Source organism: Elgaria multicarinata, chromosome 7, assembly GCF_023053635.1.
Source record: "Elgaria multicarinata webbii isolate HBS135686 ecotype San Diego chromosome 7, rElgMul1.1.pri, whole genome shotgun sequence".
Taxonomy (NCBI): Eukaryota; Metazoa; Chordata; class Lepidosauria; order Squamata; family Anguidae; genus Elgaria; species Elgaria multicarinata.
Genome location: NC_086177.1, coordinates 77,811,894 through 77,956,072, shown reverse-complemented (window position 1 = coordinate 77,956,072; position 144,179 = coordinate 77,811,894).

Here is a 144,179-nt window from a genome sequence, read left to right as displayed (position 1 = left end):
TGCGTGGCTTTTCCCAGCTACTTGTGTGTAAGCCGGGAAAAGCCACTGAACCAGCTAGACCTTCCGCAGCCCCAGGTCAAGTGGATCAAGCAGACAAGTGGATCCGGTTATCCCAGGTCAAGGGAGGGTTTAGCCCGGGCTGACCCCGGGATCCCCTGTGCATCATCTGCACGCACAGGGGTGAGCCCGGGCTAAACCCTTGTCTAGCAATGGCCTTTGTATCAGATTCACAAAAAGTGAATTCCTCAGGTATCCCTGCCTGGCCTCTGCTCCCCTTTGAGTGCCGAAAAGGTGTTGGCTCTTCTCTGCTGCAAGATTATTTGCTATCCTTTTTTGAGATTCTATTTGTGTTGTTGTTGTTGTTGTTTTAAAAGGGACTTCTATTCTTGCACATGGTTTGGTTGCTTTATATTCTGTTGTGTTTAAACTGCTTTTTGTAAGCCACTTTTTGTTTTGGAACAAAAATGTGGTAAATTGAGTGTGCTATCCTAAACACACTTACTAGAAAGTAAGCACCATTGAACACAGTGGGATTTATGTCCAAGTTAACATGCATAGGTTTGCACTGCTAAATAAATTATATGTAGTAGTAGCAACTTCAGTTGTCCAAATGCCACAATTTATGTAGCCAACACAGCAGCACCCACGAACAAGACAAAGGTATCAGCTTGTTCAAAGAAACACCAAGGTCCACAGAAGTACGAAACAACTTTAGTGGAGAATGAAGCCCAATTGGGATTGAGAATGCTTAGTGAGGACAGAAAGTTAACTGTCTGTAGGGAGGTAAACTAGGGAAACTGACGTGGAATGGAATGGCATATCCTGGGAGAAGGTATGGTTGTTTGACTGGAACAATGAACAGGAGCAGTTTGCACTGCAACATTTTGTTGCAGGTCCCAATTGTAATAGCTAATAATTGGCCAGAAGCAGAAACGCATAAATATCCTTAACTACTAGCATCATTGTCTCGACAAACTTGAGAAATTATGAGTGCCCTTCTTTGTAACAGTTATGTGTGGCCAATGCTTATTTGGCCACACATGTACACAGCAGTGGCTTCCGACAGCATATGGTCACACCCAAGAGGACAACTCACAGGTGAGGGTGTACGTATGGAGTACATACTATTTCTATTCAATATTATCTGAGTATGATTCTACAATTTTCAAGGCATCTCTGAACATCTTAGATAAAAAGGGATATATCTCTAGAAATAGATCCAATGGGAACTCTGGAGTATCTTTGCTAAACTGCATTAATTATTCTTATGGGGGAACACATGAAGTATATTCCTGCATTTAAAGGGCATGTTGCCATTATAGGTGTAATGCACACTCGCCTGAATAACTAAAGCCATTGTAGACTGGTGGCTCTGGTTCTAGTGGGGCTGTAAATCCATTCTGAGTTTTGGTCAGACCCAGCCAGAACTATAAAGGAGCTTTCCAAAATGCTGAACCCTATACTCAAAATATACTCAGGACCTTGGATAGCTCCTTTAGAGTTTTCCCTGATTCTGGCTGAAATCCAGAATGGATTCACAGCCCACTGAAATCTGAGCCACCGGCCTCCAATGGCTGAAATGGTTTTTTAAAATCATTCAAACAATTTTGGGACTCTCTCTCTCTCTCTTTCTCTCTCTCTCTCTCTCTCATACACATACACACACACGCACACACACACACACACACATGCTCACACACATGCATGCATACAGACACAAAGTGTGAAGCAGCTACCAAATCTTTCTAATGAAGATTTTGCCCTGCAACTGTGGTGTACTTGCTGATAGTTCTGGGTGGTTCTTGGAGCTATGTGCCCAGATACCCTAACTCCTGCATCTTACAGGGCCAGAGGGAAATTACATCTTCAATGGAAGCATAGTTGAGCAATGGAGTCCATGCATTCCACGGATTTGGTGATCCCAACCCAATTTGTTGCATTTCTGGTGAATGGAACACAGGCAACATGGTGGCAGAAGACCTCTGCCTGAGGTTGAGCTGCTGCCAACCATAGTCATCCATGTTGACCCAGATGAACTAGTGTTCTGAGTCTGTCGAAGGAAGCTTTGTAGATTGTTTGTATGTGTAGGAAGCAAAGCCACATATGAGGTTTGTGTTCACCTGGTATTTTATAAACACTGGAATAATTTATATAGGTTCCAGTGGCAGGTTTCCTGGGGCGGGGGGATGTAATGAAATAAAACATTCAGGTGTGTGTGTGTGTGTGTGTGTGTGAAATCTCTGAAATGTGATATTATCCTATACTTTATGGGGATGATAGGAGTTGTCTGAGTAAACCAAGCCTGTTGTACACCAGCAGTTCGGCAAGGAAAAAGAGATCAGGGAGTTAAATCCCTCAAGCAAAACTTTTAAATGTCTTTCTTTTTTACAGCCTATCATAGGGACTCAGGGAGGCAAGAGAAGCTAGAATTGCATAATGAAATGTTTACTTATAAAACATCAGAGGACAGACACAGAGAGAACTTTAATTACGGTAATTAAATATTGTGAATTATTTAACTTTTGTGAATCTCCCATTTAATTCATAAGTGTTAGAGGGTTTCTTTTTCTTTTTTTCCTTCATTTTTTGCCTGTTCTGAATTCATGCAACACTTAGGAGAAACTTTTTTTTTTATTGCTTACAAAGAGCCTTTCTCAAATTTTTACACCATCATCTGCATGAGCATGCATGGTGGGGATAGAGCGAAGGCCTTCCCCCTAGAGTACAGGATCACCTCATGAAGCTGAATGGTGAGAGATTCAAGACAGACAAAAAGAAGTATTTCTTCACACAGTGCGTAGTTCAACTAAGGGATTTGCTATCACATGGTGTGGCGATGGCTACCAATGTAGGCAACTTGAAAAGGAGATTGGACATATGCATGGAGGAAAAGGCTATCAATGGCTACTGTTTACTATGACTATATGCCGTCACTGGGAAACAACTGTGGGAGATGCCTCTGGCCCTCATGTACTGCTTTGGGGCTTCCCACAGGCATCCAGCTGGCCACTGTGCAAAACAAGCCGCTGGATGAGAGACACTTTTTGTCTGATCCAGCAGGGCTTTTCTAACATTCTTATAGAGGAAAAATAACTATCTATAACAAAACAAATGGTCTGCAGAGGGTTTCTGCTAAAACTAACCCAAATCCGCCTTGCTGCAGTGTCTTGCAGTTGAGCAAATCAGGTGATTTCATCCCATTTTACAAATTCATCCAACCGCCCCTGAAAATCTCAGGAAGTGCCCTTCCTTTCATGGAAGACAAATATCCCCATGAAAGTGTGTGTAGGTAGGTAGGGGAGGGCATTCATTCCAACTTTAATTTGTTATACTTCTGCAATACTTAGGATTCACCTGTAAATATTGGGATATGCAGCTACACCTCTCTCATTTCTTGGTGGGGAGAGGAGGTGTTCTAGCTACAAAGCTGTCAGCATGCTGGGACTGAGCTCAGCATTAATAGGAGAAAAGCTAAGCCTTGTTAGAAAAAAGATATATCATTCTATCCTTACTAATAGGGTTAGGCCTAAAAGAAGAGGTGAGTTTTTGTGAATATGTTTTATCAGCAATGAATCCCCCCCCTTAAGCAAATTTTCAAAGGCTTGAAAGTTTTCCCCTATTCAGGAAGCAGAGTCCCTAATAGGCTTCATTTACCTTCACCGATGCCATCACACTGACTATGTCATCCCTGATTGGCTGGGGTCACTCATGTGACTGATTCAGGAAGCATTGCCCTAACTCTAACTTCAGTGACATCACCATTTAGCCATGAATGGCTATGAAGCATTGAGATGTCCTATTTTTCCCTGAGGATGGAGATAGGGCAAACAATGCAGAGAACTATTTCCACAAAAATAAATACATCTGAAATCCAGTCCAACAACATCTGTAAGGTCACATAGTCCCCACTCCTGTGCTATAGGGTAAAGGTGTGTGTCTCCCCCACTTTTCTAAAGAGCACCAACCGTGTTGAAACTTCACGAATCACACGAGAAACACTACAGCAAGCACAGAAAGAGGTCCTGCCTCCTTATTTTAACTAACTGCTGGGAAACATGAATAGTTAGGAATACATTCTCTTCCCTTCTGTTGTAACTGGACATAAATAAACTGTGGGCTTTTTCTCCTTCATCACTTCTCTTGCTGTTTGCCTCCTTGAGTACGATCACTTGTAAAGGAGTTTCAGTTGCAGGGGCTTGAGCTCACGTTCGAATATGAATGCGGTGTTTGTTACCACTTTGGGAATGGGCTAGTGAACCAAAAGATGATTAACATTGGCTTTGATGACAACAAAGTCAGATAGCTCACATGTAGAAACAGGGAAGGGGGCTGGGGTGGGCTATTATCTGCAAGGGCTTAAGGAGCTTAAAGGATGAGCAATCCATCGGATTTGGTATTGTGATACCAGATTGGATTCTAACAGTGCAGTTGATATGGTAATATACTGTGGCCTTGATAATTAATAACCCCAGATATATATATATCCCACATTCAACTGTCAGGAGCTCCTGTGTTTGAACCAGAAACCTTGGACCAGTGGAGGCTGGTGGCTCCAATGTCAATGGGACTGTGAATCCACTCTGGGTTTCAGTCAGAACTCGTCAGAACTCTAAAGGAGCTATTCAGGGCCCACTCTAAAGGTAGCTCCTTTAGAGTTCTGACTGGTTCTGACTAAAACTCGAAGCAGATTCACCACCTGGCTGACATCAGAAACACCAGCCACCGCTGTCTTGGACTGAAACCCAGTTTGGGTAGGACATGGGACAGTGTGTACTCGGTGTGTACTGAGAACCTTCCTCAGGCAATTTGTGCCTTTTTCTCTGGTAGGCTACCAATTTCACCTCCTGAGGAGGGTGTCCTTACCAAAGATCATCAGGAATTGGCAGCAGACACACCAGGACATCTTCTAATTTAGCCTAGTGCAAGCACACAGCTGTTGAAGGGATAGCACCACCTGCCCTGGGTGTCCTTAGAGATGGGCCTGCTCTCTGAAACTGTTCTGGGATTGGCTCAGAAATTATCTGAATTTCCCATGGGAAAAAATGGGGGGAGGGACTCCAAAAAATTCCTGAGCTAATCTGAAGGATTGAAAAACTACATCTCCCATAGTGCCCCATGCCCCAGCATGCTGTGAGTGAAGGGGAGAGGAGCAAGAGTAGAAGGAGGGAAGGAAGAAGATGCTATAGCATAACATAGCTGACTTCCCTCTCAGACTAATGCTGGGGACTTTTCGTGAGGGGAGTGGAGGACAGGAATCAGCATTGCCTGTATTGCCTGTATTCTTACAAAAATAAATGATGTGAAGGAAAACATCGCTGTGCTCCCAAGCAAAGCCACTAGCTCCAAACCCTCTAAAAGAAAGATTTTTAGGGTTGAACTACATGTTACTTTAAAGGTGTAGCTAGCAGCTATGCCCCCCTGTTTTTAGCAATCCCATTTTTGCTAATTCCCCTAACCCTCCAAAGCTATGTCAAAGAGGAGATGGGGAAGTCCCACTTTGCAAGTATGGATCCAACCTATAGAATTTTTGAACATTTCATATAGTGCCTCGTATAAAATTGATATAAATTCTCCATTTAAGATACACAGAGAGCGTATTCACACAACCATCTGTTCATGACCAGGCCTTTTTTTCCATGCCCAAATTGTATTATGTTTGTAACTCATGCTAGTCAAATTAGCAGTAGTGCCATTACCCTCTGGTGGGGCACGAACGTGTCACTTTTTAAAAAAGGACAGTCTCTGTCATCTGCTGTTAAAAGTCTGAGGTAGCAATGCTGCAAATGACCTCTACTTTGTCTTTTCCACTTCTATTTAATATGCTTCCTTTAGCTTATTTAATATGTTCCCTTTAACACTTTGACATCATAAAGACTGAATCAAAAGAAGGGCAATCAAAGTTTGTTTTGATTTCAAGCAGTGTGTTTATGACAGATACTTCTTCATTTTTATATTTCGGGTGTTTATACAATATTATTACACCAAATTTCATTGCATGTGTTCACCTATGTTAACATTTTCATGCTCTTAGTTACTACATCTACTGATTCTTCAATAATCACTCTCCAGAAGAAAGTGAGGATGCTCTGTTTTGTGGTCTATGGAATAATTTGGGATTGGTAAGTGATAATGTTCATCTAAAGGAGAGTGTCTGTCCGTAACAATCAGAAATTGTATGTCTGCAGATCATTATAATTAAATAATCATTTGATTTTAGCACTATCGTTGAATTTTAAAATGGCCGCTTACCATCATACATGTAATATTAACCAACTATATGCACGAGTTCTTTTTAAATAATAAAATTACATGTCACCTTATAGCTGTGTCATGGAAGCCATTGTGGTGTGGCATAGCGATGCATGAATCAGCAAAACTTGAGCTTGTCAAAGTTTTCCAAATTCCACCCTGAAGCATATCCCAATTCATGTCTACATCAGATCATGAGCTTTGTTTGTGACTTTTTTGAATGAAAATCTATGAGTATTTTCATGCACATTTTTCTAAAAGTACACAATTGTTCACATTGTTGAAATGTATGCATTTTCCCATTGAATAAAGCATGTTTTTGCTTATTTATCAGAAGTGAGCATTTTTCAAACACATTCCTGGGAGGAGGGGTTCTGTGAACTGCATCACAAGATCAGAAGTGTACACACTTTGACTGCAGATTCTGTTCATGTCTGCATTCTGTTCTGGGTAGTGTGAACTAGGTAAATTCTGGTAAAAAAAAGATACTGAAAGCAATTTCTTATACATTGAGCAGCTCCTTCCCATCCTACTCGGGTAACACTAATACATGGAGCCATGTCAGAGGACAGCTACAGGGCAGTATACAATGGTGTCATTCTGAAAATTGAAATAACGCTAGTGGAGCTCAATCAAATCTTTCCATCATGCAAGCAGTTGTGCATTACACTTGCACAACCAGTTGTGCAAACGTAATGCACAAGTGGTTGATCAACAAGTTGTGCAAGTATAATGTGCAAGCAGTTACACAACTGGCTGTACAAGTGTGGTTGTGCCAGTGGTTGTGCAAGGGGACAGGAGCAGGTAGAGGAAACACAAGGGCCTTCATCAGTTCAACTCCCCTCCTTTAGGAGCAGGACAATCCTATCAGCCCTGTTGCCATCTACTTAATATTCTCTCTCCCTCTCCCTCTCTCTCTCCCTCTCCTTCTTTCCTCCCCAACTGCTTTTCCTTGTGTGCCATGTCTTTTTTGGATTGTAAGCCTGAAGGCAAGGACTGTCTTCTTTGCTAGCTGATTGTAAGCAGCTACGAGAACCTCATTTGGCTGAGGAGCAGGAAAAAAATGTGAGATAAATAAATAATAAATAACTTTCTTTAGATTCTCCTCTTGTGCACAGTTTGGAACGCTCGTGGAACGATGCAGTTGGATGCTGCCAGCTCCTTCCCGTATGGCCCAGCGCTTCTGACTTTATCTTTATCATGCATCAAGAAACCATGATGCCCTGATCCCTATGCCATGGAAGCCCCCCCCCCCAAATTGGGCCTCACAAAAGATCAAAACACCTTCTGTTTTGAAATTGCTTTTAGTTATTTATTCAATGTACATTTTCATTTTTAATTCTCAAAAGAAGATGGGGGTAAAGTCATAGAACAACGCAAATGGAAAATTCCCTGTGGGTTTGTTGCTGTTTCTGCCTTACAAGATGTGTGAGGCCCATTCGGGATAGGAGGGATATTTGATTTCTTCCTGGAGCTGCAGTCTTTACAAAGCTAGACTCAAGTTTATAAATCAGCCCATCTAGTCTGATTAAGTTCATCTAGCTGCTATCTTGTTATATTAATCCCTTGTGTTTTACCATCCAATCGCTACTCCAACTGGCACCATCTATACCACAGTAACTACATGGAAGCTTTTCATAATGTAGAGCTCTGGCATAGTAACCTATATTTAACATGTCAGGGCTTATTAGGTTGATGCTACAAATTCATTCCATAGTTGTTATATTATAGAACAGTTGATCTCTGGCTTTTTTTTAAAAAAAAATATGGACTTCTAACAAAATAAGATCAAGATGCAATACACGCAACAAAGTCATGAACAACATTCAGATTCACATTCAGTCTTTGGTTGTGGATTGCATTTGTGTATATGCAATATTTCATTACTTGACCCTTAAATCAGCAAAACTGGAACTACTTGGTTATAAACTATCTTGAGGCGATTCACACAACTATTTTGCCCACAATGTGTTAGGAAAGCATTGCAAGTTATATGTCTACACACCTATTGTCTAATGGGATTTACAGCTACAGTCTGAGCCCATGCTGGAAGCTTTACACAATCAACCCACTATGGACAACATACACACAAAACACAATACATCATTCAACAAGGTATTTCTCTCTCTCTCTCTCTCTCTCTCTCTCTCTCTGAGCAATAAACTCCACTACTTAAGATAAGGCATATCTACACCACACACCTTGAAGTAAGAGATGTATTTCAGGCCGTGTCCCTTGTCAAATGGTTGACTTCCTTCGTAGAATGCTCAGAGTTGCTTTCTATATGTGTAGTGTAGTGGTTAGAGTGTTGGACTAGGTTTTGGGAGATTTGGGTTCTAGTCCCCACTTGGCCATGAAGCACACTGTGTGCCTTTGGACTAGTCACTGAGTCTCATCCTAACCTACCTTATAGGATCATTGTGAGAGGAGGAGGAGGAGGAGGATTATGTAAGCCACCTTGGCCTCTGATGATCTGTATCAGGCACTAATCATGTCAATGACCTCTTGGCTCCTGCTATACAATCAGAGTGCTCCCAGAACATTCTTTACCAATCTCTCAGCTTGCAGTTCAGCCCTCATTTACCTCCCCTGCAAGCAAACAAGCAGAAGAAAACCTACCCAGATTGGATTGTTCATCAACATTTCACTTGAGTCACAAGCTGGCACAACATTGCATTTTATCCATGTACCAAAATCTGCATGGATCTGTCCAGCACACACTCTCAACACACCAATTTATCCACGTGAATTTGTTCTCAAGTCCCATTTTGGTGATAAGGGGCAATAATTGATAACCCAGGTATGTTTACAAGGGACTGGATCACCTGTTGTTGTTGTTTTTTAGCATGCCAGGAATCAATTGTTTAACTGCAAGCAATACTGGTTTGCCAATTCTGCATCCATGGGATCTGACAACCGACTTGAACCATGATAATAATGGCAACTATTTATTTATATAGAACCATCAGTGTGAATGGTGCCTTACAGAGTACACATACAGTGCCAGCTGTGTATACCCTCCCCTGCACATACATACATGCATTTCTTGTACATGCCACCAACACTTTAAAATTGGGCCGCAAACTTTAATTAAAATTTTCAACCACAAAACAAATTATTTTTCCTTTGGTAAATCTTGCTGCATTTTGCCTCTTTATTTTCCTACATGGCAAGGACAGGTCTTTGGAATTTATTGTACAGTAAGAAGTCCCAAATGTAATCCTCTACTTTACAAATCCCACTGAGCTCTGTTTTAATCAAACCAGAGCTTAGCTCACACACACACCCCCACCCCATTCTTTTAAAGTTGCAATTTTATATTCATTACACGAGACTGTGGAAATCAGAGCAAAACTTAATTAAAGTTGAATAGTACAGCATCTGGTCTACAGCTCCATGGACTGAGCAATGGACTGCATTCATACAGCTGCACATAAGGATCTCCAGAAGGTGGGCAGGTGGTATTTTACCCCATGTAGTACCTTTCTACATGGGTAGATCCGCTTAAGAGAGCCAATGTGGTGTAGTGGCAAGAGTATGGGACTGGGAGTCAGGAGATCTGAGTTCTAGTCCCCACTAGGCCATGGAAACCCACTGGGTGATTTTGGGCCAGTCACAGACTCTCAGCCCAACCTACCTACAGGGTTGTTGTGAGGATAAAATGGAGAGGAGGAGGATTATGTATGCTGCCTTGGGTACCTTGGAGGGGGGAAAATGCAATAATAAATAATAAGGCATAGCTTCAATCTGCTCGGTTGGTAAGTCTCCTGAACTAAGGAAGGTGAACTGATGAAGGCAGGAGTGGAAGAACCTGTGGCCTTCCAGCTGTTGTACTACAATTCCCATTATGGGAATACATTGAGCAGCTCCATTATGGGAATCAGCTGGGGCTGATGAGATTTGGAGTCCGTGAACAGCTAGAAGGCCTTTGGGTTCTTGGGTCAAGAGATTCACCAGATGAACTGACTAAAGCTACAACTCAACCCCTCCTGCCCTGTGCATGCTATAAGTGCACCTCAAGGCTACCTGCTAGGAACCCCCATTGAACTCATTGGAACTCACTTTTGAATAGACATGCATAGAGTTAGTTTGCTGACTATGTTGTGAAATGGCCACTGGAGAAATATTCTCTTTAAAAAAAAAGCTGGAAACTTACGGTCATTAAAAGAGGTGGAAAAATACAGGAGAGGGCTGTGGGGGAGAGATTTGGCTGCAATCCTAAACACAATTGGGCTGCTTAAAGAATCAATAGGATTTGAGCACCTTAACTGATCTGTAGCATTGCAGCCCTTCTGAATAAATACAGAAATGAAGAAAATTGTGCTATACTTTGAGGCACATTTAATATCTGATCTGTTACTTTCCTTTTTATTATTATTTTTAGGACTGTCTTATCAGAGAACTGTTTGGCAGCATAGAACTTGGTTTGATGCTATGTCATTCAAACCAATACCAAAAAAGAAAAAAAAATGAACTGAGGCTGTAAGTGATATGAAATCTCTCTTTTGAAATCTGTAGCCTGTATCGTTATATCAACTCTTCAGTTGTAGCACAACTTAAAGTAACTATAAACAGTAATGTTTTCAACTAATAATATCCTGAATAGGCTTTTTTATCTTGTAATAGGTACGCGCGGATCACCCCATAACCAGAGTGTAATGAAATTGTCAACATTCTCTTCATTTCTTCGTTTCCTGACAAATGGTGTGAACATATCACCTTTTTCTCCTAATGGAAAACCTAACTGGAATATATCAAAATGCTATTAGGTTTTTCATTTTCTACCACAATTTAATGCCGGGGAATGCATACAACCTTCATGCGTGCACTACTGTAAAATATTCCTTGTCCCTGATAAAATGACTGCAGAGGTGTGTGCGTGTGCGTGGGAGGGGGGAATCAAGCAGAATCGCGCACTTATTTTGTATTGCAGTTCCTTTGTTGCTTTTTTTAATTGTCTGAAAGGGGGTTTCCTTGGCTCTTCAATTGCATAGAGATTTTTGTTAACTGAAATGTGTTTAAAATGTCATTTAAGTTTGCTGCATAAAAAACAACAACATGTGTATGTCATTTATGTGTGTGTCTAATTAAAGAGTTTGTAGAGTCAGTGGAACTGGCAAAAAAGAAAAAAGAAAGAAAGAAGGAAAATGTAGTCTTTAAGTGTATGAGCCGTATTTTTAGCACATGGCATGAACTGAAAATGCAATTGCCATAAGTTACAGTAGCTTCTTATTGCAATATTATGTGGAAATAGAGGGATCAAATCCCTGTATTCTCAAGAGAAATCTATGTATCCTATTCACTCTTTAATTCATTCTGTCTTGATTCGAACCAATAATGGGATATACAATAAATCCACACTTGCATGCATAACATGTACATATCAATGTAGGGACTGAAGAAGAAATTCCTTTGGCAATAAACCCCTTCCCCCCCCTTCTCTCTGATATGATTGCACAGTGTGACATATGCATAACTTGAGCTGTGCTGTTATTTGGGTATGGAAGAAGCACACGGCGAAGGGTTGTGGGTCGTTGGGTAGCATATGGGCTGGAGAGGAGGTTTATCATTATTGGAATTTGTGAGCTTCCTTTCTGTGCTGAATATTTTGGCGAAGCACTTGATATAGTAGAATGCGTTGTTCAAAACAAGAACATCAAATAAAACGTGAATAGAAAAGATTTCCTCAGTAAGCGTGTTCTTATCATCGGCTAAAGAAACGATGCTACTGGTTGTAGTGACACAGGATTTGGCCCATGAATCAAGTCTGTGAGATGAAAAAGAAGACAGCTGTCAGACAAGACATGTCTGCTGAGATGACACATTATCCAGGATAGATAATCCGGACGCATAGTGGCCAACATTCCAAATGCCCTTAGAACCCTGCAGATATTTAATTTAGTTGCATAGTAGTTTGAACTCTGTTTTATTAGCCAAAGCAAACTAGTGGGGGTCCACAAACTGTGGTTGGTTTTGATAGTTATCCATTCTGGTCCCCATTGATCTTCTCTTCCCCCAAATCCTATGCTAGATGCCAAGGATTTAAAGAAGCCATTGGTTTGATTTCATACCAGGCTTTGATGATATTCTATAGACAGATTCTTGTTGTTTGTGTACCCAGGTAAAGAGAGACTAACATCTAACAGTGAACGAGTGGAATCTGCCTCTCCTCCCTGGCATAAATTGAGAGACCTCTGCCTCATTAAGGGTCACACTAAGTACATATAACATTAAATAGAATGGAACTTCCCCTGTACTGTTCTTTACTGATCTGGATCTAGAGCACCATACATGGGGAGAGGATTCCCCCCCCCTTTTTCTCAACTCAAATCCCCTTAAAAGTTGGAAGAGGATCAGGAGGGTTGAAGAAATTTCAAGACTGAAGCAGCTGCTGAGGGTAGGAATGTTTTCTTGTATTTGTTTATTCACTTATAAATCGGCCTTCATCAAATGATATAAGGGTGGTGAACAATGAATATAATATATATATATATATATATATATATATATATATATATATATATATAAAACAATGAACGATACTTTTTTAAAAAACACCATAAATTAGACTGGCCAGCTTAAAATGCACGTGAAAACAACCACAAACAAACTAAAAAAAGTTTTCTAGGTTTGCGCGAACAAGTGATGTTTGAGATAACTAGGATTCTCCAAACATCATCTTGGCACTTGTCTCATGCCTGTTTCCCATTCGCATTTGTGAACATTGCTTGCTTTACAGGAATCAGAAACTTGCACAAATTGAGCAGCTATCAAACAGGAGATTTGCATGAATCTCCCCAAATTTTCACAAATCTCCTCCGCCAACTAAACTGCAGCTGATTCAGTCTACTGAGGAAATTTGTGCAATCGAGAACAAGATAAACATGAGCATGGGTTTGACAATTTGTGGATGTTTTCGGCAGACATGCACTCATGCTCACATTCAGAGCATCGAACTGGGCACACTCGCATATTTTGCGGGTAAAACACCCGAGTTCTCATACATTCCTAGTTTTGACCTGATACTGAAATGATAGCAAAGTTTGCACCACACACACTTCCATAGGGAATGTATGTCACAAATGGGACATCCATAAAGAGACGGCTCTTTCCCTAAATTGTCAAGAAGTGAGTAAAAGGCAACTTGAGAATAGCTTGCTTTGCAGAACTCAGTACATGGGCAGGAAGAGGAATTTCTTCAGTTATTTGGGTCCCAAGCCATTTAGGTTTTATACGCAAGTGCAAATGCCTTGAATGGGGCCTGGAAGCAAATGGGCAATCACTGCAGCTCCCTGGAGTTTGGTATAACATTATCTAATCTGGTCAAACCTGTTAACATTTTAGTAGCTGCATTTCACAGAAGTTCGAGCTTTTGGGTTATCTTCGGCAGCCCCATGTACAATGCATTACAGTAGTCTAATCAGTAAGTTACCACAGAATGGAAAGTAGCCAGATTATCCCTACCCAGCAAGAGTTACTGCTGGTGAACCACCCAAAGCTGGTAAAAGGCCACCTGGGCCACCCATGACAAAGTGGTATTCAGTAGGGCTCTGCATGGACCCCCCCCAATCTGCTTCGTGGCCTGATCCAGAAAATCCAGATCGGGCCCAATCCTCTTCACGCCGCTCTGCCCGTCTCCTGCTCCGTGGAGCGAGATCCGGCTTCGCCGCTGTCACCACATGGACGGCGGCAGCAGCGCAACATAAGCCATCCCTCCACCCCCTTACCTGTGTCTGTCGTCTTCGGCTTCAATTGAGGCTTCGGCTTGAAGCCGGAAGAGGCCTCGGCCTTCACTTCCGGCTTCAACCAGGGCCTCAATTGAAGCCTGTGACGGACGCAGGTAAGCGTCCCTCCTCCCTGCTCCCTTATCTGGCACCGCTGCCACCATATGGATGGTGGTGCCGGTGGCACCAGGTAGGCCAGCCCCCTGCCCCCTTACCTGCATCCATCACGGGCTTCAATTGAGGCCCCGGTTGAAGCCAGAAGAGGCCTCGGCCTTCACTTCCACCTTCAACCAGGGCCTCAATTGAAGCCCGCGACGGACGCAGGTAAGCATCCCTCCTCCCTGCTCCCTTACCTGGCACCGGCGCTGTATGGATGGTGGCGCCGGCGGCACCAGATGAGTCCCCCTCCCCCCCACTTACTTGCAGGCGGAGCTCCAGATTGAGGCAATCCTCTTTGCCTCCATCTGCAGCCCCCCCAACTCTCTTCGCCTCCGCCTTTTCTAGAGGCAAATCAGGCCGCCTCACTCCTGCTTCTCTGAACCGAAGAGAAGCGAAGCATGGCCCTAGTATTCAGGACTACCCCCAGGAGTACACACCTGCATTTTCAAGAGGAGTGCAACTCTATCGAGATCAGACTGCACTCCCAATTTCCCATGTTTGGAGCCTAAGACCAGTGTTAGGTGCCACTGTGCCATTTATGTCTGTAATGTTGCATAAATGGCCCCTTTGCAGCTGCCATTTACGCAACATTACATTCCGGGGAAACCCCAAGCCACATTCTTATGCAAAATGGCATCTTGCTAAAGGGACGGGTGGCCACCTGGTGCTCGCAGACTGCAGAGCACAGGGTGAATGGGGTCCAGAAGCCTGTGTGGGTGGGGGTCTGTTGCACCCCATCCCCCTTAGTGGATTTTCACGACATCCCTCTCAACAACCACATGCTACTCTGCCCCTCCCAAGTTTACCAGGCCTTTGGCTTTTAAACGTTTAGTGGACAAACTGAACAGCCAAGTGTCTGCCATTGCTCCAGCCACACATGCCATATTCATTTATGCATTGCCTCTGCACCCCACATGAGCCCGGGGCCATGAAGATGGCAGGCACAGCTGGAGCCTTGGCAATAGGCATTTCACTGTGCAGCTTGCTCACCCAACGAAATGTTAAAAGAAGAGAAAGAAGAAAGAGCAGCCTGTTGGAGTATCAGCATCATCCTCTGTATGGAGCTGCCCATGCACATGTTTCCCATAGTGCCACCCTCATTATGTGCTCCCAGTTCTGGTGGTTGTTTGGTGGGCCTCCAAGCTGTGGTGCTTGGGCCCCAGAGCATGTCCACTGGAAGCAAGTCCTTTGACATTCCTTTTAATGCTCAAAAACTTGTTTATAGGTGTTAGAATGGAACATCTGAAGGACCTCATTCATCTTTGGGATGAGCACAAGCCTGCTGCTCACCAACCTCTGCACAGTGATGAATGCAGATGTGTGTTTTGACATGCTGTCTATTCTCATAGTAAAAAAAAGTGGCTTCAGTGTGTTAATTTATCTGGGAAGCCCTTGCTCAAAAACAATTGTTATATAGAGGTTTGAAATTGGGGATTTGAGATGCAGCAGTCAACTCAGTGCTGTTGTTTTTAAAGGAAAGTAATAGTACTTTGCCTGCACCAGCTGATTCTCGTGGGGAGAATCTTCAGTCTGCAGCTCACCACAGCACCGTCCTGATTTGTGGTGCAGACTTCCAGGTGTTGTTTTGGAGGATTCAGTACCTCATTAAAAAGATACTAACTTTCCCAGAGTATCGCTTCAGTGTCTCAACAGATATTGTGAATGTGAAGAACATTGTCCCCTTCGAGCTTGAGTTGTCAAGCTAGAGTGCTTACCTACAATTACATCTACTTCCTAGAAAGTGCAGGAGCTTTTTATTGTGAGCCGCAAGTTGTAGCGCCTATCCATGACGAGTGAATTTCATGTTGCAAAGGCAAGCCAGATTAGGGGTTCAAATTACAGTCTGCTCCCACTTCAACTGCTACTAACCAATTTATGAATAGGTGTGCCAGCTTGCTACATGAAACAGCAAGCTAATGAACTTACCTGTAAGTAAATTGCTTTTGATTTGTGCCTTGGACTTCCTATTGTCATCCATTGCCCTTGTGCTGCTCGTTGCTTTTTTGTAGTGCAGATGTACTGGATGGGTGACATCCAATGTTGTGTGAGCATTTTCTGCCTTTCCTCTCTCCTGTTACCCCCCCCCCCCATACACACACATCTGCCAAGTTTGTTCTGGAGGGTCTCCCAACTGGCCAGAGCATATTTGGAAGGTGTGGGAGGCTGGAGGAGAGAGAGAATCTCCTTGCTCCCATTTCTGCTGATAGAAGCCTTCCTAGCAGCAGGAAGACTTAATTGGATACCACCCTTTGTACTAAAATAAATAAAAATTTAAAAAGGGAAATGAATATCCTTAGCAGCAGGAGCTATTCGTGAGTTTTATGACACCAGGGAAGCTCAGCCATCCAGGGACGCAGGCAAACACGGAGTTAAACAAGAGACTCTGACAGTCAAGCTCCAAACTGACTTAAAGGTGAGAGGAATGGAAAGAGAAATTGTAAGCAATTATCTAATTATAGAAGACAACAGAAATGTTTTTTTTATACCAGACTCTAATAATGTATTGCCTTAATTATATTTATAATATGGATAATGCTTTTCGTTGTTGTTGTTGTTGTTGAAGATACAGATTACAATTGAACCCCCATGAGTATTTGAGGATTAGTGGTGGAAGAATTTCCTCCATTTTGATTCCTAATTGGCTGAGTCTTTCAGAGTATTCCTGGAAAATCCTCAGAGGAACCTCTGGGGCTGGTCGTTCTGACAGGTCTGCTAAGCTCTGAGACAACTGTGAACATTGAGGGCTGGTCCTATGGTCCCATGGTTATTACATACTATGAAGTATTCTAAATATTCTCTGAGCTAATGACAATCCATCATTCAGTGGTAGATTACATGCTCTTCATGCAATAAAACAATCCTTGGCATTCCCAGGTAGAGCTGGGATGACTCTTATCTGAAACCCTTGAGTGCTGTTGCCAATCAGTGCAAACAATACTGAGCGATACGGACCAATAGCATATGGCAGATTCCCATGTTCCAGTGCTCTGGGAACTTTAGGGTCTGGAGTTATTCATTCCTACTGGACCCAGACTATACCATTTCAAACTGCTAGTGAGGGATATGATTTCCTTGCATGTAGAAAAATAGTACCATCAGGGAGAGCACTAGGCTATAACCTTTCTCATGGATGTTCTAGCTGTCTATACACAACAAGAACATCCACAGGGCATGTTTTGCATCAGGAAGACTGGTTTTTAAAAATATGACATACCTTCTCAGTGGGACTGATTTGTGGATCATCCCTTACTACTGCTGCTACTACTATTTTTAAAGTTTAATTAGCACTAGGAACTTCATGTTATTCTGAAGAAACGTATAATTTAATAACATATTATTAAAATTGTTTAAATACTCAATAAATCTTATTGATTTATTTAAACTATTTTTATACTACTTGATATCGTAAGACCTCTAAGCAGTTTACATAAAAAATACATAAGATACAATGTTTTTTAAATTTTGGTATACTTTTAATGTTTACTATTTTTAATTGTTTTAAACCGCCCAGAGAGCTTCGGCTGTGGGGTGGTATATAAATGTGAATAAATAAATAAATAAATAAATAAATAAATAAATATAAAAAACCCAATGTAAAACAATAATAAATGCTAAAACAGAGCATTTATCCCTTGAATTTTCCTGTAATATGTACTATTGTAGAACACACCATTAATGCACATGATGCTCTTACAGAGCACAGAAGCAAAACACAAAACAAACAGATCTCTGCCCTGGGGATCTTACAATCGCAATGTTGGCTGTGGAAAACACAACAAGAGTTAGGGTTTATTCTTGAGTCCCAGATAAGTGATTATAGGATTCCAGCATAAATCTGCAGTCTGTGCACACTTATCTGGGAGAAAGCCCCCACCCCCACCCCGCCACCGCCCTGAACATGGTGGGACTCACTTCTGAGTAAACATGCATTGGCTCAGGCTGTTATATCTGAGTGATTATAGCTTCATATTCTGTATTGTTTTAGTCTTGAGGGGCCATAGCTCAGCCTGATAGAACACATGCTTTACATGCAGAAGGTCCCAGGTTCAATCCCCGGCTTCTCCCAGTAGGGCAGGGAAAGAATCCTGCCTGAAACCCGGGAGAGCCGCTGCCAGTCAGTGTCGACAACACTGAGCTAGATGGTCCAATGATCTGACTCAGTACAAGGCAGCTTGCTATGTTCCTGATGAGAGAGGCAAAAGTAACAATGGAAGGGTGTGAAGAAAACATTGTATTAGTGCAATTGAGAAAATGACATCATATATATATATATATATATATATATATATATATATATATATGCACATTTTAAATACCAAATTGGAAAGGGTAAAATATTTTGATTAGTTTTGAACTGATGTAAAGGGCTGTCTAAGAAGCAGAGTTTAAATGCGTCAGCTATCAGCATCCAGATCTGGTCCACTGAGTATCTGAAGACAGGTGTTTCCCCCTTCTCTCTCATCAGTGTACTGCAGCTATTGTCTCAGCCAGGGACATCATCAGTCCCTAGGAAAAGTCAAGATCAAATGTAGAGGTCATTAACAAGCACCTTTTGGTCTTGCAATAATAACGTCCCCAATTGCACACATGGCAATTTACATAGCATTACTCGATATGCTTTGTGCTGCAATTTGGCTTTTGGAGGTCACTGTATCTTAGCTGTCTTAAAAGAATGCCTTTTCTGAGCATCAAAGCTATGCATTTACATGTGCTACTGTAGTCCTTCTTGGCAGCTTCTGTGAAACAAAGGTATTGAATTGTACAGGGATTCTGAAAACGTTCCCATTTAAAACACACACACACACACACACACACACACAATCTAAAAGGTAAAACCTTAGACATGTCAGTCCAATTAACACCGGACTAGTTTAGGTTTCTAGAACATTCTTGAATATATGAACATGCAGTCATTTTTAAAATTCCTCTATAGATAGTGTTTGTGTCTTATTTTTAATTAGAGATTTGAAATATCTGCCTCATTCATTTTCTTCAGCCTTAGCCACTGATAGAGGATGCTCCATCCACTAGCTATCTGTCAGAAATTTGGATTGGATACCCATTACTGAGATTGATAGCCATTATCAAACCTCAAAATACGTGTGTGTTCTTTTTTAAATATTAGCTGTCACACTGTGATAAGTTGTGTTCAGTTGTATGTTGTATAGCATAATGCATAACCCAGTGGGGCTCAGTTCTGAAGGGGAGCGCATTTTATATTTTAAACTCCCATACAGAGAACAAGAAGCAGTGGACAATAACAACATCAAAAATGAACTATATGTAGAAAGGGAGGAGAAGAGAAAAAATCCCACCAATTTCATCTTAATATTCAAGATATATATTATTTTCAACATTATTTTGGCCAATAATATACAGTACTAAAATTTAAAATCTTGGCTCCACCCGGAAATACCTTCTGTGGGGCAGTGAGCACTGAGTGAACATAGCTGTTAAAGAAGAATCTGAATTCTTGCCAAACAGTTATTTCATTGGTTATGGGGAGCAGGTGTGGGGCTCAATCGAGCCCCCCTGCTCTACTTTCCCATGCTCCTGATCTGTGGAATTATTTATTTATTTATATATTTTTAAAGATCTACAGATGCTTAGCTTTGGCTGTCGAATCAAGCTGGTAGATTACATGTGAGGGACTAGGAATAAATGGATCTGCCAGTTTTAGGGTTAACTTCGGTTCATCTAATGCTGAGAATGTTTTGGCATTATTATTATTTTTTGAGTTTGCATGAACATTTGTATGTATTTTGGTGTGCATTTCTTCTAATGCATGCATTTTGTATGCAAGTCTGCCTAATGGTTTTGCAAGCAATCTTCCTAATGCAATGCACTTTTAAAAGTTATTTTCACAAACATGCACATTTTTGTATGCATTTTTAAAAAGGAGAATTCCATTGCAACATTCAGAGGTATGCGAATATCAACAGGTAACTGAGTTTTGGTTTGCATCTTGGTTTGCCAGTGCAAAACAAGGTAAAATGTGAACTGAATGAATTTCTCCTCCATCCATATAAAGAACACAGAATGTGCACATCCAAACCTGGTTTCATGCATGGATGTATGCCTAGCTGGACTGGAACATTAAAAACTGGCAGTCCAATCCTATAAATGTTTACTCCTAGAAGTAAGCACTACACAGTTCAATTTACTCCCAAGTCAACATAAGATTGCAGGCTTGATGGAACTGAATTGAGGGAAAGCTGCTGCTGCTGCTGCTGATGACGACGATGACAATGATGATGATGATTAGGTGTGTGCACAAAACTTTTGGTTTTCAATTAGCCAAAAACATTTTAAAATGTTACTCAGTTTTGGCTTTTGTTGTTCAGACTACCCTAAAATGCATAGTTGTGAAGATATTTGACAATGTTTCAGAGAGAACAATACAAATGCATCACTTACAAAATGCATTGCCCAATGCAAGACATGTGTGCAGACCCATTAACTAGGTCTTGATATAACTCAGTATCATCAGATGAAATGTCGCTTTAACAGGGCAACTCCTACTTAAACATTTTGAAATCAAGACTAACAATCCATGTTTTGCTTTGCTTTAATTATCACCTGTGGTAATTAATAGAGCATAATCCAGGGATTAATTATTGCAAATTAATTTGCATGATATATTGAGAAGGAGGGAAACAAGCTCTGTGATATGATAAAGGACAATAGATTGCCAGATTTTTATCAAATGTCAGGTTTTCAGTTTTTAAAACCCCAAGGGCTCAATAAGCATAAGGCAAGCTATAGATTAAATAAATAAATAAAAAAAAAACCTACTCAGAATCTAAAAAAATAAATTCAGTTTTATTCTTGGCAATTACTACTTAGTGGTTAAGCGACTGAGCTGCCAGCTAAAAACTATCTGATTGCAATCTCACCTCACTCTTGCATACACTGACTTAAAGCAAGCGAATAGGCTCAATAACAGAGACCTATTTGTAATATGGAGATAATAATACTGGCAAAACTTACAAGATTTAGGCTTGGATCCAGATTGGCCATTCTATGAATAGGTACGTTCCTTCTGTTGAAGGAATTTTATTATTTATTTATATTTATTACATTTATATCCCACCTTTTCCCAAGGAACCCAAGGCTGCGTACATAATCCTCCTCCTCTCCATATTATCCTCACAACAACAACCCTGTGAGGTAGGTTGGGCTGAGAGTCTGTGACTGGCCCAAAGTCACTCAGCGGGTTTCCATGGCCGAGTGGGGACTAGAACCCAGATCTCCTAATTCGCAGTCCAACACCTTAGCCACTACACCACACTGATGGAAAGCACCAGGATCCAGTGGAAGCTTCCCACAAGAGGTAAGGAGTAGGAAGGAAATTTTCACTCATTCCCCCTCTCCCCTGCAGCCCCTTTGGTTGACTGTCATGTTGCTCTGGAAGGTCCCGTAGCCTTCCAAAGCAGCTTTTTAAGAGGGGGCTGCAGGGAAAAGTAAGAATAGTCTCTGCTCCTTCCTCCAGCACAAGCAGACGTCCACTAAGCCCAGTAATACTCACAGTAGTGCCTTTGAAATAAATGGGACTTCAATTAGACACTTAAGTTATGGCTGATTTAAATAGCATTGTGATGAATGGGTCAACCTAAGTATGACTAGATCTGGATCCTGCCTAATATGTGTGACGTTTCTTCAGCAATTAAGAAAAATAAGGAATCAGTGCCAGGCTATGTTATTATTAAAATGTGTTTACAAAAGTATTGGTATTTAAAACTAAAAAAATAATACAATGCATGATCCAGCCAAAGTTGTGCACTTTTAATTCCTATTACTTTCAATGGAAGTGATTTAAGAACATGTTTGTCTTTCCTCTTGAAATTTATGGCACTTTGAACTTTAGCTGGATGATAGTACTGAAGTACAAATACATACATACATGTGTATTCAGGATGGCTTAGCCATAGTCTGCCTAGGGAACATTCCAGCCAAACTTAGTTGCAACTAAGGCCCACATTAATGCTTCCATCAGGACATAGTTGGGACTAATCACTGCTTGATTGTGCCCTCATTGGGAGTACAGCTTTCCCCACCCCTTCCTGAGCATCTGAAACCAGTCTTAAAAGAACGGCCCACAAAATGGCCTCAAGGTACATGTCCGCTAAAGTTAAGCAGGCCTCTTCCTGTAAGCTGCCTGGAGGGAAGACCACCTGGGAGCCATATAGCAGCTGCAGTGAGCTCTTCGGAAGAAGAACAGGTACAAGTGCCATAAATAAATAAATGAAAACATTGGTGGCATATAAAAGAGAAGATGTATTAAGTTGTGCAAGCAACTCTCACTCATTGAAACAACTCTTGCTGAAGAGAAGTCCCACATGGGTTGTGTATTTCACCGACATTTGGATCTAGAAATGTCCATAATAATGCACTGTAATTGGTACTTATGCAGACTTCAGTGTGATGAGTGGGCTTTCAATGTATGCCATGTGCAACACCTCAAAAGAAATAGCCATTTCCTCTTTCCTGGGACTTCCGAAGAGCATGACTGACCCCCTGTTCATATTAGCAATGAGGAACCTTTAAAAATAAAGTCAAAAGCTTCATGTTCTTGTTTATTTCTTTAGCTGTTCATTCATTGATCTCCATTGCTTTTAAGAGGTACTAGTACAAGAGCTAACTTCTGGAAAAGGAAAATATGGTGGTGTTTTAATTAAGCGATGAGACTTGTGTTTTTTAAAAGAAAAATTAATAAAGCACAGAGGAGAATCAATTGCTTCTTTCAACCATTCTGAAAAAAGAAGAGCTGAGTGTTAAAACAAACCTCCTGCTTTTATTTTCAAAAGTGGAAGGGGTGGGTGGGTGAGAGTGAGGAACTCGGGAGCCAAATATAATCTCTCCATTAGTATTATTAATAGCATTCAGCTTGCTTCATGTGCTTTAAATCAGGCAGCATTGTCATGAGCACTGAGTATTTGCAAGCACGGTCAGAGCGACCGAAGGCTCTGGTAAAAGCACAGAAGTGCCTTCAGAGTAACTGCTAGCGGCCTTTGGGGAACAATAGGCTTACCTATAGTGTGCAGAGATATTAGGAGAAAAGCCCAACAAGTTGCTTTATTATACTTGGATGGCTATGTACTGCCTGACCTAGCTTCATTTTAACAAGCATTGGTGCCAGTTCACAATCGTGGTTATTTATTATTATTATTATTATTATTATTATTATTATTATTATTATTCCACGTTCCCTTGGCACTGGCTAATTTGTACTGCAGTCCATTTCCGGTGGGCTCTGGTGCACCACATGGGTTTCTTTCTTTTGGGCGCTTCTCCCTTTACTTTCTGTTTTAGGGAAGAGAACTCTGAGAGTTATTTAATTATTGCCAATGTATATATCTGTCAAGATAATTAAGGAGAAAAAAGGCCCCTGGCAGGAAGACAATAGCAAGAAGTAAGGCAAGAATTTGGAAACAATGGTAATAGTGTCATTAGTCCCATAAAATTCTTCAAGCTTGTCGGAAGCATTCAGCGCGAACAATGCGGGACGCTATTATAAAAGCCTTGTCTAACTAGGAAGTAATTTCTGTTTGGAGTTTGCTGGGTTGTTTTGTTAATTAATCTCCTCAAGGTCGGCTGCTTTGTTGAATAAAAATGCATTTACCATGCTGTGGAGATGCTTTACACCATACTGGGGAAGCAGGACTTAAGTTGTATTAGTCTACTTTGCTGCAAGAGAGTTGTGGTAAAAAGACAATGAAGGAGGCTGAGTAATTAATCAGGGTCCTGCTTTTTGTTTTTCCTTAGGTCAAATGAATCTTTAATTGACATCTTTCCTCAACAGGCTTAAGTAAAATTGCCTGAGTTTGGTGTTGGACTGTTCTAATCCATTTTGTCTTCATCCATTGTTATGCATAGCAAATAAAATGAAGCAATATATCCAAAATAATGCATCACAACTTGATACAATGTTCTAGCAGAGACATTAATTAATCTTTAAATTCATTATTTGGGTCTGTTTTATCCCTCTTTTATGCCCATGTACCTAATAGAAGAACAACATACCATACCAATACAATGAAGTTAATATGCTAAAAATGAGTTAATATAAAAGAAACAACAACACTAAATTACACTCCCCACCCCACCCCACATAATGTCTATGGGGTTTATGGCAACCTTTCTCCAAGCCCCATAGTTGTGTGTGTGAGTTTGGGGAGGGTGATGGTCAGTTAAACTGCAGCTGGAGAGGAGAGTATTAAATGTCCCCTCACCATGCAGGGGGTTCCAATAGAAACTGAACCCTCTCTAGTTGTAAAAACACACAGAAAAAAATATTGAGATTGAGAAAGAGAGGGAGGGAGGGAGGGAGCTGCTAGCTGTGTCTTTAACGTAACATGTAGTTTGGCTATCAGTCTCCTCTTTGGCCAGTAAATGGAGGCAAATTTTTGACAAATGCTACTTTAAGATGTAAAGTCTATATAAATAATGGGTCTGGAGAAATTGAAAACCAGCAGAATTTTTGAAAAGCAAAAAACTCTCAATAGCTGTGTCTCCAAGAAACAGCACAAAATATCATCTTAGGGAAAGCAAAATATATTTTAGTCTTCATGCCACTACATGGTTGGAAAAGCAAATGAACTGGTAATGAACGAGTAGCTTGATGAAAGGCTCCCACGGTTTTCATGACGAGGATTGTACATGGAGATGTACATCAGGAAATCATTTTGCCTATATTCATGCAGTGGAGACTGCACATACCTGTCTATACGAAAGCTAGTAAGAAGAAACAATGTTCATTCTGAAAGCCAAATTATTTGGCTATTTTCACTAGGGAACATTCATTATCCTTGGCCCCTGCAGGCCTCAAATCTACCAATAGAAAATTGTTTGCCATTTAGCTACAAAATCATGATTCTATCGCCACAAATTAAATATTTCAGTGGCATTGATTGCTTTGCTTTTCAGATTAACCTTTTTAATTTAGCCAAGAAAAGTGTTTGGTAATTCACACTGCGTAGAAGTTTGAGATGAAACAGAACACATAAGGTGTGCATGGGGGGTTAGTTCAGCAGAGATCCCTGGGCTGGCCCCTATAGACCTTGTTGTTAACCAATTCCTCATGTTTATTCCCTGTAGATAGCTGGCAAACTCTGGAAATCAAATTCCTGAATATAAAACAGAAACTAATAAATACTTCTCCATCCCTGCTGTGTTCTAAATTCCTTAAAGAGATTGTATTCATTTGTACACATGCTAAAAGTGAGATGCTCTAGGCAGATGTTACCTCTGTAATTAAAAACACCAAAGTGCATTCTCAAAATGAAGCATGAAAGATGCAGCGTATTATCCTGCTCAAAATATCCAGCTCACAATTCTTTTGTTTCATTATGCTAATTCCTAGTTTTCAAAAGATCCCCAGAAGCCAGGGATCTTAAAACCCACTCCTACCTAAGGAAACTTTGCTCTAGATATTATAAGCATGCATTCAGTTCCTGAAGTGAATATCAGGGAGAGCTTCACCGTGCATGGAAAACAATCCATTCCAAATATTTGGCATGAAATTGTTGGCCAACCACTTTTCTTACTGGGATTTAAGAAGCTCTGATCCCAGTGTTTTCCTTCCCTCATTGCAGTGGAAAGGGTGGACCTTCTCCTCTCAGAGCTGAAATGCTTGTGGAAAACTGCACGTGCACTTTCTCTTGCAGTCTACAAGCTGCACCTAGCTTGTGGATGGAGATAACAGCTTCTGTCCCTGTTGCTTCCAGTTTGCATTTTCTTGAGATGACTTAATTCATCACAAACAGAAAGCAATAAAAAAATGGGAGAAGCAAGTTCTGCAGCACGGACATAAAATGCATCTTTTATATATTCAAATTCATATCCAGTTGTAGGAAATATTCATGACTAATATTAAACTAAGCCCAGAATTAGGTGAAATGCAGCAGACATATATTGAAGTGAGCATTTTATTATGTGCCATGTCAGTCAGATTAAAGAAAAGAGTGCATGACATCGACAGGATATTGCATGTATATCAAGCAATCTATTTATATATGACAGGGAGGGTTTGATTTCTGGAAGGAGTGACAACCCAGTGAAATAACTGCTCGCCTTCAAAATTACGAAAGAATAAAATGTGTATTTTTTAAAATGCTTCCCCCTCTTTAAATTACAATTAGCAAAATGGGGATAAATATGTCCTGGAATCAATTGTGACATACAGAATGAAGGAAGAAAGACTAATCTGTAGAGATGCAGCAAGGTTATTGGGCGTCTTCTTCAACACCCAGGATCGGAGTGGTGGAGGATATGAAAAACCAAAGGTGCTCCAAGAAATATTCCAGTGAAGGTAATGGAATACTAAGCAATGATGAGTTTTGTCTCCAACAGAATAACAGGAATGTGGTGAAGGTGCCTGGTTCTTTGCCACATGCCTAAGAGTACAATAGGATGGTGAAGCAACACCAGTAGCACCAAGGATTAATCAATAAACAAGTCTTATTTGGAGCGAAATAAATGTGCCAATGTTTCAGTAGTCTTACTAGCATTTTATTTTTGGTCTTGTGTTCTTTCGGCCAGTGCTTTGTTACATTCATGTTCCTGCTCCTTTATTTTCTTCCCTTGTGTAGCACTGAGTAAACAATTGAGGAAATACAGGCCTGACTGCTGTTCACCCTGAACAATTACAGCCTCATTCTACCTTCCTCCCCCCCCCCTCACCTCCTTCTTCTTTTTTGGCCTTTGCTAGGTGAAAATGAAAAAAAAATAGAGAGAAGAACTAAAGCTGAACCCGCTAACTTCATTACCTGCAAAGATAAAGTGCAGTGAAACAGAAATTCTTTGAGTTCACAATCATTACACTTGGATGCTTATACAAGGTATTGGGATAAGGGGAAAAGAACAATCAGTGGTCAATTGACTTTATTTCCTTTTCTAGAATGATAATTTGTATAACTCATATAGGTTTCCAAGATTATCTGAGCAAAGCACACAGGGCCCATCTGACAAGCAGTCCATAAAATATGTTAAATGGGAAACACAGAGATTCCATGCAAGATGCATTTGAGCACAGTTTTCCCGAGTGGTAACTAGAATGACTATAGTCAAATCTCGCCGCCCCCCTTCCCCTTGCTATTCTTTTGCAAGAGCAGTTTCCAGGCCGAGCATTTGGGGGAGCTACAGGACAGAAGCAATCAGAGCTGGCTTTCTACATCAGTAATTTCCAACTGTATTTTCTCATAACCTTTCTTTCTTTGTTCAAACGGGGACTTCCATTTTAAATTGTAATCTATGACTTTTGAAACGGATGTTAAAGCCTCTTGCTGGCAAATTCTTCTGGTTGATTTTCTTCTGCTGCTGCTGCTGCTTCCACTTCTCACTTTTACCCCTCTTCTTCTTCTTCTTCTTCTTCTTCTTCTTCTTCTTCTTCTTCTTCTTCTTCTTCTTTTTTAAAGCCATCACAGTAGCCTTATGTAGAGATGAAGATGCCAAGATTTTTAAAGAGACAAACCCCCCAGTTTGGGTGGGCTTACAGGGAAGCTTATATATTTAAGAAATGCTAAGGTAAAGATGAAATTCAGTGTGTTAGCTGCTTAGAAACAAGGATTAGATTCATTTCACAATACAGTCTTTGCATCTAGTCAGAATACCTGTGACTTTCAAACCTCACTCTGCATTAAGCTTGATTACTTGTGGCTTTCTAATGTGTTCATGAAGATCACCTTAATCTTTTGGTGGCATTATAAGAGTATAACGATGAGCAATGACCCAGATGGAGGGATTGCTGTATGATAACATCAAAGGCTGACTTGATACAAGGAAACAAAACTAACAGCAAGTGACATGTTTTTAAATAAGGAACACTTATTTATTGAGTAAAATACCCTTGAATGGAAAGAATGGGCTAATTTTTGAAGTTGGTACAAAAGTGGATTCCCTAGTTTACAATTCCTTAGAATTCAAACAACTGCACCACATACCTTTAATATGTGGAAGGAGAGTATTGCCTACTAGTAATGCCACTAATCTCTGTACTAGGGATGGATAAGAAATTCATTCAGTTCACATCTCAATGCGAACTTCTGAAACACAAACTGGAATGCAGTTTGCCATCAAAATCCATACATTTCCAAAGTCTGTTAGATCCCCCGTTCCACAAATAAACATACATTTAAAACAGTGTGCACAAAAATGTATATATTTGAGGGGGGTGTACAAAAGAGGCTTTGTTCAATGGAAAAATCACTTGGAAAAATGCATAGATTTGAAATAGTGCATACAAAAACGTGTACATCAAAAATTGCATACAAAAGTACATATTTTTAAAATGTGCACAAAATATGCACAAATATTCATGTAGACCTCAAACAAGTCCATTACCTGATGCAGAATCAGGACCGAATGAGTGTAACATTGGGGAAATGAGAACTTAAGCAAAATTGAGCTTGACAGCTTCACCCATCTCTTACTCTGAACATTCTGCTGACCCTATCAATAATCATACGAAAGTCGGGCTTTTCTGTTTGATTTTTTGCAAGGTTGTCAGTCAGTGTGCAGAATGTCCACATCTTCCATTTGTATCTATGTAGACTTGCTTAGGAGATTCATCTAAACACACCAAATTTGGGGATGGGGCAGAAAGCAGAATCCCACTTCTCCCTCCATGTATCATTGTACATAGAACAGTCACCTGAATAGGGATCCTGTGGGAATGATATTTATTTATTTGATATTCTCTGATCTCACCTTCCTCCAAAAGTAGCACAGAGCAGCTTACAATATTAATAAAACAACAATGGTTAGATCTACACTACTGCTTTATAGCTGTACTGAAGTGTATTGATAACTGTTGGGGCACATTACACATTCCATATACTACCTGCATAGTGTTATTTCCTGCTTTATATTCCACATTATCCAAAACACCACAACAATTGTCTTTGGGCATGGCTAGATGGGGTGATATCCTGGGGATCATCCCAGGATCGCCCCTGTGCGTCCACATGACGTACAGGGCATCCCGGGAGTGGGGAGGGATGATTCCTCCCTTTCCCCGGGATATTGCCCAACCCATTAATTTTGATTTTTCTGCAATCTCAGGATGATCCTGAACATGCGGCCCACCTTCATGGTTTCCCCCTGGCTCCTCGTGAGTATTGCAAGGAGCCGGGCCTGGAGCTCTGTGCCCATTGGGGGTGGGTGTAGCACAAGGGGTTTTTTTTACACTTACAATTTCGATGGAGTGCTTGTGCACCCCTTTTCCTTTACAAAAAATAATAATAATAATCCAAAATGGCGACTGTGATGTTGTGCGGGCGAGGATCTCACGATGATAAACCCTCCACCCCCCTTGTCTAGCCATGCCTATTGTGTGCCCTACAAGGTATAAATGTGCAAGAGGGATATACCATTATCATGATGGGATTGTAATGGTTTGTCACAAGGTGTAGATCTGGCTACATGAGTAAAAAAACTATAAAATCTTATGATCACAATAAAACAATTTAAAATACAACCATAATAATCTAACCTACATATGACACGTATTCTAATCAGAAGGCATTTCCAGACTAGGAAAAGGAGAGGAATACATCACATCTGCTCTCCTTCTGTATCTTTTATACTGATGTCCATGGGATGATTAAAATATTCATCTTTGTCTTTAGAATCAGACACATTTTTCAAGATTTGTTTTAAAAGCATGGTGGTATTTTGTTTCATTTCTCTTTCACTGAGGAGTAGGAGGTTCAGGGAAGCATTATCAAATATCATTTATCTGAAGGTGCATTTAAAACTTACAGAATTCTATTTATTCACACATGCACAATCTGACAAAACCAATGGAAGGGGCAGTAGCAGCCAGGACAGGCAATGGTTCCTTTAAATGAGTACTACAAACTCAAAGCCCCATCACATCTAGGTCAAACACGTGGCTCCCGTCTCTTCTTTGTCGCCGCTCTGACGTCGCTTCCTGAAAACAAGAAGTAATTAGCCCCATTCAGTCCGGTAGGAGAGAGCAGCAACTGGACTTTTTCTGGGGGCTTTTGCAGCACAACAAAGGCCAGAAGGGGCGGAAGATGCACGAGAGGCAGACAACATCATGTGAGTAATCCGTGAGTGCCCAGTAATGAGCATGCATTAAAATGCTCGTTGGATAATGCTTTCAGTATGGATTCACACCTGTATGTAAATTGCTCAATAGTGTGATGCACATTTTGCACGTAGAAGGCCACAGGCTGTTTATTTAGATTTCATGTTCGCTCCAAGGAGCTCGATGTGGCATACGTGGCTCTCCACTGACCCACCATTTTATCCTCACAACAACCCAGTGAAGTTTTAGTTGAGAAATCGTCACTGGTCCAAGGTCACTTAGTGAGCTTTGTGGATGAGCTGTTTTATTTGTATATTTTGTACAGCACCAAGTACATTGTTGGTGCTATATATATAAATAAATAAATAATGAGTGTGGATATGAACCTGGCATTTCAGTCCCAATTCAACATTCTAATCCAGCCTTCGCCAAGCCTACCTGAAGACCACCCAGAAGCCATATTAAATTGCTTGGAACTCTTTAGAGGAAGAGTGGATTAAATAGTTCATCCTATGAATTGCTTGGAAGAAAATAAAATAATACACAAGATTTTGCCCAGGGCTGAAAGAAAGAGACAAGACACAGGAGTTGGGTGACTATGGCCACAACTTTATTAAAATACATATGAGATCTGCAGCAAAACCCTAAATGTGTGGGTGTTGGATGAGGTGGGAGCTGACTGACTTCCCCTTCCATGCCACATTAAACTGGGTGAGCCTGCCCTGCTGTGGACTGCAGGGAGTGTATCACGTTCCTCCAATCTCACTGGCCTCAAACTCAGGCCCTAAGAATTATCCCAGGAAAATGGAAGGATCACCCCCGCCTGCTCCTGGGATCCCCTGTATGTCATTTGCATGCACAGGGATGATCCCCGGGGGGGGGGGGAAAGGCAGGTGTAGAAACGGCCTTAGATGTTGAGAGATTTTCCCAGGCATTTGAGACTTTCAGTTTCTGCTTTTTTAAATCTGTTACTATATTTAAATCTTTGCACTGCTTCTGCGTTTTAAGTTTTATTTTATACCGTCATTTTAAACTTTTATATTGTGCGTTACCTTGTTGTATTTTATGCCTTTAATTGTTCAACTGTGAACTGCCCACAGAGCTTTGGCTACTGTGTTGTATAGAAATATAATAAATAAATAAATAGATAAATAAATGGTGGTGGGTGGGTGTGTTTTACAAAAAATAGAAACGTTAAAGGAAACTAATAATAAAATAATATGTATCAAAATAAATTCTCAACAACAGAACAGCAAGAAGTAGCAAAGCAATATAGAGCAAGGACTCAGCAGAGACAGGGATGGAAGAATCAGGAAGGCTTGACCCCATTGATGGTTTTGCAATGAGAGGGGCAAGAAATAAAGAGATGAGACAATTGTATATGGTATCAGATTCAGGCTACATTTTATTAATGATCTGCAAAGGGAGACTGGGTGGGCCCTAAGCTATGCCAGCCACTAGCTAGCCATCATAATGGGTGAAACATTCTGTGTCTGGAGGGTGGCATCTGTGTCTGGAGGGTGGCCCCTTTTGAGAAGGGTAGACCTTTCCATGCTCCTCACCCCCCCCCCCGAGCCTCAAAACTCTTGTTGGAGTGGCATGACATGGCCTAACAGATAATCCTTATCACCCCACTGGGGCCACAGAACCCTTAGTGGAAGGCCGGAGGCATGACACCATGAACAGTGCCACAGAATCATCACTGTCCCTTTCCTCTAAGCATGCCCACCCCTACCTGCCTAAAACAAATACAACCAAATTCACATATCTGACCACAAAATTTCCTATGACACTCTCTCCCGACTTACAGTGTGAAGTAGGCAAAAAGAGCCATAGGCGAGGCCAATCAGACTATAAGCCAAAAATTCCTACTCAACCCCCAAAAGGGCAACCAGCAAAGCCCACACTGCAGACAGGGGGGGAGCCACAAAATGTGAAGGGGCCGGAAGCTGGGCAAAGCTGCCTAATATAGACTGCACTGTCCCACCCAGTTGGTGGTGCCACCAAAATGTCACCATTGACACACAAGCATGTCTCTCCCTGCACCTGCAACTGCCTCCCCATGGTCATTCAAGCAGGACAGAGGGGAACAGTGTTTCAATTTCCATCTTGAAGTTTGGTCCACCACATTCCCATTTTTTATTTTCATTTGGATGGGGAAAGTGCACATTTCAGAATGTATTTTTTTAAAGGTGTGTGCCCAAATGAGCATGTTACCCCATAGACAAAAGCATGAAAATGCATATATACAATGCATATTTTATAGTACACATTTTTTCAAATGCAAACACAAGTTCAGGAATATGTGGACTTCCCCTCCAGCCCCCTCAAAAAAATGCATGGCCATTCATGTTCGAGTTGGAAGGTGCATCTGAATGAAAAAATGAAACAAAACTAAATTCTCAAATATCCCTAGGTAGAGGTCAGGTCTAAATTTATTATTTATTTATTACATTTCTATACTGCCCAATAGCCAAAGATCCCTGGGCAGTTCACAAAAGTTAAAAACACAAGGTACAACATAAAAACGATAGAAAATACAAAAGCTTAAAACTACAGTATAAAAATACAGCCAGGCTAAAACCTAGCAGCAATGCAGAAAATTCTGTTCTTAAAGGTCACTAGAAACAAACAAAAAAGCTTTTACATGCCTTCAAAAAGCCAGCAAGATGGAGGCTGTACAAACATCTCTTGGACGAAAGTTCCAGTATGTTCAGCTGCCACTGAAAAGAATGTTCTCCTCTTATACACTACCTCAGGCCTGGTCTATACATATAGCAGAAGCCTTGTTCAGGCCTTCACCCCCATATGTTCTCAGAATGCATGATAGAAGTAGCAGGGCCCCAAAGTGGTTTCCCCCACCAGTAGAGAACTTAAAAAGAACCTCTCAGCATAATGTGGAAGGCTATGACCAGGGGCATGTCTAGACAACTGTTTATCCTGGGGATCACCCCGGGATCATCCTTGTGCCTCCACATGGGAACCTGGGGGCAGGGAGGGATGAGTCCTCCCTTGCCCTGGAATAACAGGCACCATTTTGGGGACCAGGATGATCCCAAAACTGTGGGACATGTGGGCACCCGTCCTGGATTCGTCCCATCTTCTCACGAGTAACCACAAGGAGCTGGGAGCCAGGCATGGGACACGAAGCTCCTCAGGAGCTCCGTGCTGATCAGGGATGGGGTGGGGGAGCAGGAGGGTTTTTTTAAAAAATAAACATAAGTTTTTTGTAGGAGTGCTCCTACGCTCAGTCCTGATATAAACAAAAATGGTGGGTGCGACATCCTCTTCCTCCTGGAACTTCACACGTGCATGTAGACTGAGGGGAGGATCTCTCAATCATCATATCACGAGATCACCCCCCTCCACCCCCTCATCTACCCATGGCCTAGGTGACCTGTGTGCCTTGCTCAGTTGGATTTCCTGGTGCTGTTGATGGGCAACTGCAAGACCCAGCTCTTCTTTCTGATGGTTCTTTAAGTTTAAACCAGACTTGGACTGGACAATGCTTTGAAAAGAAGATGCCTTCAAACCAGGGGACAGTGCTCTTGTAGCCTTTCAAATAGAGATTTGAACACGGCACATGGCCATCCTGCTATGCATCCTTTGTAAAAGAGGATGCATAGTCACCCTGTGTGCAGTTTTTACTTGCAGGGTGTTCTTTTACCTTGGCTGAACATTCAAAACAGGTTGTCCTACCTGAAGTTTGAACTAGTATAATCCACTCCAATCAGGATTCTTACAATTTCATTTTGCTCCAGTAGTAGAGCAGGCCTTAGGCTCCTGATAAGTTGGAATCCAGACCAGGACCTCATCAAAATGATGTATCAAATGAAGCTATACCCTGAAGGGAAAGCATGTCCTTAAGACTCTTAATAATACAGAGGTCCTCTCCAGGTGGGAATCTACACTGATGTTATTCTAATGTTTTTAATGGGTTACTGTGATGCACAGTGTCACGTGACCCTGGGTCTCTAACGTTGTAAATGAGTTGTACTTACTGGTTCTATTTTGTTGTCCCCTTTCACTGTTGCTTAGTTGCAGCACGGCTACTGATCCATGCGCCTCCTTCTACCGGTAATTTTCCTCTTCCTCTTCTGGGTTTGCTCCGCCCACTTCCAGTTCTCCTTCCTTCGCCCCGTTTGCTATCTTATCTGCTACAGCAGATAAATCACACCAGCGTCATACTGTGCAATCACTGACAATTGCATGCAAAGGACTCAGAAGTTTTCCACCTTAGAATCTGCTTTGATTGTGAAGTACTCCCATGCATCCTGCCTTAATTGTGCTCCTTTTGCAAAAAATTCACCCGAGCCGCTGCTGTGGGCACAGGAGCAGGGTTTTAAACAAATGCTTACATCTGCGTAAGCTTTAAAGATAAAGACACCAAAATTGGCACAGTAATAGATATTAGGGAGAGCTAATACCAAATTTGAATCGAATTGGGTCATCCAATTCGATTCAAATAAAAAATCAATTTTTATGATTTTTTTTTAACATTTCCCCCCTCTTTGCAAAGGAGCTGAGGAGAGCTCAAATCACTTCCTGGTAAGCAAAGGATCACTGTAGCTCCGTGCAGGAAAATTAACAAGGGTCTCTGCTCCCAGTCCAAAACGCTAACCAGTGGGGCTTAAATGGTGTGTTTGAAATCATCTCAACAGCTGGGGCTGAAAAATACAAGCCTCCCCTTCTGCACTGCTAAAACTTTTCAATTTGGTCAATCACCCAAACCCTGACCACACCCAGCCCATCTTAGCTTCAGCAAAGTGGTTGGCTCCTATGCATTCAGGCTATTCCCTAGGACTTGTATTAAGATGTTTTGGGAGGGAGTTTGTGTGTGCTTATGACTATTGCTGGCTAGGAACGAGGCAGGAAGTGGGTGGAGCAAACCGAGCAGCTCTGCTTACTCTCAGAGAAGAGGAAGAACGGAAAGGATTGAACAATGTGCCCTGAAGTACCGTTGCAGCTAAGCGTAAGTAACGCTAGTGTGCCCCGTGATACAGAGAACCGATACAGAGAACCACATTAGAAAGGGACACTAGCAACATTATAAGACTAGTGTAGATCCGGCCCAAGATTGTATCTTCCAACCCTAAGGAGGCAGCATGGCCTAACAGGCATAACAGAAGGGAGATTGGCTGTGCCAAAAGTTCTGGTGGAATATTGGGAGGTATAATTGGCGGGGGGGGGGGGGAAGGATGGACAAAGAAGCTACAATCTGCAGGTGGGCATAAGTGGGCTTACTTTTGTATAAATGTTTGCACCGAAACTTTATCATGAGTAACTAAGTGGAGAGATCTCACTTACTACAGCTGGCCTAAGCAGACTGGCTGATCACACTCATAACCAAATAAAGGCCTTTCCTCTAATATAAAGCTGGTCAGTGATTTATGCTAATGAAAGCGAAACTTCTCTTCTTTACCTTTTCACCTCCTCACCCACCCCTGCCACTATTTTTAAATGGGATTGGCCATGCAGGGAAGCAGCAGTGTTTCTCCTAGGCCATATCATCACACAGTGCTTCTGAGGAAGGCTACTAAGGCCAGATGCACACCTTGTGTCAAATCATTACAAATGTGGAACAAAAAGCAGGAAATAACACTATGAAAGCGGTATATGGAATGTGTCCTGTGCCCTCAGCACTTATCAGTGTACTTTAATACCACTACAAAGCAGTAGTGTAGAATCATAGAATAGCAGAGTTGGAAGGGGCCTACAAGGCCATCGAGTCCAACCCCCTGCTCAATGCAGGAATCCACCCTAAAGCATCCCTGACAGATGCTTGTCCAGCTGCCTCTTGAAGGCCTCTAGTGTGGGAGAGCCCCCAACCTCCCTAGGTAACTGATTCCATTGTCTACTGCTCTAACAGTCCTTAGCCTAGGATCTAGCCTAAGGCACACAGTAGCATCCTTCTACTCGTGGGGGGGGGGGATGTGGCAGCCCCAACCTTTAGGGCTGATCCAAAAGTTATCTTAGGCTGCAATCCTATGCATGTTTAGACAGAAAAGAGTCCTGCAATTCCCAGTTCCCCCCAGCCAGCCCTGTTTGAGGCATGTTTTCTGTCTAAATACTGCATCCTTGGTGGTGGTGGTGGTGGTTGACACATTACCAAACAAAATAATATTTGGAGAAATGAGCCCTATCCTCTCATTCCTTCGATTCTGTGTTGTTTAGGTTTTGCATCTTCAACAGCAACTTCATCATCTCGTTGAACTCTCTTGTGAAGTTCAGAATTTCCCTGAGGGAACCTTATTCCCCCCCTCCCCCACCTTGCAAATAATCAATTATCTTCTATCCTTTTCCACAGATTATTTGCTTTGTTTTGCTTGTGACTGTGCGTTAAAGCCACTGCTAAACGGCTTTCAGCTCACTTGCTTACTTGCATAGTCCCCAGGTGCTAAGCTTGCTATCTGATACTACCTACCTGATACTGCCCAGGTGCCCCTCTGATGTCTCAGAAGAGTCATAATTTAAGCATCAGCTTTTTCAAAGCAGATTTGAATTTATTTTTATTCAGCTTCTTGTTTTCCCCTCCCCTCCAGGCTGCTGTCCAGGAAAGCACTAGCTAGACCTAAGGTTTATCCAGCGATCGTCCCGGGGTCGTCCCTGCCTGCTCCCGGGATCCCCTGTGTGTCATTTACATGAACAAGGATGACCCCGGGATGATCCCGGGATAAACCTTAGGTCTAGCTAAGGCCTAAGACTTAGGGATGTGTGACAACAATATTTTGTGGCATGTTGCATCATTCTGTGGCAATTCATGGTAAAGAAGAGTCTGGAAGTTCAACATATTCAGCATGACCTATTGATCCCATCTGGTGCTGGAAGATTATCTGTTGAAAAGGTGCTCACTCATCATGCAGTTTCTCAGTAACTTTTCTGTTTTGAAGTTTGTGTTGGTGGGTGAGGTTCACCGTTAGTCTTCCTGCATTGGGTTGTCCCTCCTGTCCCAGTGTTAACAACAGGCCCTCCCTCATAGAGTTGCCACCTTTTCCTCACTCCTCCCTTAAAGGAGCTCTGTGACTGTAGGAGCTACATAATAAGCAGAAATTGAATTGGTGGAACTTCCCTCGTCACTACCCCTGCATACTGAGAAATGCTACATGTATTGCATTTGATCCTGCTGTACAAGAGCTGTTTAAATCCTGGGGGTGTTAATTTCCATTATTGAAAGGTCTTGGTCTCAAATAAAAAAAATCTAAATTTCACTACTGATGTCGAAAATTTATTGTCAAGTTATTTAGCAGGGTATTTGGGGTGGGCGGGGGGAAGCAATGTGAAGAGCCTATAACTGTTCAATGACTAAGTTGCAGTCAAGATTGCAGTGACCCTATGGAATAAAAGCACCCTGCACATGCTCAAAAGACACAACTTCCTCTTTAACTTGACTTAACATTTTTTTGAATGCTGATTTTTCTAGCGTTCTGGATCATCTGGAGAGCCGCCATTGTACAGGAGACTATCCTCTTTAGAAAGTTGCCCTCCATGAGTTAAGGATGACAAAAGAGATTTTGGGGTTGTGGTGGACAGCTCGGTGAAAATGTCCACCCAGTGTGCGGCCGCTGTAAAGAAGCTAACATGGCATTTCTTATAATGCCATGTTAGGCATTATAAGAAAAGGAATTGAGAATAACACTGCTAGTATCATACTGCCTCTATACAAATCTATGGTGTGACCACAGTTAGAATACTGGGTACAGTTCTGGTCACTACACCTAAAAAGGATATCACAGAGCTGGAAAAAATACAGAAAAGGGCAACTAAAATGATTAAGGGGCTGGAGCATCTCCCCTGTGAGGGAAGGTTACAAAAACTGAGATTGTTTAGCTTAGAAAAAAGGAGATTAAGGGGAGACATGAAAGAGGTGTACAAAATTATGCATGGTAAGGAGAACGTGAAGAGGGAGACATTTTTCTCCATCTCTCAAAATACTAGAACCTGGTGTCATCCCATGAAGCCGATTGGTGGGAGATTCAGGACAAATAAAAGGAAGTACTTCTTCACACAGCACATAGTTAAATTATAGAACTAACTACCACAAGATGTAGTGAAGGCCACCAATTTGGATGGCTTTAAAAGGGGGTTGGATAAATTTCTGGAGGAGAAGGCTACTAACCGTGATGGTTGTGTGCTATCTCCAGTATTCAAGGCAGTAAGCCTATGTGCACTAGTTGCTGAGGAACATAGGTGGGAGAGTGCTGTTGCACCATGCCCTGCTTTGTTGGTCCCTGGTCAACAGCTGGTTGGCCACTGGACTAGATGGACCCTTGGTCTGATCCAGCATGGCATTTCTTATGTTCTTAAAAGCGATGACAGAGTAGGGAGGGCTAGTGCACTCCCCCTCCTTGCATATTTAGTCACTCAAGATTGGAAATGCCTAATTCAGGGTTAAGAGGTTTTCAGAGGAAGTGTAACCCCATCCAATGCTGATTGAATCCCTATTCCTTGACTTACCTTTTAATTGACCTCTGTCTTGTCTGGATTAATTTGAGTTTGTTCACCATCATCCAGTCCATTGCCGAAACCAGACACTGTTTTAGAACTTGACTGTTTCCTTGGAGTTGGCTGTTACCAGCATGCTGATAGCACCAAAGCTCAAAACTTCAGATAACGTCTCCCAGCAGTTTAATACATGCTAAATAGCATGCAGACTCAGATTGGACCCTGAGGGGTACCATAGGCCAATGCCCATGGTTTCAAACAGGAGTCCTCCAGGGCCACCTTAGGAAATCGCTCCTCCAAGAAGTATCAGAACCATCTTAAAATGGTGCCTCCAAATCCCATACCAGTCTGAAGGTGACCTGAAGGATATCAAGGTTGATGGTACTTAAAGATGCAGAAGGTTCAGGACACAACCTCCCTGACCAGTTCCCAGTGTAGATCATCCAGCAAGGTGACCAAAGCCATTTCTGTCCAATAGCCAAGGGACAAAACTAAATTAAAAGGGATCTGCCTCATCCAGAAACACCTGAAGCCGAGACTGGATGTATACAGTAAACTGAAGGCCAAATTACATTGCCATTTGCCCCAATGGAAAATAAGACAGGTATCCTTATTGTACTTCTCATTCCCCTCTAAGCTGGAGGGGTGATTTCAGTTAGGGAAATGATTCAGGAGGACAGGGTCAACACCCTTACCAGTAGCTTTTAAGGCCCAAATCTGTAAAGAGTTCTTCTGTGTCACATGTTGCCCTTAGCCACTGTTAATGCTGTTGGTGTTTAAGCACCTGGTTACCTTTTTTGAAAAATGAACAATGAATCTAACAGCCTAGCAAGAAACTGAAAAGCATTCTGCTCTGTATCTCTAGTGATACAGAGGAAGGAAAATGACAGCGGAGCAATGTTTGCTTGGAGAAATGACAGACTCTCTTTCCCTTTATATGTTCCTTCTATTGCTGGAGGGGCTCAGCCCTGTGAGCAATAAGGGAACATGATCCAGCCAAATTTAAGTACATTTAAGTCTTATTGATTCCAATGAAAGTGTGAACTATGTGCTTGAATCTCTCCTATTGAAATCAGTGGGTGTGAAAGTGCTGAACTCTGGCTGGGTCATGTCCAAAGATTTCCCCTAGCACAGGAGCAGCTGTTCAGTAAGACACATTAGAGATTCAATGCAATGAATACAAATATTCCCATTGCTTTCCATAAATAAATACACAAATATGCTGTTAATTTAAGAGAGTCGGTCACTGAGTAAGGTCAAACCAAACTTTTACCATGTTAGCAAACTAGAACTCCAGCCAAAAGATGAAGAAATGATAGGTGACTGAGTGTTGGGTAAGGATGGACGAATCTCTGAAGTTTGATTCTACTCAGTTTCACATTTTTGCCAACATTATATGTGTTCAGCCCTCAAGTTCATATGAACACTAATTTGTATTTTCATGTGTATTTCTCCTAATATATGTATTTTTGTATGCGCTTTTCCAAATATATGCACTTCCCCTGATATAGCACATTTCGTGGACTTCTTCCCCTAAAATATGATTTTTTTTTCTGCAAACATTTCTCTAATAGACTCATTTTGTGTGCACTGCTTCCTGTTATACAATTTTTTGTTTGCATTTTTTGATTTGTGAACTGCATTACACAATCCTGAAAATTGTGAGCCTCATCTTATAACATTGTTCCCATTTGTGTACAAGTTCAGGAGGTTTGGGAAGTGCAAATTTTGGAATTTTACATTAAAATGCAAACCAAACCCATCCCTAATTTTGGATTAAAGAGCTAAAGTTTACTTATTTTAAAAAAGTATTGAGAGAGAGAGAGAGAGAGAGAGAGAGAGATCAAAGTATTGTCTTTCTAACATCAAAAGGACCCCCAAAGCAGTTTACAATCCTAAACATATATTTCAATACAACAAAAACTAAGGGTTAAAACAATTACTTTAAAAAACAGCATCATAACAGAAGGATTAGCAATCATTTTAAAATAATTGAAAGCTTGGTGGAATAAAAATGTTTTGACTGCTCACCTAAAAACCACCAAAAACAAAGACAGTCAAGCTTCCCTTGGAAGAGTGTTCCACAACTGGGATGCTGCCACTGGCCTTTGCTAGACCTACCTCTTAATCCATGCAGCTGGAGGGGCGAGCCTGCGGTGCAGCTACCGTGGGCTGTCGCTCTAATCTAGACGTCGGACGCGATGGGCTAAAGGAAAGCCCTGTCGCGTCCACCATTTTTTTGTATTTAAAGGCCCGGATGCATACGAACACTCATGCGCTTAGGCAAGTATTATTATTTTTTTAAAAATTGTTCTCCTCACTCCCCCCTGCCCCCGATCTCCCCCTCGGCTCTGATCTCCCCCCCCCAATCTCTCCCCCAGCTCCAATCTCTCCCCCTGCCCCTGGCCCCTCCCCCTGCCCAAGGAGCATTGTGCCCCATGCGCGGCTTCTCCCGGCTACGCGCGAGTAAGCGGTGTGGCCGGGAAAAGCCACAGAATGGGCTAGACCTTCCGTGGTCCCAGGCTCAGCCCGGGACTGCAGAAATACGGGGCCAAAAGTGGTGCCCATTACCTCAGGGCCAGGCAGGGTTGACTCCTGCCTGAGCCCGGGATCCCCTGTGTGTCATCTGGATGCACCGGGGCGAGCCTGGGTGTCAGCCCGGGCTAAACCCTGGTCTAGCAAAGCCCTTTGTCTCCCTCATGTCAATGTCAAACATGGCTTCTTTAGCAACAGTATACCGCCCAGGGCTTCTGATGATGATTGTGTCTGACAGTAAGGTTTGTGTGGAAGTAACTATCCTGACCCAAGCCATTTAGGACTTCATAGGTAATAAAGCAGCCCCTGGAATTGGTTCTGGAAACAAAAAGGAAGCCAGTGCTTATAGAATATGCAATTAATTACAATTAATTACAATTTCAGGACACTCTTCAAGGGAAGTCCCATGTAGAACATGTTAAAGTAACCCAATCTAGGCAGAATCTACACTACTGCTTTAAAGCACTTTATAACAGTTTTGACAACTGTTGGAGCCCAGGACATACTCCATATACAGTTGTCAAAACTGTTATAAAGCACCTTAAAGCATTTTAAAGCTGTAGTATAGATCCAGCCCTGGATGTAATTAAGGCATGTGTATCTGTGGCCATATCTTCCTTCTGAAGGATGGGGCTGCAACTGATGCACCAGCCAAACCTGGGCAAAGCTACTCCTACCCACAATAACACATCCAGAACAGGCCATATTTCCATTCTCAAATCAGCAGGTCTATTGACTATCAGTACTTTTATCCTGTATGGTTTAAGTCCTATCAGCTTGTTAGCCTATATCCAATCATTCACTGCATCCGGACACCAGTTCAAGACTTCTGCTGCTGCCTTGCCATTAGTTGGAAAATATAAATACATTGGGTGTCGTCAGCATATTGCTAATACCACTGTCAGAAAATGATAACATGGTTGATGGCATCAAATGTTACTATAGGTCCACCAGAGCCAATTGGTCTTACTCCACCTGTCAAGCTTCTGACGACGGTCATCCACCAAAATGACCAAGGCCATTTCAGTCCCAAAACCAGGCATGAATCCAAACTGAGAGGATCTAACTAATAAGTTCTAACCTAAACAGTCAGTTCTAACATAGTTTACAGGATGAAGTATATTTTGCTGACATAGTAACTAGAGAATATTAAAAAATCAACATCAAAGTAGAAATTTGAGGAGAGAGCAAAATAAGTACTTTGACCTTTATGAAACTATAGAATTGATTAAGAAGAAGAATACAATGCAACAAACAGGTAGACATATGAATTGGAATGTTAGTGCCTTGACATATGTTGATTAGTGCAATTTACACTTTTTAATGCAGATATAATAGTAAAGTATTTTAGTGTATTTTTTCTAAAGTGTGATTATGTAAATCAGGGGTAAGGAACCTGTTGCTCTCAAAAATATTGTTGGACTCAAACTTCCATCAGCCCCAGTCAGCACAGCCAATGGTCAGGAATCATAGGAGAAACCCACTGCTGATATAAATGTTGACTAAGCCTGAACTCAGACCAAAATATTTTTAATGAGAAGAAAAAGACACTTGTTTTGCTTGGTGTAATAAATCAGAAAAATCTTTTTATGGGCCTGGGTACAACATAAGGCAAAATTGTCACACAATGTTGTAAGCCCTACTTCCCCCCCCCCTTTTTTTTCTTTTTTAAACTATACTACTGGCTGAAATTGTCTGAGATAGATTCAGTATTCAAAGAATTTCCTGTGACATGAACATGACTGGAGAAATAATTTTCAACATTAAATTTGGTGAACTGCTGAACTTTGTTAATATTTTTTGCAGTGTTCAATTCATTTCCAATAAATTGTGCAGCAATGGCAGCGGAATGAAGTCCAAAAGCCTAAAGATTGAAAGCTAGAACAGGTCAAAGGGAAAAGGGGGTGTAGAGTTGCCTCGCTCTGCAGAGCCTGTTAAAACGCTAACTACAAAATTAGGCAGGAAAAACAGTTAGAAAAATATCAAGAGTTTCTTTGATCAATTGGCTGAAGAGAAGTAATATGACAAACAGGAAATTGCAAAGAATAACTATTTTGACTGTAGTGGAAATAGCGACTTAGGTAGCTGCAGTTCAAACTAGATACAGAATATTTTCCTGGAACTTAAAGGAAAGGTATCCAGATGTCTAAACATTCTACTCAATGTGGCTTTTATTTTGAGGTTGGCATGCCTTCAGAAAATGGGTAGACAAGTTTAGCTGGAAGACATTTTCCAGCGTATTTACATAATTTCATACATATTTTATGCTTCTGCATTACATTTTTTAGCAGCGGCTCTATTTAATTCTTGCATTCTCTTGAAGCATTACATATATGTACAATTTATTGACATGCATCGAAATGCTTTGCATAGTGAGCAAACAGTCAAACCTGTGTGAATGGCTGAACCCTAAGGGTATGTAGCTTTTGAGGGAAAGCCTGACAAATTTCCAGTACGTATTTTCTCCACAGAATGGAAACATATAGCTCCCCAAAAGGCTCAAAACTCAGCAAAGATGATAGGGATCATACTACTACTCATATACTTCATACAAGATCTCTGATATTCTCTTTAACCGGTGCAGTGTATTTAATAGTGAAACTTCCGCTGAATTTCTTTTGTGAGTCTACTGCAAAGCAAATATCCTACTTAAGATGCAGAGACAGACAGATATTGAGGCAAGGAGGGAGAGGAAGAAAGTCTACCACAACAAAGTCAACCTAGCAAGTGAAAAAGCAAATAAAAAAAAAAGCAGAGGAAAAGGATAGCCTATTCCAAATGTTGTGATTTGCCAGCACAATGAGTCACAATGCAATATAATTCAGGGTTCAGTATAATTGCCCTCTCCTAACTGGTGTAGTATGTAGGAAGACACCTTATACCAAACCATTGGTCCACGTAGCTCAGTGTTGTATGCACCAATTGCCAGCTCCTCTCCATCTTTTGCAGCCCTACCTGGAGATGCCAGGGATTGAACCTGAAAGTTTCTGCATGCAAAGCGTGCATTCTGCCACTGAATTACAGCATTCAACAACACCAATGTATGTTGAAAGGCTCAACACAAATCTGCAAGGTGCTTGTCTCACCTAGAGATGTGATGATTTAACCCACTCCATTCTGTTATTGTTATTCTCTCTCACTTTCCTCTATTTAGTCTTGTCCAGTCAAGATTGCTTCCTTTGTATGTTATCTCAACTATATATATATATATATATATATATATATATATATACATACATACACACACACACACACACACACACACACACACACACACACACGTTGGCAATGTTGAGGGGGAGGCAGGAGGATTATAAACCAATGAAAGGAACGGAAAGCTGTGGCAAACAGCTCAAGAACACCGTTTGTGCTCCATACAAAATTCAGACATCTTTTTTTTAAAGTGCATAGGAAGCTGCCTTATTCTGAGTTAGGTCCATCTACCCCAGTACTGTCAACACTGACTGGCAGCAGCTACCTGGGCTTTTGGGAAGTTTTCCCAGCTCTACCAGTAGATGCCAGAGATTGGACCTGGGACCTTCTGCATGCAAAGCTCTACCACTGAGCCGTGGTCCTAATGCATCAGTTAAAAAAGGCCAGCTAATTTAGAATACCAAACTCGAAATTTGGATATGACAATCTTGGAAGTAGGGGTGTGCACGGACCCCCCGATCCTCTTGAGGATCAGGCCCGCTCCGCCCTGACTCAATCCGCCTGGGGGCCACTCTGCTCCGCTGCGGAGCTCCAGCTCCGAATCGGAGCTCCGCAGTGGCGGGGAGTGGCGTCAGGTAAGCCCCCCCTCCCTCCTCCCCCTTACCTGTGTCCGTCACGGCCCATCCCAGCTTCACTAGAGCCCGCGGCTCAACCAGGAACTGTAGGCCCCGAATGCGGCCTACACTTCCTGGTTGAGCCACGGGCTCTAGTGAAGCTGGGATGGGCCGCAACGGACTCAGGTAAGACCCCCCTCCCCCTTGGTCCCTTACCTGGCTCTGCCTCTGTCGCCGCATGGGTGGTGGCGGCAGCAGGGCCAGGTAAAAAAACCTCCCTCCTCTCCCTTACCTGCGTCCGTCCGCGGTCCCGCGGCTGCTTCAACTGAGCCCGAGGACTCAACCAGGAAGACTAGGCCGCAGTTGCAGCCTAGTCTTCCTGGTTGAGTCCTCGGGCTCAATTGAAGCAGCCGCTGGACCACGGACAGACTCAGGTAAGACCCCCCTCCCCCTTGGTCCCTTACCTGGCTCTGCTGCCGTCGCCACACGGGCGGTGGCAGGGCCAGGTAAACCCCCCTCCCTCCTCTCTCTTACCTGCGTCCGTCCGCAGTCCTGCGGCTGCTTCAACTGAGCCCGAGGCCTCAACCAGGAAGACTAGGCCGCAGTCTTCCTGTTTGAGTCCTCGGGCTCAGTTGAAGCAACCGTGGGACCGCGGACGGACGCAGGTAAGGGAGAGGAGGGAGGGGGGTTTACCTGGCCCTGCCACCGTCGCGGCAGTCCCAAGTAAACCCCACTTACCTTTTTGGCGGAGCTCCAGATCGAGGCGAAGGATCTGCCTTCACCTCGATCCGCTCCGCAAGGCTCCGCAGGTCTCCCAATCCTCTTCGCCTTCGCCTTAAGGGTAGGCGAAGCCCCCTGCTCCGCTCCTGCTTCTCCGGTTCGAGGAGAAGCGGAGCACATCCCTACTTGGAAGCATACCATTCTCTTTCCTCAGGGTACGGAGAACTTGAGATCAGTGGGGAGGAACAAAATTCACCTTGTTTTATTTGTATTGGGCTTTTTATTTCCAAGAATTTTTGTGAGAGGGGGAATTATCTGAAGCCTTGGAAAGTCAGAGCCCATTCAAGAACGCCTTGCTAGAGCTGGTGGCTAAAAAGCACCTTGCAAACATATGCTTTGTTGTCATGTGGCTTGTGTCTAGGCACTGCTCATACAGAGACACACTGCTGCAATCTTACAAATGTAGGTAGTTCTCATGAACAGTGTCTCCATATGAGTACTACCTGGGTGCTCAAATTAGAAGTGTTGCAAGGGTGATCTGGGATTCAGTTTATTTATTTATTTATTGCATTTCTATACCGCCCCATAGCTGAAGCTCTCTGGGCAGTTTACAAAAGTTTTAAACAGTGAACATTAAAAATAAATATACAAAATTTCAAACCATAAAAAGCATAAAATACAAATAAACAGACAATATCTGTTTAAAACAACTATTCTGGGGTCAGTTAAAAAAACCTCAGCATATGCTGTTAAATGCCTGGGAGAAGGGAAAAGACTTGACCTGGCACCGAAAAGATAACAATGTTGGCTCCAGGCGAGCCTCGTCGGGGAGATCGTTCCATAATTGAGGGGCAGTTGTGCAAGTCCCATTGCAATCAACTGTCTTAAGGGTAGTTACAACTAGTCTACCCACCTTGTTTATTTATTTTATTACATTTATACATCACCTCATAGCCGAAGCTCTCTGGGCAGTTTACAAAGATTAAAAAGATTAGATTAAAAAGCCTGAACATTAAAAATCAATATACAAAATTTTAAAATAAAAACAGCTAAAATTTTAAACAATTTTTAAACACTCAGCCACGTCAAAGCTAGTGTTGGAGTCATTTAAAACTCAACACATGCTGTTAAATGCCTGGGGGGAAAGGAAAGTCTTAACTTTGCGCTGAAAGGATAGCAATGTTGGCATCAGGCAGGCCTCATCAAGTAGATCGTTCCATAATTGGAGGGCCACCACAGAAAAGGCCCTCTCCCTTGTTGCCATCCTCCAAGCTTCCCTCAGAGTAGGCACCTGGAGGAGGAGCTTAGATATTGAGTGTAGTGTACAGGTAGGTTCATGTTGGAAGAGGCGTTCCATTGGTATTGTGGTTCCAAGCTGTGTAAGGCTTTATAAGTTAAAACCAGCATCTTGAATTGGGCTCAGACACGTACAGGCAGCCAATGCAAGCAGGCCAGAGTCAGTCTTATATGTTCAAACCTTCTGGTCCCTGTTACCAATCTGGCTGCTGCATTTTGCACAAACTACAGCTTCTGAACTGTCTTCAAAGGCAGCCCCACATAGAGTGCATTGCAGTAATCTAACTTGGAGGTTATCAGAGCATAGACAACTTAAGCCAGGTTATCTCTGTCCAGATAGGGGCATAGCTGGGCCAGCAACTGAAGCTGGTAGAAGGCACTTCATGCCACCGAGGCCACCTGAGCCTCAAGTGACAGAGATGGTTCTTGGAGAACCCCCAAGCTACAAACCTGCTCCTTCAGGGGGAGTGCAACCCCATCCAGAACCAGTTGTACACCCCCCATCCCGTCAGAAGAACCACCCACCAGCAGCATCTCAGTCTTGTCTGGATTGAGTTTGTTTATTAGCTCTCATCCAGTCCATTGTCGCAGCCAAACACTGGTTCATCACATCCCCAACCTCACCTGATGAAGATGAGAAGGAGAAGTAGAGCTGTGTCTCATCAGCATAGTGATGACAATGCACTCCAAAACTCCAGATTACCACACCCAATGGTTTCATGTAAATATTAAACAGCATGGGGGACAAGACTGGAGGATCCATGGGGCTGAGCGATGTTCCCCAAGCATCACCTTCTGGAGCCGACCTGCCAAGTAGGAGTGGAACTACTGCAATGCAGTGCCTCCCATGCCCAACTCAGATACTCGTCCCAGAAGGATACCATGGTCGATGGTATCGAAAGCTGCTGAGAGATCAAGGAGAATCAACAGAGTCACACACACCCTGTCTTTCTCCCAACATAGGTTATCATGCAGGGCGACCAAGGCTGTTTCCAACCAAAATGAGGCCTGAAACCCAACTGAAATGGATCGAGATAATCGTTCTTATCCATGAGTGTCTGGAGCTAGCCCGCAACCACCCGTTTAACAAAGTGACTTAAGCAGGGCCACTGCCTACTTGCAGATATCAGGCTCAATAATAGAGGAGAAGCTGGGATATGGACATACTGTACCAGATCCCCAGTTCACTTACATGCCCAAGAATTTTTGTTAGTTGACAAATAGATATACATTGCTCATTTCATTAATTCCTTGCCTTCTTCCTTTTTCCCTTTTAAGCTTAATATTTGGCTGTTGTTTGAGAATGATGTTTATATATTGCCCTCAATATGTGTGCATATGTCATGCTTTACAGAAGCCTCCTTCAAGTGTTAGCTCTACATGTGGAAGGCTGATGTGTGGAGATGGAATGACACCGTGCCTCTTGGTCACAGCCCCAATTTTACATGCCTATTGGGCTCAGGTTCCCCAATCTCTGTGCACTGGACTGGACTTACATAGGGTTTGCCCCTGAACCATGTGCTCCTGGCAGGTGCCTTTCCTTCAAAACAGAGAAACCAACACATAGCAAGCAAACTAGATGAATTTTTAGGGTATGACTTGCAGTCCGGTGGATTTTTAAAATCTAATTCAACTACCACCACCACCCAAATTTGTGATGGAGTAATTTAGAAATGCCAACCAATGAATAAACCGAATTGCCTTGCTTCTACACCACCCCTCCCCATCCTGGCACCCTTCAGATGTTTTGGACTACAACTCCCAGCATTCCAAACCATTGGTCATGCTGGCTGGGGCTGATGGGAGTTGAAATCCAAAACTTTTGAAGAACACCACATTGGGAAGACCATTCTACACCTCTAATGTTTTTGAATTCAGAGTGGTTTTTCACACACTGATCAGGGAGTAAAGGAGAACTGAAGCATACAAAATGTTAAAATAAACGTTTTAGGGCCCTATTGCTTTGAAATATTTTTTAGTGTACTTTCATTTATTTGCTGCTCATATCAATCTTGGGTGTGTGTGCTTTTTTAACAAAAAAGGAGAGAGAGAGACAGAAAAGTGATATTAGATTTGATCAATCCTAATTTTTGCTCTCTTCTATTACCAGAAGATATTCTGTCTTGAAAGCTCAAAGAAGCCCACTGTACTTTTAACGGCAGATCTGTTCCCCTTTCAGATCTCTCAGAATTTTCAGCAGCCTCAATAGCTGTGCACAGTTTTTGCTATAGAAACTGTTTTTGCCTTTTCAGTAAACCGTGAAGACCTTAGGAGAACATAGGATTTGTTTTGCATAGGTTCTTTGAGAGAGAAAAATCTCTTTCATTTAATTTTTTTGGGAGGACTATTGATGTAAGATCAAAACTTCTTTAAATGCTTAGGACACAAATATTGAAGTAATACAATACAGCAGTTTTGGGACAAGTACTGCATAAATCAGCCAGTGTCCCTTAAAGCGCATAACAAGCTGGCAAGACCAAGCCCATTTCAAAACTGTCATAACACCAGCTTGTTTTTCATTTCTCTAACTCAGAATGTCTGGATTTCAGTAACCTTCTTTTCCCTTGAGGAGACTAACATAAATATTGTACCAAGAATCACTGAACATTATGTGCATGCATATGAGTACTCCAAATGCTCCTGGATCTTGGAATGCTTCTACACACACACACACACACACACACACACACACACACACACACTCTTAAAAAGTTGTTGGTAAAGTAATTTATACTAATGCAGTAACAGTTCTTTCTATCAAGTCCTTCCCCTTGACTATACATAGCCACACTTGCCAAACGAGTTAAGAAACCAAATTTGGGGAGAGGCCTCTGCAAATTCTGAAATGACTATAGTGTCAAGAAGCCACTTTCTCAAGAAAGCATACGGTGGAAGACCCCAAGCCACCAACCATACAAATACCTGGTGCTGTTTTCATTACTTAATTTTGCAAATGTATATTCTACTTTCCATTAGCAATACCCAAGGCAGCTAACAAAATTAATGCCGCATAAAGCATTTAGTTTGATTAAATTCATTCAAGGAAGTAAAATACTTGAGGGATACCCCTCAATCTAATGGCTAATGGATCAGAATTGTGTGGAATGGATAAAAAAGAACCTTAGGAATCAGGACCGACCAGCAGTCGTCTCAGGCAGTAGATGCTGGGAGGTGGCAACGAGGTATCCGAGGGCAGAGGCATGGGTCATGTGGCCTCCCCTAAGCTAGCCTGCTGTTTTCAGGTGTGGTGGAGGACATTGTCCCATTGCCAGTGCTGAAGAAAGATTCCACTGCTACTCCAGCTGTGTTCGTTTGTATGTGGAATGAGAGGGGGCGTGATCTTGTCCTTTGCCTCAGGTGGCAAAATATCTCAGGCCGGCCATATTAGGCCTGATTCACATGTTCATCTCACCCTGAACGAATGTATGTAATCAAGACACCCATTGTCTCTATTAACATTGGGAAGAAGGGAGTAGGCTAATTAATATTTGCCTAAGATGCAACAAGAATCTTTAGACGTTTAGATATGTGTCAGAGCCATAAGCCGTAGGCCATAGGCAGTCAACAAGTAGAAGATAGGGATCATGAGTAAAGCCAGGCATTAGAGCCAGGAAGGTCAAGCCAAGATCTAGAAACCAGGGTGAGGGAGACAATAGCTATGAGGTAAAGTTACTCTTCATTTTTCTCTTTGTGTGTTTTGAATCTTGACATTATGCCTCTCATTTCCCAGGCAACATCCTAACCTGAACAGGAAATCTTTTTTTTCATTCCTGTTGTGGAGAGCCAATGGCTTTCATGCTTAATTAAACTCCAATTGATTAAAGACCAGTGACACTGAACACTTTACTCTCTGAGGCAGCCTTTCCCAACCTGGTGCCTTCCAGATGTTTTGGATGACAACTCCCAGCATTCTTGCCCATTGGCCATGCTAGATGGGGCTAATGGGAGTTGGTCCAAACCATCTGGGGTGATAGTCTGTTTTAAGGGTATATTCCAGTCCATAGTCCTCCCACAAGGGATTGGAAAGCTGTTCTTCCAGAAGCTTCCATTCTGCTGGTGTACCAACACCATTGGATCCAAGCCAATATCTGTCATTTGAGTCTCAAGCACATGAATGAGAAATTTCTTAAGAGACCATTGAAGATGGCCTACATAACAGCTGATTTTATACAGAAGACGAGTCAAAACCTTCAGACTAGCTCCACAGAGCTCTCCTACATCAGAAACAACTCTGTACAATAGAATGTAAGACATTCAGTATATACCAATCAGCTACGTCAATGCCATATTCTTACACACAAGTAACTTTGGCGGACCCAACCAAGATCAGAACTTTAGCATGAGGGGAGGAGGGGGGCATTGGCTCTTTACCAATGTAATGTATTAACAGTGTTAAATGTATTAACATTTAAAGCCCTAAACAGCTTGAGGCCAGGCTATCTGAGGGAACTCCTCCTGCCATATGTACCTGCCTGGACCCTAAGGTCATCCTCAGGGGTCCTTCTCCACCAGCCCCTGCTAAAGGAAGTGAGGCAGGTGGCTACAGGGCCTTTTCTGCTGTGGCACCCTGGTTGTGGAATGAGCTCCATAAGGTGGTTCGCTTGGCACCTACATTGTATTCTATTAGACACCAAGTGAAGACCTTTTTATTCTCCCAATATTTTAACAGTCTATACATTAATTTGAACTTGCTGTTTTAAATTTGTATTTTAAATTTGTATTTTTGCATTGCTGCTGTTTTTATCTTGGTTGTTCTTTTATATTGTATTTTATATTATGGTTTTATACTGTTGTTTTATACTTGAACTGTCTTAATTTTGTAAACCACCCAGAGAGCTTCGGCTATTGGGCAGTATAGAAAGGCAATAAATAAATAAATACCACCTACTGTGGACCTAATCTCAATCAAGTTCCCCCACCTGCAATTTGCATAGGGAAAAAAGCTCCTATTGTCATTTGGGAGGGGGAAGGATTCCCTTATCTACATAAAGGCAAGAGATCCCTAATTCTAAAGATCTGGCCTCATGTTGCAGCCACCCTCTTTAGCCCAGCAAGGCCCATAGCATATCATAAAATGTCAGTCCCCAAAGGATTTTCTGTTAATATTGGCCTCAGTCCATAATGTCGTTCTGTGGGCAAAGTAGAGCTTTCAGTACTATAAAAGTCATAGCTATTTTACCCTTATTTCCTTAGCCTTAGGGATAGGGGAGAAATTTGTTAAATTCTCATTTTATATAAACTGATCTAATTCACACTTCCAAACAAATACATGAACTGGAACTGGTAATCATTATGTTTTTACACCTCTCTGGATTTTGAGATGCAGTTTTCCAATCAAAAATTGCATGCATAAATTCATACATTAAAGAAAATTGTATTAAAATGTCATAAAATAGGGCAAATAGTAAAAAATAAATAAAAATTAAGGCATATAATACAGCAAATAGTATATTACTAAAAATCCATACAAAATGCATGTATATATTTGTGAAATTTTTATTTTTTGCAAACAAAAGTGAAAATGGGACATGTGTAGGGATGCTGAAATCAGCAAAATGTGTGTTCATTGAAGTTCTCCAAATTTCACATCAAAGCTTGTTCAGTCTCTTATCCATATCAGGTTTTTTTTGCATGAAAATTCTTCCGAATTTCATGCATATTTATTTTGCACACACTTGAAATGTACACATTCTCCTCCCATTGATTAAAGTGTGTTTGTGTGAATTTTTCAAAAGTATAAATCTTTCACGCACAAAACAACACCAGGATAAAAACAAGCAGCAATGCAGAAATTAATACATATTTAAAAGACAAAATTAAAACAGCAAAGTTAAAATTAAGGTTCTAGATTGTTAAAATGCTGAGAAAATAAAAAGGTCTTCACCTGGTGTCTAAAGGAGTATAGTGTAGGTGCCAGGTGAACCTCTTTAAGGAGCTCATTCCACAGCTGGGGTGCCACAGCAGACTTTGACCACAGATTGTACTCAAGTCCATTTTCATAGAATCATATAATAGTAAAGTTGGAAGGGGCCCATAACGCCATCGAGTCCAACCCCATGCTCAGTGCAGGAATCTACCTTAAAACATACTTGACAGATTGTTGTCCAGCTCCCTCTTGAATGCCGCTAGTGTGGGAGAGCCCACAACCTCCCTCGGTAACTGGTTCCATTGGTTCCATTGTCGTACTACATATTTTGAAAGTGAACAGGCAAAATCCTTATCAAAAATGAACTGAAACCAATTTCATGTACATCCCTAGGAATCCGTTTGTGCTTGGGGAAAATGTGAACGTTAAAGTAACCAAAATAGACAGATACTGTACATCCATCCCTACCTAGCCTGCTCTATTACAATGACAGCCAATGTTGCAATCCTGTGCACACTTACCTAGAAGTAACCCACTCACCTCCAACACAGTGGGACTTTTTATTTTGAGGATTACAACAACATTTACACGTGATTGGCAGCTTGCACTGGAAAGAGATGGTGGCAGGCAGCATCAGTTAGCATATACTAAGTAGTAGGTTAAAAAGACAGCTTTTGGATTGGTTATTGAGGATATGAAGGTCCACAATAGGGAGACTGCTAGAGTATTACTTTTACAGCTCAATGTTGTAGCAAAAAATCTCTGACAATGGAAGGCCATTCAGCATAACAAGAAGGACCCAGTCTCTGGCAACTCCTTCAAAGTGGGGGCCTTGAAGGTGTGATTCCGCTGCACCTTTTGGAAAACAGATGCTGTCATATTCTGAATAACCATCACTGTGGGAAAAGAAAGGTGAGATGGCAGCAACTTCTTCCAGAGGTTATCAGCTTTATATTTTATTCTTCCAAAGTCGTTACAAGATAAGGCAAAAGAGATTGGTTATTTTGCGAAATGAATCCTGTTAATCCTCATTACCTTGGGGACATGATTATCCTCACCAGCATAATGTGCAATCATCCCCCAAAAGAAGCCTCAAATTAGTGGCAACTTTCCATTTATATTTAATCAAGACCAAATAAGGCCTGCAGAGCATTTAATCACTTCCCATGCACTCTTTCAAACCAGTGCGCCATCTTTTAGTGCTCATGAAAGTCAAGGACTCACCGTGCCTGACCTGTTACAGGTAGCGCTGCAAGACATCGCAAATGCCTTTTTCTGCTCAGCTCGCTCAGTACACGCCATTGTGACCTCTCCAGGTGCTGCCAGTTCATGCCACCATCTCTTTCCAGTGCAAGCTGCCAATCACGTGTAAATGTGTAGCCGCAGGTGGATCCCACCCCCACACACCCATGATGTGCACAAATGAGAGCTGAGATGAAGCTATCAAGTTCATTTTTCATTTTTTGTTTGTTTTACTTTTGACCCAACCCAATGAACTCCTCATTCTGACATTAAAACAGAAACACCTTTCAAATAAAACAATACAGGACAGACAGGAACGCCTCACGTTTAAAGATCACCTGGGCATCAGTGCTATTAATACCCATTTAAAACCGCCTAGGAGATGTAAAATACACATTAGTATTGAGGACCTGGCCATATTGATAATGATTAGCAGGGCCAGAAGAAACAAGAAAAGGGAAGCATAATGAAGAGATTACAATCAGGAAGTGTAACAAGGGAAGGCTTGCTTAATGAGCCTATTGGTACCAAACTACATTATTCATAGGGGCTTCTGATTAGAGACAAATGTCAAATGTAACACACATTCCTGGGTGGCAAGTCTTCATTTACATTTCAAATAAACACTTACCCTTTCAGGCTTTAGCTGAGCAAACGGTAGTTTTAGCATTAAGTAACTTTTAGCGACACATGAAGTGCCTCTCTCATAACTAAGGCTAGATCGTAGCAGCAGAGCTGTTGGGTGCAAAAAAACACAGTTGGTTCTGAAATTTCCCCCAACAATTGACATTAATAGCACTGGATACTCTCCAATGTGTATTAGAGTGGTGCGTTTTCAGCCTGGAACATACAAAATCAATTCCGTCTATGGGTATTTGCGATACATTGTTTCTCTCTTGTCCCATCTTTTTTTCCTCTCATCTGCCAGTATGACCATGGTGGCTACGGGGTGGTGGTAAAATCTAAGATGACAAAAGCTGGGGTGAACACCCTCCAACAACAAACAAGAAAAACAAATAATCACAAAAACTGTATATTTATCTTGTTCTCATTGCCAATGCTTTTGTCGCTGTATTTCAGTATTTCCAACCACTGCCTCCTTTTATTTAGGTAAAATCTAAGGGCCATAATTCCCCAAAGCAGGCCAGATAAGAGGGGAAATAGAATGGAGTATCATGGAGTAGGGCTTGGCTGATTGACTGGATCACTAAAGAGGGACATGCCATACTGCAACCTTTTTTTTTTTTTGCAGGTCCCAAAGAAACCAGACTGCTCGGGAGCAAGATGGCTCCTTGGATGTAGGAAGACAAGAAGGGAGAATAGAAGACTCTCTTTGCAGCTGGTTCTAGCAAGGCTCAGAAGACCAAGCTACATAAGCCTTCCATTCTGGTCTATCTGCTGCTCTGTGTAGCTCAGCTGCCTGGACTCTCCCCATGTTTCTGATTCATAGCTTCCAGTTTTGCCTTCTTCCAGGGACTACACTTGTCCTTTGGCTTTCTTATCTATGTTTGACTTTGCTCGGTGACCTGATAACTACTTGTGTGCTCTCTGTTGGACTTCTCTTCCAGGATTGAACTTGGCCTCCGTTTGGAATTCTGTTTGACCTGGTCCTGTCACCCAATGCTGCTTGTGACCCCTAGGGCCTGACCAGCACACACTGTGCTGTGATTTAGCTTCCCCACTGCATTGAGGTCAGGGGTCAAGCTTGGGCCAAACTTAAGCAGGGCAATTTCTGGTTAACATACAAGTATCAAACTGATAGTGTCAAAAGAGGCCCCCAGAGCTGGGTGTGATTTTTGTAGTGTTGCATTGACATGGAGAAAACATTGTCAACATGTGTCATTAGCATAGAGTAAACGGGCCCTCCACATCAAGGGTCCTTTTGTATTGCTTACTGTAATCCTGAAACCAATTTTTCATCATAAAGCTTTCCCTGCTTGTTATATATTGAGAATGAAATCTGTATATTTATAGAAGAGTCTCCAGGCCTCATGTACAGAAACCTCTGGCTAGCTATAGCAGCTTCTTTCTCTGACCTTCCAGCTCTCTGTGCGCAGTTCCACCACCACTATCTACACTGCTCACCTCTACCCTGGTAGGGTGGTTGTGTCCTACTTTATGTAGGAAAGTCCTCTATTTGAAGGGCTGTTAAGGAGCAGTCTTAATTTTGAAGGCATCCTCTAGTTGAAGGGCTGTCCAGTCCAAGTCTGATTTAAAGAGAACAAACCATCAAATGGAGAGAAGGTTACTTATTCACAATTAACCCCTGGACAGCAGACTGAGCAGGCACACAGGTCACTTGGTCATAGTCTTTGTCACCACAGTGAGATGTACTGTATTTCTATCTCAATTATAGTAATTATTTCTAAATTGCCATATATAAAACACATACATACATATACATTAATATTATACGTACATTTTTAATGTTCACTGTTTTTAACTTTTGTAAACTGCCCAGAGAGCTTCGGCTATGGGGCAGTATATAAATGTAATAAATAAATAAATAAATAATGAAAATTTTATGCATACCTGTTATCTCTATCCTCTTTTGTCTTTTCTGTGAAGGAGCATGTCCTCTTTATTGGCAACATGTAAGTGCCCAGCCTATCCCCTGCTTTCTTTTAGCAGGTGACCAGAAAAAAACAAGAATGTGACACTGGAAGGTAGTGAATTCCCTGCTTTCCGTTGCCCAAGGAAGTTAGACATAGGCAGGATCTACAGTGCTGCTTTAAAACGTTTTATAATAGTACTGACAACTGCTGGGGCCCAGGACACACTCCATATCCAGTTTTCAAGCCATTTTCAAAGTGTTATATCCTGCTTGGGGTAGATCTGGGCCTAATCTACACTAAGCAGGCTATTGCACTATGAAAGTGGTATGAAAGCGGTATATAAAAGGCAGGAGCCACACCAAGCAGGATATAGCAGTATGAAAGCAGTATATGATATGTGTCAATGGGCCCCAACAGTTGTCAGTGCACTTCAATACAGCTATAAAGCAGTAGTGTGGCTCCTGCCTTTTATACCACATTCAAATTGTTATATCCTGCTTGGTGTAGATCTGGCCACAGGCAATGGGGATGAAAAAGAATGACTGCTGTCTGTGATGCTGGAATGGGCTTGAATTGTCATTGCTGGTAGCTGTTATAATCAGATTGAAGTTTCTGCACACCCAGGGGCTGGTTCATAACCTCCTGGGTGAACCAGCTGTGAACAGTGGCTTTTATATAATAATTCCATGATACATTCATGAAGGATGAGGTTCACTTGCATGTGTTTTACATCTGGTTCACACATGCATGTTCATCTCTTTATTATTCAACTCAGCACTTGATTACTGGCAATTGAATCCTTGCATTGAAAAGTTTTGGATTTGGGGTGCTATGTAAGGAGTGGAGAATACAAAAGCCCTGCTGGATGAGACCAAGGGTCCATCTAGTCTAGTCCAACGTTCTGTTCACACAGTGGCCAACCACTGCACATGGGAAAGCCGCAAACAGGACCTGAGTACAACTGGTGTTCCCCAGCAACTGGTGTTCTGCCTCGATACTGGTGGTAGCATATAGCTATCGGGACTAGTATCAATTGATAGCCTTCTCCTCCATCAATTTGTCCAGTCCCCTTTTAAAGCCACCCAAAATGGCGACCATCACTACATCTTGTGGAAGTGAATTCCATAACAATGCACTGTGTGAAGAAGTACTGCCTTTTTATATCACAAGAATACAAACCAGTGTGCTCACGTGGGTGAGCTCCCCTGCTCTAATTCTTGTGAGCAGTGGATTTCTACTCACTTTTGGGACCAGGATAGGGGAGCTGAAGATGCTACCACCCCCATGATTATTCCATCCAGTATTAATTTTTGTGAACCGCCCAGAGAGCTTCGGCTATTGGGCGGTATAAAAATGAAATAAATAAATAAATAAATAAATAAATAAATAAATAAATAAAGACTGCCAGCATTTTCTTCATTTTCCAAATATTGGTAGAACTCTACCATCTCTGAAGGAACTGCCACCACTGCTTTTTTAGCCCCAAGGCGAAGACTTTTTTATGGGGATGGAGTAGCTGAGAATGGAAAGAATCCACCCCTTTGAGTGTCCTTTGAAATGATAAAAAATAAAAAAAGTCAAGCCTTTTTGAATATTCTAATGGAATATTCAAATGGACTAGTTCATTCAAGGTCAAACCTAAGGCTGCTCCCCTCCATGTCGATATGAACGTTCTGTCTGTTGTATTAAAACTCTGGTTGGCTCATTCATACTTGTGAGTCATTACAGCAGTTAAGTGATATATACAGGTATGAACCAACTCGTAGTTTATTGCATTTCAATTAATTGCTCTTAAGGTACTTCTTGGGGCCAACTTACATGTTTGGTGTGCAGCTGAGCCTGATTAGCTTTCTTACTCTCATTTGCACTCTTCAAATACTTGAAAAGTTGTTACACAGAGGAGGGCCAGGATCTCTTCTTGATCATCCCTGAGTGTGGTACACGGAATAATGGGCTCAAGTTACAGGAAACCAGATTCTGGCTGGACATCAGCAAAAACTTCCTGACTGTTAAGAGCAGTACGACAATTGGACCAATTACCTAGAAAGGTCATGGGCTCTCCAACACTAGAGGCATTCAAGAAGCAGGTGGACAACCATCTGTCAGGTATGCTTTAAGGTGGATTCCTGCGTTGAGCAAGGGGTTAGACTCGATGGCCTTATAGGTCCCTGCCAACTCTACGATTCTATGATGCCCTGATTTGGATTTGGACCATCATGCTCCTGGAAGAAAGGATTAAGCCTTCCTCATTAAGCAATTTTTCCCAAATTCCACACACACACCAATGGAGAAGGGGTAAAAAAAAGGGGGGGAGGTCTTCATTGGGCTCATCTACACCAAGCAGAATATTCCAATATGAAAGTGGTATGAAAGCGGTATATAAAAGGCAGGAGCCACACTACTGCTTTATAGTGGTACTGAAGTCCACTGACAACTGTTGGGGCCCATGACACATACCATATACCACTTTCATAGTGGTATATACTGCTTGGTGTAGATGTGTTATGGGCCCCAACAGTTGTCAGTGCACTTCAGTACCACTATAAAGCAGTACTGTAGATCCTGCAGTGCACTTCAATACCACTATAAAGCAGTAGTGTGGCTCCTACCTTTTATATACCGCTTTCATACCATTTTCATAGTGGAATATCCTGCTTGGTGTAGATGAGCCCATTGACTCTTCCTGGAAGAGGTCCTGATTGGGGGTGCATGTGCTCACACAAGAGTAAAAAAAAAAAAAATAGAGATACAAATCAGCTACATGCTATGTTATTTGTGTAATGCTTAGTTTGGCATTTAATAAACTGGATGTAAAATATTAAACTTGAGATAGTTAATTTTCTTCATTTTAGTGGACCATGTGCTGTGTCTGCAAAAGAAGAAAAAACTGGTGCTCTGAAACCTGGGTTATTCAGCAGAGGATATTAACATAACTTTAACTCTTTGCAATAATTTGTTGAAAATGCTGTAGAACTACTATAATTCTGAATTAATAAGCATATCAACTAGCACTTGTTTTAATTGAGTAGCTCAGATGATGTCATTTGTTCAAGCTCTGATTAACTCTGTTTGCTAATTGTTTGGCAACACTTTGTAATAAGTAACACAATCACTGTTTCTTTCATTGGTACTCATTGTTAGCACATGAATCAAGCTGAATTGTTTCGGTATTCATGTGGAGGTAAAATATAATTCTACAGAACCCCAGTTGTAATTTGCCAAAGCTTTAATTAACATTGCTATGCAAATATGAATAGATAAGTTACATAGAGAGACAGAGTAGAAAGCCTGAAGAATTGAACTCCTAATTATAGCGTTTACAGTTGCAATTCCTACCAAGAGGGGCTACACACAGAGATGAAAATGTCAGATCTGTCAAAACTATAATGTCAAACTATAAGTCGACAGAAAAGTACCACAAAAGAAGACTGACTGATGCAGATTTAATATTCCATCCTGTCCTGAAAATGTAAGATGGAGCACAAAATAAGCAGAATAACCCTTCTGTGACCATTTATACCAAATCGAAACAAAGAACCATCAGAATAACTAAAATGCTATTTATTTATTTATTTATTTTATTGAACATTTTTAAATTGCCCTGTGACCCAACCAGGATAGTCAAAGCAAGTTAAATTAATCATGGGCCAAACATTTCAGCCAGCATTTTATGCACTGGCAGGTGGGGAGAGGGAAATGCGCCCAAAGACTGGAGAATTTGAAAAGCCCTGTAGCTGGTATGGGCATTGATGGGGCCTCCCTAAAGCGTCTCTTAACACATTTCCCAAAAAAGAAGGATCATGCAAATGAGGCTTTACAGAGTTAATCCCCTGAGACTAAGGCCCTTTCTACACCTCCCGCCTTCCAGGAGGGAGGGGGGAGGATCTCGAGATTTCCTGGTTCCAAGATCCTTCCCCTGGGTCCACATGCCCGTGCCACATCCAGGGGCAGCGTGGGCTGTATTTTTTTTTGAAGTAGTGGGGCTAGTCACGCAAGAACAAGGCCCCGCTGCATCAAAAATGTGAGTCTAAAAAATGGGGGGAAAGTGAAACTGCTCCCCAAACTCCCTCCCATCCCAGGAGTGGTGAAATTGCTGCCACCCCCCTCCCCTGATGGGCACAGAGCTGTGTGGTGTGGCTCCGTGCCCATTTCTGGTGCTACACTTACTCGCAAGTAAGCACGGCACCAGGTGGGATGGGTGCCCACACCTTCCACGGTCTTGGGATGGTCCTGAGACCACAGGAAGAAACAGGTTTTCCCAAGGTTTCTTTATCCTTGGAAAAACCTGTGCCCATCCTCCCACCTGACCCTGGGAGTCCCTGTACATCATTTGGATGCATAGGGACTTGGCCGTGACCAGCCCAAACTTTTGGGCTGGTTTAGACATGGCCTAAGGCTAATGGCACCAAGCCCATGGAAGCAAGGATACTTCCCCATTTTGATTGGATGGGGAAAGGACTATGCTCTTGATCTTATCACACTGAGCAGGAAAGTGTGAAGAGGAAATCTTTGCACATTCCACTAACGTGTTTAGAATTCCCCCAGCAATCATGATCTCCTTTCACATAGGCTTCCCGTCCATATGGAGGATTCTAAGCGCATTTAGTTGAAAAACACCCCTTCCAACCTTTGGCATCAATGTGTGACAGTCAAGCGTGAAGCTAGTAGGAACACGGACATTGTTTGAACATATGGAGGAAAATGTCTAAAAGGACTCACATTAATAAGGGTTAAATAATCATACCCAATCTCCTCTGAAAACAACAACAGCCTTCAGTTAATCAAGGCCAAGCTATGAATGCTCAAGCCATGAATTGACTGGATATTCTTCTTGAGTAATCATGGCCCAGACTTGACCAGAAGTTCCTTCAGCAAGGACAGACACTTGCTCTATTGTGGTTTTTATTCATATCAGTATTCATCAGAGGCTGGTGTCTTCAAAGGAACCTACCCCCAAGCTTTCAGGAATGGCTTGTTTGGTGGGATAGGAAATAGCTCTTAAGTCAGAGGGCTTGAAAATACCTGTTGTCTTCTGTCAAAATAAACATTTGGATCTAGGCCATTGATTTTGGAATTTAAGCAAGTGTTGTAAAGTACCATTTTCATATAATTCTAAGCTTGAATTTTTAAGGACATAAAGAAAAGGTCAAATGAAGAATTATCCTTAAATGACATTTTTATGATTACAACCGTTTTTAATAACTCCAAATGAAGAATTATTTTTTCATTTGATTCTTTTAGGAGTAAGAGTAAAGAGTAAAAACGTCAAAAGGCAGGTAGATCTTTAAATGATGTTTTTACAGTCATGGTGCTCTTGTACAAAAGTGTCAGAGAAACATGAATATGCACTGAATGTTTTTAATTATATCTAACTTAACGTTTTAGTAGATGCTTTTTCACATCATTGTAGTAGCAAAGGAATAAGATTAAAAGCAATTTTCCTATACTGCTGAAACAAATCTTTTAAAAACAATACATGTTAGAGTGTTTCTTTTTCACTTCTAGGTGTTTGGAACTTCAAATCCCAGAAGCCCCTGACAATATATCCAATGATCAGGAAAGTTGCGGGCTAAAGTCTAAAACCTCTAGAGATCTTCTTTCTGCCTAATCCTGTCCTGATCTAGATGCATTAGAAGAGCGATACATGAATGGCTCTTCCTGAGATGCGATCCAATGATTAAATACTTGATTCCAATGATCAGCAACTCACCAGCACATTTTTAGGCATCTATATGAAACCATTAGTAATTTTGTCTCAAGTATACATTTTTTGTAAAGTAAATCTCATGCAGTGGCCACAGAGCCACATTGATTAAGAAGTACTTGTTAACAGGGTTCACCACTACAAATTGGAATGATTGGTTCTGAGATGACGCCTTCTGAAATATCTTAACATTTCCTAAATTTTCTGCAAGCATAACCCTCCTCCGCCATCCCCTACCAAGATCCTTGTGTGGTTTATAGAATAAATCAGAATTATTATTTATGCTACATGGGGGGAAATTACCATTTTTTTTTCCAAATTGAAAATTCAGTATCTCTGCAAATATAAGGGATGAGAATAGATGACCTTAGTATGAGGATATCTCTAGCCCTCTTCATGCATTCCTCCTCACATGATTTCAATGATGTGAGGGAGGGAGGCAGGACCATACTCATTGGGTCTGCCCTCTTTGACTTATTGCCCCCATCTGTTGGGGAGCTGAATGTCTGCAGCTGGAAGCTTCTGTACTTGTGTAGGCTCCCTGCATGATTTAGAACTCTGATCATGCCAGGTTCTAAATTGTGTCAAAACCCTATGCAGTACACAAGGTTCTCCCACAGCAATGGAGGGTGATGGGGCCAGTGATGAGGATGCAAATGGAGAGGTGGAGCTAACAAGCACATCCCTGCTCTTTTCCTTCATGTGACCTCTAAAAGTTAAAGGTATAGAGCCTATACAAAACATCCTGTTAGAAGGAAATGGATGAAAATAAGTTAAGCCATCTGAAAAATAAATAGGGTTTTACAATCCTGTGCTAATCATACAACATAATTCCCACTGATTTTGATGAAACGTATTAACAAAAATGTGTGATTTGATCACATCACAGGAAGATGTATGGTTCCGGTAAATACGTTGGGCTACAAATCCCAATACTAGCACTAATGATGTTGCATTAGCGTAAATCAATGCTTGCACAACATAACTAGTGCTTGCTAGGGCAACGGGCCACAATTGGACACTACTACATGAACTGGATCTCCTTCAGGTGGAAGGGACCAGAGGGATTTGTTGAGTATTCCTGCTCCTTCCTGCAGCCCCATATGCCCCTTTCTCAGAACAGCATGGGAGGTGGGGCTGGGGGCTGAAGGAAAGAGGAGGACTAGGAGAAAATTGCCAGCCCACCCAACTCATCCAGTGGGAAGCTTCCACTAGCTTTATTCAAGCAATAAACATCTCTTCCCACCTGAAGAGAGTCTAATCTCTAGGACCTTTCCCCCAGGCAAAACTATGCAAACTAAGCGAGACAATTATCCTTTCAAGAAGAATGGAAGCTCCGCCCATTTTAGTCTGCAGCATAGGATTGGCTAACCTCTCCGTGCTCTCCCCTCAGAAGAATATTGGCTTCTCATTGACTGTATTGTTTGCCCTTCATGAGTATTAGATTGTAAGCCTATGCGGCAGGGTCTTGCTATTTACTGTGTAATCTGTACAGCACCATGTACATTGATGGTGCTATATAAATAAATAAATAAATAAATAATAATAATAATAATAATAATAATAATAATAATAATAATAATAGATAAGCTCTGGAGAGGGTTCACTCCCAGCTGGTGAAGAGCTCGTGAGAGCTTTCTCCTCCACTGGTACAGGCTGGCCTGTGTTTGGTGCCAACTCCTCTACTTCAGAGTCTGATTCTGATTGATCACCTGAAACACCTTCTTCCAACCCAGGGGAAGCGGGCTAGACATGACACAAGTAAACTTAGGGATGGTGCAAGAGTCCAGCTGGGGCTTAAGGGTCTGCAATTTCTCACTAGTTTGCCCCCCTCAGACACCAGACTGCAGGATGCCACGCTTACCCAAATTGGTGCTCGCTGAGTCGGTCAAGTGTGGGGATCCCCACTTCCCCTCAAGATACCATTTTGCATAAGAATGGCAGCTCAGCTATTCATGTAAATCACCATTTGTCTGAAATAGTTGCTGTAAATAGCTGCATTTATGTGAAATTACAGGCATAATTTACTGGTGAACTGAGTTTCAAGGTGGAAATCAGATAACCTTGACACGTTTGAGCCATCCCATTTTTGTGACATACGGTAACAATTGTCAGTACTTACCATCATCACTGAAATAATTCTCTGTAGCCTTTAGCAGTGGAGGTTGGCTGCTCCAATGTCAGCGGGGTGGTGAATCCGCTCCAACTTTCAGACAGAACCAGTCAGAACTTGAAAGAAGCTATCCACGGTGCTTTGTGAAAGTGAAAGAAAATGCTTTTTCCACTTGTGTAATTGTGCTATTCTGCTATACCACAGTGCCACCTAGAGGTTATGTAGCAGGAAAGGAAACACTCTTTTCCTTTGCTCAGATTCTGCAACGAAACTGAGGTTCTGCGATGAAACCAAAAGTAGATACAGTGGATTAACAGCCTTATGTAGAAAAGCTGTCTCTGTATAAAATGTTCTCATACAGTAGAGCCCAGAGCCTAAACCTGATGTGATCTGATGCTAATATACCAGGATCATCATGCATTAAAGGGGATTCAGCTGACCAGAAGCCAAGTTCCACTTCCAGATATAACTTAGAAATTATACCTAACCTTATTATTTCCAGAAGGAGCCTTCAAAGAAATACTGAAGTTGCGCCCCTCACTGCAAATACAAGAACATTAAACATAAACTCTAACATTTAAACCAGCAAGATTACACTTACATTATATAATCGCTAGACAAAAGGCCCAATAATCACTTTGTTCAAAAGAGATAACGAAGAGTAATATAAGTGGTAGTTTAAGCAATTATCTGGTAGCACAGCTAATCATCCCCCTCAGTTCACAGCCTTTTGTTTCTCACGAATACACATGTCAGACTGTAATTAAATACATTCACACTGTTCAGTGCTGAGCAAGTTGCCTGGGACGAACAGTGGAACCAAGCTGGAAAACACAATGAAGACAAGTTTAGACACCGCTCTATGAATGTGTCAGCCTGGCATGGGGTCCTTGCTGACAAATTGGTTGTGTAAGGGTGAAAAGGCACTGGAGCAATTATATATAGAATAGGATTTGGATGTATGTAGAAAAGTACAGTTGAAGGGAATGCATTTCCTACCATTTTTGAAATGTTTACAGAACTCGATTGCCCTGTGAATCATCGACCAAGAATAAATGTTCTGTTTTCTAGAGTTTAAAATGAAATGGCCTTTGCTCTTATGAGGAAACCTATTTTGGAAGCAAAGAGGCTATTTCAGAACTTTGTCATGCCAACGTTTATATATAAAATACATTCCTCAACCTTATTTCCCTTAGTTAGGAACAGAAGAAGCTGCCTTATACAAAGCTAGACCATGGCTCCATCTAACCCAATAATGATGTCACAGACTGGCAGCAGCTGTCCAGGGTTTCAGACAGGTGTTTTTCTAGCTCCAACTGGAGAATCAGTGCAGGCAGATGACTCCAATTTCTGTGGGGCTGTGAATCCATTTTGGGTTTCAGTCAGAACCAGTGCTGAAACTGTTTTTTGGGAATTGGGTGCAGTACCTTGGATAACTCTTTCAGTGTTCTGAGTGGTTTTGACTGAAACCCAGAATGGATTCACAGCCCCACAGAAATTGGAGCCACCAGCCCCTACTGCTGGGAATTGAACCTGGGGAATTCTGACTGCTCGATCACTGAGCTATGCCCTCTCTCCTGTTTCCTTTCTCAAAGAACAATTCCACTTAGAAACACGCCCAATGTATGCTATTCTTCGCCTCCCCCTTCACCCATTATCAGTAATTTAGCAGGCTAGCTTTGATGGCATTCCCAAGGCCTGGGCTCTTTAAAGTTGCTTTTCTCAAAGGATTATCTCTTGGACAGTTACAGTTTGAGGTAAATAAGTAATTGCTGTAAATTGTCAGCAATAAACGTATCCAAGGATTAAGCTTCCCTCTCCTCATTTATTATTTATTTTATTCATTTATTTGTAACATTTATAAATCACGGAATATAATAGAATCTCTAAACAGTTCACAACATTAAATCCACGTATCCATTTAAAGCAGGGTTGCAGAACCTGGAGCCTGGGGACTTCATGTGCCCCCCAGGCCTTTACTGGGTGCCCTGACACATACATACCGCCCCAATGCTGCCAAATTTCCCACCACCTGTACTTTCCACACCCTCCCTCAGAGATCCTCATTCAGTTTTCTAAGGTGTGTGCATGCATAGATGCGTACATGGATGTGTTTGGGGGTGAACCTTGACCTCCAAGCCAGCATCACATGCAGCCCTTGGGGCTGAAAAGGTTGTGCGCTCCTGATTTAAAGGATGTGCAGCCCACTCCTATTGTATCCATGTTTGCTCAGAAATTGAGTTCAATAGGACTTACTTCCAAAGCAGCACACATAGGATGGCAGCCTGGATTTCTAACCATCCTATCTTGATGATTCTTAGCACCTAAAAGCAGATTTGTGGGTCAGGATGGGGAAGAAATTCATTCATTAATTTCTCATTTTCCCTTGAACTTACCAAATTGGCACAACCCAAACCTGCACATGAAATGGAAAGTAGTTAAACATCAGTACCTACTTTTCTGGAGTTTGCAACCAAAGTTTTCAAATAAAATAAAAAATGCACACACAAATATGTATGGTATGGGAAAGTGTACACAAATGCTTTGCCTTAGGAAAACTACCTGCAAAAATGCATCAAATGCATAGAAAACGTTTACTTTTTGAGAAATGCACATGTAAATACATATGAATTTTCTTCAGGGTTAAATAAAACACCTTACAAATGTATGTGGAAATGGGATGGAATGAACTTTGCGGAAATGTGGGAATGAACAAAATCAAACCTGACAGGTTTGTCCAACCCTAGTTAAGGGCTATAGCAGCAGCAGCAATCATCATCATCGGCTATGGAAGTTAAAGAACTGTGGCAACAGGAAAAAGTTACAATTATACTGTTAGTCACATCAGTCAATGGCATCACATCAAACAACGATACAGAAAACCTTCAGAAACGGAGCCTACCAAAATACATCCACAGCAACATCCAGAAAGCAGTCATACTTCAAGCATGTTCAATACTCAGAAAATTTCTGAATTAGTAAACGACAGCATGACTTGGCAAAGCCCATCATGGTCATCTAGAAAAACTGCCATAATAATAATAATAATAATAATAATAATAATAATAATAATAATAATAATAATATACCACCCCTTCAGCAGAGCTTCCAGCATGGTTTCCCCCACACCCCAAAATTACTACTATGCTGATTTCACACCTTGTATAGGAACATCCCCTGACATAAAATCTGATGCTAAAATAGGTAGCAGTCATCTACACAGGCATATACAGCCTAGTTGGAGGGAGCAGCATAGCCAAGTACAAGAGAATAAACTTTACATGTACAAGGTCCCAGATTCAATCCCAGGTGTCTCCTAGTAAAAGAATCAGGTAGTAAGTGGTATGGAAGTCTTCTGCCCAAATTTTGAGAGTTGATGCAAGTCAGAAGCAACAGTATCAGGTTAGATGAACAAACGGTCTGACTTAGGATAAGACAGCTTCCATGGAGTCAGTGGCAAGGCCTAGGACACATAAGGAAAGGTGTCTGTCTCCCCTCCCCTGCTGTCCTCATTCTTTGTAGTTCATCAAATATTTCTATATTTGTAAATATATTTGTAGATTGTGGCCTGGCAACATTTCAGCTCAACAAACTCTTCTAAATTAAGATCTAGCGTATGCTATGGAAAATTCACAGCCACAAGAAACCAATGATACAGATGTGCTATGTTACAATGACTGTTTCCAGGATATTGTGGACTGTAAGATGCCCAGTTACTCAAATTAGTGACCCTGATAGCCACACCCAGCTGCTTTATGTTATGCTCCACTCCTGCAGAGCAATTGCCTTTTAGAAGAGGGAGATGCAGCACATACAGGGTGCATTTGGACAACACAATAGTCAATGGTGGTTGAATAGTCAACTCCGCAGTTGATTATTGAGGGGGTACTCCCAACATGACATGATTATAATCAACCATGGTGTGGATTAAGGCCAGAGTCGAGTTGACTATTAGTTAACTGTGTTTGATTGACACATCTCTTCAGCCATTGTGAGTTCTGCTGGTTGGACTAGAGTGGCAGCCACTGCTTTGGTCACACTTGCCAGGGGACTCCATAGTCTCTAAAAAATAACCAATGGTGTGTGACAAAACAATCAATTCTGCCTGACACATGACACATTAACCAAATGTTTGTTCAAATAATCAACTCTGCCGAGCATTGGTTATTTGCATTGGTTATTTCAGCTGAATAACCAACAATGGTGTGAAAAAGTCTCAAACAATGACACAACAACCGTTGACTATTTAACCCACCGTTGACTATTTAACCCACTGTTAGTTATTGTCTGAACCCAGTCACAGTAGACAGCAGATGGGAATGGAACTGTACTGCTCTTACAAGCAGAACAGGGCTCCAGTGACACAAGAGTCATAGACCCTGTTTAGTTGACATGCTAAACCACCATGGTTAAACATTGTGGCTTAGCAGGTCATGTGTCATGTGAACTTAGTGTGTCATGTGAACCATTTCTAACCATGGGGGCTACATAACCATGGTTTAAATGCTCTCACTAACCATCTGCTGCAAAAGGGTTAGCAGCCTAACCATGGCTTAACGTGTCTTCTGAACAGACCCATTATGTCACCAAATCTCAGAATGACCCACTTCAGAACATGAATTTGGTGTATTCATAAGGTGAGGCAGTATTCTAAAGCAGGCCACACCTCACCCCACAGTTCTTCTCTCAGTCTGGTTCTAATCCAAGTCAGAAAAGCGTTCTCCCCTCTGCTTTTATCCACGTGTCAGAAATCTCCTTTCCTTCCCACTCTTCCAGGAAGAAATGGTGGAAGATGAGATAAGAAAGAGAGAGGGGGGAGGCGGCAGACAAGAAGAGGGGAGCAGAGCAGAGAGTGGGACTGGGAATAGAGGAATGAAGGAAAGAGAAAGGGGGGGCAGGGAGTAATGCAGGGTGAGACCTTCTCACTTAAGTAGGAGAAGCAGCAGCAACATCAACAACAATTTCCAGTTCCTCAGCACAACACAGGCATTGAAGTATAAGATTCAAACTGTGGCCAGATCTACACCAAGCAGGATATGACACTTTGAAAACAGTTTGAAAACTGTATATGGAGTGTGTCCTGGGCCCCAACCGTTGTCACTACTGTTATAAACCATTTTAAAGCAGTAGTGTAGATCCTGCCGGTGTGTTGCATTCCTGGTGATGTTGATACAAGAATAACGGGGTCTAAATTGGACTCAGAATTGCACTCAGCATTAACAAAGCCTCTCTTTTTTCCTGTTGGTAGGAGGAGAGGGCTGCTTGCTTTTCCAAGCCCAGTGCTGAACTGAACCCTAAGACCTGGCCCTATGATAAGGCCTTGATAGAGCAACTAAGCTTTTGAGTCAATACCAAGGTCTCCTCATCCTGCCACTACCTGTTTTTCTGCGTCTTCGTTCACTGGCTTACTACCTCAGCCGCCCTATTACTCGCCAGCTGACCTATCTGCCAGGCTCTCATCTGTCTGTTTTGCTTCACTTCACCCAGCCCTTACACAGACATAACTTTCGCAATATTTTACTGAGAGTGGGCTAAGAGACTGATCTATGAATCAGGAAGGCTTCTTCCTTTTAATCTTGCTTTCGCTACCCAATCAGCCCCTCATCTGTAACATGGGGATAATGAGACCGACCTAGCTTACAGGAAGGTTGTGAGGATTACAACAAAGGTAATACTGAGTATTATTGTGAGTCCTGGGAGAGCTTTTTTGGAAGAGGAGGAGGAGGAGGATGGGGTCCTTTCAACAACAAAAGCAAAAATGCTTCAGTCAGCTTTCAGGCATTCTGTAAGCAAGCGTAGAGAAGTGGGGAGGAAGTCTTGGCCAAGTCCTCTAGGGCCCTTGTAAGAACATACAGGCACTTGGGAAGGCTGCAAAGCACAGAAGAAGATCCAGTTGAAAAAGAAAGAGCGCATGCACACACAGGCAGACACATGTCCCCCTACTCGTTACAGTAAAGTAAGCACTAAAGCACTGTACACTGTGAAATTTCCTCTAAATTCTCACCCCTCCCCTCAATTTTTAGATGTTATTTCTTTTTGCCCTTCCCCCCACTCCCAAAGAATGGTTGGAAATAAATACATGGGGCAGGGAAAATGGCACAGCACTAATAGATATCGCACAGAATTTAACTAGCTATTTTTAGCATCGAAAGATCACAGGGTGGAGGAGCTGTTAGCCCTAACCAGGCAAAACATCAACTGGCTACTTTTCTCTGTCCTTGTTATTTAAGGTAACATGGGCACAAATTGTGTTGCTCCATCATTTTAGCAGAGCTGTGCAAAGTGAGCCTTCCCGTACCATGCTAATACCATAGCCCTAGGTGATCAGGGCCATATGAACATTTTAAAATGTTGATTAAATTAGCCAGAGGAAGATATTTTCAGATTAAGATCTTGTATTCATTATGATAAAGTTTATTAAGACACTGGGAGCTCACTAAGCCAAAAAAATCATTACCTCTGTAGAGGAAATTTAATTTGAAATAAACAAGCCCTTAAACATTAAATCTACACTGTTCTTTTTTCCCCCCTTTTCTGTACATTGCTCAAAAGTTGATGTAATCACCTCTAATAAAACCTACTGGGAAGATAAAGCTTAGAGATTAAGTTGTAGTGTACTGTATGGTAGGTGTCTGCATTTTTAGAGTTATGAATAATCAAGCATAGGAGCATTACAAGATGTAGCTTGAAGGCAACAGTAATGTAGAAAAAAATGTATTGTTTCCTTACTGTTTTGAAGTCATCCCCACATTATTTCCATTGTTCTGACATTAGAACTTGTTTTACTCATGCATTCTAATTGCTTCAAGCTCAATAGGATAATTTTTGCCATTCTTCAATATGAAAAAGTAGCATTTTTACATATCAAACCTGGATTGAACAAACTTTGATGGTATGCATAGCATCCCAGTGTTCACTAAAACATCACAGAAGCTCTTTTTTAAAAGAAAAAAAGAAAGAAAGAAAGAAAGAAAGAAAGAAAGAGAATAAAATAAAAATACCAAGCTTTTCCTATGGTGATATCCACAATTAAACATGCATGGAAACTGGTAGACAGCAAAGATAGTTAAAATGACCTTTTATACGGGAGATAAAATTAATCTGCTGCCATGGAGATTTGAAAGTACAATCTTCAAACATGTAACTTTAATTCATGCATTTATAGCAAGTTGTCTACAAATTTCGAAGATGTACATCCACGCAATAAATGGAACTCTAATTTTTACTAGCTGCAGAGCTAGCTTGGGATTTCATTGCCAATGGCTTTCAATATCCAATAGCTTCTTAGTGTTGAACTCAATCTTCATATAGAAACAGGTTTCTGTAGATAGAGGTCTGACATATTCATTGCAAGAGAAACAGGAGCAGAGGGAGTAACAGGCCACAACCAGCTATTAGGGATGGAGGCGAAATTCATTCAGTCCATTCCTCCCTTCCCCACAAACTTACCCAGTTTGTACCTTCTGACTCAGGAAGTAAAAATTGGATAAGTTCATAAGAAAAAAGGTGCATATATTCCCCTAATATACATATCGTTGTGAGCACTTTTCCTTAATATACTAATATTTTTGCACATTTTTTGAGTTGCAAATTGGTCACCACACCTAAAAAAAGAAGAAGATATAGTAGAGCTGGAAAAAGTGAAGAAAGGAGCAACTAAAATGATCAAGGGACTGGAGCATCTCCTATAAGGGAAGGGTCTAACAAATGGGATTGTTTAACTTGGAAAAAAGGAGGCTAAGGGGAGGGTGTACAAAATCATGCATGGTATGGAGAATGTGCAGAGGGGGACATTTTTCTCCCTCTCCCATAATACTAGAACCCAGGGTCATCAGATGAAACTGATTGGTGGGAGATTCAGGACAGCTAAAAGGAAGTACTTGTTCACACACAGTGCATAGTTAAACTATGGAATTTACTACCACAAGATGTGGTGATGCCCACCAATTTGGATGACTTTAAAAGGGGGTTGGATAAATTCCTGGAGAAGGCTATCAATGGCTACTAGTCCTGGTGGGTATGTGTTAGCTCCAGTATCCGAGGCAGTAAGCCTATATATACCATTTGCTGGGGGACATGGGTGGGAGGGTGCTGCTGCATCATGTCCTACTTGATAGTTCCTTGTCAACAACTGGTTGGCCACCACGTGAGCAGAGTGCTGTACTAGATGAACCCTTGGTGTGATCCAGCATGGCTATGCTTATTGCAAAATTCTGAAAAGTGTGGATTTCAGTGTGCAAGTATTTCCAATCCATGCATAGGCTCAGGACAAAAATGCATCACATTAAGGAAAAATCATGGGCAACAAACGTGCACACTAGGAAAAGTGTGTTTATTCAGAGAATGTACACAACGATGCATAGGAATTTTCATGCACACTTTATTTATTTATTTATTTATTTTGCCAAATTTGCAAATAGATGCAGAAACAGGCTATGATGAGTTGGGGGCAGAAGACAAGGAACGGAGATGAACAGAAATGGACAGATTCACCCTGTCAATTTCCTGACCCCAAACCAGCCTGTCTTTCCAGAAGGGCTTGCACCAGGCTGGTCACGCTCAGGGCTGGTGTCGATATTTGGGCACAGAATGATAGAATAGTAGAGTTGGAAGGGGCCTATAAGGCCATCGAGTCCAACCCCCTGCTCAATATAGGAATCCATCTTAAAGCATACCTGACAGATGGTTGTCCAGCTGCCTCTTGAAGGCCTCTAGTGTGGGAGAACCCACAGCCTCCCTAGGTAACTGGGAGAGAAGGGTGACCTTTCCCCCTACATACTCTGCCAAGGGCAGGCACACACGCAGGTAAGGAGCCCACTAGCAAGACAAACACCCAGACTTATTCACCACTGCAACCTGCTTGTTCACCTGCCTCTCTTCCTGGCTCCAACAGCAACAGCAGTGGTGAGAAAGAGAAACAGTAGATGCTGCTGCCTGCTTGATGGCTGGGTTTTTGCCAGGCAAAGAAGCAGGTGATAGCAGTGATGAGGAAAAGGAGGAGCAGCCGCCGCAGCCGCCGCTGCTGCTGCTGTTAACAAGGATGGTGAAAAAAGTGACTCACTAAGGGAGGAGTCCCGTTAAGGGTGCCTTGCCTGAATCCTCCCCCACCCCCCAAATACTCTGGAGCAAGAACATACTTCATTGGAATACGGCGAAGAGTGTGCACATAACATCACTGTGCCCATGAATTACAGGTGTAATATCCAAAAGATAAAATAATTCCTCAGCTCCATCCAGTATTTCTTCTTTCTGTCTCCTAGTCACACATTAACCATTAGTGGTAAACAACCCTGTCTTGAAAGGTGTTTCTTTTCTGTTTGCTAGGGTTATTTGCATGTGTTACAGAATAAAGGAATCTTTTTTTCATATTTCCCTCTCTACCTGTGCCTTCAGAAATAGATATTCATACGTTGGTACGGCCACGTGTCTTTATTAGTGAAACAAGTATCATTTCAGTGTCAATAATAGTAGTATCATAAAAGATATTTGTTATTCTTTTTCCCCCTCTTTTCTTTTTTTAAAGCAGCCTCTAGTATGTGTCAAGTAGAGAAAATCTCCAGGAGAAAGGTAATTTAGATTTACTGTGGTCCTTTTAGGAGATGCATAGTAGCAATTAATTTTGGATCTTTAGTCTAAGAGGCATTTTATAATTAATTTCTCAGCATTTACCACATACAGGCCATCACTTTAAAGTGCCATGTCATTAACAAAACCCCATCTCCCCCCCCCCCCCCATAAAGAATAGGCATACTGATCTACATTTTTCCATGCTGCCTTAGCCAGAATGGACTCGGGGGATATTATCTTATTCAGAAAGAACCTTTCAAGGTTGAATAAAAGAAATGGTGCAGGGTCCCTGGGAGAGGGAAGTGATGATCATTTTCACCTTCAACTCTTCTTTGATGTGGCAGAGTCAATTTTTAATCAGCAGCCATCAGACTGGGCTTCATTTCGCCTTACAAAGTCCTATTACGCTGCCACTTTCTGGAAGGAGGTGATAAGGACAATGCTCTTCTTTTTCTGTTCATAGAGCCCTGCATATGATGAGTCCCTTTGGAGAGGCTTGATAAAAAAAAAATGACAGAGTATGTAGGGGAAAAGGTCACCCTTCTCTGCCAGAATTAACTCTTCGAGACAACAAACTTGGAGTTTGGTACATTTGTTTGCAGCAACCAGAATGCTGTGTTTGGGAGCTTCAGTGATGAGGAGGAAAGGGTTACTCACCTACAGCTCGTGTGATGAAAATGTGACTCCGAATTATTTGTCTGTTGCCTTGCAGGGGAGAGACAAAAACAGAAAAAGCAAAACCAAATCGGCAAGGTGATATATTTTATTTTATCCAACATCAATCGGGATAAGAATATGCTAGTTTTGGGGTAGCACCGGATTCTTCATTGTGGAAAATGCAAGAGTTGGTGACAACACTGAAGCGGGTTTCTGTGGAATTGGATTCCCAGTTTGAAATGGCAAGGGATGGTTGATGTAAAGGCAGAGACTGGAAGAATACACTGCTATGGCGTAGGACATATTTATATGCTGTACGGCCTGATGGGTAAATTGAAATCTTCCATATTCCTACTGATGCTGATCCAGTGGTTTTCTGAAAAAGAGGTTTTCTGTAAGCCCCACTGAAAAAAGAATTAGAAAAACACAGGGAAAATGTGTTTGATTATATCACTGAAAAGACACACACACACACACACACACACACACACACACACACACACACACACCTTGGTAGTTATCGTGATAGTTAATGAATATTCAGAAATTAGTAATATGTTAAAAATAACCAAGCCAAATAGAATTAAAATGCTGCATTTTAGTAAACAATTTCAGCATAATTCTTGACCACAGCAACACAACACTGATAAACACGTAGATAAAATAAGAAGAAATGAATCCCTGTGTTCCATCAAAGTGTGTATGTAGGGGAAGATAGGAGGGGGGAGGAAGTAGTTCTAGCTTCACCCTCTGGAAGTGTTTTTATGTTAAATAAACCCAAAATTATTTTTTTAACTACCCATTCATGCAGAAAAAAGCTCTATAATCTCTTAGTATCATTTATTGTAGTCAGCAGTCTTAATTGCCTCCCTGAAATGGATCAGAGTTCTGGGAATTATACGCTAAAATGATGTTACCACTCTCCAGTCCTCACATTCCTTGATATAATCTCATTAAAAATATCAAGCCTCTAGGTGAGGGAATACATATGGATGCTAAATGCATTTTAAACAGCAGCACCTAAACTGATGACCTAGTTATTACAGAACAAAAGCATCACAAGATGAATTTTCATGCTGAAATAAAGCAGGTTTCTTTCTCGAGTAATACTATAATTATGAATGTGGTTTTGGACTGAATTTCCTTGTTACCCCTTGGAGGAGGTGGGGGGGAACCCAGATAATTTTTAACCAACCAAAATAGTGATTTGTCATTTTTGGAATAAGAGAGAGACCCTTGTATATATTCTTCTACCCTTATATTTTTATTTTCCAGAAGACCACACAAGTTTATAAAAAAGCCCCCTTTCATTAGCTATAATTACTGCAAAGAGATGGGGGAAATGTATGCCAAGTTCTCTCTCTTTTTTCCTTTTCCTTTCTTTTTTCCTTGTTGCAGAAATGCTAGCTGTGTTAAAAATATAATTCTCCGGAGAACATATACTCATCACCCAGCCAAATAAGCGGGGGAAAGTCATGCTGAGTCCAACATATGAAATAATTAGATTTTTATAGAATTGGATTTCCTGTTATAAATTGCAAAGGATACTTCTGCAAAAGCTAAAGGGAGTATGCAGCATGGAATATATCATGTGCTGTGTGATCTGATGTGTCGCCATAATAAACTATTCTACGTCTGGGGCAGAATAATGGGACAGAATGCGGCTTGGCCTAGAAGGCAGCAAGCAATAGTTTAAAATTAAAGTGCTTCCCTGTTTAATTACCAGTGATATCAAACAAAATCTAAGAGCTTGCCATAGATCATATTGGTAATATAAGTTAATGCCGTTTTACCTGGTTTTGAAAGAAGAGGATTTCTTTTCCATATTTTTTTAAAAAAGAGCTGACCACTGAAGTTTATGAAAAGAAAATGGTGCCCCAGGGGTTATGAAGGATCTAGCAATTATTTATATATAGCAGCCATGTAGCATTTTAGCAAGGGGTCATGACTCAGGCTGCAATTGTTTGTGTACTTACTTGAGTAGGGATAAGTCCCATTGAACTCAGTGGAATTTACTTCTGAGTAAATGTGCTTTCATTAAGGCTGTCAGTCCATTTAATTTTAATTGTTGCTGTTGTTGTTTAAACATAGGATGTACACAAGAAGTAGTCTTAATAGACCCCATCATAATTTAGAATTTGCTCATCTAGTTACAAATCCAATCAGATTAAAACTCTGATGCAAACTCTCTGTTACGATGAAAACTTTCTTAGCATCTTTGGGTTTTTGAACAGACACATCATCAGAATGCATCTTGAGAACATTGCTTGCCAACCCTGTGTCTCACAACGTTATGCATCATGGCACATCCTTCTCTGAATGGCTGTTATCACATGTGCTTTGTTTACAACTGTAGATCAACATGAAGCTACACACAGAATTTTTCATGACTGTTTTTGTGGACATGCAGTAATTGGTTCTTATGTGGTTTCAGAGAGAAACTTTTACATTGTTCTTTCCTTTGTGAAGGGTAGCAAAAGGGTAAAAGTGCAATCATTATGCACATGAGATTTCTTCATTTGGGGTGGGGGGAGTAAACGGTAACAGCAACCAACATCAGAGCATGTCCGAAGATGGGAGAGTTTGGCAGCATAGTCATGCAAACTCCCCAGGAGATCTCTCTACAACTTCATAATCAATGAAAAGATTAGCATTTGTTGTACTGAAGTCAGGTTTCATTAAACATCTTACTAGATTTGACGTAAGAATTGAGTAATTTAGTATTTTAGTTGTACTAATTGTATTACAGTTTTAGGGAGGCTAATACATGATAAAAAGTGAATGGGTATCTGGTCAAGATGTGGTACACCTCTGAGGTCCAATTAAAAGGTAATGGCTACCTCATGGACGCTGCTGGAAATGCTTTTGTGTGGCAGCATCTCCACATGTAGATTACACATTTGAAAGTCACAGGGATATCTTGAAAAGATATCTTGAGACTACACATTACATATTCTGGGGAGCGACAGGTGATGTACTGGTGTGTAGACTTGCATTATCAAGGAAATCTTTGTACTAATTGACATTCAAATGTTATGGTTCCACATGGAGTTACTAACATTCATACATATTTCCAGATGATTCCATATGGCATAGATAATGTTTGAACTAGTTGTCAAGTTACGTTATTATTTCAGGAATCATTTCTGAGATAGGTATTCCAATTTGAGGTAGAACTTGGCCATTCTGAGGACAGAAGCAATTGTTGTAATAGTAAAAACAGTAGGGACAATTTGAACCCTACACACTCACAAAAGGTAATTCCTTCTGGGTCAACTTCAGGCAAGTATCTCATTGATCCAGTAAGAGGACCATTATGGTGGATTCATTGACTAAAGGATGTATGTACTGTACATATGTATGTAATCCAGATCCGTGTTAATCTGACTTCCAAACCACTTTAGCGAGAGATATGAACTTGGTGGATGATCTCTGGTGGGAGTTAGAAAGAAGTTTGTTTTTCTTAGTTCTTCTAAATCTCTCATTAGCTTTATCATTGATTGTGATGGCCTTTGGGGCTACACTGCCTGGTTGCAACTGTGGGATACTATCATGTATTGGTCCTAGCCATTCCTGAATGCACAGAATTTATATAACTGATTCTGCAACTTATTATTATTATTATAATTATTATTATTATTATTATTTATTTATATAGCACCATCAATGTACATCTTCAGTGACTTTGTTTGTCTGGACCAAGGATACATCAATTATCATCCTCTTCCTTACAGACCTACTTGTAAATTAAGATCTTCCTCAAAGAGCTGGCAAAATGTTTCCTTAATATTTGAAGTATGGTTGGTAGGGACTTGGGACAAGGTCTTTTTCAGTAGTGGCACTAAGACTAGGAATTCCCTCCACAAGGAGGTTTGCTCTGTTTCATCCTTGTTTTTTGCGGGCCAGGCAAAATAATTCTAGAAAACATATGCAAGTATTTAACTTTCTGCTAACTTTTTGCCATTTTAACTCTGTTTCCTGTATTTTAGCAGATTCATGTTTCACTTATTGAATGTTATGAGAACTGTTTTAATGTGTGTTGTGGATCTTTTGATATTTGTTATCCATCTCAGGAATTTTTATCAAAAGGTGGAAGAGAATTCGTTTAATGAATAAGTAAATGAACCATATACATTTGCCAACATATAGCTTCTTAGAAAACTGCAGCGGTCTAGAAAACTAAAAATGACACAATATCACATTAATAAACATGAAACAATACATCAGCACTAATATTAGAATGCACTCCAAACCTTCAGTTCCCATGCTACGCCTGACTAAACATGTAATAACATGTTGAGTCTAACAACAACAACATTGTATGGCAAACAGTTCATCATATCCATGGAATGCCAGTATAGTTCAAAATCTGGTTTTCAGGCAATTGCTACACCTCAATGGAGGCCTCTGCACCACCCTCTTTAGTTGATAATGCACAAAAGGAGACACCCCTGAAACACCCTGTCCTGCAGAGACCTCCTGCTGCTGCCCTGTTCCCATGGAAAACATGCCTGGTTGAGAAGAGGTCTCCATCAGGTCAGGTCCCCTGGCTGTGGTAGACAGGCTTATCAGTGGCCTGTATCTCTCCCCCTCTTGGCTTGTAAGCCTGTGGGATGCCTAGTAGAACTGAGTTCTCAGGTGTCCAGCTCTTCATGGCTAGGCCTGACTCTCCAGCTTCCCCATCTGACTCAGAATTGGTGTCACAGGCTATAGTTCTCCCTAGATTGGGGCAAGGTCTCACAGTGTATAGGGTTGCAGCCTAACACAGCAGTCTTATGGGAGCGGGGAGAGACAATCCATGGCAGAGGAACTACCCTTTCTTAAGCCTGACAGCTTGTGCTAGCCAAGACAGAAAGTGGGGAAGCAGATTTTTCAGTATTTCGCTACTCAATTCTTTATTTTTTAACATTTTCCTTCCCATTGACACTAATGGGAGAAAACATGTGACATCTTAGAAGAAGCACTCAACTTCCCTTTTACACAGGATGAAATGCCTCTTATCAGATGGTGCCTGCTATAATACATGCATGTAACATCTAAAACAGTGGAAGAATAATAATTTCCTTAGAACAGCAGATTGTCTTAAAGGTAACTTTAATTGAAGAGTTAATCAGCTAACTATCAAGAATTAATGCATTATTTAATTGGTGACAGCCCTAATTATCTATAACCATACCATTTTAAGACGCAAAAATACTGGGGGTGGTTGTTGCTTTCCTGGATAAACCTCTAAAATCTGTCTTCAGTTTGTGCAACCAGCTGATTGCCAGAAATGAAATCTCATCTTAAAAGGATTAGTTTATAATATCTAGGTTCAATGCAAACGCAAGAAAGGTTCTGTAGATGTGAAGACAATGAACGTAATCAGCATTAAGACAGTCAATGAGTCAAATTCTGCCTCAAGAAAATACAGATGTCAGGTGGCTTGTTCCTTAGGGTATCTGGTGACCTCCATGCTACTGAGTAAAAAGTCAACAGCTGCTTGAAGTACCACTTGTAAAGATGATGGACATTGATTAAATCCCTTTGGGAGTCTAGCAGCTAAAATAGGCTTGCCTAAGAAATCACAAATTGTCTGGGTCCATTAACTAGCAATGTTACATAGATACATTACTGTTCATTTGCACTGTATAACATGAATAAACTGGGAAATTAGTCATCTTGCAGTGTGCTGGAGAATTAAGAACTAACAGAACAAAATATGTTGAAGTAAACCATATTGCCAAAGTTTCAAAGGATTTTGTTAAGGAGTCTGAGATGTTCATAGCTCCATCTTCGGTGGGGATTGTATCCTCCTGCCTTGAGGTTTTGCCAGTCAAGAATATTACAAACTGAGGTATACAATGGAATGGTTTCCACCATCACACCATGAGACCTGGCAATGGTGGAGTTATGTCTGTATAACTATTAAAAATAATAAAAAAAATGTGAGTCTTGCTTAGATTTAAATACAGCCCATAGTTAAATGCCTGTAAAAACTGACAGCAATAAAGAAAAGATCAGCATAAGAGCTTTTCACACAGATAACACCATGGCTTGACGTGTTATGGAAAGAATGTTTGATCAATGAGTGTATGCATGAATGCCTAAAGGTGAAAAAGAATGCCTTTAGATAGTCAGAAGAGGAGCTGGATAATAATTTGGACAAGATGTTTCTAAAGGACCAACTACCAGCAAAGTAATCAGCTGCTGGGCAGGAAACACTCTCGCAGGGGAATCACACAAAGCAAAGTGACAATATCAGCAAATACAGTGGAGCCAGAGGACATTTTCTGAGGTGCTGTGTCACAGTTCTGGTGATGTTCTGGACAAATATTTTATCATATTATAAACAGCTATACAGCACAAAATAATAATATATGGAAAAGGTCAGGCCCTTGCAACTCTATTAATGCTGTCTTGATAGAAAGGTATAAATCTGCACATATAAATGGTATGGAACTCAGCCCCAACAATGTAGCAAATTAAGTCCAGGTTTATACTTACTGTGATCTTCCACCCCTATATACCTGTCGGTATTGTCAGCGTAATGCCTTGTGGGTGGGCAGGGTGGGCAGGGTGGCACATTTCGCACCCGGGCCCCAAGGAGAGACGAGAGACTGCTGCAAGGCTTTGGGGCCAGATGCAGAGCGGTGGATCTGAGCACCCCAAAGTGTCACTTGCTCTGGTTATTTATTTATTTATTTATTACATTTCTATACCGCCCAATAGCCGGAGCTCTCTGGGCGGTTCACAAAAATTAAAACCATTCAAAATATAAAACACAGTATAAAACCATAATATAAAATACAATGTAAAAGCTCAACCAGATAAAAACAGCAGCAATGCAAAATTACAAATTTAAAACCATGTTATTTAAAATTTATGGATTGTTAAAATGTTGGAAGAATAAAAAGGTCTTCACCTGGCGTCTAAAAGCATATAATGTAGGTGCCAAGCGAACCTCCTTAGGGAGCTCATTCCACAGCCGGGGTGCCACAGCAGAGAAGGCCCTCCTCCTGGTAGCCACCTGCCTCACTTCCTTTGGCAGGGGCTCACGGAGAAGGACTCCTGAAGATGACCTTAGGGTCCGGGCAGGTACATATGGGAGGAGGCGTTCCTTCAGATAGCCTGGCCCCAAGCCGTTTAGGGCTTTAAATGTTAATACCAGCACTTTGAATCGGGCCCGGACCTGGACTGGCAGCCAATGAAGCTGGAAAAGGACTGGCGTAATGTGGTCTCGTCGGCCAGACCCTGTTAGTAAGCGTTATGCCTCTTTCACTTTTGGGTTTGACTCCAGCCTGCCCAGTCAGTGTTAAGTGTGGCTTACTTACTGTTGGCTGGTTTTAGAGCCATGTAGGAATATTTTTCTTTTGCTGTTCCAAACTGGATGAGTGACTAGCAGGTGTGTGTGTGTGTGTGTCTGTGTGTGTGTGTGTGTGATGTTGTTGTTGTTATTTGTTTGTTTTTGCCTAAGCCACACTGACCTGCTGGTGAGGCAGGCCAGATGTCACTGTAGATTTTAAGGGTTTTAAGGGAAACAACACTGAAGTTAACATTCGGTGAGTATCCTGAGGCATTGTTAAAGGCGAATGGTGGCTTCCTCAAACATGACCGTTTCAAAGCCACAGTCCAATAGGGAACCCACACTGGAGGGAGAGACTTATTTATGTTATCTTCAGACTTGACCTTGGGGAAGCTGGGGGTGGGGACAGCTGACAGAAAGCTCTGGCGTGGGCTGGTCCATGAAGTCACGAAGAGTCGGAAACGACTGAACGAATAAACAACAAATTTGTCCATTGCAGATCCCTTAACTGAAATGAGTTTAATAAAGTTGTCACTCCTTTCTTCCCAGCAAATATGTTTCTTGTCTCTTTAATTTGAGGGTATGGGCACAAAGTCATTGCAACTATTGTCGTGGTTATGAGTTGGGTGATTTTTGTCTCAGCACCTAATCAGGGTTGTTTAAAACAGAGCACACTTTGGCCGTAGCTAGACCTAAGGTTTATCCCAGGATTGTCCTGGGGTCAAACCTGTTCATCTAAGTGCCACACAGGGCATCCAGCGCTCAGGCAGGACTGAACCCGGGATGATCCTGGGATAAACCTTAGGTTTAGCTACGACCTTTGTCTGTTTGGAAGGGGCAGTAGAAAACTGCTGGAATGGAAATATACCTAAGTTGCCTACATCCAACTTCTGGGATACATAAAGGTATCGCATTTTGGATCATGGCCATTGGCTGCAATCTGATAACAAAAGGCTAATTCACACATGTGCTTGATGACTCAGGGCTGAATGTATGAACTAAGACTATTGAAAAGCATTGTGCCTTTGACCTGTTATGACTCATTCACACGTGCAAATCACCACTTGATGCCACGAGTGATTAATCTGCATGTGTGAACTTGTCTACTGTTGCAGATGGATGCAAATATTAGTTAGCCAGGAATGTGGAGAACAAGAAAAGCCCATGTCAAGCAAACTATTTCTATTTTATGCATTTGGACTGAACTGGTAAATGTACTTAACCAGATTGCACTCATGGCTTGTTTCATTGGGACTGGTAAAAATAACCAAAATGGTTGACATACACCCCATGTTAAGAACTTTTATTTTGACACAGATTTAGCTTATAAAATTGCTTTCTATTATTTTATGAAGTGCTCAATTAATAGTACAATATATACCAGAATTCATAACAAACATGGACATTGCTAGGCATATTCTTAGATAAAACAATATTTGAGATTTTTATAATTTTGATTCCACATTTGGGTCCTTTATTTCAAATGTAGCTAACACAAAAACAAAACTGAGTCTTCCTTATTAAAAGCATATTAATTCAAACACCACCACCAAGACTTGTAAAATATATGCATGCCGTATAATTTTTAATGGGAATGACACAATCGGCCTGCATGGTCAACATAAAAGACAATTTTGTCCTTTATGTTTATGAGAACACAGAATCTCTGGCTTTGGGTGACAGCTAATTTCCTCTAGTCTCTTTATGCCCTCTGGCTATTAATGCATACTGATCTTCAAGTATTATTTGGGGTGGGGTGGGAGTGAAATAAGCATCAACATAAAAAGAACAAAGAGAAAGCCATTGATTTTAGCCTAATTTTAAAAAAGACAGTTTAGAAGTCAGTACTTTGGTTGAAGAATATACAGATGATAATGGTTGCCTAAAATATGTATGAAAAACTGCTTGTTATCACACAGAAAAACTGTTATCGAGTACAGATGTTCTTTCTGAGGGAAAAAAGTTCACTTTTCTCATATTTAAGCAAACCATATGGGATTCATTTTCATCATTTCAATGCTTTTTAGACATTTTTGAACAAATGCTTTAGGAGTCTGGTATGTGAATGTTAAAAAGTCTCTAATGTACTTTTATTCTTTGGTATTAAAAAGCTACAAGGCAATAATTTAGGAACTTAATACTGACTGGATTAACTAGAAACTGAAGACTAGTAAAATTGAAAAGAACAAAATCTCGTTTCTCAGTTTTGTAAACATAGCCAAATTATTCCTTCTTTTGGGGGGGCAAGGTTAACAAATTTTAGGGCCAAAGTTTAAAGAGTTCTGTTTCAGAGATAACCTCATTCATTATTTTCAAGTTAAACATCAATTGGTTTTCTGTGGTTGTGTAGCAAGGTTTCCAACATTAATTCATGTACATCATATACTCCCCCCCTCCCACCAAGTCTTTCAATTTTATTAAACTTCCACAGATCCTGACTGCTTCTTGCCCAACCACACAGTATCCAGGGTCTAAAAGAGGTGAAGTGACCTTCACAATGTGGAACAGTGCAGAACAAAATGTGGAAGGGAAAACAGTAGAGTACAGATGTTTCCCATTTATCCAGTGCTCAATACTCCATACCTCTTAATATCTTTAGGATGTATCCAGCAAGTTTACACCCCTCCCCTTTCTTAGTAGAACCATCTGGATGCATTTTACTAAAGTTGTCCTACAGGCATCTCTACTATGGCTCATTTTATGCAGTCATGCTTGGTGCTTGTGGCACCTATAATTTGAATGATATGGGATAATCTGTAAGGATTATTGGGAACAGAGGCTCCTGCCTAGCAGTAGATATTAGACTAAATAATATAATTCCCTGCCAGATCTATAGTACTTTGATGAGCTCCTATCTTGTGATAATGTTGGCCACTAGGCCTGTATACAGGGGCTAGCATTGTATTTTAGTATTGAAAAATCCAAAAAAACAAGTATGCACTGCCTTCTTTCTTCTGTAGGTTCTTGAGCAATAAAATCTCCAAGATAAGAACACCACACAGCGGTGACAGAAGCTGAAGAAATACCTATGAAGAGCAATGAGTGAGGAAACAACCACAGTTTTAGGTGTATGTGTGTGTGTGGGGGGGTATTCAGTCTATTTTTTATTGCTCTCGTTCAACACTGCAGTTTGAAAATGGTGAAAAGTTTAAAAGCTTAATATGAATTGTGACATTTTGCTGAATTGAACCTCTTACGAGGCCTATTTGGGCATTCTAGCCATGCATTAAATATGTCTGCTGGGGCTTCTTGTTAATCAAATGTAACCCTTGGGTCAGTACCCAGGGCCGGGTTCTGTGTCCAGGGGTTGTTTGTTCTTCCCTTAGGGTTAGTTCTGGCTCAAGCCCCCACCCAGGAAACTTGGACACCAATTTAGGGATGTCTGAGTAGCAACCTTACACACACACCTGAGGTATAAGTACTGGTATTTATTCAATAATAATAATAATAATAATAATAATAATAATAATAATAATACATTTATATCTTCCCCGCCTCTCCGTTCTGATCGAGGCGGGAAACAACAATAAACAATGAAATACATAAAACTGAATTAAAAGATAATATACGTTGTTAAAAACATCCTAAAAAGCATCCTAAACATTACGACCAACAATGAACAACAAGCACAGAACATAGAAAACAACAACAGGTCAACACATCTCACTCCCTTCCATGGTCTAGCTATACCAATGGAAGTCTACGTCCTTTGGCTTTACTCACTGTTAGTCCATTGATTAGGGATTCTCCAAGCACGAGAATAGAGGCGCTTCAATATGTTGGACCAAGAGGACCTGGGGTGCATTGCAAAAAGGGGGCTTCACCAGCAGGTGCAGGAACTGGAGTGTGTTGGGATGAAGGGCTTCACCAGCAGTTAGGCTACTATGATTCAGCAGCTCCAAACCAAGGGTAATTGCTAAACTAACTCCTCTGTACAGGTGTAGTTTAGGAAGGTTACAGTAAGGCTTAGCAATTCCCTGTTGAGGCTTTCAGCATGGGGTTAGCTCAGCTCTTCAGTCTTATTTATTTTTTGTATTTATTTATTTTATTACGTTTATATACTGCTCCCCAGCCGAAGCTCTCTGGGCGGTTTACAACAATTAAAAATAGTAGACATTAAAAGTATACAAAAAATTTTAAAAACATAAAAACAGTATAAAAACAACAACAATATTTCATTTAAAACAACAATTCTGGGGTCCATTAAAACAAACTTAACGTTATTAAATGCTATTAAAATGCTGTTAAAATGCCTGGGAGAAGAGAAAGGTCTTGACCTGGCGCTGAAAAGATAACAACGTTGGCGCTAGGCGAGCCTTATCGGGAAGATCATTCCACAGTCGGAGGGCAACCACTGAGAAGGCCCTCTCCCTTGATGCCATCCTCCGAGCTTCCCTCGGAGTAGGCACTCGGAGGAGGACCTTAGATGTTGAGCGCAGTGTACGGGTAGGTTCATGTCGGGAGAGGCGTTCCATCAGGTATTGTGGTCCCAAGCCAGTCTTCCCTTCACCCAAGAAGAAACAGTCTCCAACAGGCAACAGGGCCAGCCCAGCCCAGCCCAGCCTAGCTTTGCATCCCTTCAACAAGGAACAGCTTCCAGCAGGGGACAGGTTGAGTTCAGCTCTTCTCTTCACAGAGGAGACCTCTAGTTCCCCCCATTTTTTCCTAGTCTCTTCCTGATCTACTGACCCCTGCTCTCCAAGGGTCCTATAGACTCAGGGCAAGCCAGCATCCAGTCAGCACCCATACTGTGGGTGGCTGGCAGAGGTGGAAACAAGTGTCCCAACCACCCCTTTTGTTTCTTAGCTTATTTCAACAGTCACAGAAAGGCACATGCACCACTCCATCCAAAATGCAAATCAGCTCCATGCAATTGAGCTTCCTGCTCCCCCTCATTGGGTGGCGTTTGCTCTTTTCTTGACTGCTTTACACATGTGGATCAAACCCCCAAATAGGGCTCACGTGTAAAGATAATACAAGATACTGCCTTTGTCTTTAAGCCTTAGCCAGGATATACTTCCCCTAAACTGGGGGCAGTGGTTTCAGAAATAGAAGATTTCTCTTTGTAAATACCTTGCTTAACAGTGGTGGCCAGTGAGGTGGCTCAGTAGGCAGAACCACTGACCACCATCATATTTTGATAGATGGCAGGAGCTTCCTCCCATTATGTTTCAGAACTAGGAGGTGGCAATGGAAGTGTGGGCTGTCGTGATCAGCATCCTGAAAGGGCAGGGTTGCTGAAAGGATACTTACTCCAGTAAGAGATCATGCTACTGATTGACATCAGTGGGTTGACCATCCACTCAGCAACCACACACTTGCATGGTGCTGGCTGTGTTACCTCATACCTCCACCACCACCTCCTGGTGCCTAAAGCTAATGGCTGGCCAGCCACCAGCATTGTTACTTGTGCTCATTTCAGCGGCTAGAGTTCATCACAATACATTTATGTTGAGCTCAGGGCCTGCTGACACATAATTGACAACATGTAGGGCTACTTTACATTATGCCACATAGCAGCTGTCATCACATGACAAGCTGGTCAGCTGTAGCAACTCACCATGTGGATCAGACAAGTTTCTCTGTGCTGAAGCAGATATCCAAAAATCAGCTTTGTGGTCAAATGGAAAAATAATGAAATGCCCCAGTGTGATAGAGTTTTCTCCACCAGACACTTGAAATGGTATAGTCCATTCTACTACCATGGGATACAACCACCTCATTCTGCTGCACATGTGAGCCAGCGTATTATGTGTACACAAGAGCTGCTTTTTCTTCAATATGTCCCAGAGTCAGTCTTTCCAACATAACTTTGCTGCACACTCTGGGGAGAAGTGTGCAGCAAAGTGGGGAGAAGGTGCCCCTGATATGGGAGGTTTTGTTCCTGGGAAGTGAATACTCCATCGGGATGTTCCTCGGGATAAACACTGGTCTAGACATGCTTTAGGACTGAGGAGATCCAGGTCCAAATCCCCTTTTAGCCCTGAAGTTCACTACATGGCTTTGATCCAATCACTGTCTCTCAACCTAACAAAAGGGAGGATGCCCCCAATATGCAAGCCAGAATTGAGGCCATGAATGATGATGATGATGATGATGATGATGATGATGATGATGATGATTTAAATTTACACCCTAAAATATCCTAGGCAGATAAGAGCCAACTGAAGGGATGATCCTTCAGGTGGGGAAAACAGAAGTCTGCATGGGCAAAAAATCTGAAATCCTATCTCTACTCAATAGCAGGCTTTAGAAAACCTGTTCCCTGAGGAGCAGATGCCTCAGGCTGTTTCAGTTGAAACTTTAGCTAATTCGGTTGAACTATGTCAGGGTGCAGGACCTTTCTTCCATCACAACAATGGTGCTCATCCCAGTACCAGTTTTGGACAGTGGTGTGATCTGCTGTTGCAGCATTAGACTTGACCCTCCAGGGGTTTGGCACCCATTCTTTTCACATTCAAGCATCCTTGACAATGGTGGAAAATGAACCAGCAGACTGCTGTTCACAAATACTATGTGCATTAGCACTGTGTTTGGCTGTGGGGGTTCATGGCTGAGGTATGTTCTGCTTTTGGTATGTGTGGTACTACCTGTCTGTTCATAATCTAAGTGATTATGCCAAAGGAATCATGAAAAAAGTGGGTTTTGAGGAGGAATTTGGAGGATCAGTGACTGATTTTACCATATAGATAGGGGTGGGTTACTTGTAGCCCCATGGATCTATTGGCCTGCAATTCTTATGACCCTTCACCATTGACTATAGTGGCTAAAACTGATGGGCGTTGTAGGCCAAAACATCTCCAGGGCCACAAGTTGCCCAGCTTTGACATGGATGTTGTAGAAGAGCACTCCAGGCATAAAGAGAATGGGCAAATTCATTTAAGAGACTTTGAGACATACTGAACTGTAAACCTTATTGAAATTAAGGGAATTTAGAACAGAATCCAGTGGGGTACTTACACCTCCAATGATTTCCTTACATCCCGACAGTTCCTGTCTGCAAGTGGGACCCCTTTGCTTGCAGGAGGAAGATTCCAGAGCAACTGGAAATGAGTGAAATGGGACAGATCAGCAGAGCCCACATAAGGCAGCTCCACTGATCGGCCCCAATTGAGAAATGAGTGTATATGCTCATTTCAGGGCTTCCCCTGGGAAGCACTAAATCACTGTTGCACAAGAGGAGGTGGGTCCTGCTTGCACAAGGGAATTGGGCAGAACCCACCACTTGTGCCACAGAACCAGCAAAGCACAAGAGAATTGGAGGAGGCATAAGCATCCCACTGGATTTTGCCCTTGGTTTCACTGGCAGTTTAAGTCGTTACTTCCCCTCCACACATATATTCAATGTGTGGCAAGGAAAGTGGGACTGACATTGTGCTTCCCACCAGCTTCACCCCGATAACAGGGTTTTTTTTCAGAACATCATCTGTACAGGGCTGCCTACACATGTACACCGTATGTGTCTAGGCTCTCTGTGTGATCAGGAGTGATGATCACACACAGTTTATGATAATGTGGAGAGGCTACATGCATGGTTGGCTGAGAAATTCATTAGGTCCAAATTTTTATACAAATTTACCCAGTTCACACACCCCAAACCTATATGTAATCTAGGCTGCCAAAATCTAAATTTTTCAGAATTTTTGAATTTGCAACTCAAAAAGCCGCTCCCAAAAATGCATAATTAAGAAAAAGTGCACACAAAAATGAATACATTGGGAGAAAATCAATCATGTGAAAAGTGTGTGTACCCTGGCAGAAAAGGTGCCTACAGAAAATGCATATATTATTAGAAATGAACACAAAAAGACATATTCGTGGTCATGCAAACTTTTTTTTTTTTTTTTTTGCTTTTCGGCTAAATTCACAAACCGACATGAAAATGAGAAATGAAGCGAACCCTAAGTATACAGATTCACCCATTCCTGCCGCCACATGTACAGCTGTGACACATCAAGGCTCCGTTTTACAGATGTTCTGCTGAGCCAATGGATAAGAGTTTGATTGTATGGTCAGGGGAAGTATGCCCAGTCCGACTTCCCCCACCACGCTTCAACTCTATGTGTGGAGTGGCATGAACAAACAGTGCTTTACTGGGATCTGAAGTGTAAGGTTGTAAACTTGATGCAAGGCCAGGAACATGCCTAACTTTATTACACTTCCTTAAATCCAAATGGCCTGGGCACACAAGTCCTTGCAGAATTATGAGACTTGCAAGCGCATTGCCCATAATTACAGGGAACACAGTTGTGGTTTCTGTACCTTTCGTACAGTACTTGTGATCTGGCATAAAGCAATGTGATTTGTTTTTGTTTTTTTATGCTGTGGATATGTTTAATCAAGAATGTTATATAGAAATACTGTGTAAGTTCTCTGGCCATTTTTAAACACTGCAGGCTCTAATATATATACATTATATAGGAGGAAATGCCGCAATGATTTTTTCCACATTAAGGACAAAAGGAATGTAAAATGTCATTGAATAAACCCCAGAAGCCAGGAGCCTGGATAGCTTACAAGGTTGGTAATCGGATACAGAGCTTTTCACCTCCAAGTCATTGGTGCAAATCCAGATCCATTTAATCATGTCCAAACGTTTTTCCTATCTCGTGGTGTTTTTTTAAAGGTCTCTATGTTAAAATGGCTGCTTGCAGAGTGGAGCTCAGCAAACAGCTGACCACATTGTAAACAGAAACTGCTAATTTCTAGTCTAAGCAATTGACCAATAACTGAAAAGTGACCAAGATTCTTTTGCTTTCCCATTTTCTTTAGCAGCTAGTCCAGAACAGGCTTGAAGGAAGCCTTTAAAGATAAGTTACTGGAGATGTGAGTGCTGCTTTTTAACATTTGTTTGCAGTTAAACAGTGGTTCTGTCACCAGTGATGGCTCATATCCCTGGCATTAAATCAATTCTATTTAAATAAAAATACATTTTCAAAAGCTAAAGACTGCCTCTTTTGTTATGTTTACATTGTAAGAATATTGAGAAAATAGCTGAAAATGCTTGTAGATGAAATACATCCACACCAGTGGAGGGGTGTGTGTGTGTGTGTGAGAGAGAGAGAGAGAGAGAGACAGAGACAGAGAGAGAGTGCATGCTTACTCAGGGAAGGAGGGAGGCAGTTAGAGACACTCCATGTCTCTGAAATTGGCAGGACTTGCTTCTGAGTAAGCATGCATTACTAGCCCAACACTAAAACCTTAGCATTGCATTCTGAACCAACAGAAGTGTCCCATTCTTAATGAGGAGGATCCTGTATCCAAGTATTGGATTACAGACTTTTACAAAACAAAGAATGTGGGTGGAAGCTTTATTTCTATGGGATGGAAATGATACAGGGGATACATTAGCTTTCCCTTTGCTTTTAGCACTAGGCCAGGGGTGGGTGGCTGTGGTCTCCCTTAACTACAACAAACCCCAGGCAGTCAAAAAACTACCTCCTATACCTTGACAAAACTACATGGTTTAGCCATGGCAAAATATGCCACTGTTTGGGGCTCAAGTGCTTTCCCAAATTTTAAAGGTTTTTTTTATTATTATTGGTAATGCTTTTCTTTCATTGCAAGACTCCCCAGCCCCAAACCTCTCCTTACACACACACAAATGCATATCTTCCTCCTCAGTTATCAACATTAAAACTCATCATAGCTAGTAAGAGCCCAAGCAGCATATGTCCATATTGTGATTCCCAATTAGACTGGATTGCCAAAGTAGGGTGGGCAAAGGAAGGGAAAACTTTCCTCAAAATATTCCTCCTTTCCACACACTTTCCCAGTGCAATGGGACTTCATAAGTGGCTGCACCACAATATTTAGTCAAATAGGGACTCAAGGAATAAAAAACCTTTAAAAATCAAATACATGGAATTTTTAAAAAAAGAAATTGCAGGTGGGTGAAGAAACTTGATCAAACAACAGCAATGATCAAATGAATAATAAACACACCCACTGTCCTGCACTGGCTGTAGCATTCTTGGTTATACAGCTCACCATCAGGCCAAGCAATACCCCAGACCAATGTTCCAGCACACAAGCTTTAAGTTCAGGCAAATGCAGAAATAGTCAAACAGGCAAACAGTCAAACACAGTGAGGCAGTCCATTACATACATAATTTTATTTATTTATTAAATTTTTATACCACCCAATAGCCAAAGCTCCCTGGGCAGTTCACAATCTGGTAGCAGGGTCAAGCAGAGATCCAAGGTCATAGCACAGAGGTTCAGGAACAAGGCAGATTCAGGCAAGAGAACCTGGTGAGATATTGTTACCAGCAAGCTCTCACTGCTGGCTTTTATTCACAAAGGCTGCCAAGCCCCACCCAGTCTCAGTTGCTGTCCATCAGAGCTCTCTGGCCAGAGCCCTTCTCAGGAGGAGACCATTTTCTCCTGAGGAGACCATTTTTGCACCATTTTTGAGAGAGAGAGAGAGAGAGAGAGAGAGAGAGAGAGAGAATTGGCTACCATTGTGGGGTAGCCAAGTGTGCTGTTCATGTTGTTCCTTTTTACTATGTATTTCCTGGCTGCCAGTGCTTCCTGATCTTAAAAGCCCAGCTCAAGACATATTCCCTTGGGTTTTAATGGACACATGGGAAATAGGAAGGCTGCAGGCCATCAGAGACGTGATTGTACAATTGTCCCCTCAGCCACCTCCTAACTAATTGAAAGAGAATGGTCAGATAAATTAAGAACAAATGTTCTACCCAGCACTACATCTAACCGCCAAGATGCCTGGTAAATGTAGCCTGACGGAACATCAGGGGACCCTGGGAAAATAACATTTCCCTGGACCTGGGATGCTACCTTAATAACATCCCAATGCCATTAGCTGGGCAAGGAGGTGGGTGGAGAGAGAGACCTACCTCCTCTCAGCCACAGCTACTGTAGCAGCTACCTCATCAGCAGCAGAGTGAGTGGAGTTGAGGGGCAGGAGTTATTTTCTAGCTGATATTAAAATCCAAAATGGAGAACAACTCAGAGGTCCCAACCCTCACCTCATATTGAAGGCAAAGAGTGCAACTCATATTACAAATGTCTGCGGTGTCACTAAAATTAACCTTAGACCATCTCCATGTTAAAGTGGAAGGAAGGGAGAATCGAATACAGGACAGAATGCTAATGTAACACAACACAAGAAATCCTCTGAATTCTAAATACACCTCTGTTTCCATATTCCCTCTCATCCCCTGCTAAAAAAAATATGTGCATGGAGCCAGCAGGAAGAGTCAGGGCAGGTTATAGGAGATCTAGGCACCTTCCATATTCCCATCTAGGCCGCCTCTGAGCCCAAAGCATGAATCACCTGCATGCCACAAAGTGAGGGACTGGTGGCAGAAAAGAAGAATGGGGCTATATTGAGCCCTGTGGAAATCTTCTGTGTATGTGCGCATGGAGTGGCCCTGCTCTCTAACTGCTATGGGCGTTAAGTTTATCTTGTTGGGAAAATGCGACTTCCCTAAAACAGAAGTGCTACCTGGGGGAAAGCTGTCTTGATCCCTTGCAATAAATGAGTAAGCCCGGCACATTTATTGTGCAATAAAAGGTTCCTCGGGAAAGGCTGTTTGCTCTGTTTTTCTTTCTTTCCTTCAGGTCCCTTAATGGCAGCCAGCAATACAACCTCACCCACCGCACGCTGCCTATGTCTGTGCAAGAACTGGGGCTCTTTGTTTTTTTCTGCTGTGGGGGCAGATTTAGGGCCACCTTCGCTGTAGCTTGCGAGGGTTTGCAGGGGTATGCACAAACTGAAAAGAACCCAGGGAGGGGGAGGCATGAGTATCAGTCATTTTTAAGATGCGGAAGCTGAGTTGAAGTATGATTTTTTGCTAGGATAGGCTAGTGAATAAATGATGTACTGACAGCACTGCACAAAAATGAGGGAGGGAGACCTGCATAAGAGGGGGGGGAGTGTTATATTGGCTGGGATGGAAATAATTTCATTCCTCCCCCAAGACCTGTCTGACCCACCTCCTGTTAAGTTGAAGAGAGAATGAGGCAAAGGTAGAGTGGACGATTTTTTAATTTATTTTTTAAATGATGATCTGAACATCAAAAGCAGAATATCCTAATTGCTGAGTCCATGAAGCTTTTCAGGGATTAGGTCAGGGATAGGAAATGTGGCACTCATGGGTACCAATGTGCCCCAGACACTATTCTTGGCACCTGTCAAGGTGCCCTAGACCACCCACTTTTTAAAACAACAACAACAACAACATTTCTTTACTGCCCGGTAGGATTGCTGTGAAAGAGGTTTCTTTTGGCACACAAAACTCTGGGTTCAAGGGAGTTGTTTAGGGTTTGGGGACTCAGACCCCTGCCCCCTGCCTTGCAATCAGTCATTTGGGCAGGTTACTTGTTCTTTGTAATGCATCCCATGGCAGCCCTTTTGTGGCAGTGCCCATGACACTGCCACAAAAGTTTCTCAAGATGCCAAATGTGCCCATGGACCAAAAAACAGATTAACTCCTAGATTAGGGCATACCATTTGATCTACTCAGACATATTGGTGTACAGAAACATCCTTGGTTATGTGGTTTCTCTCCCATGGGTGCAATCCACCAGAAATGTCTCTTACAGGTTCCTTCTTCATTTCCAGTTCCCAATAGTGCCCAATACTAGGTATGGCCAATGCAAAACCCTAGAACAGATCAATAAAGCCCTAGAACAGGGACTCTGGTCCCTTGTAAATAATCTTAGTTGAATAATAATAATAATAATAATAATAATAATAATAATAATAATATCGACAACAACTAACTAAAACTTTTCTGTTTTTCAAATAGTGGTCTTTTAAAAGCAATTTTATAACTAGAGATGGGTGGAACCATCACTTCCCCCACACAACATTTTTGGAGTGGGGGGCTTGAATTATAAATAGTCCAGAAGTTAAAAGCGGAATTTGTAAATACTTTTTTAAAAAACAAATTATTGCCTTTTTAAGAGTTCTAAATTGCTTCCTAATTTTGGAAATGTACAATTCCTTGACAGCATATTGTGGCACTGGAGAAAGGCAAAGCAGCTCTTTGCATAGTCAGTGGTGCAGTCAGTGTTTCCTTTTCTTCATTGTAAGCAGAACCGGTATCAAGGGTTGTGATGGTTGGGCCCCTGCCAAGAGACCACATCCCAGCAGGGGGCTACTGACAAGAGCTCCTGGACTTGTTCCTGCTCTTCACTATTGCAGCCTGCTTGTTCACCTGCCTCTAGAAGCTCCATCACACCTTGGAAGAAACACTGGCTAACACTGGCTACTGTCGCTTCTCCGTGGACACTCATGTACTTCCTGTTTTCAAACAGGAAGTAAACAAGGTGCACAAGGGTCATTCAGTCCCTCATTGTGCACACACTGTTTCTTCCACACGCAGCAGGAGAGAGCAGCAATTTCAGTTTTTAAAAAATTCATAGTTTTCCTGGTTTTTCTTGCTCTGCAAGGAAGACCAGAAGGGGCGGCAGATGACATCATGTGAGCTACCTCCGAGGAATCCATGAATGCCCAGTAACGACCGTGCAATAAAATGCTCATTGGATGAAGCTTTAGCTCTGACCCAGACGATGCCAATGGTGAGAAAGAGGAGCAGTAGATTCCTCTGCCTATTGAGCAAGCAAGGGGTAGCAATGATAAGAAGGAGGAGGACGAAGAGGAACAGCAAGAGCAGCTGGTGACAATGGTGGTGAGAAGGTAGATTCACTGAGGGCAGGGGGGCATTAAAAGAGGGCCCTCAAGAAGCTGGAGCTGGCACTGAGTGTAAGTTGTCTAGCTCTTGTGATAGTGGCTAGTGGAAGATGGGATATATGAGCAGCAGTTTCATCCACTAGATGGATAGTGGGATGGCCCCTACAATTTCTGCCAAGTCTTTCCTAGGTGCAAACAATCAGAGTTAAGCAAGTGACAGTATAGGTTTCGGATGGGGGTGGAACATGGGTAGGAGAAACAGATTGGGACTATGAAGATCATGTGGTTGTGCTGTGGATGGATAATATGGATGCTATTGGACCATAAGGACAGAATTATGGGTCATATGAGCAAAATTATGGACTGCATTGAGAGGAGCCAGCTACTGGGAGATTTTTTTTAAAAATTGGCTGCTTGTTCACGAGGCATGGTTTTCTTCCCGAAAGTTCAAAGCTCAGACCCAGAGGTTATTTCCCCCCTCCCCCAACAACAACCAGACCAATGATTGGCATGTTTAAATATCATATTTCTATCATGTGTGCAAGGCCCTGGTTAGGTTGGCTGCTCAACTCAGGTGATTCAGAGGCCAGGATGTTGTTTTGTAAATTACAGGCCCTGATCAAGTCAGTTTCAGCAGTCAATGAGCATGGATTAGCAGAGTAGCTGCTTGCTGCCTTTTCTGGGGTGCCCTGCTTTGGGGAATGCAGCCTGTGCAAAAGACACATTTACTTTATGAGCAGATAAACATTTTTAGGGACAAGGGTGTTCACACTGAAATACATTTGAATTACTGCAGCCTGGGTAAATTCACACTGTAAGCCCAGTATTTTTGAACTTTGGTGGAATCACTATTTATAACTCTGTCTTTCAGAAGAAACTTCACTAGTTTGCTCACATGGTAATTATGCTGAATGTGTGTATGATTTGGGGAAGGAACTTGTATAAGTGCCTGAGGGTTGAACACTTTTAATAACAGTCATTACTGCACTTAACATTATTATTAATTCTAATTATGATTATGATACCTTATGCTGTACGCGGAAACTGAAATAGGATGAGATGAATCATTTCTTTGGTACATGTGCATCAGATTCTAAGCCACCCAAAACTGACGCACATATATTATGCATTAGCTCAACTATTTTCTTATGCTATCCTACAATATTTCAAGCCACTTAAAAGCAAAAATTTGGGTTCAACCCATCAATTATTAAAAAATGCAATGTTAAGGAGCATATTGTAATATCTCTGGCTAACCACTCCGGTCAGAAAAGGACAGTGATCACTTTATAGTATTTATAGCACAATCCTTTGCACATTTAGACAGAACAAAAAGTCCTACAACTTCCAGCATTCTCTGACCAGCCATGCTGGTTGTGGAATTCTGGGATTAGTAGGACTTTTTTAAAATGTCTAAACATGCATAGATTTACACCCTTAAAGTGCAATCCTATACATGTCTACTCTGATATAAGCCCCATTGGGTTTAATGTGGCTTACTCCAAGGTAAGATTGCAGCCACAATACTTTTTATCCCCCAGTTATCCATGTATTCTCCACCACTGTTGTTGTTTTTATCATGTCTCTGTTTTCTTGACAGCCAAAGTAAAAATAAATAAATTAAATATTAAATCCTAATATCATTGCTTTGCATTCAATTGCAATATTTCTCCTGAGGCCATAACATTATTTTCACAAAGAATAATGCTATGCAAAGTAACAGGAAACATACTGTGAATAATGTCTTACATATGAAACTTTTAGTAGTATTGCTAAAATATTGGCTGTGCACATGCAATCTTTAACAGAAAAGAGGGGCTAGTTCGTGTGTTAGTATGAATGAGATGAGAGATTATGCGCTTTATCACACCAGCGTTATACTGTGCAATCACTGCGAATTGCATGCAAAGGACTCAGAAGTTTTCCACCTTATAATCTGCTTTGATTATGAAGTACTCCCATGCATCCTGCCTTAATTGTGCAATAAAGCAAAAAGATTCACCGTATTTAGGCCCTACTTTTTGAGCATGTCTTCTGAGCAGGAGCAGGATTTTAAACAAATGCTTACATCTGTGTAAGCTTTAAAGATAAAGACACCAAAATAATAGATATTAGGGAGAGCTTTAAGCATACCAAATTTGAATTGAATTGGGTCATCCATTGATTTTTTAATGATTTTTTTTTACATTTCCCCCCTTAAACTCACTTCCTGGTATGCAAAGGATCACTCTCACCCGGTCGCAAAAACAACAGCGAATGCGAAAACTTAGTGCTACGGGGATAATCCGAGGGAAGCAGGTACGTGGGATGAAGCTCTATGTTTTTAAACATAAACACACACACACCATTACGATACACTTTAAAATGTTTCTTCAATCATTCATTGTGTCCCTCATGCCTTGGGGGGAAGTATGGTAAGAATTTGCCTGTGAACCATTTGTAGCTGGTGAATAATGGTGGAACTTCAGGCCTCTGCCATGAGTGGTTCTTCCAGATGTCTGTCTCTTCCCATTAGCCCACCTGTTATGAATGGAAGGTGCTTCCCATATGATTTACTAGGAAATTCACTGTCTTTGATTCTTCAGTATTCAATGTGTTGGCAGGGAACATAACTGTTTTGACTTGGGTAGGATCTACATTAATGGTTTAAAAAGTTAAGGAAGGGTTGTGATAACTTATTGGGTCACATGACACTATGGTCGTTGTTGTATTTTCCTTCCTTCTTTCGTTGTATTTCTTCAGTTGTGACGTTTTAATAGCATTGCAAGTGTTCCTATGTGCCCCCTTATGTCGTAATAGTTGTATCTCACTGACTTTTTTTTGGAGGTTTAATCTTTTTATTATTTCCAAACACCAATAAATAAAAGACATTACAAAGCAAAACAAAAACAAAAACGAACAAACAAAAAACACAAAAATAAAATGTTCTTCCAATATTCTCCCCAGCAAAAATATGTAACAACGTTGTTATTATTATTTTTCTTACTCTATCACTGTCAAATCCAAATCTCTAATTTCTCTCTTAACATTTCCTACATTATTGGTTGAATCCACAGATATACAAGTCATCATTTTCTTGTCCTGTCATAAAATTTACAAAAGATTCCCATTCAGTCATAAATCTTAAAGTCGATTTTTCTCTCATTATTGCCATGAGTTTTGTCATCTTCACTAGTTCAAACATCTTCAGTAGCCATTCCTCTATTGTGGGCACTATTTTGCCCTTCCATCTTTGTGCATATAGTAATCTTGCCGCTGTCATCATATATAAGGATATAGTCCCATGATTCTTTTTCATCTGCTCATCCATAATTCCCAAAAGAAAGTATTCCGGTTTCAGTTGGATATTAATTTTTAGTATTTTTGGGATTACAGAATGGATTTGTATACAGAAAGTTTTTTGCTTTTTTGCAGCTCCACCATGCATGGTAGAATGTTCCTTCCTGCTCTTCACATTTCCAGCACAATCCTGATGCCCTTTTATACATTTTAGCCAATCTTGCTGGTGACATATGCCACCTATACATCATTTTGTAAAAAATTTCTTTAAGATTATTACTTAACATAAATTTTAGCCCTCTTGTCCACATATTTTCCCATTGTGCCATTGGTATACTACATCCTATATTCTGGCCCCATTTTATCAAACATTATTTCACTTGTTCTTCCTCCGTCTCAAACCTCAAAAAAAGTTTATAAATTTTAGCAATAACCTGTTCGTCATTCATACATAATGCCCTTTCAAATTCTGACTTTGTTGTTTCAAAGTCAGTATCTCACTGACTTTTGAATTGTCGATTGTCAGCCAATCGCTTTCTTGGGGGCGTGGATACTTTCTTTCGGTACCTAAAACTAGTAGTTTACTCTAAGCCTCCAAAGGGCTTGAGGGAGGAAATTGTAAAAAACAGAACAAATGAACAGATGACCCAATCTGATTAAAATTTGGTATGCTGAAAGCCCTCATTAAGGCTTGCTACTGTGCTGATTTTGAACTCTTTATCTTTAAAACTTACGCAGATGTAAGCATTTGTTTAATTTCCATTAAAAAGTCATAACAAATCAATGGGGGGAGGTGAAGCCAGGAGATCAGGGAGTGGGTGGAGCAAACAGACCAGTGACGAAGAGGAAGTACAAGCTATAATGATAAAACAAACAGTGTGTCCTGCTCTAATCAATGAATACTGGGATAGCAAAAGGTTAGTAACATGACATTACTGGAGTATGCCCCATGATGTTTAAAAATGACACAAATTAAAACGTTTCCAGTGGTAGGAAAAAACGTAATAAGCACTAGTGTAGATCTGCCCCTGATATGGGGAGCAAGAGAGTTTGGAGTCACTATTCTGTTCAAGAAATGGGGCCCTTCTTCAAGTGTGATCTATGCCACAGGCGTCTAACTCAGCAGGGTGGGGGATGCACTGAGTTCATTCATGAAAAGAAGTCATTTTATGGATAGGTAAATCCAGTTCATGTTTGTTCTTGATAGGTAAGTTCGGTTCATGGTCGCTGAAGCCGTTGCTTCATTGATTTTAATACTTCAGCCATTTTTTTTCCATTCAGCAAATTGCCATCTCATTTGCTTTGATCCTTTGTCCCCTGTTAAAGTCCCAATGTGGATCATGGACCAGTCCCAACCTGGATCATTGCCAAGAAGTGAGCTGTTTCTTTCAGTAGCTTATTTTTGTCAATGTAAATCGCAGACATAGAACCTGACTGGTAAAGCCGCCCTCTGCCCACTAGGTTCCTAATCTGGGTTGGGTTCCCTGTGGACTGGGTACCTTTGGAGTAAAAAAGAAAAGAAAAAAGACATAGCTATGGCCTATGTCTTTAAAGCAATGTAAAGTTTGACCCTTTGTGTTCTTATATCCATTTGGGCAGTAAAGATAGATGGAATAAGATGCAAGAGATGCAGGCATGTCCTTGCATTTTGCAAACAGCACTGGGAAATATAAAGCCCTGTTGAAAGCTACTTTCCTATGTCAATTGATGGTTTATAGATTACAGATATACAACTGGGATGGTTCCTTTCAACATAACAAATACTGGAAGTATGTTGAAGGAAAAGAAGTTCCATGCTAGGACTGAACTCTTCAAAGCTATCAAATGGATTTCAGTGTCCACTTGAACTGAAGTTGAGAATCTCTTAAGAAGCTTGGAAATAATAATAATAATAATAATAATAATAATAATAATAATAATAATAATAAATGTTAGATGATTCTTTGTGTTCCGGTCCTTGTCAATTTCACATGTTTTTACTTGTGATCCTGTTCTTCCACTCAAAATTAGTAGTTAAGGTGGCTATCATATGTACCAGAGAGTATGTTTTGTTGTATTAAATGGAACTTACCTCTGAACAGACATGCATAGGATTGCACTCTAAATGTGTGCTGTGATATGTTTAAACTGCCAAGAGCTGCATCACAATGTTTGGAGAAGTGCAAAATCTCATGGATACTTATGTTCCAAGTTACAAGTTAGTTTGAGAGGTGTCAATAAGATCACTTCATGTAAAGATCAAATTCCTCAAGGCTCTCTAACTTGCAACTTCCCAATATCTCCACACAATTCCTTGTGCACCTAGCATTCAACATTTTTTATTTGTTTTTGTCTTGGTGCTATGATACAATATTTGTTGAGAGAGGATGAAAGCATAATCCTTAGGGCATGTCTACACCACAAGGGTGTAGGGTTAGGATCACAGACTTACCAGCTTCCGTGATCCTCCCTGGGTGTCTTGATTGCCACACAATGTCCCAGAAGGACATCGTGGCCACCATTTTTAAAAACAACAACAATAAGAGGAGTGCTCTCACGGTCCACTGCAAAAGGTAAGGGGGAAAAAACCCAATAGACCCTGCTCCCCACCCCCCACTCCTGATGGGCACAGACTGGCACCGTGCAGCTCCATGCCCATTTCAAGTGCCTCACTAGTTGTGGGCAGGACAGTGGCCACACAGCTTCACTCTGCAGGATGGTCCCATAACCATGGAAAAGTTGGGTTTTCCGTGGTTCCTGATATCCCAGGGTAAGTCCTTGCTCGTCCCGGGCTTCCCCCAGGATCCCCTGTGCACAGGGGATCATATGGACACACAGGGATGATCCAAGGACTACTCCAGGATATAGGCATGGTGTCGACATGCCCTTAATGGTTGCATCTTGCTCAAGCTGCATCTCTGATAAAGGATGGATTTAATCTGAAGAGATGCATTGAAAAGGGGCAATGACAGACTAGTATCATGAACTCAAGCAGTCAATGCTTCCATTGCTTGATTTGTTTCATTATTTCCTTGTTTGAATGATGGATAGTTCTTTGTCTTTTTGTTTTTGCTGCTGCATTTAGCTTGTTGTAAATATGTTTTACTGACTGCTTAGTTGTTTATGCCTTTCTTATTTTGTAAGCTGTTCTGAGTGACCTTAGGGCTTTGCTTCCAGACCCCTGATTATCCTTGTTGCCTTCCTCTGAACCCCCTCCAGCTTGTCTGCATCCTTGGTTAGATTGGATCCAACCTACTCTGTAACACCAAGCTGAATAAAGTACTGATTATTCTGTTTAGGCTCCATGTTCACTGGGAACAGAATAGAAGAGGGGGTATTGCTCAGTAGTAGAGCAAAGAGATTTCCAGAAAGAATACCCACCATGTCCTGTATACACAGTGTCTCAGGTAGCAACACAGAGAAAGTCCTCCACCAGAGAGCTTTGGAGAACGGCTGTCTGCCACAGCAAAGTATTGGCCTTAATGGACCAGTGGACTGATTCAGCAGAAAGGCAGGCACATATATTCATATATGTATGGCTAGAAGAATGCATGTATTATTGATGTTGCTCCAGTTTATCATGTGCTATAGACCTGTCCCAAGTAATTTGGATGATCACATTACGGACAAGTGAATTTAAGGAATTTTAAAGTAAACACTTCCCAATCCTTAAATATAACGGCATTGCTATGTACTTTTATCGCACTCCAGAGAAAGCAACCCTGTTACAGTAGATAGTAATTAAGCTACTGTCAGTGGCATAGTAAACATTAGTGACCTTTTTTTAATCTAGGTCTTAACATGCAGATTATGCTGGGGCAATTTAGTCCACACTCACATGGCCATTTTCTTATCATTATGCTGAAATGTAATAAGATATTTCATTATTAGTCTGAAACTTTAGCCGAGAAGTTGCTGGAATTATCTCTAAATTTATACTTGAGTTACTGGACTCATTATTTAAAACATCTTGGACTGATTCAATATCAGTAATGATTCATTCTTTTGATTAAGAAGTGACTCCATCTGTAGATGTCAGATAATTACTGAGATGACCTATAATGAGAACATTTCACAACTCTCTGACTTAAATTTCTTATTCCCTCAACAGCATAATGACTTCCTTCTAGATCTTTTTATAGTGTGTCTATGCTCCTGGGGTTTCTTTTCATGATCAGTCACTATCAAGGATTGCTCCTATCATTCCTTCAGACAAAGAATGATAGTGATTCTGTACAACAAAAAACCCTGCAATTTGTCTATGATGATATTTTAGTATTTTCCCCCTATGCACATGTTCTCAAATCCTATTTTTAAAACCTTGTTACACCAGTATTCAAATCACATACTTCCACAATGGTAAAAGGTTACTCAGGCTATCCTTTCAATCCTTGCACATGGGAATACTGCAGCATTTAAAAGTTAGAAAGAGGAAAATATAACTTTTTACTATGAGCTTTAGTGCATGGATACTTAACATTAAGTGCCACAGCACTTTACAGAGAGCTCTTTTGCATTGTCATACATTTTGTGTAATTTCTTTTTATTCTCTTTCTGAGCCATTCCTTGAATAGGAAGATGACACAGTCATAATCTCTGTGATGCTTCAACATACGGCAGCTTGTTGTCTGTTGAGAAATATTCAATAGTAAATATTCAAAGATTATAATCCAGTGTGATGCTAATGTTAACTGAATACTAGCCCTCATCTTTCTTTTCCTTCCATCCTCTGTGATGCTTTCCAGTTGGCATTTCTCTCTCTCTTTCTTTTTCTCTCCTAGATTGAATGGCCTTTAACTGAGTTTGCATGATGGCCATGAAAATTGTCAAGGCACTTTCCTACATCTGTGCATTGAAACCAAAACATAAAACTACTAATTGTCATGTCCATGCAACATATTTTAAATCCAGCTTTTCAAATACTTGCAAGCAATTGTTATTCCCTATTGACAACAATAGTTCCCCCCCCTCTCTTCCCTAAGAGCAGTTTGGTTTTTTACTCATTAATTACCACCTCTTCATTCTTTCCCCAAGATCTACATTCTTGTTATGTGACCGGACTTGTTTAAACAGTTGGAAATAATGAAGAGCGAAATGACAAGCCCATTTTTACCACTTCCTTTCATAGAAAAGACAGAGAATTTTTCTCTAACAGTCACAGACCTGGAATACAATGGGTCAAAGCCTTTAGATGCATTTCTATCACAAAATACCTTTAATACTGCACATTTACTGCATCAAGAGGCTTGTGCTTTATTAATATAAAAAAGTGGAATCATTATCGCTTCCTAATGTATGTTTCAGTTTTGGACTCTGCATTAAAAATACATGCTTGAATGAGACCAGAAAGAGTGCTAACGAACGAAGTCCAGACAAGCTGAAAAGCCTGGTCTCTGTGTATCACACAGAATCCAGATCTGTGGGAAGTCTCTGTCTTAATGATTTCATATGAGTGGGTCAGTTTCTCTGAAGGTAGCAGAATAAAGAGCTGAACAAAGATGATCAAAGAAGTTCAAATCTTCTGGAATTCAGTCACTCCACTGAAACAAGGAAAAATAGAGGGTGATTGTTATAAAGTACTTCCTCCCTTGAGGACTCATTGGAGTAACTGAGAATCATAGGTCTGTATCTCTATTGGCTTGGCAAACATATCTGAAGAAACTAGTGTCAGCTCACTGGATGTCACAAACTTTGGTCTGCCAGATTAGATAAAAGAATCGCTTTACCAAAAGACGAATAATAACCCCACTGCTATGTGATATGTATGGCTGAGGTGAGAAAGCAGTGTGTGTGTGTGTGTGTGTGTGTATGTGTGTGTGTGTGTGTATGGGATATTTCATGAATTTTCTATGGATTTAGCAGTTCTGATTTACTTTCTCCTGACTAGGGAGCATAACCAATGCATTTGCTTTGTGTCATTTTTCTGGCTTTATTTCCTGAATTTGTAAATACCCCTCAAATAGTGGGGCAGATGCATGGTATGATTTTTTTCCTTCTCTCCTAAAAAGTTCCTTTACCATCCTTGAAACCCCATGTGAAAATCTCATGAGAACATGTGTGCAGGAAATGCCTTTTTTTCGGAAATATTTTGTTGTTGTATATTATGCTGATGCTGATATGCATCAGAGCTTGTGTACAAACCTGTCCTTTAGTACATTTTTTTAACCTCCCTTCGCTGGGAAAGGAAGTGATCAGCTCCTGGTTGGTTGACTCACTATCACTACCTTCCTCCATATGTGTGTTGCAGCCTGTGAGTTTAGTATCCAAATGACTAAGGACTTAAGAAGAGCCCTGCTGAATCAGACCAAAGGCCAATCTAGTTCAGCATTCAGCAAGTGGCCAACCAGCTGCTTGTGATAGTGTCCGTCACTACTTCTTGTGATAGTTTAATTAGGCGTTATGTAAAGAAGTACATTTGTCCTGACTGTCCCACCAATCAGCTTCGTGGGATGACCCCAGGTTCTAGTTTTATAAGAGAGGAAGAAAAACTTCTCCCAATCCACTTTCTACTTAACATGCATAATTTTCTACTCGTCTCCTTGTACTGTCTCCTTGTACTAGCCTTTTTCTAAGCTTAACAGTCCCAGTTATTACCTTTCCTTATAGGGGAGTTGCTCCAGATCATCGATCATTTTCATCACTCAAGAAGCAGTAGAAGTAAAGAATGGAGAGCACAGCAGGTCAATAAATTCGGCCAAACTGGCTCTTTTTTAAAGCTTCCTACTTCCAGCTGTGGTCTGTTTATGTTTCTATGTTGTACTATACAAATAACAGGAACAAATATCATCTGTTTCTAGAAATGAATAAATCCATCCCTTTTTATGTGTAGCTTCATCCCACGTACCTGTTTCCCTCGAATTAGCCCTACAGCGCTAAGCTGTCGGCATTGTTGTTCTTGTTGCTACTGGGCAGCAAGATCCTTTGCATGCCAGGAAGTGGGTTTAAGGGGGGAATGTAAAAAAAATCATAAAAAATCAACGGATGACCCAATCCGATTCATATGTGGTATGCTTAAAGCTCTCCTTAATATCTATTACTGTGCCAATTTTGAAGTCTTTATCTTCAAAACTTACGCAGGTGTAAGCATTTGTTTAATTCATATCAAATCCTGCTCCCACGCCCCAGTGGCCACTCAGATGATACGCTCGAAATCTAGTATCAAAATACAGCAAGACTTTTGCTTTTATTGCACAATTAAAGCAGGATGCATGGGAGTACTTCACAATAAAAGCAGATTATAAGCTGGAGAACTTCTGAGTCCTTTGCATGCAATTTGCAGTGATTGCACAGTATAACGCTGGTGTGATAAAGCTCGTGGTCAAGGTTAAAGTGTATGACCTGCAGAACAGCTCTTGAGTCATCTACTGGATTTCAAAGGAGCCTTTCTTGCCACTGCTTTGCAGGAACACTGCACAGCTCTGCAACAGGCTACATTACTTTGCACCCTTATCTCTTCTTTTTCAGATCAAATCAAATTTACTTGATTGTAAATTCAATTGAACTCAGTTGGACTGAATTCTGAGTAAAACAGGTACCAGGGCAATGTTAGGAACTGTGAGGTATCTGATGATGAGGAGTCTGGGGATGAAGAGCCGCAGGCTGGACCCAGTACCAGCATGGCTGGGCAGCAGCCAGCAGAGGCTCCCTCCAGCTCAGCCTTAGAGGAAGAGCAAACAAACGTCTTACCGGTGCCATCGTTCAAACAACAAAGGGCGGAGAAGGAGGCGTTACGCAGATCCAAGTGTATTGCTACTAAACGCCAGATAAACAGGGAACAGCTGTGATTCTGGGCTTGGGTATTTAAGTAACAGTGCGCAGGCCAGGATCTTGTCAGACTTAATCTGGTTTGCCTGAGAAAGCTCTGGACCTTGAAACCTTGGCCTTGTCGTGTTTCTGCTGTACCGGTTGGACTACGGACTTCTTGGTCTCTGTGACTCTCTCCTGCCCTTTGGAACTCGGACTGGCTTTGTGGACTTTCGTGACCCTCTCTCCCGGACCCTTTATGACAACTGGATGGATTTATGGACTGGCTTGGACTTCGGCGTAAGCACAGAAAGTCTGTTCTGTTTCTTTATGTTTTGAACTGTGTGAGAAATACAAATTAAGTGTTATCTCTTCATTTGGTGTGTTTGCTGGTACCTGGTGGTCTTCCCAGTCTGGGCACACAGCCCATGTAGATAAGTTAAAAAGTGGCTGGTTGCAAAGCCGCTTCCTCAGGACAGGCAAGGAGTCATGGGGTGGAGGGGTGGGGGAAAATGGCTTTATAATATGCAGTTAGTATATGGTTAGCCTTTGGTGCCCCCCTCCCTCATCAAATTTGTAGTGTTGCCAAGCTGTGTGGCCCATGTATTGAATTGGTTTGCATGTTGTAGTCCTCAACAGGTAGATTATGGTTGCCATAATCATGTCAATAGTTCTACAGGTGTCATTTTTATAAGCAGTAGATGTTTGAGGCTTACAAGCCAAGTCGTCCCTTTATCAGGGAGCTGGGATTTGTGAGATGTGTGGGTGTGGCAGAGAAGGAAGAAAAAGGAGAGGCAAGCTGAGCCAATTGGTGCTCCAATGGGCTTGATGGAGGCGGGGCCAAGGGCGGACCAATGAGAATGAATCGTCTCCTTGGTTTGCACTCCAGGAGGAGGCTTCTGACATGGCCTTGGCATAGCCACCACTGATCTCTCCACCCACCTCCTCTGGGTAGCAATATGTTTTGCAGTGGCAAAAGTAGTTACTGGTTAATGAGGCTGGGAAGAAAATTTCACAGCACACAAATTAGTAATGATGGTGGAGGCTTCTTTGCCTTCCTCACTGCAAGATTATTTCTGTTGTAAAGAAATTGATTTGGACTGTCAGTAAATTCTTTGTGGATACTTCTTTTTTATGTCTATGCATGATGCACAGGGGATCCCAGGATCAGGGAGGGATGATCCCTCCCTTGCCCTGGGATCTAGCCCTACCTTTTAGGCCTGTTTTTTCCATGGTCTGAGCCCAAGACCATGGAAAGTGTGGCCGGGCACCGCGGTTTGTCCCAGCTCCTCGTGATTCCTCGCAAGAAGCTGGGACCCGCACATGGGGTACAGAGCTCTTCAACAGCGCTACGCCCATCAGGGGTGGAGTGGGGGGGGAGCGAGGAAAGTAATTATTTTTTTAAAAAATCACTTTTGTGCACGAGCGTTCATGCGCTGCTTTCCCTTTAACAAACAAAAAAATGGCGGGCACAACGCCTCTCTGTCTGAGGTCATCGCGGACCGTGAACCGTAAAAAAACTGCGAGATCTTCACCCCTCCATCCCGCTAGACCACTAGGTCTAGCTAAGGTCTATGTCACAACTAGTAGACATGATCGACACTGGGCTGGATCCATTAGTGAGAAGGTATGGGATTGGGCTCCCTGCTTCCTCCTGGGCTTTAGGGAATGTGGCACCAAGACCAGACCAGCAGTGGGAGTGCAAGCTGGCCTCATCCAGGGTAGTGAAAAAGGGTTCACATCAGCAGTCTGCACCATCCCCCTGCCATTCCTCATCAGATTGTAAGCCTATGCGGCAGGGTCTTGCTATTTACTGTGTTATCTGTACAGCACCATGTACATTGATGGTGCTATATAAATAAATAATAATAATAATAATAATAATAATAATAATAATAATAGTATGAGGAATCAGAGAGCAGGTGGGCTGGCTGATGACAAGATCCATAGCCTCTGCCACCACCAAGCCTATGCAAGAGAAAGACAATAAAGTTGGGCCAATTTAATTATCCCAGCTAAGTCTCTGTGTCTATTTGTTCCCTTGGCTTCACAGCATGGACCCAACTAAGCACTGCACTGCAGCCTCTCAGGGAAGTTTCAGGTGCTTCTGGGCAAAAATGAGTATAAGGGTGTCATACTGAAGCTGAGCCTTGCCTGAACAAAGCTCAGCTGCTGGTCTTTGTTTCTAGTCTTGCTCTTCAGTCCAGACTCCCTGTTTCTGACTCCTGACTTATCTCACTACTAACGACCATGAGCTTAGGGAGAGTTTAGTGTACCTGGTGTTTGTCATTTCACCAGCCAAATATTGTAAAATAATGGTCAAGTATTTTTAAAGCACTAACTTTATTAGAACAATAAAGCAGTGTATGGATAGAGAAGAAAGAAAGCAGGGTGGGTAATAGGGTGCATGGATTAAGAAGAAAAGGAAGAATTATAAATGTATAGATATGGAAAAGAGGAGGAAAACTAGAAACTGGTGAGTGAAAATATGAGTAGGGAAAGAAGGAGCTGAGAGAGAGAGAGAGATTTAGCTGGACCTGAGAGAGTAGAAACAAGAGACAATGAGTTTCTGAGCAAGTGGAATCCAGTTTGGATGAAGAGAAAGAGGCTGTGGGGAAAATGTAAGGGGAGCAGGAGTTTTTACAAGATGGATGACACAAGAGTAAAGACAGATGTAACATTTTAAGATTGGCTGAGGCATTTTGATAGCACCTCTGCTGTTCCATTAAAAAAAGCAAACATTTTTTCCCCTCCCCTGGAGCAAATTTGGGGGGGAGAGAGAAATGATTCATATATATATATATATATATATATATATATATATATATATATATATTTGAGAGGTTAAACACAAATGAGTGTTTCTGAAATTGGGATAAAGTGTAAAGTGAAGATGGGCCTATACAAAGTAACATACATGTGTCACTAACTTATTTTTTAAAAGGCATAAACCTTGCGTGATGCACGGGGAGGGGGAAGAGACTGCTGTATTATTTTCTTAAATATCGTGTGTCTGTTTGTCACCAAACATGCTTAGGGAAGCAACAGAAGATCCTAAGGACAAAAAGCAGTACAGTTTACTGTTTCAGCACAGTATTGCAACCTGCCAGGATTGTAGAGAACAGCAGGAGAGAAATAATGGCTGCATTGCTTTCCCTTTTACAAATGACATAATCTCCCCACTGGAAAAAAATAGAGGCTTTCCCCAAACACATTGCATGAGAAGCCACTGGGTATCACATCATATGGTAAACATCAACAAAAGTACAATTCCATCCTCAATTAATCAATTTCTGCATGGAAAAATAGCATGTAATGTTTGAAATGTGCATTCTCCAGAGAGCTGATTTAAACCAAGTTACGGAATTTTCTGAACTTTTCATCATCTCATGAACTGTGTCCTTTGTAGTCATCATTATATGGCTCACTAATTGTTAGCAGCACTAATTGAGTTCATTTCTCTTAAGATTTGCTAATTTGAAAGTGACCTAGATATTATCAAGCATTTATCATTAAGAAATTTTGCCAAAAGACAGTATTAAAAAAGGGTAAAGCTCTCTCTCTCTCTCTCTCTCTCTCTCTCTCTCAAATAATTGATATAGACATGTATTTCCTATGAATAGCAAGATGAAGCATTTTGCTCTTAGGCTGTGCAATGTAATGTATCATTTCCATATAGTAAAATCTCTACATAGGTACAGTTAAAGTAAACATGGCTTCAGAATTTCCTTGTCATGCTACAGAACTAGAAGGCGCTGCTGAAGGGAATTCAAGTAAGTGCAGATACATTTTCATATGGAAGTCCTTTTAGATTTTGGATATTTTCACTTGGGACGCTTCAGGGATTGGCTGTTGGAGATTGATTGCTACAAAAGCGCTGTGAAAATTTTCTCCTGAGAGGTCATAGTAAATGTGATTTGCTTTCATGTTCAGGTACTAAATGATTGCCAGAATTGAGTTTGGAAAGAAACTTTCCTTCTGAACAGAGTAAATACCATATCTCTCTCTCTCTCTCTGTGTGTGTGTGTGTGTGTGTGTGTGTGTGTGTGTGTGCTTGTGTGCTTGTGTGCTTGTGTGTGTGTGAGAGAGAGAGGGGGGGGAGAGAGGGAGAGAGAGAGAGGGAAAGGGAGAGAGGGAGAGAGAGAGAGAGAGGTAGACATAAAATGTCCCTCACATATTATATTCAAGCTTTAAACAGACTTCCTTGACCAACACATTTCTTAAAGCCTGATAACATTAATAAAATTGTATTTATTTTCTAAGTCAGTTCTCTAGCAAGCTCTGTAAACTCTCTCTCTCTCTCTCTCTCTCTCTCTCTCTCTCTCTCCTTACAATCAAATCAGATTTAAAAACAAAAACAAAACAGACAGAGGCAACATGCAATGCAGAAGCCAACACACTCAACAGACCTAGGCAAATATCTTGGAAGATTTGTTTCTTTTCCTTTAAATTTGCACTTGACAGAAGAAACTACACAAGGAGCAAAGGAGGAAGGCAATGTGATCTCTGCTGGAGGAGATAGTATCAGCCTAACTAGGGATGTTGAAGAAATGCACAATGGAATCAAATGAGTTCAGATTTGTATGTATCTGACCCATGGATTCTGCAGCCGACCAGCTTTTCCTTGTTAGGTGGAGTCCACAGATTCGCAGAATGTATTTTTTACTAATCTTCAGGAATTTTGTGCAAATTTCATCATAGAAAAATATGCCCCCCCAAAATTTAAAAGTCCAAAAATGTGCATTTGTTCCATAGGCTAAAATGTGGAAATGTGCATTTGGGGGTGGGGATTTGCTTGTTTGTGCCTGTGTGAATTTGTGCAAATTCATATTTGCACAAATTTTGAAACAAAAAATCTAATCTTGTTGATGGGTGGATGATGGAATGAAATGTGCCTGGGAACCCACAGAACACTGATGGAATGGGCTTTACACAAGGGCCAAAAGCTCTGCATGCAGGTGATCTGAATGAGCAGGGAGGGCTATGCATGAGAAGGAGCAATGCCATTACGGGCTTTAAAAGTAATAAACAGTAAAATTAAACAGCAATCCTATACAAACTTACATGGGAGCACATTCAATTGAACACAATACAATTTGCAAACTAAACAACATTCATACCATTGTGCTGTTAATCTCATTTCAATTGACAGGTAACACACACACACATACACATACACAGAGAGAGAGAGAGAGAGAGAGAGAGAGGGATTAGTTGCCAGATAACAAAATTTAATGGTTGTTGTGTGTTTTCCTGAGACACAATGATGAGAATGAGGCCTGCCACTAAGACCAGTACATTTGGTGGGCAACCATAGAGAGGGCCTTTTCTGTGATGGAATACCCTCCCAAAGATGTAAACATACATGTTTTTAAAACAAATGTGTTTTCTCTGGCTTTTAATTTAATTTTTATCATATTTATTTATATTGTTTATTTATTTATTACATTTATATACCACCCCATAGCCGAAGCTCTCTGGGCAGTTTACAAAAGTTAAAAACAGTAAACATTAAAAAGTATACAAAATTTAAAAATAATCAGAAACATAAAAACAACTGTATAAAAACAACAGTATCCATTTAAAAACAGCAATGTAGCATATTTCCTACTGCTACGTATTTGAACTGTGTTGTTTTGTATTTTAACACACTTATTTTAAAATTTAATTTAAGGTGGTTTTATAAAGTGTTGACATTGAATTTTACTGTTTATATGATAAGCTGCCTTGGGAAGACTACAGTTTTGGAAGGAATATATTCAATAATTAAAATAAATAGTAGTCATGGGATTACACCTTTATTTTCTCCAAATGAGTTAAAGTAGAAGGGCAAACATGAGTTTTCCCCATTTGTCTTCATAAAGAAAAATCCAGTCATGTAGATTAGAAAGATAGTAACTGCGCCAAGATCACCCAGTAAATTTGAGGCTGACTGGAGATGTGGATGGAGATTGGAATACAGGTATCCCCAGTCCAAGAAAAAATCTATCCAATTAACCATGCTGGGTCTCTATTTATTTATTTATTTATTTATTTATTTATTTCATTTATATCCTGCCTTTTTTCCTCCAAGGAACCCAAGGCGGTGCACATAATCCTCCTCTTCTCCATTTTATCCTCACAACAGCAACCCTGTGAGGTAGGCTGGGCTGAGAGTCTGTGCCTGGCCCAAAGTCACCCAGTGGGTTTCCATGGCCAAGTGGGGCTAGAACCCGGATCTCCCGACTCCCAGTCCAACACTTTAGCCACTACACCACACTGGCTATGCCCAGACTCCCATGTGGAATGGCACGCGCTTGTGCCATTTGACGATAGCAAAGATGTGAATTTGGTAGAGAAATCTGAACACAGACCAAAGGAAAGACCAGCGTGGACAGCGAAAAAGATTGACATGTGATTCCCGATTTCTGTGGGCTCATCTACACCAAGCAGGATATTCCACTATGAAAGTCGTTTGAAAGCGGTATATAAAAGGCAGGAGCCACACTGCTGCTTTATAGTGGTATTGAAGTACACTGACAACTGTTGGGGCTCTCAACACCTCTACACCAAGCAGGATATAACACTATAAAAGTGGTATGAAAGCAGTATATGGTATGTGTCATGGGCCCCAACAGTTGTCAGCGCACTTCAATACCACTATAAAGCAGCAGTGTGGCTCCTGCCTTTTATATACCGCTTTCAAACGACTTTCATAGTGGAATATCCTGCTTGGTGTAGATGAGCCCACAGAAATCTTGGTGTAGATGAGCCCAGCTGGCAGTAGGTGCCGATGTTGAATGGGCTCTTTTTAGACATTTTTCCTTTGGGGTGGAATGCTGGATGGCTAAAAGAAGCTTGGAGCCATGTAATTTGGGATGGAAAATTATATACATATAAATTATTCCATTAGCCGAGTACTTTGATTGGGTTGAGGGACGCTTTGCCGGCTTATATATGACAAACTGAGTTCATTGTTGCAAAATCAGATTATGGGAGCTATGACGTCTGCAGTTCTCTGCCTAGTAACAACATTTCATACCTTACGTCCGTTAAAATGGCTTGCGTGAACTTATGACCTGATAAACAAGCAAAGGCCAGAGTAAAGAAATCTCTTTAGTTTCTTTATCTCCAAACAGGGGATGCATATATCTGCAAGCGTGTGAGTCACTTCATTTGTGAATGGGCACCAGTGAAGTATGACTCCCATGACAAGCCTTTTGGGAAATTGGAAGAATGAAAAGTGGTGACTGTGACCTTCCTATATGACAGCTTCTGACAAGTCTCTGTATAGTGGTTGAAATTCACATTCATTATACTTCTAGTTTATTGGTAGCACTGTATTAAGCAATACTTGCCTGGTGCGAGTTGTTTTATTTCCCACTAAATTCTAAGTGAGTTAGGAGGGCCTAATAATTTGCCATATTAGATGTAAGATGCAGCATGAACATGTTTCCCATAGTGTCACTAGCATGGAAACAATTATTTCAGATATTTTAATCGTATTCTTTTTTTAAAAAAAAAAAAAAAAAAACACGTCTTTTTATTGGAGAAGGGTCCCGTGACTCACGTCAGTATCCAGTGGTTATGATCAAATTTACAAAGACATACTAAAAAGAAAATCAAGTTGCTTTGTTATATAGAATAGGAAACACTGGGATAACACTGAGTGGTATTCTTTTTCTTTATAAAATCTATCTTAATGGATTTTTTAAAATAGAAAAAATGCTATCTCCAGATTCAGTGTGAAATTTATTTGGTTTCCCAAGTGCTGAAAACGTTGTGATGGCAAGCTATACTGACTGTAATGATTCAACAAACATGAACGTCCTTTCATCCTGATCCAGGAATACTCTTCCATACTCAGCAGAAACATTGCATGTGAGGGGCAGCTGCTCTGCCTATGCAAACCGCGGCACAATCCTGTCATGAGTAGAAAACAGGAGCAGATCTGCTCTGCATCCTAAGTTTTTAAAAAGATGTGCACTTGTTCCCATTATGTAAATCCCATGCAAAGTTCAGAACAGGTCTACAGATTTATTTATTTATTTTGCTGCTTGTGCAAGGTGGTGCATACCAGCCACCGTTTGAATATGCAAGCCCCAGCAGGGTGTTGCCACGGCTTGTCATGTTATCTGAACCCAGTGGAAGGGGTTATTTGGAGGTTAAACAACCCTTGCATAACCCTGTGATGGCCCCACAACTCATCACAGGTAAATTTACCCACAATAAGCTGTTGTGTCATGCAAACTGGCTCCATGAGGATAAGTGGTCTGTTAAATATATAAGTAGTGGCCTGCAGAATTAGACCATAAGGGTCCATCTAGTCCAGAAGTTACCTGCAGCCAAAGTGTACATTTGAAAGCTCATAAGTAGGGCATAAATGCAACAACCCTTTCCTTTTATATGTCCCTGGCATCTAATTCTCAGAGGATACAGTGTCTCTGAACAGTTAGCTATAATAGCTGATAAGCCATACAGTTTGTGTACAGTGCCTTTTATGTGCATGTATCTCTGGACTGAATCATATCTATATCCAAATAATAAATAAATAAGATAGGTGCTGTCAGATGCTTGGGCAAAGATCCTACATTTGTATTCATGTGTCTGGATGAAGGCAGTCATGTGGAGCTGTTATCTGTAGTGTTGTATAGGGAGTGATACCCTAGAGATGGCCAGCTGTCAGTTCATATTCCAGCTGGGGAGGCAATTTTATCAAGGTGTGGTAAAATTTTGGCTACAGTTCTATAACTGCTTTAAGGTGCCCTGATGCCATGCCATTTTGGAACTTAGTTTACTAGTACTTTGAATTGTATTCAAGATATATTGGGAGCCAGTGCAGTTGGCTTCACTGGAAAGACAGATACTTCCTGTTCCCAGCCAGTAGTCTAGCTGCTGTGCTTTGTAGTTTCTGAAGAGTCTTCAGAGGTAGCCGATGTTCTCAGATGAATGGCTGTGGCTCATCTATCTCAGTCCAGGAGTTGCTGAGGCTGAATGACGAGTCCAGATATGCAGTTGCCTGAGACAGGGCAGCAAAGGGCCCTCACCCCAGTCAAAGGCTGCTCAAGTTATTTTGGCACCTGGGGCAGAAAAACCCACAAGTGCCTGTTCCCCTCCCTGCCACCAAATGTACAATGGTAATAAACTGCTGTAAATAACCAAGTTCTTCCCCTTTCATGACACTGAAAATCAGCTGCCTGAGGTGGCTGCCACACTCTGCCTAATGGTAGGGCTGGTCCTGTGCCAGTCTAAACTAGTGAAGAAAGATGCTTCCTTTGGAGAAGTACAAAAAGATCCTGAACAGATTGAATACTACTGCCTTGGGCAGATGAAACACCCACTAGCAGTGCTTCCATGATTTTGGACTGAGCTTTAGTTTATTGGCCCTCATTCAATCTATTCCAGGCACCAGTTTATAACCAGAGAGGGTAACTTTCAAAGCATTTTCCCTCAGAATTACTGCCTTCCTGCTCTGCCATAAAATGAAGCTCTGTCAAAAGGAACATGATATTGCTGGAATATTGATGCTGTTCAGCATCACTCAATATATCCCTCAACATGTGTTAACAGCATCTCCTTGGGCTGCCTTCGTAACGTGTTCGTTTGGAATTTCCTCACATGATGCACTCTAGCACTCCAGAGGACACTCCAGATTGCTCCCTGTGGTACGGAGCCCCTGACTTGCTTTGCAACAAAACAAGGCCTTTGCTCTGCTCTGGGAGCTGCAGTTCAAACACTCTTCTGTACTTAGCTAATGGGAGCCAGACAACTTGGACTCTCAAGAGTGTACATGATCTCCCTTGGTTCAGTTGCCTCAGAGACGGAGCTTGAGGACATGTGTCCTCTTAAACAGGAATAAGCCTCACAGAATTAATGGTAATCCGATGTACTAATAGGCGTGTTTGAGAGGAAATGCAAAAAGAAAGCAGAAGGTTTGAAATATAAATGTGATATAAGGGAACGTTGTTGATACTTCAATATATAACTTCCACCCTCCAAAAAGGCAAATCTTAAGGACTGGCCCTGCTATGCAGCAGTGAAGTGACCTGCTTCAGGCAGCACCATGATGGGGAAGCAGAAGGGCAATAGATGAAGCCAGGAACCAATGTCTGATTGAGATGCATGAGAAATTTGTTTCAGTTCATTTTTGACCAGAATTGACCCAGTACACACCTGGAACCAAACACAGATTTGAATGCAACTTGCAGTCAAAGTCAATGCATTCCTGAGCTTTCAATGCAGGCCACAGAACAAAATAATTGCGTTTGAAAAATGCATACACTTGGAAAATGTGCATGAAAGAATAAATACATTTGAAAAAGGCAGACAAACATGCTTTAGTCAAATGGAGAGAAATGCATACATTTCAAAAATGCTCACCATTGATGTGTACATTTGGGGTGCATGAAAAATACACACAAATGTTCATGTGAAGAGAGAAAAATGAAGCTTGCAATCTGATATGGACATGAGTTGGAATGAGATTCAAGACAGTGGAGGCTGGTGGCGCCGATTCCATTCTGGGTTTTGGTTAGAACCAGCCGGAAATCTAAATAAGCTATCCTGGGTGCTGCACACTATTCCTAAAATGAATTCAGAACCTTGGATAGCTCCTTTAGAGTTCTGTCTGATTCTGACTAAATCCCAGAATGGCATCACACACTTCACTGCTTCAAGGTGAATTGAGAGAACCATGACAAGCTCAGGTTTTGCTGATTCACACATCCCTAGTATCCGAAAGGTGCAATAGACTATGGGCAGATCTACACCAAGCAGGACATAACACGTTGAAAGTGGTTTGAAAATGGTATAAGGAATGTGTCCTGGGCCCTAACAGTTTTCAGTGCACTTCAAAACCATTATAAAGCAGTAGTGTAGATCCTGTCTTTCAGTGTCCGAAAGGTGTATTAAGGGATGAGGCATATGGGTTTGCTTTAGGCAGCAAACTGTCTTAGGCCGGGCATCTACAACCCATAACATAACAGGTAATCATAATAGAAGTCATTGCTAGAGCTGGGGTGGGTGGAAAGATAAATCCCTAGATAATATTGGACTTCAAATCACAGCATTCCTGCTCATTGGTGATGCTGGCAGGGGCTTCTGGGAGTTAGAAGTCCAAAACATTTGGAGATCTATCTTCTGCCTCCACCCCACACTCCATGCTAGAGCACCGGGCCAGCCACATCTTTGGCACACTTAGCTAGGAAGATATATTATTATTATTATTATTATTATTATTATTATTATTATTATTATTATATACTGCCCAACAGCCAAGGCTCTCTGACCACTTCACAATTAAACCATAAAATACAACACGATAAGGCACAATATAAAAGTTTTAAAAGTCCTATGAAAAATCAACTTAAAACCCAGCAGTAGTTACATCCCAGGGAAAGCCTATGTAAAAAAGTGTGTTTTCAGGAGGTGTTTAAAAGATGTTTGCTGCCTCCCAAATGGCACAAGGGAGGATTTTGTAAAGGGAGCGTGCCGCTACAGAGAAGGCCCACTGTCAAGATTCTTCATGGTAACAGTTGTTCATGTTGGAAAGACCAGCAAGACCTCCTCTGAAGATCTTAAATATTGCCTAGGTATGTATAAAGGAAGACAGCCTGGGTATGTATAAGGGAAGGCAGCCTGATTCAGAAGCATCACGGTGTTTCCTTTATTTTCTGCTCTTTGCAATACACACCAACAAATCAAGAAAATATATTTCTTGTAATGGTGAAGAGAGATAGCTGACAAAGGTTCTCATAAATACAGCTTCTGCAATTTAATTTGCCTTTGTGCCAATAAAATATTTCCTTCCAAGGCGATGTCATGCTCTGTTCTAGTTAATGTATTTTCATGAAATGAAGAACACTGAAACTAAAGTTGCATCTTTAAATCAGCAAAGTCAAAGACATTTGTCTCATTTTTGTTACTCTAATATGAGTTGCAATACTTGGAGAGCAATCCTATGCCCCTAACATAGTGTCTGGGGGACACCGGATATTTTGGGTTCCTGGCTCCAAGCTCAGAGCCAGGAAATTTCGCTCTCTGCCTACTCCACCTCCCCTTTTAGCTGCCACAGACAGCACTGCACTGGCTGCTGCTACAAACTTGCAAATGTGAGCTCATAGGAGAGGAGACTGGAGGCGCAGGGATACAAGGTAAACCCAGCCATTCCCAGCCTCCTTCCCTACCTATCCCAAGAGGTGCCCAATATAAATCACACTGCCAATTGCAGCGTGACCCTTCCAGAAAAGCAGGGTGAGTTGAGATGATTCACCTCACACATCCTGGCCAGATCTACACTAAGCAGGATTTAACACTATGAAAGCAGTTTGAAAATGGTATATGGAATGTCATAGACCCCAACAGTTGTCAGCGCACTTCAATACCATTATAAAGTAGTAGTGTAGACCTGCTGCTGTTTCCCAGCATTTTCCTTGTTTGTCCTGGGGAAAGACAAGTGAATAGACAGTTATCCCCTTTCATCCTCTTCCCAAGCACAATCATGGTGGCAGTGCAATACAGAGAGATAAATTAGGGGTATCTGGAAAACAGGTCACCCAAGGTGAACTGTGGAGTTGGTCCCCAAAAGCCAAATGTAGCTTGCAGCCATGGGTTGACCACCTCTGTTCAAAATGGGGATGCTAGGCATTCAATATGCTCTATCTCTGAGCTACAGTCCCATGGGGAGACAAATCTCTCCTCCAGTTTCCTGAAAGTTTTCTTCCCCCAGGAAAGAGGCTTCCATTGTTCTGCCTCATTCTCAAGGTGTTTTATCATTTATTTTGGTGGTGTTTTGAGCTTACCTAATCACTCCTAGGTGGCCAAGGAAGCTGAAGCTCTCTCTCTCTCTCTCTCTCTCTCTCTCTCTCTCTCTCTCTCTCTCTCTCTCTCTCTCTCTCTCTCTCTCTGTGTGTGTGTGTGTGTGTGTGTGTGTGTGTGTGTGTGTGTGTGTGTGTGTGTTATTTTTATTTCACATCTCTCCATTGCTCTGCAGCCTCCCTGTGCTTCCTGGTCTGAAAAAGCCCTATGAGAGGAATTACCTCTTGATCTTTCTCCCTCCACCCCCAGGCTTTAAGCTGAGGAATCTACAGGCTGCTGGAGAGATGACTGTACAATGAAAGACAGGACATTTGCACATACTCTTCAACTGCCTCTTAAGGTAAACATGACTGTGAACCCAACCCATGAGAATTTCTCTGAAATTTTCTTCTCCTTTGCATATCTTTTCGAAGGCACATTCTTTTTCTTTCAAATGAAATTAGAATGGTCAGGAAAAAATATGGGAGAATTTTTTTGGCACAGCACTAGATATAACCCCATCACCTGTCATCTGAGTTGAGTTCTCCGTCTGTGGGCTTTATATACTGGTGGTGAAGTGCTGTGTTTAGGTGCTGAGTTAGACCACACCCAATGCTCTGCGATAGCAATGTGGGGTGGTGGCCCACAGATATGGCCATGGATTGAAGGGATAACTTTTTTTCTACCAATGACCACAGACCTAATGAGAGGGGGGGAAGAGAAAGAAATTGAGGTCACACACAAGTATTAATTAAGCTACTGGATTATAAATGCCTAAGATAGCAATCCTATGCATGTTTAGACAGGGGAGGAAATCGCTACAACTCCCAGAATGTTAGCACCTGGATGACGTTTTTCCTGCCTAAACATGCAGAGGATTGCACCCTAATCATATTATGAATAATTTGGAATGCCTAATTACATAGCGCACAGAGTGGGTGGAAGAGGTGCCATATCCTCAAGCTCTGGCAACTCAGATGGAGATCCATGGACTACTAGGGATAATACTATAAATAACCCTGCTCCTTCTATCAGGGAATATTTCTGCTGCTACAGGAAAAGTAGGTGAAGGTGTTTTCAATGGCTGCTGGAATGTGATAGGAGAATCTTCCACTATTGGCATCCAAAAAACTGTTCTCCTTGCCAGCCCTGCCCAGGGGTGGGGAAAAATTGGGGGAACTCTTTAAAAATGCTCTCATATGAGAGCATATGAAATTAAGTGGGGCAGCATCTGGTTCACCACTCTTGGGGTACAGGATATAGTGTAAGTGTGCGACTTCTTTGTGCCACCCACGTGTCCCATCCACTAGTGGCATATCTGAGGTGTTCCACTGACGTATTTTTTCATGGCATAGCCATAGCAAAGCTTCCTCCAGAACTTTTGTGGCATAGACGTAGCAGGAAAAGAACCTCTCGTGCAAGCACTGAGTCATTACTGACTCTTGGAGGGACGGCAGCTTTCGCTGACGTTTTCTTGGCAGGCCTTATAGTGGGGTGGTTTGCCGTTGCCTTCCCCGGCCGTTATTACCTTTCCCCCAGCTAACTGGGTACTCATTTTACTGACCTCGGGAGGATGGAAGGCTGAGTCGACCCGAGCCGGCTGCCTGAAACCAGCTTCCGCTGGGATAGAACTCAGGCCGTGGGGAGAGTTTCGGCTGCAGAAACTGCTGCTTTACCACTCTGCACCACACGAGGCTCTATAGACGTAGCAGAGGATCCACCAAATCCTATTATTCCCTAAATAGTATTGTGGCCTAAATTAAAACATTTCTAAGTCAGTAATTGCTGTGGTTTTGCTTAATTTTATAAAGATGTATTTCAGGTAAGTTCTCTTAATGATGCATTCCTCTAAAACTTATATTTATATTTTGTAGGAGCTCTGCTTGTATGTGTGTGTGTGGGGGGGTCTCCTTTTTAAAGCTTGATCCTGGTGAAAAAGATCTAGTTAATCTTCAAAAGCTGATTTTAGGTTTTTTAAAAAAGATTATCTTCACAAGAAGATGAGTTCTTCTTCCTGATAGTAATCTTTCCATTTCTTAAATGATCTCCTCTGGAACTGTCTTAAGTAGTATTTAATCTCTTATTTCTTGCCAAATGACCAAACTGTACTCCAAACTTTAGATGCTGAACAAAGCAGGAAAATATTGTTTTGTTCCTATTCCTATGCTTTAAAATATCACTAACAACATGGGGAAATGATAGGATAATGTTTGGGAACTCTAATGAGGCTTAATTGCTGTAGCATAATTGTTTCACCATGTTCATATCAATAGTAAGTAGAAGAATGGACAGTTTTAATGGCAAATAGTTGTCAAATAAGGGTTTTACCAAATACTTACAGCCCACTTACAAGTAGAAATGCTTGGAGGTTTTGTTTGTTCTTCATTTTTAAGAAAAAACAACCTGATTCACACTTGCTGGATTAGTATGTGGATCAGAATGCATTTATCCTTCATTTTTCACACTTCTCTGAATTTTATGATGCAGTTTTTGTCTGAAAAATGTAGAAAGCTGCATGCAAAATTGTGCATTTTAGGGTAAAATACATTAAAATAATGCAAATATTTGTGTGGTGGGTTGTTGTTGTTGTTGTTGTTGTTGTTGTTGTTTTTAAACAGAGATCAAAAAGAATAATGAATGAATGAATGCAAAACTGACATAGACCAAAAATAGACCAATTTCTCCACCTCTATTCACAGGGCAAAAAATTAGCCACAGTGAAAATGTTATATCTATGGGCAATATCCAATGGGACTGATGTGCTTGTGCAATTGTGTAAGTGACTAGTGTAAGTGACTTCTAACACAACACCAACAGTGTAAGCTGGTGTGATGGGTTTTCCTGGTTTTCTACCACTATCTTATAGGCTGCTCACACTAACACTAATTCAGTTGCATAAGTGCAGCAGCCTCATTGGATAGTATCCCATATCTATGAGTGCATCTGTGAGTAAATATACATTCTTATTTTTCTATGATGCTCAGCATACGAATAAGGAATACATGATTGCCCTTCACCTCCAGCACATCCCCACTTTTCCTCCTTCATCTTATCATCCACTTTGTACTCTTCTATCATTATGGGCACCTAGGAAGACCAGAAATTGAAAGGAAAGGAGAAAAGGAAAACTCAAAAGAAAAGCAGAAAAGTGTGTGTGTGTGTGTGTGTGTGTGTGTGTGTGTGCGTGGAATCAATTATTTCTGCTGATAGTTATAGACTCCATGTATTTCACACACATTATCTCAACAAATCTTACAAAGATTAGGTAGTTGTTGTTGTTGTTTTATCCCCATACTCCAGATGGAAAGGCTGAGGCAGAGATAAGTAGCTTGGTTATTGTTATCAAGTTTGTATCATGAAGGTTATTCCTGATTTTGAGCACGTAACCTTGGCCAATAGATGTACTACTTGCTACCAAGGAGATAAAAGACAGTTACCACAATGTTATAGAAGACTTAGCTCAATTCAATTGTCACACTCAATTTCCTTGCTCCCAGGGTTTGGCTTCTTCTTTCCTCGCTCATCATTGCTTGTCCTGAGCTAGCCCATTCAACCCACCCAGTCTCACACAACACACCAACCACATTGGGTCAGTAGGAGCACTGGCCAGCATTGACACAGTGGCTGTGTATGCAGAGTCAGATATGTCTAGAAATGACAGCCTGTGAGAAGGCCACTTGTACATCTGGGACAGCATGCAATACAACGCTACTACTAATGTAAAGGACATCACAGTTGCATAAAACAATCTCTAGTGCAATGCCAACAATGTTTTCTGGTGCAAAAGGGAAGCGCAGTTTCCCAGCAAGCACTGTTGTCGTTGGGTTAGAAATAGTTTACAGAAGTGAAACAGTAGTGGTGTCATGTTGGATAATGCCTTGGTAAGATATGTTGACCATCAGACAGGGGCATTGCTAGGCCTGGGCCCATGGGAAACTAGTCCCAAAACAATTTTTCAGGGTCCTGGATCTATTCCTCAGAGCCCTGAGCATCCACTGTTACCAATAAAGTTTTTTTTCCCTCAGCTTAATTGCCATGTGGGGGACAATATTCAAGGGAGATTGCAGCTTTCCAAGGGCTCTAGCTCTGTTTCCCACATGTTGCAACATCACCTGCTCCCTCCCAAATCTTCCCCTGCATGGTAATTAAACTATATTTTCCCCCACCCCATGGTTCTCAGATTATCTGAATTAGGCTGCAAATTAATGGAAGGAATTATTTCATTTCAGAAGATTTGCCTCCTGTGAAATGTAAATACTATTTCTCAATGTACATACATAGAGAAAAATTAGCAGATGCAGATTTTATGAAGATGTGTGTCTTACAATCCTGAGACCTGAATCTTGTAACTACCTAATTACAGCCCTGCTGTCCGAGAAGAGACTTCAAAGATAATCTCAACATGTGTGCAGACTTGCAGTCCCCCATCAGACTCAGAAGTGGGCTCCCCACGACCCAACCACTACCCAAGCAGCAATGGAGAGTTTGCCCTACCATCACTAACTAATTTCAGGGATTTCGGTAGCAATGAGATTTCAGCTTCTCTCTCATCACTGCCTTTGCTACCACTGTCCAAACTGGGGGGAAAGTTCTCTATTGACAATTTTTCAGCTCAGGCTGCAGAGACAGACATGCATTCATTAAGGCATTTAAACCTCACATGTAAGGATTGCAAAGTTTAGCTTAGCTTAGAATAGTGTTAAATCCAGGAATAGAGGAAAAATTTATTCATTTTGCATTTTAATGCAAAAACACCTAATTTAGCACTTCTGAACCAAAAGTTAGTGATCCTCCCAAAGTTGCACTGCTCTGACTTTTCCAGTGGAGTACTGCAAGCAAAAAATGAATACAAAAATACATACTGTATGGCAAGTGCACACAAAAGTGTATATTAGTGAAAATAGAATTAAAAATTCATTATATTAGGAAAACCATTGCAAAAAATGGTTTATTAAGCAAAATTGCATACATATATGCACATATTAAGAGAAATGCACACACAAAAATCTTACAAATTTGCATGCACCTAAAATAAATTCTCAAACATCAGGACAAAGCAAACTTAAGATTGGAAATATGAGAAACTAAGGCAAAGTGAAACTGAGAAGTTCATCCATCCCTAGTTAAAACAATAAGGTACAGCAATAAGAGTTAAATAAAATATTTAAAAAACATTAAAATTATTTAAACCATAGCAGTGGACTGAAAGCCTGTTTAAACAATATTTGTAGAAGCTGGAATAAATAAAGAGATCTTTGCCTGCACCAGAAGATGGGGTTCTCTAGGGAAAGCAGCCCCTAGGTTTAAGAAAACCTTTCTCTGGACACATCTGCCTAATCTGTCTAACCTCCAAAGGTAGAGTTACTCATGAGCAATCTACATGTTACCTTTAACATATAAAATGTAGCTATGTTGAGTTAGTTAGTTAGTTATTTACAATATTTATATACCGCTCCCCATTCAAAATTTCAGAGCGGTGTACAAGATAAAATACAATAAAAACAGAATAAAACACCTTAAAATAGATTTTTAAAAGCAAAATGAAAGGTGAATGTGAAAGGAAAAGCTTTAAGGAAAGGCTTCCTGGAACAATGATGTTTTCAGAAGGTGCTGAAAGGAATACAAAGTTGGCGCCTGCCTGGCCTCCAGGGGCAGGGACATCCATAGGAGGGGGGCCACCACACTGAAGGCTCTTCATTTCATTTCATTTATTTGGCTACTCAAAAGTAAGTCTGGGGAATCTGATCCAAATTGGGACTCTAGTATGGTGGGGGTGAAATCTCACCTTCTTTCCCTACACCTGTCCCCACTAGAGTCTGGTCCAGATCATTGCTCTCACACATGCAATTTGCATGGGGGTGGGAAGCATCCGTTTATTTCTATGTAGGCTTTTTCCTATGCAAATTGCAGGCAAGGCAGGGCTGATCTAGATGTGGATTCATCAGGAGGCAAAAGTTAAGCCTCAGTGTGAGGACCTGATCTGATCACCCACACTTAATTATGAATAGGGAACAAAATTAACACGATAAAGATAACCTGTAGTTGACCCTTAGGGAAGGGCCTCCAAACATGTCCTCAACATAAGAACATAAGAAGAGCCATGTTGGATCAGACCAAGGGGCCATCTAGTTCAGCACTGTGTTCACACAGTGGCCAACCAGCTGTTGACCAGGGACACGCAAGCAGGACACAGTGCAACAGCACCCTTCAACCCATGTTCCCCAGCAACTGGTGTATATAGGCTTTCTGCCTCTGATACTCAAGGTAGCACATAGCCATCAGTACTACTAGCCACTGATAGCCTTCTCCTTCAGGAATTTATTCAAACCCCTTTTAAACCTATCCAAATTGGTGGCCATCACCACATCTTATGGTAGAGAATTCCATAGTTTAACTATGTACTGTATATGTGGGCTGTCTTCCATATACAATCCCCCATATTCTGAGCATCACCAAGCTAAATGTGACCAGATCAATACATTTCTTTCTGATGCCTTTTGAGCAAGATGGATGAGAAATGTATTGGTTACTCTTACTTCTACCATCTATTGCCACCACCATTCTTCTGAAGCTGGACTGGTAAATTCCTGGCCTTAGGGCCAAGCTACATAACTGTTTTAATTGTTTTACTGCTTTTAAATTATATATTGTTTTTACTTGGTTTATGGTTTAATTTGTTTTAGCTGTGTATATTTACTGTTTTATACTGTATGCTTTTATCTGTACACCACCCTGAGATCTTCATGATATAGGGCAGGATATAAATGTTTTAAATAAATAAATAAATAAATAAATAAATAAATAAATAAATAAATATCATGCTTAATGTGTACCATACAGTTTAGTCTTCCTGTTTCTTTTAAGTAAGAATGTATTTCTTCAAGCCAATTGATTTCCCCCCTACCTCTGAGCAGGTGGTGGAAGTGGTTTGTGTCTGTGGCTTGGAAGGAAAGGCATAAATCTCTCCTCTACAAGCATTGCGATCCCCTCCCAAAAATTACTTAAAGAAAATCAGAAAGTAAAGCTCCATGCTGCACTTAAGCATAATATGCACAGCGTGTCGCACGGACATACATCTTCACCCATTTCCACCCGCCCCACATCCAAGTAGTTGTGAAGATTTTAATAAAGAAAAGTGATGCAAGTATTGTCTCTCATAGCAGGACTTGTTCAGAAATGATCCGTCAAACGATACTGTAGGAAGTTTTTCTTTAAGTGTTCTGAATTAGAATGTATTTTGCCCAGCAATATAGTTGCAAGATGCTAGTGTCATAGATATTCTCTCTCTCTCTCTCTCTCTCTCTCTCTCTCTCTCTCACACACACACACACACACACACACATATTCCTATAAATTCTAACAAACTTAAGCAAGGCAACACACACACACACACACACACTTCTGGACTTTTCCATTAAAGGAACTGTTTTGGCCCAAAGTCAAAGGCAAAATTAATTTGCTCTCTTCCAATTGAAAAGCTTCATCCCAAATATAGATATCTGGTGTTAGAAGATATGCAAATAGTCATTGATGCACGGAAGCCCCTGAACTGGGAGGTTCATGAGCATCCTATGCAAGGTGGGAGGACCAGTGGAGGCAAGTGTCGCCTCCCCATCCTCCGCCTGGCATTTTCACTAGCCTGGCTCTTTTGCCCATCTAACAAATGCTTTTCAGAGGAGGAGGCGGGAAAGAGGCTGGAGAGAATTCAGGATAGCTCATATCCTGGCCTCTCCAGTCTCCTTCCCTCCCTGCCCACCAAAATGCCCCCTTTCCCCCTTTCCAAGGTTGCACTCCTGACCTAGGAGAGGCAGCCAGCATGGCTCTTCCATGCCAGCTGCGACGGTGGGGAGGGGAGGGTGGCGCTCCGATTCCGAGGTCCGAGCACTGGCTCCAGCTGTGCTGGAGCTGGAAATCCAAAGCACCCTATAGGCCTTCAGGTGCTGTTTAGGGGCCACAGGATTGTTCCCTTAGGCCATGGCTAGATCCTGGGGATCGCCCCAGGATCAACCCTGTGCATCCAGATGATGCACAGGGGATCCCGGGGCAGGGAGGGATGATCCCTCCATTTTCCCAGGGTTTTGTCCTGGGGAATCGCGATTTGACCTGGCTCCTCACAGGTAACCGCAAGGACCCAGAAGCTGCGCATGGGTCACAGAGCTCCTCAGGAGCTCTGTGCCCATCAGGGGTGGGGTGGGGTGGGGAACAGAGAATTTTTTTAAAAAAAAAAACACCACTTAGAATTTGCACTTGAGCACTTTAAAAGAAAAAAAATGGTGGCTGTGTTGTCATGCGCCTCGTGTAAACCAGGGCAATGATCTCATGATCATAAAATCATAAGATCGCCTCCCTCCGACCCCCTCGTCTAGCTGAGGCCTTTGTCAGTATTATTTCCACCACATTGAATCCATCCATTCCAGTTTTAGTAACACATTGCAAGCTTTTTAACTGCTCCAGGGTAACACAGCTAATTTCTAATAGATAATAATGATTTTCAGGGTAGGGCCCAAATATTTTGCTTCCTGAGGCAAAAAAAAAAAAGTATCTCCCCACTGCCCCCAATTACATATACAAAAGCTGATCAAACTGGCAGTTGAATCTATTATTATTATTATTATTATTATTATTATTATTATTATTTATAATTGGCAATTGAATCTTATTTCAACACTGGCCAGAAGACAGCATCCTCCACCCCACCTGAGGGCAGCAATTAAGTTTACGAGCCAGAGCAGGCCCCATAGTAGCTCTAGCCATTCCCCCGAATGGCAGAGTCAGCCCTGGTGGCTTTGTTGGAGCTGAGCAATTAGAAATTGCTGCTGTTGATTTAATACACTGGAAACCCCTTTGAATTCCAGGCAGTGCTTTGGGTAATAAATGCCCCTCTCTGTACAATTGCACCCCTTGCCAATACAGAATAAAAGCTTGTTTAATTCTCATATACTAATGAAGAAGTAACAAAGAAAGAATATTTCTTTTCTTTTTAGATAATTGGTGATGTATAGCCATGTCAAATAAATCATTACTCCAGTTCCTTCTATCAAAGAATCTTTCAAAAAATAAAATAAAAACCATCTTCTAACTTCAGCAAACACAAATGTGGGATATTTTCCCGTATTCTCTGCAATGACATTTGCAGTAAGTTTAATTTATAATATTGTACCAAGTATCCACTTCTATACTGTCATTGAGATTATTGAAATGATAGTTCTGCAAGATAATCTATCAATCCAAACTGCAGAGCTTGGACCAATCTCGTCTATATTAAAATTACCTTCCCTGTAAGAAAGCCATAATTCTTCTCCTTTTTCACACAACTTTGCTTTCTGTTTTGAGTTTTATGAATAATTGCTTTCTACTGATCAAAAACAAATTATAATGTACTACATATACTGCCATTGATCACTATAAGTTCTAATGTATAAGTAAAAATATGTTTATGTTTCAAACTAAACCTGACATCTCTATAATAAGATCTCATACACACCAGATAGCATATTCTATAGTCCATGCCAAGACAGGCAGATTGCTCAGGTTATATGAGAAAATTGCCACATTAAAAATAGAATGCAATACTAATAAATAGATGGAAGCATATCTAGTTGAAGACTGAGTGATTAATTTTTTTACAAAGTAATAGTGCTTACTTATCTATTGAATATATATATATATATATATATATATATATATATATATATATGAATGCAGACCTCAGCAGTTTTCAGACTGGGCTATTGTGCTGCACCAATACATGAATTCAAAGCCATCACCCCTGAAATTAGTCCATGAGATGAGAAAGGTACTGCATCTATTGAAAGACGCACTCCACTCTGCAGCCAGCCAACAGGTAGGGATCATTCTGTTTTGTGGTTCCCCGATGTTCACAGGGGAAGCTGGTGCCATCTGATGGCAATCAGATCAAGGTAGGTAAAGTCCCATCCAGTAATCAAGGTCAGGTCATAGTGAGAAGGTCAGGTTAAAGTGATGTACTCCAATCAAAGTAGATAGGTCAAGGTACAACAGGCAATGTCAAGACAGAAACCACGATCTTGAATGGCTCCTAGTACATCCTGGAATTCTTTCCTACTACAACAGTAGAAAGATGTAGTCTCAGCAGGGAGGTTGAGCCAACTGAAGCCTTAAGGAGGCTGACAAAGCCTGTAATGTGGTCAACCCAACCAGGACCGCCTGACTAGACTGTTTGTTTATTTATTTATTTATTACATTTTTATACCGCCCAATAGCCGATGCTCTCTGGGCGGTTCACAAAAATTAAAATCATAATAAAACAACCAACAGGTTAAAAGCACAAATACAAAAAACAGTATAAAAAGCACAACCAGGATAAAAACCACACAGCAAAATTGATATAAAATTAAAATACAGAGTTAAAACAGTAAAATTTATATTTAAGTTAAAATTAAGTGTTAAAATACTGAGAGAATAAAAAGGGCTGTTAAAAGATTGTTAAAGGGCCCTCAACTGACTTTGTAGCCTGAGATATATGAGAGGCTTTAGAGATGAAGGTTCTGGTGGAGACTCTTCCCTTGAGCCAGTGAATGATGGCAGGGCTGTGTTCTCTGTCCAGAAGTGTCCTGAATAAGGCACTGACTTTCCTATTTTTGAGGAAGTAGCTGGTTCCTCATCCTCATCAGAATCCTTTGCTAAACACAAGATCCACAGGCTGGGGGGTAATGACAGTGATAGACGAATGTGCCGTTGGCTTTTCCCACTTCGTTTTTTTTTAAATTCTCAAGTTCTTTCCATCCCGTATGTGATGAAATATGTCAATTTTGGTAAATTCTTATCAAAACCAAACTGAAATTAAATTCTCACCCATCTATACTGGGCAAATTAAATAGCTACTGCTATTCCCAGCATTGAGAAGACTTGTTCTTGCCTGCCCTATAGTTGACTGCACAGGGATTCCAAAACCAGATTTTGAAGAGTTAGCACTCAAAGTGCTGGTCCTAGACGGACGAATATTTCAATGTCAGTATTTCCCACATTCGAATGTTTAGAACTGAATTTCCCCCCACCCACTTTATAAAGAAATTTGCAAATTTTAATAACTTCATATCAAAAATGGAACCAAAGTCCTCACTCATCCCTACCTTGATTAAGAACAACACAACCACACAGCAACAATGCCATGGAACTTATGTACAAATTAAGCATGATAATAAGCAGGTCAGTAACCTAAACAATCCCATCGATCTTAATCTGAGTGGGTTAAGGAGTCCAGCTTCAGGCTTGAGGTGTGTTACTGCCTGGTTAAAATATATACTAGAAGTATGGGGCCACATTCCGTGACACATTGGCTCCAGACACATCTTTGATCATTCTTTGTGATGCATAAAATATGTTGCAGCTGTGCTATAAAAGATATCAGCCATCAGGTAAGGCTGTCATTTGCCCTGGTAGGATTATGGGCAGGAGGGGGAGCAGGGAATACAGATTTCTAGTCTTATAGCTAGGGGTGGGGAGGACTCCTTAGGGAAAAAAATGAGTTTAGTCTATTTCACCTATTTCTTTAGTCTGTCTTTTTCAAAACAGGCAAAGCCAAGAGAAAAAATAATAATATTCAACAATGATCATATTAAATCACTACGTTAATTTTGAGGAAATAATGCAATGCATTTTGAAGTTTACCGCTCTTTTTCAAGAGTACTAGAATACAAAATATAAATATGCACATTATAATGGATTTGAGCAGCTCTTCATTTGGACTTTTTTATCTTTCATTAGAGCAGTCATTAAATAAACATGCTGAAAAGAACAGATTGAATTGATTTTTTGTTTCCGCTTCTATCTATCCATTTCATGTGTTAGAAGTTGTGAATATGTTACATACTGGCTGATTCAAAAAGCCATGGCTTGTATGGAACAGTGTCCATTTACTCATGAAATGGATCCCCCCCCTTCTCACTACAGCTCCCCCTGTACCTCCAAATCTCCTTTGAACGGTTGGGGGACCCTCCAAAGCAGATTTGGCATGCCTGGGAGAGGAGAGGAGAGGAGAGGATCGTTTCATTGCACGAACAGAAATCTACTCATGCAATGTAGGATGTAACCTTCCATCTTCCAAAAGTATTGCCTCCATCTCTGGGCACAAGTTACTTACATTTGATTTCTGCTCTTCATGCAGTTTTAGAACCTCAAATAATCTGGGTAATAAACAGATAATGCCCATAAAGAAGGACAAAAAGCTCCAGAACTCATATCTTTCCTATTCATTCACAGATATTTTTTAAGGTAGTTTTATGAGCGCAGCTTTATTAACATATTGATCAAAAAGAATAAAAACAGTAATTGTTGAAATTGGGTTCATGGAATGTAATGACTTTGTGCCCAGTTAGCTTATTGTGTGGAGCTATATCAAAAATGCATACCTTGTTATTTATGGGGCAGCAAAGGAATTTCATGTGATCAAAATAAAAATTGCTTTCTCAAAGAAGTTTGAAAGCCACCCTTTATGCAACATTTACTGAGCAGAGAGTGTTTTATAAAATATGACATTGTTTTTAACACAGGAGGCGGAAGGTACACACACTGGCATTATTATACAGAACAGTAGTTAGATTTTGCAATATGCATCATAAACCAAAAACAAGTGGTGTTTCCTTTTTCAGTTTTAAAGCACTGGTAGCTCTGTGATCATTTGCAATTGTTTCACTCTGGATATGTTTCCTACCGTTCTTGCCAATTGCTAAAGATAACCATCAAACTAAGCAAGCAGTGATGGCATTTTCAGGCAGGAATCCTAAACACGCTTGGGGTGCAATGCTAGGCATATTTAGGCAGAAAAACATCCTACAACTCCCAGCATTCCCCAGTAGGACCTATTTTTTCTGTCTAAACCTGCATAGGAGTGTGCCCTTAGAATCACAGAATCATGCTCTTGGAAAGGACCACAGAGCTCATGTATTTGAAGGGACCATGGCTCAGTGTAGAGCATCTGCTTTTTATGCAGGAGGTCCCGGTTCAATCCTTGACATCTCCAGGCAGGATGGGGGAAAAATCTTCCTGATACCCTGGAAAGCTGCTGCCAGTCAGTGTTGACCATTCTGAGCTAATTGGACCAATGGTCTGGCTCAGTATAAGGCACCTTCCTATGTTCCTAAGTTCCTAACCCCTGTCAATACAGGAAATCCACTACTGCAGTACCCCTGATAGGTTATCATGCAGATTTACTAAGAACAAATCACCCTGCGGATTTCTGGGTATATATTTTTAATTTCTGCAAATTCATTCAGGAAATGTACACAAATTCATTCACAGGAAAACACATACGTTTCTGCTGAGACATATGCCAGGCTGGAAAATATATGCGGGGAAAGCTTGAATGGAAGGGGGGATAATACACTAAATGTTACATGCTAACATAAATTATGTTAATTGTTGTGACACTCTTACAGAATTATTTGTGTATTTTTCCACATATTGTGTGGGGGGAAATCTAATCTGTCTGTGAACAGATGCTGGAATGAACAGTACCATACAATCCATGAAACACACGTGACAGATTTCACAAAATTTGGACATTCCTAGGTGATGCTTTTTAAAATTATTATTATTACTATTAATAATAATGATGATGAGATTTCTATACCACTCATTAGCTGGAGATCTCTGGGCAGTTTACAAGGCAAACCATAAAACCATAAAATACGATAATGTAATAAACAAACAGTAATATAGAAAACTCTAAGTTTAAAACAGAATAAACCAAAGTAGTAACAAAGATAAAAGCTAGCAGCAGTGCAAAGATCTAAAGACACACTAACAGCACTTTTGGGCACTCTTGACACCACCATTTACATTTCCCTGTCTCAGTTTTTTGTTATGCCAATTGTCCTTTGGAGCAATGCAGGAAATTTAAATGGTGGCTCCATGTTGCCATAGCAGTCCTGACCTCTGCCATCAGGTAAGCCCATCAGAGCCTGCATCGGCACCATTGGCATAGGAAGGTCCTTAACAGAGATCACAATGCTGAGGGTCTTCTCAAAACTAGATTCCCCCAAATCCTGGATCCTTGAGATAAAGACATGCCAATGTCAAAAGGACAAATTGAGTAAGTCGATCATTTGTATGTTGTTGGAATATGGTCATAAGAACTCTGTTGACAATAGATTGGATATGCACTCAAAACAGTGTTGTTGGGTGACTTAAAGGAAATTAAAAAGCAAGATTGGAGTTCCTGATACATTTATTACTCATGTGAAAAGCTCTATGGCTCACAGTGCAAAACTACATATGTTATCTCAATGTTAAGTCCCACTGAGTTCAATGGGGCTCACTCCAAGATTAAAGGATTCTAACCTAAGTATTGTAAGTAAAGGATTCTAACCTAAGTATTGGTTAGGGAGACATGATAGCACTCTTCAAATACTTAAAAGATTGTCACACAGAGGAGGGCCAGGATCTCTTCTCGATCCTTCCAGATTGCAGGACACGGAATAACGGGCTCAAGTTACAGGAAGCCAGATTCCGGATGGACATCAGGAAAAACTTCCTGACTGTTAGAGCAGTACGACAATGGTTGTGGGCTCTCCCACACTAGAGGCATTCAAGAGGCAGCTGGACAACCACCTGTCAGGTATGCTTTAGGGTGGATTCCTGCATTGAGCAGGGGGTTGGACTCGATGGCCTTATAGGCCCCTTCCAACTCTACTATTCTATGATTCTATGATATGAGTCTGTTCCATTAAACATTGGTGTAGTCCATTGCTGAAATGGAGAAACACATTTTGATATATGCACAAGGATATGTTTTGTTACGGGGGCGGGGGAAGGAAAAAGATATCAAGTTTGAATTCAAGTGGCACATTGTGAAGGTAAAATTTACTATGGACATGATTCAGCCAAAGTGAAGCGCTTCTAAGCCCCTTTGATTTCAATGGGGAGATTGAAGCGTGTGTTTAAATGTTTCCAATGAAATTAATTGGAGTGAAAGTGCTTAAATTTGGCCAGATTTGTGCCCATTATGTTAGTTAGAAACTGATTAGGAGGAAACGCTTTGCCGAGAATTAGCATACAACACACAACAGGCAAAATCGATTAGGAGAATACCATCTGGCTGGAAAGTTTGCACCATATGTTTTGACCAACATAGCAAAACAAAGGGTTTTATACTGTCACCACCTTCAGTTCTGTTTTATAAATTACATTCCATTTTATTATAAGTATGAAAAAGATTAGGGAAGGCTTCATTCATCTATGACTGGCTGCCTAATTGGAAAACAGGCGCTATATAAAATTTTAAGAGTGGCACGCAGTGAATAGGGGATCGGTTGGAAAATCCTTTGACAGCTGAAAGTAACAGAAGTCCAGAAACAGCTATAAATTGTTTATTATGTAGATCTTTAATTCTTAATATGTTTTATTCAAATAATTATTTTATGTTTAACATTCATAGTTTATCCTTGATAATCACTAGAGGGAAAATTCTAACATTAAAAAAAATCCTTCAGGGGAAAATGTCACAAAATTCATGTATAATATTGAACACTACTAGTACTATCAAAAATTATTCAGGTTTTTCTTTGTGTTCTTTAGAAAAGGCATTGTTTCATAAAGAATAAATTTTAAATATCAGTTTATATGGGTGTGTGTGTGCGCGTGTGTGTGTGTGCGTGAGTGCGGGTGTGTATAGGTTGCTTTTGGAAAAACAGCATATCAAGTTCAAATGAAATTTAGGAATGTTAATCTCTTTTGCAGCTGCTATTTTTGTTTTATAGTATTGTTACAGCTGTTTTTAATTTCTTTAAAGAAATACTAAACCTTTAGGAGTATTCCCAAGTGAAACACCACAGCACAGATAATTGGTTTCATTGCAATTCAGATTATGAACATCATTTTTCAGTTGTTACTTTCAAACTATATACACAGGGAAATCTGTAAGCCATTTTCTTCATTTCTGCTACTATCAAAAATGTAGAAAAGGTTAACAAAAAAGAAGGGGGAAGCATAGGGGAAGCTTCACAGAGCCTTGCTCTATGCCTAATGAGCCAGTGTGATGTTTGGAAATATTTATGGATCAATATACCGTGCTGACGATGTATGCACAAACATATTGCAAAAGCATTGCTGGTTGAGACATCTACACACGGAGGGCGAAATTCATTAGATTGACATGGGACATTTTAAATTTACACCTATGGGCGGCAGCTGTGCTCCTTCATCCCTTGAGTGTCACTTAAAGGGAGGGCAGACAGTGTAAAATAGGATTTGCATTCTTCTTAAAAGTGCAAATTTCAACATATAGCTACAGCTCTGAGGTTGTTCCTGCACTCGCAACCTTAACTGAGCCTGCTACTGTGTATAGATGATAAAGCGGTACTTGGCTTCATGGTGAACACACTGCTTTATACCGCTATAACACCGTGCCTAATGCACTCTAATCTACATCAAAGTATAATTTTGTAGGCTACCAAATTGGGATGAGATGAAATTTCTCAAGTTTCAAGTCCGGAGAAGAATTTTTTACTATCTCACAGCATTCATGTGGGGAAGCAAAAAAACACACAAAACAGGCTAGCCTTGAATGAGTCTCACAGGATCCGCTACTGCAGGGCAGGGGGAAGGAAAGAGTTTTTGATAGGACTTATTTTACATTCCCAAAGGATTTTCTAGGAAAGGGAAGCTGTTAACCTAAGTATCCTGGCAAGAATAACTTACATCTTCCCTTTTGACTGGTAGGAAGCCAAGGGAAATTTTACCAGCTTCTTCCTGCTGGAATGAAAATCAGAGTTCAGAAGGATTAAAGGCCCTATAGCTAGGTTGAGGGGGGGCGGGGAATACAATTTTTCTTCTATGCATAAAGCCAGTCTTTTTTTCTTTTTGTGAGTGTGTGATTATGATGATGTCAAGAAAAAACAATGACAACTAAGAATAGATGGGAAACAAAGCTAGATATGAATGAAGCATGGTGACGTTATCAAAAGCTTTAAAACAAACACCTGTGCATTGCTACAGAGAAACAAAGATTAAGGCCTACTTCATTCCTTCATACAGGCTAGGAATCCTCTACACATTATGGAGAAGCAGGTGTCCTTGGCCATAGCTAGACAGGGCGATACCCTGGGGTTATCCCTGGGTAGGGTGACCATATGAAAAGGAGGACAGGGCTCCTGTAGCTTTAACAGTAATGTAGAAAAGGGAATTTCAACAGGTGTCAATTGAAGAGGGTGAAATTCCCTCTTCATCACAACAGTTAAAGCTGCAGAAGCCCTGCCCTATTTTGTATCTGGCCACTCTACTATAGCTAGTGTAGCTTTAACTGTTCTGATGAAGAGAGAATTTCACCCTCTTCAATTGACACCTGCTGAAATTTCCTTTTCCACTTTACTGTTAAGGATACAGGAGCCCTGTCCTCCTTTTCATATGGTCACCCTATCCCTGGGGTGGTCCCTCTGCATCCACATGATGCACAGGGGATTCTTGGAGCAGGGAGGGATGATCCCTCCCTTTCCCCGGGATCTCACCTTACCCTTTCAGCCCACTTTTTCTACAGTCTTGGGCTGTTCCCGAGACTGCGGAATGTGTGTGCGGGCATCGCGGTTTGTCCCGGCTCCTCGCAGTTGCTCACAAGAAGCTGGGACCCATGCAAGAGCTCTGTGCCCATTGGGGGTGGGGTGGGGGGAGCAGGAAAAAATATTTAAAATAAAAAACTGACCTTTTGCACACAAGCATTTGTGTGCTCTTCTCCTTTAAGAAAAAACAAAACAAAATCACAGGCATGACATCCTCTCCCTCCGAGGTTGTAGCGTGCTGAGTGTAAACAGAGCGGGCGATCTCACGATAAAAATATCATGAGATCCTCACCCCTCTGTCGCGCTAGACCCAGTAGGTCTAGCTGAGGCCCTTCTCTCCCCAACAAACATAACAAGGAAGTCATACACATATAACTCCTTTCTTTCAAGGCCCTGCTGCATCTTTCTGATTTAGCATTTTCAATTTAGCCAATTTAGCCTTTTCAAAAATGTGTAATTTTAATGTTCTTGCTTTTATTGTTTTAAATTGCTATTTAGCAGATAAAGCGATATATAAATGCTTAAAATATATACATACATACATTTTTGTGCAATCTTTTCCCTTCCGTTTTTGCCAAGGTACAGTTGCACAACACAGGATTCATAGCAAATTGGGGCTAGATCTACACTACTGCTTTATAGTGGTATTGAAATGCACTGATAACTGTTGGGGCACAATCCACATTCCATATACTGCTTTCATAGTCGTATTTCCTGCATTTTACTCCATACTATCCAAAATACTGCCACAAATGTCATTGTGTGTCCTATGAGGTATCAGCAGGTTTCATTTGTATGCATGCAGCACCTGGTGAAATTTCCTCTTTATCACAACAATTAAAGCTGCAGCAGCCCTGCTCTCTTTTTGTCACTTTAGTATAGCACCTGCTGAAATTCCCTGTTCTGTGCAACTGTTAAAGATACAGGAGCCCTGTCCTCCATTCCATATTGTCACCCTAGGGATAGAGTATTACCAGAATGGGATCATGACACAAGATGTAGATGTGACCTGGCTGTCCATATTTACTGCCAGCAGCATACGGGATTCTGTGTAGGAAGAGAAAGGCCCTATGAAGAGAGACTGAAACAACTGGTCATGTTTAACCTGGAGATGAGAAGTTTGAGAGGAGACATGATAGCACTCTTCAAATACACAGAGGAGGGCCAGGATTTATTTATTTATTTATTTATTTATTTATTTAATTAATTAATTTATTTATTTCCATCTCAATCCTCCCAGAGTGCAGGACACGGAATAACAGGCTCAAGTTACAGGAAGCCAGATTCCAGCTGGACATCAGGAAAAACTTCCTGACTGTTAGAGCAGTATGACAATGGAACCAGTTACCTAGGGAGGTTGTGGGCTCTCCCACACTAGAGGCAATCAAGAGGCAGCTGGACAAGCATCTGCCAGGGATGCTTTAGGGTGGATTTCTGCATTGAGCAGGGGGTTGGACTTGATGGCCTTTTAGGCCCCTTCCAACTCTGCTATTCTATGATTCCCTCCCTTTCTACCATGCTGAGTCAAGTGCTAGTCAATGTGTGTGAAAGAGCCACATTGTAGGGATTTGCTTGGGGTCTTCATGGGACTGGAGTTGGGAGCTCACTTAATCTGATGCTTCTCTCCAGACCTGCAAGTCAAAGCACAACATTCCTAGTAACAACTAAATCTATCAGCAGGGACTGAAAAATTGTTTGAGATTATTATTCATACAATATTCTACATGTTCTCTTATATACTGGGGGATTGATTGATACAAATGGCATTCCTAAAGATTTTTTTTTTAATGAAGACAAGGATTGAGTCATTTCTGAAGCTGTGAAGCCCATCTTATATAAGAGTACAGTAGCAAAAGGCTTATTACTAGCCATCCACCAGATGTCTTTTGCTCATTTTTGTTTAAAACCGAAGCTTGAGCAGTATAGATGTGCAGAACACTTTGAAACTTCAAACAAGTTCAAAGCTCGAGCTTTAATAGCAATTCATTTCCTCCATGCCCAACAGGCAGGGCAGCCTCTGCACTAGCAGGATGACAGACAAATGGTGTGGCGTGAAGGCAGGCCCCAGCCGAGCCATGTGGTTAGGCTGTCGCTGCCAGCAGGAGGCAAAGGGGTTGGAGGGGGAAATTGGAGCAGGTGAGGGCGGGGGTGGGGCCACACCACATGCAAATTTCAGAGGGCGGATTCACTCTGCATGAGCCAGTTCATGAGCCCCTCCATGGTGAGGGGACTGACAGGCAAAGAAGTGGGAGAAGAGCAGGACTACTAGTGCCCATGAAGACATGGGCTTTACGAAAGTACAAAAAAAAGGGGGGGGAAGCTTAATAAAACTCAATTCTGCTGCTTTCCTTGATAAATCTCACCATAGAGGAAGAGGATGATAGGGACATCACATTTTGAAGAGGTTTTCAGAAATGCAGAGCCTAGAATTATGCATTTGGGCGATGTTTCCTGTAATCCGTACCTGCATCAGAAAGCAGCACCACACAATGAGAGATGTAAAGGCAGATGTTACTGAAGAAGAGTTATCAAGGGAGAGTGTGAGGGCCTTGCTGGAGGGCGTTGCAAGATAGTAGCAAAGTCAGACAGCTTCTACTTTATCACTGTGAGAAGATGTGAGGTTCCAGAGTGGCTAGATTGGCCTAGTATGACCATGGCTCACACTACCAGTGACCCAGAGGTGATGCAAGCCGTTCAGGAGACAGGCTTCCCTTTGAGTACCACTCAACAGAGAATACCCTTTTTGTAATACAAGTATAAAACTTACTTTGGTTAGATGGGCATTCAAGTTTAAAATGGTTCTTCATGGCCTCTTCTGTGACTTAATAACATTTAAACATAAGAGATGATTGAGGGGGGGAGCATTAAAATGCCTCTTGTTATCTTGATCACTTCATTCCCTACCAATTTTTCAATCCACTTTTGTGCAATGGGTGGAGTGGCATCTTGTCTATGTGCCTAAGTCATTATGAATAAAAAGGCCTTGCTCCAATATGTCAGCTATAGCCTGATGCTAACTATATTTACTTGAAAGCTCCATTGGAATGTTGATTCCATCTGAATTTACATCTAAGTCCTAGAGTCAAGAGGCACAATCCGATTCATCTGGATGTGTAGCTTGGCTCTAAAATGCACAACTCCTTTTTGTATAAAGTTTTCACCAAACACATCAGTCCTGACATGTAGACAAAATGGAGGAATACTTTCCTGCTCAATCTCTCAGACCATGCCAAATGTTGGAAATGTCTGGTCTGCCTACAGCCTAATGAGCAACTGAGCAATTGTCATCTTTTGCGATATTGGCATAATTTATTTCACTCTTGCTGTTTTCACCGGTCTTATTGTTTTTTACTCTCTTCATTGAAGAACTTTGATTTTTGGCTTGCAGGAATCTGAGTGTTCCTCCTTAGAAACCATTATTTTGTTTATCGTTTAACACCAAGTGAAATGGAACAGAATGAATCAGATGGGCAGAATGTTGTTTTGAAGTCATTTAATAAAACATAAGTGAGATGATATTCTTCCGCATCTGGCGTGGCGCTCACTGACCATTTTTATTCACTGAAGTGCATAATAAGCTGAAAGCATGAATCACACTCTGATAGCTGAACATGTGAGGTTATGTTGGCACGATGTGTGAAGCATGCTAGAAGAGTCAATGCGCTCCAGTGGTCTGTCCTTGAGTCAGCTAATGAGGTGTGTCCCGAATTATTTAAATTTATGTGCTTGGGAATGATTTGTTTCGTACATTTACAAGTCACTTGCCCTTAAAATAAAGAAACAACATCTTCTTTTAGATTTTATTCCCCTATGGAAAATATTGTTCTCTTCTTTGAAGGCTATAAAATAACAGAGGTAAACCAAACATTTTGCAAGTTGCGGGGTAGGGGTGGGGGAACAGGACATAAATACTTCAACTTGAAAATTCAAAACATGAAAGAAAGTGAATCGAGTGCCAGATAAAGATTGATTTTTGACTGGTTGAAAATCTGTCAGATGTAGAGCAAATCTACATTGTGAAATGCTAAATGCCTATGGGTACCACAGTTCTTCTGCTGTGTCTTCTATCAGTAGAAGCTGGAGTATGAAGGTCTGCATTTCTTCATATCCAAGCCTGTCAGACAATGGTGTGGTGGTCTGTTTTGAAGTGCAGGCACTCCTCATTACAGACCCGCAAGGAGACCTCACAAATTCAGGGAGCTGTGGTGCCAGAGTAGTGTTGTGTTTCCCAGAATGCTCGTATTTTCAATGGGAGGTAAATGACGAGGCTTACTAAGCGATCCACAAAGCTTTTATTAAGCAATAAATGTCTCTTCTACCTGAATAGAGTCTAACCTCTTGGAAACGTCCCCCTAGGCAAAACTATGCAAACTAAGCAAGACAATTATCTATTCAAGAAGAAGAAGCTACTTCTCAAAATGCCGGTAACTTCAGAGCGCCTAGTGCGGTGGGAGGTTCTGGCGTAATCTCTGACTTTCTCAAGCCTTCTTTTTGCGCCATGCGTTTCAGCTTCTGGTGGACCCTAGCATCAGCTAGTTTTTCGGGACGCTCGCCCCCGGAAGAAAACTCACTTCCCCCTGAGTGTGTAGGATTTGGCCTTGAGGAGATAAGCTCTGGAAAGGGCTGACTCCCAGCTGGGGAATCGCCTGTGAGAGCTTCCTCCCCCACTGGTACAGGCTAGCTGGTGTCTGGCGCTGCGTCTTCTAGTTCTGAATCTGATTCTGAGTGATTACCTGAAACACCTTCTCCCAAAACAGGGGCAGTAGGGTTAGACATGACAAGTAGCCACATTGGTCTGCCAACAGTTGGTTGATCCATATCAACAAATCAATCCTAGTAGTTTCATCTCCACCAGGAGCAGATCTTATATAAAGCAAACGGGTCTTAACTGCCCCTTCAAGACCAAAACGTCCTAAAATGCTTTGCTTTCCAACAGGGAACAAGATATTGTTGCTGGAAAAATTAATTTCACCCCAGCTACTGCAACAACTTCAGCAAAGCTCAAAGGGAACAAGGAATTTGAAGGAGTGCAGTAGATGATCTCAGCATCCCCACTAATAATAAATAAATAAATCCCAGTGCTGCATCCCTGTGAGACTTGGTTCCACTACACCACTGCAGGCAGAATGATGTGGCTGCTCTAACACCACAGTTGCTCCAGTCTGCAGTACAAATTGGTGCAGGACCAATGTTCCCCACTTCCACGATCAGCACTCATGGGGCACACGACACTGATGTGTACCGCAATTTCAGAGTGTTGTTGTGGGAGCACGTGTGCCCTGTTACGCCGCTTGCGCAAATGGATCAGCAGAAGTGGGTGGTGCTGGGCAGAGGACATGGCTATAGGGCAGAGTTTTTTTTAATGACTTCTGGGCAGATGCACAGCAACACATGGGGGATATAAACTCTGTCGAATATGCTTTCCTGCACAGAGATATGTTTTTTATTAAAACACACACACACACACACACACACGGCAGTAAAACATGCCAATACCCAAAACGTGTGGCAACGGAGGACAGGTCCACTCCCACACACCTCCTATATCTATGCACATGCCCCTCACAGCTGATTGGCTATTTGCTGAACCCAGAGCACATGGCGAACAACAACCACCTCACAAAAGGGGGGGCACACTGCAAATGTTCTTCAGAGTGGAAGCAAGAGAGTCAGAAAAACTATGGGCCTTGTTAGACCTGCTGGATAAGCCGGCAGGGAGGAGGGGTGACAGTGCGCTAGAGCTAGCGCGCACCGTCGCCAGCTTCTAGACCTACGATGCAAAGGGGCAACGGGAAGCCCTGTAGCGTCGGCAATTATTTTATTTTTTTTAGTTAAAGGGGCCATGTGCGCCGGAGAGCCGCCGGACAAGGTAAGTGGGTTTTTTTTTAAAAAAATTAAGCCCCCCCACTCCCCCTGCCCCTGATCCCCCCACAATTCCTGATGCCCCCCCTGCCCGCTCGGCTGTCCTCCCCCCATCCCCCATGCCCGATGCCCTGTCCCCGGCTCTCCTTCCCTCGCCCCCATCCCCTGTCTCCGGCTCTCCTTCCCTCGCCCCCATCCCCTGTCTCCGGCTCTCCTTCCCTCGCCCCCATCCCCTGTCCCCGGCTCTCCTTCCCTCGCCCCCTTCCCCTGTCCCCGGCTCTCCTTCCCTCGCCCCCATCCCCTGTCTCTGGCTCTCCTTCCCTCGCCCCCATCCCCGATGCCCGGGTCTCCTTCCCTCGCCCCCATCCCCTGTCCCTGGCTCTCCTTCCCTCACCCCCATCCCCTGTCCCCGGCTCTCCTTCCCTCGCCCCATCCCCTGTCCCCAGCTCTCCTTCCCTCACCCCCATCCCCTGTCCCCGGCTCTCCTTCCCTCGCCCCATCCCCTGTCCCCGGCTCTCCTTCCCTCACCCCCATCCCCTGTCCCCAGCTCTCCTTCCCTCGCCCCCATCCCCTGTCCCCGGCACTCCTTCCCTCGCCCCCACCCCCTGTCCCCGGCTCTCCTTCCCTCGCCCCCATCCCCTGTCCCCGGCTCTCCTTCCCTCGCCCCCATCCCCGATGCCCGGGTCTCCTTCCCTCGCCCCCATCCCCTGTCTCTGGCTCTCCTTCCCTCGCCTCCATTCCCTGTCCCCGGCTCTCCTTCCCTCGCCCCCATCCCCGATGCCCGGCTCTCCTTCCCTCGCCCCCATCCCCTGTCCCCGGCTCTCCTTCCCTCGCCCCCATCCCCTGTCCCCGGTTCTCCTTCCCTCGCCCCCATCCCCTGTCCCCGGCTCTCCTTCCCTCGCCCCCGTCCCCGATGCCCGGCTCTCCTTCCCTCACCCCATCCCCTGTCCCCGGCTCTCCTTCCCTCGCCCCCGTCCCCGATGCCTGGCTCTCCTTCCCTCGCCCCCATCCCCTGTCCCCAGCTCTCCTTCCCTCGCCCCCGTCCCCAATGCATGGCTCTCCTTCCCTCGCCCCCATCCCCTGTCCCCGGGTCTCTTTCCCTCGCCCCTGTCCCCGATGCCCGGCTCTCCTTCCCTCGCCCCCATCCGCCATCCCCAATGCCTGGCCTTCTCCCCCCTCTCTCCTGCCGGGTCCGGCCTCCCCCCCCCGCACCTCTCCCCCCCCCCCGGGATCCCCAGGCTGAGGAAAAGCCAGGCCAGAAGCGAATTCGCTTATGCCGGCTTAAGGCAGGTTTTAGCGCAGCCTGACCCCGGATTCCCCTGTGCATCATCTGGATGCACAGGAGGGAAACCGGGCCTCACACCGCGCTAACGCCTGGTCTAGCAATGGCCTATGACAAAAGCAGTCAGGGATATT